Source organism: Bubalus bubalis, chromosome 6 (assembly GCF_019923935.1).
Source record: "Bubalus bubalis isolate 160015118507 breed Murrah chromosome 6, NDDB_SH_1, whole genome shotgun sequence".
Taxonomy (NCBI): Eukaryota; Metazoa; Chordata; class Mammalia; order Artiodactyla; family Bovidae; genus Bubalus; species Bubalus bubalis.
The window spans coordinates 56,487,952-56,632,130 of record NC_059162.1 but is presented as its reverse complement, the minus strand read 5'-3'; the positions used below and the strand labels follow the sequence as shown (position 1 = coordinate 56,632,130).

The following is a 144,179-nucleotide window of genomic DNA, read 5'->3' as shown; positions in this document are numbered from 1 at the left end:
GTCCAGCTTTGTCCCTCTTCTCTCCCACTCACCCTCTTAAAAAAACCAGGGAGAGTCACAACTTTGGCGTGGAGCTTGAGTGTGAAGCTCTGGTACAGAAAAGATCTATGAAAAGATGACATTTATAGATGAGTATATATATTTAATTTCTTGTGTGTGAGTGTGTATGTAGATATATTTCTGCTTCTGTTCATCGAGAATACAACATCATAATTCAGGACATTTTGCTTTATCCAATGAAGAGTTTTTTTCAGCTCTCTTTAATTGGTAATTTAATTACAGAGCTAATTAGGAACAGAGTGGGTGTTGGGATTACAATGAGTGTCTTTAACTGGAAATTCTTACTGCTTACAAAGCAAGGAAGTTTTTAAATTATGGAACACCTAAATAATGGACTAATAAGTCAGTAAATACAACAGGATGAGGACAGATCATTCACATACCTGTCAATTGGCAAAGCTGAATGGTGTGACCTCTCTCACTAAGTAATGATGACTGCCTTTCCGGCCTCTTGGGGGTTCTATGCTGAAGCCCCAGAGAAATTGCTTGGGAAACTCCAGGGCTTGAATTCCCCAGGCCAGACCTTCAGAAGAAGGTGTTGCAGCTGACAGATATTGGGGAGGAAATATGGTCCAATACTTAAGGGGAAGAGGAATTTTATTACTAGCCTCTGCTTCTCACCTGTTCATAGAGGAAAGAAAAGGAAGTTTCTGTTTCTGCCTCAGTTTTCCTACTCCTCTGCCCATTGCAACTGACACCTGTGTTCCAGGGCAGCATGGTAGCATTTGGAGGTAGTTGAAGCATGGCCTGGGGCACAGGGGTTTTTAGCACAGACCAGGTGGCCCTTTGGGTCTGGTCTTGGGTTCATGAGACAGAGAGGGCTGTAGCTGAGTGATTTAAATCTATGCCCTGCCTGTCCCACCCATGAAATGAGTCGCTATGAGGGCTGAGCTTGGTGTGAGTCCAGGGTGGGGAATAACTAATAATTGAACCAGAACAGAGACTCTGTATTTGGAAAAGCCTTGTTGCTGATCTGTTTAGGGGAAACAATCATTTGTTCATTCATCAAACATTTAGGAATGATGTGTGGGTGGCTACTACCCTGTAAAGAAGCCTCACACAAAGTAAAAACACCAAATGTAAATACACTGTCTCTTTGAATGCAAAATATAGAGAGTTCCCTACAGGACAAATTTCACAAATGTCTCAAAAAAAAAAAAAAAAAAAAAAAGCCTAGATCAGAATTTCATCTCCTGGGCCTCCTTATTGGGAAGGTTCCATATGGAAAGGTGGGGAGCCAGAAAGGCCACAAGTCTGTGGGGAAAATGCTAAAGGCAATCCAGGTCCAAAGGATAATTTGGATGGATTACAGATTCACAGCTCTCTGCAATATCTGCACGGGAAGGTGTGTGTGTGACAGGGAGAAAGGAAGAACAAGAGATAACTGGGGCTAAATCCACAGATAATCCTAAACCTGGTTTCAGCCAACAGCCTGACTCAGGTTCGTTTTCCCCCAAACTCTGGACCAGAATTACTGTCGTGAACTAAATTGATTTGAGCTTTGCTGGTTTCCTTCTGCTGCAAGTGACATGGCCAAGAAAGGCCTCAGTGGGCCAGGTCAGGAAGAGGCGCACACAAACTAAGGGCTCTGACCGGTCCACAAACCGGCTGTGACACGGCCCTCCTCCACTCCCCAGCAAAGAGCAGCTTGAAAATGAAGGCAGGACTATTTAATTTTAAATATGCCCTTTTTGAACTAATAAAATCATTGAGAAGCTGACCCTTCCCTAGGTCTTAGTTAGTAAGTTAAGTCGCTCAGTCGTGTCCGACTCGTCGCGACCCCATGGACGGTAGCCTACCAGTCTCGTCTATCCATGGGATTTTCCAGGCAAAAGTACTGGAGTGGGTTGCCATTTCCTTCCCTAGGTTTTGGCAACGCTAAATTTTTTTTAATAAAATTTTAAATTGGAGGATAATTTCTCTACAATGTTGTGTTGGTTTCTTTCATATAAAAACATGAATCGCCATAGGTATACATATGTTACATATGTCCCCTCCCTCCTGAATCTCCCTCCCACTCCTCTAGGTTGTCACAGAACACTGGGTTGAGCTTCCTGTTATACAGCAGCTTCCCATATGAAGGAGTACTTCTATAAGCCCAAGGTTTTAGAACTATGGTCAGTTTCTCCTCATTCCCCCAAAGAAAGAACTTCCTGACTTTTTTTTTTTTTTTTTTACACTCTCACCCTAAATAACTCTTTTTGTGCTAAAGCTTCCACATGTTGGGCTAAGAAGGACAGATTCCTTATAATTTTATTTGTTTGTTCTCTGCCTTGCTTCAAAAATGATTTAGGCTGAGATGTCTCATGCTATCCAGCCCAAAGGAAAGGAGATTATGACCACCCAAATGGACAGAGGCTCAAAAGAAATAAATCAAAAAAGGTTCACCCTTAAATATTATCTTTTCATTAAATTATTTAGTTCACAGTTTCATCAGAACATTCTTTCATTTATTTAATAAATCCACCAATATCTATTGAGGACTTATGATGGGTAAGGGTCATATAATTTTAATCCAGACCCAATTCTTTCTGAGTTTCTAGTTAGACTGGAGAGGTGGTGTGTGCACAAATATTATGTTACTTGACAGAGGATAATAAATTCCATGTGTGAATGGCAGAGTCAGGAGAAAGCAAGCTGTCTTGCAGCTGAGCTAATCAAGAAAGTCTTCATGGAAGGAGAGGGTGGGGCTCAGGTTGGGTCATAGGTTAGGGAGGAATCTGATAGACAGGGTTGAGGGCAGGGCATTCCGGACAGGGGCTTATATTTACTAAACACTTACTTTTTGCCAAGAACTTTATATACATCCAACTCATTTAATTTTCACTAAGACCCAAAGAAGAATGATTATTTTCCCCCAGTGCAAATTGTAACAATAATCAAGCTTTGTTAGGCATTTAGTATGTGTCAGGCATTTTGGCTAAGTGGTTTACATGAATGGATTAAGTCTTTTAATCATCAAAGCAGCTCTTTGAAGAGGGTACTGTTATTTTTATTATTCTCATTTTACAGATGAGGACGTCAAGGTACAGAGAGGTATATAACTTGCCCAAGTTTACCCAGCAAGTGAGGGGCAGAGCTGTAGCTCCAGGGCCCTCCTTCACTTTTAATTCTGCCCTCCTATTTCCCATAGGAAAAGCCACAGAAGCAGGACGACCTAATGAAAATGTCTAAGAATTCACTATTGACATTTGTTGAGAATATGTTTGCAAAACTCACACAAATTGAAACATTTTAATAGTGACCGACCTAGGAAAACATTTAAATTTTATGCTTAAAAACCCATGTTGAAACAGAGGTAAATGATAATTTTCAACTCATGACTTCTTGTCTCTGCTGAGTTACAGAGCTGTGGTGAGTAGTGGAAGCTCTGGAGATGGGGGTGGAGGAAGCGGGGAGAAGAGAAAGGGTAGGTGTAGGGGAGATGTTCAAGCAGCATGTCTCTAGTGAGCACTGACCTTGTTCAGATTATTTGAGGAAGTCTTTTTGCTGAATATGTTGATGCAGAAGGGGTGGAACTGGATGGTCAGAGGAGTGTGTCTGGCCATGTTGCCTCCAGAATGGAGCTTGTAATGTCTACAGCTACCTGGGTCACTCCTCAGATTTCAATCCTGTACAAATGATCTTGATAGCTCATTTGTTCTAAGAGTTACGTGAGAGGTAAAGGATTCAAATAGCACCCTTAAAGGGTAAATGTTATTTGTAATTTTGTCTAAGGTCCTTGCCTAGCGTTCTATAGCTTTCAAAGAGCCCTTGGGCTCTGTCACTGGATCCCACAGACTTAGCAGAGAGAACAGGGCAATTGATAGGTAAGGAAATGAGGCTGAGAAACTTAAGTCAGTGGACTAAGGACACAGGTCTCAGGATTGGGCCCGGCACTCTGCCTCTGGTACAGACTCTTTCTGTGATGGTCACTATGTTCAGTGAGCTCCCCCCTCATTTCTGATGGAACAGGGCCTGGGTGATCAAGATGGGGACAAGTAGGGAGTTTAAACTTGACAAAAGCTGAAATTCTGGGGGAGAAAAATGGCCAGCCTCCTCCAGGTGGAGAAGGAGAGGGAGACTAGATCAATAGAAAGAATTCAAAACAGAGAGTAGCTTCATTTTTTTCTTTTCTTAAATGGGGAAATATCATATTCAAAGTCTTGGAGAGAAAACCCTAAACAGAATCCCTGAATCCAAGATCTTAATCACCTTGGAGGGAAGGAATCTCAGTGGAAAAGGAAACTAGCATCTGTGTGTTCATTGGACAAACCTTTCACAGACAATGCTCTGGAACCAGACACCGAGATGAACGAATGTCTTATTCTTTTCAGAAGCTATGGTGAGAGTGAGGGTGGGTAGAGAGACAAGGGACAGCACAGAACAGACTAGAGGAACTCTGTGAAGGAGCCAGGAGAGGACAGAGGAAGGGCACCAGCTACTCCAGTGGACCAACCCTGTGCCAGCATTTTCTAGACGCCTTTATGTAGGATACTTCAGAGCAGCCTCACATCCTGTGATAAAGGCATCACCACCCAATCTTCAGAAGAGAAAATGAGGCTTACTGAGGCTGAGAAACTTGCTTCAGACGACATGATGATAAAGGGGAGAGGAAGATTCAAACACATGTTTGATTGACTCCAAAGCTTACACTGTTAAAACATCCACATTCTGAGTGAGCCAAGCGATGGTCATTTTTAGCTATTCCACCTGTGAATAGTGTGACCTATTTTCTCCGTGTCTAGGGAGAACAGAAATGGCATAGGAGTGGGCTTTGGGTCAAAGGTGAGCAGATGCATGGCAGAATGGAAGTTTCCTTGCATTCCTTCCATTGCATGGAAGTTCTGACAACTAACTAGTATATTTTGCTGATCTTTGAGCCCAAATCTCTGAGTGGCAAACCAAGAGTCCCAGAAAAAAGAACTCACTGCTGTGCGGAGCCATGCTATCTTTCTACCCCTGCTCAGCTTTTTAAATACTCCCTTAAGGGGATCTATTGACCTGAGTATTTTAAAAAGAAAAACGTTCATTGGCTTGGTGACCTTCACAGACAGGACATGAACAGTTGTGTCCCAGTTGTTTTCCAGGAGGCCTGTGTTGGGCAGGCCGTGTGTTTCCTGGGCTTACCCTGCACCCAGCATCTGGAGGCCCATGGTTGGGGCGGCAGTGTGCAGAGAAACGGCTAACAGACACCTGGCTGCCTGAGCCTGGGCACTGCGGGGGTTAACTTCAAAACGGCTTCCCACCCTTGGATAATTATTTTGTCAGAAATGAAACCACTGGTGTTCTCTGGCCTCATTTTGATACCTGCCATCCTTCCTTTCCCTCTTTGGAGTCCTATAGTAATGTCATTAAAGTCCCCGGAAAATGTCAGCCGAAACCAAGGTTTCTGTCGGTTATAACCTATGAAAAATGTATTGGATTTAATATGTTTGGTTTGGGAAATCAGTTTTTGTCCACTATAACCAATTGTCCATAATAGCCATGTCTGTTGTAAGTGGCATGCACTGTAATAACCCTCATATAAAGGGTAAAATGAAAGACAAACCGTTTCAGATGGTAGCTGGAGCCGTATCAATATAGATCACTGCCTACGTATATCAAATGATTGATGGCCATTTTTAAGGCTTTTTCAATTCAATGCCAGTGCTGTCTAACGGCAGTAAAGCACACAGTATTTGCTGATACCCTTCCTGATAAACCGGCTGGTTGCAAGTGAGAACAACTTAAGGAGTGAAAAGGCACTGGGAGCCATCTCTTTCAAATGATCCGTTTTCAATGTCCTGGTGGGAGGACAGTCCTCACTGCAGGAGATGCCGTAGGCTGGAAGCAGGCAGCGGATCGGCAGCAGGACACCTGTGCCCGGGTCCCGGAAAGCGGGCCATCTCCCCAAAGCTGTCCTTGCAGCTGGTAAGGAGGTCAGGAGAAGGTAAGATGTGACTTTGAGGGAGAGGACCATTTTGGCTTCCTTTGCCTAAGGATGGCAAACACATGTGTACTGTGCGGAGCTTTTTTATTTGTTTATTTATTTAATCCTCAGATAAATCCCATGATGTCTGAACTCCCGTTAGTCCCATTTTTACAGTTGGGGAAGTGGAGGCACACAGAGGCTAAGTCCCTTGCCCAGGATAGCAGTTAGTGAGCGACTGAGCTCAGAATCACACCAGGTCCCCTGGATCTGGAGTCTGAGCATTTTAGCCTTAGGCTGTTCCATCTTTCAGATCACAGAAGTGTATATGAGCTCCCTTATACGTGGAACCTAAGATAGCCAAACTCATAGAAGCATGGGAGTTATCAGGGGCTGGGGGTAGGAGACACAAGGAGGTGATAATCTAAGAGTCTAGAGTTTCAGTTATGCAAGATATATACGTTCTGGAGACCTACTATACAGCATAGCACCCGTAGCTCTCAATACTGCATTGTAGACTGAACTCTTGCTAAGAGGGTAGATTACATGGTAAATGTTCTTGCCACCCACAGACAAAATACTAAGAACAATACAATGACGACTACTAATATTATTACTACTACTAATGGGTGCAGGAGAAAATTCAGGACATAATGGATTAATCTATGACCTAGATAGTGGTGATGGTTTTACAGGTCTTCACTTATCTCCAAACCCACTGAGTTGGTATATATTAAATGTGTGCAGACTTTTACATGTCAGGCTTACTTTAACAGAGTGTTTTTTTTTTTAAAGTGTGTGGATATTTAACTGTGATTTCTTGGGGTAAATGTTGAAATCTCAAGAGGCTATTTGTTGCTGACATCCATGCCCACAAGTACCTGCTAATACCCTCATCTTGGTGGAGATGCCTTCACTTTTCTTCCAAGCCCTTCCTCAGTGCCAGCTGACAATCTCACTCTCCCCCGTGATCATGCACCAAATGTGACTGTTCAGACCAGGCACACATGCCCCCCCACACACATGCCCTCACACACACATCCTCTCAACCACATGCCCACAGGAACCTGCCCCTCTCCTGCACGATGTATTCATATTTACTGTAAACAATTATTTGCATAATTGCCTTTGAATGTAAGTCTCTCAGAACAGCCCATACACTCCTGGAGGCAGAGATCATTTGTCTCATTCATGGCTGCCCCTCCGTTATAGCTTGACAATGAGCTTGGCACACAGGAGGGCTCAAGAACTGGTAAAGAATCAGTAACATGAGTGAAATTCTGGAAACTTCTGAATTTCAGTAATTCAGAAATTCAATTCAAAATTCTGAAATTCAGTACTGGAAGGAAAGAAGATATTTTATCTGTCCTTCCTGTCCTTTATCCAGAATGAGAAATGTGATAAATCCTTATCGAAAGGATTAGTTTCCTTAAAATATCCATGCCTTTGTTAAGGAAATGAAACTTCACAAATGCCAGAACTCGCCAACATAAAATGAGTGCAACTTTCAAAAGTATCTGAATTCCAGATACACTTGCACACACACGCATGTTCACACGCACCCAGCGTGTACCCCGTTAAACCCACCATGCCCACACAGCTGCTTTCACGTCCTCTGTGAAGCTTCCTTCCTCCTGGGGAGCAGGCATCAAACGGGTTACCCCCGTGTCTCCGAGGAATCCTACTGACATTCACTTGCTTTGGGAACACATGCGGACACTCACAGTTTAGCACATGGGCCCTGTCTTTTCAGCTGTCTTTTAATCTTTGATAAATTGAACAAGCGTGGAGAACTTGTCGGTGACAACCAGCTCGGCTAAGACTGCAGGGATGAAAACCATGTCAGTGGAGTCCCTGAAAGTCCTCCAGTGTGCTTGAAGCATATAAAGAGAACCCTTGATCCCGGCTATCAAAGGGTGCAGAAAGATCAAGAAGAATCAAAGCTGATGGTGTGCCAGAAAACACCTGCAACAGAAGGTCATTACTTCCCCTCGTTAAAACAGCCTCAGTTCTGGGGCCTGATCTGAAGCTTAATTGAAATGTTTCAAACAGTGGATTATAACGAAGATGAGGCATCCCCTGTCCATTTCATGACCTTTTCTAAGAAAGGCAGATTGGTAATAAGGCAAAAAAACCCTGAGCGATTGCCTGAAGACAGCCAAGCCTCTTAATGATATGAGCTGCAACACCTTTCTTGGGAAGGAGGACCTGCCCAGGGTGTGGAGCCAAGGAAGCCTTCACGAGAGGGCAAGAGGACATGGGCCTTGGCCTCCCAGACACTCCCCTGGATCTGCTTCCCCATCCCCATTTCTGTGACCTTCCCTTTTCTGAACAAGAACAGGGGGATACCAGATGCAATACTACCTCTGGGATAATAATCGTCCGTTGTTCCAAACGTTATTCTTGCGGTGTAGAGGGTCCATCACCCCATCACGCTCCTTTCGTAATCTTTCTATCTAGCTTGTGTCATCACACATGACCCCGTTGATAGTGGAAGATGAGGAAGGCCCTCCAGGTCCGCAGAGGATGGGACTGTAGCAGGAGGGGACGCTGGCAGGAGATAACTCAACTCAGACCTTATCAATTTTTCTGTATCCTGAAAAAAAAAATCACAATGCTGCTGCCACTTATGCTTTTCACATGATAATAAATTGCAAGTCACATTTTGCCCAGAGATTTAAATGCCGTCTGGCTCTCTTCCCCTTTTTTGGGTGTGATTATCTGCCCTGGCAATGAAGTCCACGTCTGAAGTCCTGTGATTATCTCAACCTCCAGCTGGCGCATTGTGAAAGTCACTGTTTTGGGGATATTGTTGCAGCTGTAGATAGGAAAGCTTTACAGAAGTTTCTAATCCTATATTCATCTCTGCTTTGGACTCACCTGTCCTAACCTGCAGGGTTTCAGTTTCTTAGGTGATTGCTCAGATGCTTCTCTTTGGGAACCCTCTAAGACCTTGTTCTGCAAAGTCTGATCCACAGCATCAGTACGTGTTAGAAATGCAGAGTCCCAGGTCCCACCCTAGACCTGCTGATCAGATCAATGGCTTAACCAGATCCCCAGGTGATTCAGATGCAGATTAAGGTTTGATAAAGATCTTAGGAAGAAGGCTTCCCAGGTGGCGCAGTGGTAAAGAATCTGCCTGCCAATGCAGAAGGCACAAGAGACGGTTTTGATCCCTGGGTCCAGAATCATCCCCAAGAGAAGGAAATGGCAACCTGCTTCAGTATTCTTGCCTGGAAAATTCCATGGACAGAGAAGCTTGGTGGGCTACTGTCCATGGGGCTGCAAAGAGTCAGATACAACTAAACATACAGAGACTTCACTTTAGGAAGGAGAAACTTTCTTGGTTGGGTGGGTTTGAAAAATCATGCTGAACATTCCTGGGCACAGAACACCTCTCTAAGATGAGATTTAGTTAACCCAGTGCTGAGTGGGCCCAGAGGGATGCTCTGTTTCTCTCATACAGTTCTAATGAGAAAGGGTTAATAAGTTCTTCAACAGCTGGAGCTATTTTGCAATCAAGGACCAACATAAAAAGACAGCAGGCCAGGCACAAAGGCCAGCCTGCCAGAGCTGTTGGATTAGAGCTCCTGAGAGAGCCTCAGAGAAAGTCCTAGTCGTGACTTCTGACTTTATTAAACTTTGTGTGGTGGCAAAGTTTGTTTGAACTTCACTAAATCCTCCAAATAAAAGACTAGCTTCGACCATCTGGTTCTCTAGGATGAAATAATGTAATTCAGGACAGGCAATTATCAATAATTGTTTTAGGACAGTTAAGAATGGAAACTCTTAGTCCCACCTGCTCTGTTTCCCTCTTGAAAGTATTTTTTCCACTAAACCTTTTGAGTGGAAAGTTGAACCAGGAAAGTTTTTTTATATCTTGCTTTGGGTGTTGATTCTATCTCATTTAATCCTAGTATAACTTTGCCTTGAGAATGCAAAATTTGCTCCCCCTGAACAAATATACAATCTACTTAGTTTTTTTTTTGACTTTGCTTTCATTATTGTCTACATTTATGTTGTCTTTAAATTGGTCCTTCATTCTTTTCTTCCTAACTTTCAGTCCCATGATATTTTGGGGTTCTCTTCATCATATGCAACACTTTTCCCAAAACATTTTCCTATTTTTTTTTTCCTATTAGCTTTCCAAATCAGATATACTGAAAAAGCATTTACTGAAATGTCCAAAAGGACTCTTCTATTGAGATATATCCTAATGTTATTTTATATAATTTTGTAAACAAGAAACCCAATTTTCAATCTGTAGCCCTTACTTCCCCAGACTCCAGAGTTTTGGGGTTACTTTCTCAGGTACATCTTCTCTGGAGGTTTTCTATGACTATGAGTAAGAACAGAGCCTTATTTTGAGCTCTAAGTTCAGAGTTCCTGGATGATCTCAGGGGAAATCCTGTCATCTGCCAAGTGCATTTTTCTTACCTGAAAAGTGAGGCAAGTGCCATCTCCTTATCTTCAGGAAAGTGAGAAGGCTAATGAGGAGGCAATGAAGTCTTCAAGCTTGTTCTCTACAGAGACAAGTGCCCTGAACCTAACCTGCTTCCTGTAGAATCCACACTACCCTTTGTGATCCATCTCCCCTATCTCATCAGCTGGTCTCACTGAACCAGGCGCCTGAATACCGCAGGCTGTTTCAGCCCTGTCTGTGAGTACTCTTCCTTCTGTGGGATAAGCTTTCCCCCTTGCCTGCACTAGACCACTTTCAACGTTTCCTGTCAACATCCCCTTTTTTGAGCAGCCCTCCCTGGTTTTCCCCAGGTCAAGTTCATTACCCTTTCTTTGGTAACCCCCACTGTCCACTGTACATTTCTTCATCACTGAATCTATCACCTATATTGTATAATTACCTACATTGTGCGTTTTTTTCCAAAGGTATTTCTCTGCCTTCTCAACTGAACATGAGCTTTTAGAGTCAAATATTGTGACTAATTCATGGCTGTGTTCTCAGGACCTGGTTTGGCAGTTTGGCAAATGATTATAGAATAAACGAATGCATGGCCTTCTAGACCAGGCTGCATCTGATTACTATAAAGAGAGTTTTGTATAGGACTCTTTGGTTGCAAGCAACAGAAACAAACTTGAACCTCATTATGCAAAAATGAGAGAATTTGTTATGAGTTCCAGGATGTCTCATGGAACCCAAGTGTAGGAATGCAGCCAGACTCTAGGACAAGAATGGAACTAGATACTTTTTTTTTTTTTTTTCAAAGAACCTATTTTCCATCAAGTGAATTTCCATTTTAAGAATTTGTGAAAAAACAATTTAAGACCACTTAGCAATTTTTCCTACCCATTCAGTGGCCTGAGCAGTGGGAGCTGCAGACCAGTCTGCAGTGGCAGGCTGAACACACCAGTCTGCAGCGAGGAACTACTGAATAGGTGCAGAAGACACCTGCAAGCCTTCAGACCAGTCCACCACCTCAGGCTGAGCAGCAGTGAACTCTGGAGCTGGAGTGGGACATTCACCCTGAAGTTCCTCCTTGGTCACAGCCTTCTCAGCTGTCTCCTGCTCTTCCTTTTCAGTCTGCTCAGGATCTCTGTAGAAGCAGAGATCAGGCATGACCTCCCATGGGTGTTCACAGAAGATGGCACCCACACATGTGCAGGACTTCCCAAATGAGCATCTACCACATCAGACCCACTGAGTGAGCTCCCTTCCTAGGATCTTACAACAGGGTACATCAAGTTAGTCTGAAAACAGAAGGACCAAGTAATGCCTGAGAAGAGTAAGAAATACTGGGGAAAAGCAGAAGAAAGCACAGGCTATTTTTTAAATGTCTTCATCTCTCCTTAAAGCTCTCATATGTTAAAATTATACTTTTATAGCAAGTATTACTATCAAACTCCATTCTTTAGGCCAGAGACCCTTGAGGTGCTAGAGAAAAACTTGCTCCTCGTTTAGCACACTACCTATACTTGTGAGTTCATCGGCCAGTGGCTTCAACGCTGAGCTCTAACAATGTGCAGATGGAGCTAGAAACTTAAAAAGGTAGCTTTATTTCTCATTTTTGCTCCTATGTATTCATTTGCCACCTCCTTCTCCTCCTCTTCCTTTCTCTCTCTTTCTTTCCCTCTTTCTCTCTCCCTCTCCCACAGACTCCCTATGGGTTTCTTGTTTTCTCAGATCACATGAAGAAACTATGTGTTATATGTCTAGGCACCTATGCTGCTGCTGCTGCTGCTAAGTCACTTCAGTCATGTCCGACTCTGTGCGACCCCATAGATGGCAGCCCACCAGGCTCCCCCATCCCTGGGATTCTCCAGGCAAGAACACTGGAGTGGGTTGCCATTTCCTTCTCCAATGCAGAAAAGTGAAAAATGAAAGTGAAGTCGCTCAGTCATGTCCGACTCTTAGCGACCCCATGGACTGCAGCCTACCAGGCTCCTCCATCCATGGGATTTTCCAGGCAAGAGTACTGGAGTGGGGTGCCATTGCCTTCTCCGTAGGCACCTATAGAGTCTAATAAATATTCTCCTGGTTTCAGCTCCAAATACCCAGTAAGAGTACCTGGTTGACCCAACTGGGGTCAAATGTGTACCTATGGACTAATCATCTATAGCCAGGAACAGCAGAAATTCCCAGAAAATAGGGCAAAAGTAGACACCTCCAAATGTGTCCATGAAAATGATATAATCAGCTAGCGATTTAAATGCCAAACTGGAGATGAGTTTAAATGATTAAACTACATATGTAAAACACTATATTTAATGACTTTTCAGCCTCATGCCACAATAGATTCTATTAAAACATGTGCCTCTGAAATTAATTTTCATAGACTTTTGGAGTCCTTATAGTTTTTAATGTGGCTCTTTGTGTTGTCCTTTAAGTCTCTGATAATCAGCTCCAATATTTCTCTAGAAAAATATGAAGCAATATGCCACTTAAGGCATATGTTTCTCAGTTATTTAATATGAAGTGTGGCAACTGCAGGTGTCTGGTATTCCTAGAGCTTTTTCAGTTCTGCTCTCATTTAAGATTCATGCAAAACCTTCAATCAAGTCAGGTCACTAGGAGATATTAGCTGTGATGGAAGAAAATGTGGAAGCTTTATTGACACACTGAATTTCAATGCTTGTTTCTAAAGGGGAGAAACATGTCTTTGTCAACAAATTACATTTCATTTTCTTTCCAAGTCTGTTATTCTGTTGGCTTCCACAAAGTTAAATCTGGGTAAAAGGGGCTGTCTTTATCCTTGTTCTCCATAGGTTGGGGAACTGAGGATGGATTAACCATTGTAGACAGGATGTCAAAAAGCCTTCTTAGTCTAGGGACCAGCTCACAGTGTGTTTGGAACTGGGTGGGACAATCTCCCAACAAGTAAAAATTACAGTTTCAAAAACAGAAGGGCTATCTTGAAAGGTGAGCTGGAGCAACTATGGGGAGGTGTTCCTTTGGAACTTTGCCTCCTTGTAGCATGCCAGAGGAGTAAATGAGGATTTACATACCTTTGATGTCTGTTATTTTAGATTACTGTCAGCGAATGCCCATTCTTCTTCAGTGATGGCAACTGGATTTTCTAACAAAGAGATATTATCTTACATGTAGCTTCTCAGTTGTGAAATAATTATTATTGACAACCCACCAGAATTAAGACTGGGAAGAGACTTACCGTTTAGTCAGTAGATATTGTGAGCCTATAGTAATAATAATATTAACATTAATAATAGCAACAACACATTTCTAATAGTACTTTATAACTTGCTGCTGCTGCTGCTGCTAAGTCGCTTCAGTCGTGTCCGACTGTGCGACCCCATAGACGGAAGCCTACCAGGCTCCTCGTCCCTGGGATTCTCCAGGCAAGAACACTGGAGTAGGTTGCCATTTCCTTCTCCAATGTATGAAAGAGAAAAGTGAAAGTGAAGTCGCTCAGTCATGTCCGACTCTGTGCGACCCTATAGACGGCAGCCCACCAGGCTCCCCCGTCCCTGGGATTCTCCAGGCAAGAACACTGGAGTGGGTTGCCATTTCCTTCTCCAATGCAGGAAAGTGAAAAGTGAAAGTGAAGTCGCTCAGTCGTGTCCAACTCTTCGTGATCCCGTGGACCAGGCTTCTCTGTCCATGGGATTTTCCAGGCAAGAGTACTGGAGTGGGTGCCATTTCCTTCTCCGAGAGGGAATTCTAGATAACAGGAAAAAAACACATATAGAAAATGAGCAATGAGTATTCTTTGGCTGAAAAACCATCAAAAGATAGATTGTTTTGCAGTGGCACACGGAATGGCTCATAAACTGAAAAGAGCAGATGCAGGAAGAACAATTGGGAACCTGTCAAAATTATCCTATATCTAGTCCACCACAATACTCTGTTGACTTGGTCTACCAATTTCTCTCCATCTCTGCTATCTCTCTAGCTTCTCTCAGTCTTCTCTCACCTGAACACTGCAACAGCTTCCCAAACATCCATTTACATCCACCCTTGCCCTGCCCTATACATCCTGGAGACACCACAACCGGAATGGTCTTCACAAAATTAAAATCTGATCACATTATTTTTCTGCTTCTCACTGCTCTTAAGATAAAGGTGAATAGCTTGGTTGCTATGACCTTATGTGGCCTTGTCTTGGTCTGCCTGTCCAGCATAATTTTGAATCACTTTGCTCCTCACTCTTGTAGTTTTCCCTGCAATGTTCTTCTCTGACTTTTGTGAATGTGCCATGCTCCCTCCCAAATCAGGGCCTTTGCCTGGATTCTTCTTACCACTCTTCGTCCTTTGGGAATAACTCAAATCATTTTCTTGGGGAATCATTCACAAACTTCTCGAGTATAGGCCAAATCCTGTTATTACATGTCTTCAGACTCTTATATGCATTTCATTACCATGATCTAAGCTAATAATTATTTCCATGACACTCTCACTCCTCTGTTAGACCATAGTCTCCATGAGGGAAGGAATACATCTTTTTTGCTCACCATTATATTCTTAATGTCTGTCTTAGTTCCTGGAATTCAACAAATATTGGTTGAGTGAGTAAGTAAATAAATAAGTGAATAGGAGTCTGAATGGTGATGGTGGCACTAGAAATGGGGAACGTAAGGTCAATGCAGGCAGCTTGGGGGATAGAATTAGCATGGAAAAGAACATGGTTTTAGTGTCAGAAATCCAGGGTTTAAGTCCTGACTTTTCTATCAATTGACATAAATTATTTTGGACCAGTTCCTTAGCTATTTTTAGTCTCTATTTCCTAATCTTTAAATGGGAAACTGTACCACTTGTCCCCAAAGGGTAGCAAAGAATGAATGAGAGAATGTACACAAAAGTGCTTTGTAACCTATAAAGCTCTTCACGAATTTATCTGTTTTTATAGCCAGAAATGACCTTAGAATCTTATCTGAACTCTGGCTTTATAAATAAGGAAAAAGAGACGAGAGGTTAAAGGACTTGTCCAAGATCACTTCTCTGCTTTGTAAAAATACTAATGATGGTAATGATTTTGATATTAACATTGCTTGAGCACTTTCTATATACTAATCACTCTACCAACATAATCCTTCCTGACCTAATCACTGCTATAAAGCTATCCCGCAGAGATGATTTCTATTTTATATTTAAGGGTACCCGTTGAGTCTGGGAAGCACAGATGAGATGGGATGAGAACTTGCTAGTCCTGGCTTCTTATGTGGCCATGGGTTGTTCAATTTTCTTATCCTGGGGAGGAAAGGGGAGAGTCAGACATGTCTCCTAGTTTCTGAGCTTTATTTGACCACTCTCTGAGTTAGATGAGAAACTCAAGGTGGGAAAAAATGAGTTTTTCTTTTTGTGAAGATGAAATTGTGATATTTTAATAGGACCAATTTTAAATGAAATTACTGAAGTTTCCAGAGTAAGAAACAAAACCCTTGGGATTTTTTAACTGGTATTTCAAGCTTGTGAGGATTTTATTTCCACTTATGGAAGAGAAGAGTGAAAGTGTTTATTATTGTGAAGTTCTTTTACAAGACATGTTAAAATGTGAAATTCATAATTTTATTGCCATATTCAGTATGACATGCAAATAGGTCTTGATTATGAGTTAAACAAAGCAAAGTATGTTATTTTTAACCACTTATTTTTATCGTGATACTGCAGTTATTGTTGCCAGCTTCTCCAAGGCAGGAGGGTGTGCTCCGTCCCTCTCTGATTTTCCTTCCCTCCCTCCTACCCTTCTCTCTCATCCTTGGTTCCTCCCTCCTTCTGTCCTTCCTTCCCTTTTCTCCCATTCCTTCTTGTGGTATTTTACCCAGTCAAATTTTATTCACCAGAATATGTACAAGAAACAGCTATAAATGCGTTTCCCTCATAGGTTGTCTCTCAAGGATATGGTATCTTTGCTGCCCTGTGTGTTAGTAGCCTGACAGCTTATTCACTCAACAAGTATCTATTGAGTTCACTTACTTTGAACAGTGATTGAGGAGGAAGGCAAAGGGCAAGAAAAATGAAGGAGATGAAGCAGACAACAGGGTCAGACTGGAGAGATGATGATGATGTGCCCCCCCCTCCAAACTACTACCAAACAGAGCATTGCTAGAACCCCTGGCCTCTGGTTTTCCAATAGTATCCTCAGTGATAATAGTTAGAGCTTATTCTCAGGGCCCAGGCATTGCTCTAAGTACCTTTAAATTCTCAAAATGACTTTATATCATGAGCCTATTACAACTGTGCGTGTGTGTGCCAGTCACTTCAGTCATTCTAACTTTTTGCAACCCCATGGACTGCAGCCCACCAGGCTCCTCTCTGTCCATGGGATTCTCCAGGCAAGAACACTGGAGTGGGGTGCCATGCCCTCCTTCAGGGGACATTCCTGACCCAGGGATTAAACCCCCATCCCTTGCGCTGAGGCAAATTCTTTACCGCTGAGCTACCACTGCTGCTGCTGCTAAGTCGCTTCAGTCGTGTCCGACTCTGTGTGACCCCACAGATGGCAGCCCACCAGGCTCCCCCGTCCCTGGGATTCTCCAGGCAAGAACACTGGAGTGGGTTGCCATTTCCTTCTCCAATGCAGGAAAGTGAAAAGTGAAAGTGAAGTCGCTCAGTCGTGTCCGACTCTTAGCGACCCCATGGACTGCAGCCTACCAGGCTCCTCCATCCATGGGATTTTCCAGGCAAGAGTTCTGGAGTGGGGTGCCATCGCCTTCTCCGCCTATTAAACTACTATGTATCAAATGAACACACATGAAACAGAGGCACAGAGGAATTAAGCAATTTATTTAAGTGGCCCAACTAACAAATGTGGGGGAGAAATTTGAACCCTGGACCCATACTTGTGACATTGCTTAATGTGGGTACAAACTGCATTCCTGAGCATTGAGAATATACTGGTCCTTTTCAGAGAGAGAGTCCGAAGAAAGTAGGAGAGATTGGAAGTCCAAACCCTGGCTGAATAAAACTGCTAACCTAGCCCTGGTGTTTAAAGTGACTGTCATTCTAAGTAGTTTCTCTTTCCCAGGCTTTGAGACAGTCTGTCATTAGCCACCTGTACCTTCGACCTGGAAATGGGCATGTTCATTACTCACACGGCCTTTGATTTGAATGAGTGATGTGCAGAGGTGGCTGTTGGGTGGCTTCCACCTACCACGTTCTGTGGCTACATTTATGGTCATGTTTGTGCATTAGTATTTTCTGCTTAGCTAAATTGTGCACATTGCATTTAAGGCCAGGTTTGGCTTGTTTAAAAACATCCAAATTGGGATTAAGTATTCAAACTGTAATCTCTTTAGTGAGCGTCTGTCCACTGGATTTGTATGACATAAAGTGGGTTATTGAAATACTGTAACTTTAATATTTTTTATCCTCTATGCAGAAATGACTCTTAAATGAATTTAGAAACTAGGAAAGACATTGGACAGATACCAAAGAACAGAGCAGATCTCATTATTTTTCAGGCCAGTTATAGCAGAGCCCACATCTGTGTAGGCTTCTCCATCCAAATTCTTTCCTTTAAGCAGTAATACACTGTGCTCCTCGGTACAGGATAGTAAATTCCCTGGGGGTTTCTAATATCTCCCCTTTCTCTGTTTGTAATGGTGTTGTTCTAAGCTGATACGTCTCCCCTTACTCTTCACCCTCGAGCTGCTAGAGAATTTGAATCATCCAAATCTAAAATATTTCCAGGAATGCAGGGGGCGGGTGGAGTGGGCTGGGGGTTAGGAAGGGGGATTTGAAATCTACCCATTTGTATCTAATTGAAAAGTGTGCAGCTCTAGTTAGTATTCTGCAAATATTGAATATGAATAATCAGATAAGACACTTACTGGTATAAAGAAACCAATAAATTTTATTTTTGTGGTACATTAAAATAAAATTCAGATAAAAATTTTAAATCATAGCATATCCAGAATAACCATTTGATAGCTATATATAAATCTACTTTAGAGATATGCAAGCACAAATTATGGAATGCCAGAGTGCGTTGATTTAGGCTGCTTTTTCTCTAATATAAATAATGCAGAGTGCTGCAAATATTCAAGTACACTTAACTGAACATAATTAAAATATTGGAATATATTTTAAAAATAAATAATTAAGTAGTTAGAAGTATCTGCAATACTAATTCAAAGTGATATTCATATGATGATTATATTATGCAGTTTACCCAGCACTTTTGCTTTAAAGTGCAATAATAAAATTTGCATTTAATAAAAATTTTGATCCTGTAATATTTGAGGAAATGGGAAGATTCTATTTCAAGTACAAAACACAACCCTTGCCTCTCTGATCCATCGACAGATGGACTGAGAACAGACATTTTCAGCTAAGCTGAGCAGCGTGCCTGTGGAGAGACTGCTTACTCCCAACATCATGGTTTTAAATGCTGTGTCAGGAGTTTTGTTTGCCTGTCTCCTAGATTTTCGACTCCTCTGGGGTAAGTGACCTATGTATCTCTGTACACCCAGTGTTGAGTATAATGCTGGTGAGTAGTAGGTGTTTAACGCGTGCGTGTGTGCTTGCTCAGTCGCATCTGATTCTTTGCCACCCCATAGACTATAGCCCTCAGGCTCCTCTGTCCATGGGATTTCCCAAGCAAGAATACTGGAATGGGTTGCCATTTTCTCCTCCCAGGGATCTTCCGGATATAGAAATTGACCCAAGTCTCCTGCATTGGCAGGCAGATTTCTTACCACTGAGCCACCTGGGAAGCCCTGGGGTTTCATAGATACTGTTAAATTAATGAATTGAAGAGTGAATGTTTCTACCCTTGCTCTCTGCACTCAGCACAGTAGCAGCCACGCATGCTTTTGCTCAGGAATTTCCTCTGCCTGGGATGCCCTTCTCCCAGATACAGGCGGAGCTCACTGCCTCTCCTTCTTCACACCTTTGTTCAAATGTCATCTCTTCCAGGAGGCCTCCTTTGACTACTGTTTTAAATAAAATTGCCCCCCACACACACACCTCAATACACACTTTCTAGCTCCCTTTGTATCACTATGAGATGTTGTGTAATTTTCTTGTTTATTTGGGTATTCTTATTCACTCTAAAAAAATACAAACTTCATAGAGGTCAGGATTTTCTCTTTTGTTCACTGCTGTATCCCCAGCCCACAGAACAGTGTTTCATTCCTAGTTGCTGCTGCTGCTGCTAAGTTGCTTCAGTCGTGTCCGACTCTGTGTGACCCCACAGACGGCAACCCACCAGGCTCCGCCATCCCTGGGATTCTCCAGGCAAGAACACTGGAGTGGGTTGCCATTTCCTCCTCCAATGCAGGAAAGTGAAAAGTGAAAGTGAAGTCGCTCAGTTGTGTCTGACTCTTAGCGACCCCATGGACTGCAGCCCACCAGGCTCCTCCGTCCATGGGATTTTCCAGGCAAGAGTACTGGAGTGGGGTGCCATTGCCTTCTCCGTTCATTCCTAGTAGGTGCTCAGTAATTTATTGTATGAATGAATAAGTGAATGAATGAGTTACAGATGGGGAAAAAGGGTTACCCTGAAGGTCTTAGGTCATATAATGAGTATGATTGTATGATACGTTCAATATTTTTAGGCTCAAGAATAGCATCAGACACACTTGAATATCTTTCTGTCTCACTGGCCATTTGATGGCTCCTCAAGTGCAGATGGAAACTGGATGTGTTCATTCACTTAAAATGCTTGCCCACTGTCCAGTGTCAGTGCTTGTCCACTGATTCTGTGATCTCCTCTGGAGATCTGAGTCTGCTCTGAAGCCTTGGCCCAGATGGATAACATTTTAGTCATTTATTAGGGCCAGTATGGATTCTTAGCTTTCCTGGGAACTTTGCTAGGTAGCCCCCTCCCTCAGATGTTCATTGCCCTTGTCCTTGCCTTTTATCGTTCCCCACTCCCAAACTCCTTACGGCCTTGGGTATCATCACAGTATCATTCTCACCCAACACCTCACAGGTCCAGGAGCACCAAGGCCAGTCAAAAATTCTGGACCTGTTGCCTTTGCTTGATGTAGGGCAATATGGTAGATTACAGATGGCTTCAAATTCCTTGCCATCCTCTTTTTTGAGAGGTGATGTTGCATCTAAGCTGGTTTTGTGACTGGCTTTTATCAACAGAATATGGTGGTCATGATGTTCACTGGCAGCTTCTACCTCTCCTTCAAAGCCCTGTCATGTGGACAAACCATGCAGAGAGGGGCCCTAAAGCTACACAGAATGAAGCTTGGCCTACCTGCATCCCAGCTGTCTCTAGCCTTCCAGCCGCTCCCAGCTAGGCACCAGTCATGTGAATGAGGTGTCTCAAAGGTTCCAGCCTGTCAGCCATCTAAGAGACCCAAGTGAGACCAGCAGAAGAACTAACTGAGCCCTAGTCAACCCTCAGAATTATTAGAAATAGTGAATTATTGTTTTAAGCAACTCTATTTTAGGGTAGTTTCTTCTACAGTAATAGATAACTGAAATAGACAAGTTAAAAACCTCTTTGGGCCTTTATTTTCTTATCTAAAAAATGGAAACAATAATCTCTATTCATGAGGTTGTATATAAAGCACCTAAGACAGTGCCTGAGAGACAGAATTATTCAGTAAATATCAGTTTCCTTCCTCTCCCCTCCCCTGGGTGAGGCCTTAAGCTCCAGGCATATCTCCAGTTTCATCAGTCATCAAAGCTTCCCTTTCTCTGTCTAGCCCGTTTCCTTTCACGAGTTATTTTGGATACGACAACTTTATAAACTCATCCTAGAGAATATGGACAATAGCTTCATTTGTTGGTGCTTCAAGGATATTTGCGTTTCAGAGGAGGCGCTGGTAAAGCACAAATCTTTCTCAAGGATTGAAATTCTAGCAGCAAATTTCAGCCCCAGTGATGAAGGACTAGCACTGCAGCGTGAGAGGAGAGTTTGGGGGAAAGTTCTGTTGGAACTCCTCCTGCTTTCTTGTTTTAAAGTCTTTAGCCTTAGGAAAACAGCCCACCTCAAGACTCAGCCATGCTCAAGGCCAGGACAGCTCGTAAGTTTCTTGCATTCTGTAACCATGTCAGTTTTACTGTCAGGCATCTCTGCTTCTCTTATTCTTTCCTTAGTTTTAAACCCTCCATAGTCTGTTCATTTTTACAAAGGGTAGGAAGGCAAACTCCACTGGCATTTACCCCTCAAGTCTTCAGTTGTAAAGCCAACAGTTTTGGAGAAAAGAAGATAGGAATGGCAGAGACTTGGTTCAGAAAATGACTCCCCCAAGCCCTGGCTGGTTAGTTTATTTTTTTCAAGAGATCGTGTCTGCTCAGTAACCACGGATTTTGTTCAGGGATAGATACAAGTTCTGTTTTAGAGAACACATGTAAAGATTTCCATTCCCACCCTCATTTTTATTATAAAAAATAATATAACTATAGTAGAAAAAAACTTTCTCTACTCCCAAATGAAAAAGTTTCCTTGAGAAAGATCAATATTTATTTTCAAGTTAAGTCAATGCTATTCAAATGTAATATGATTGTGTAGAAACAGAATATTTCCAACATTGATTCTTTCGTTTGTTGGTGTAGGACAATGCATAACAGGCAGATGAAATTCTTAGAAAACTTCAGGAACTTTTCTGAAAGTCAAAAATTTTAACAGGGCAAATTGTCATGATGATTGAGGAAAGTGGAATGGTGAAAGGGTAGAGAACAAGATAATAAAATTAAAAATGTTAGATTAAAAAAACAAAGTGTAAAAGGTCTGGATAATGTACCAACTACATGATTGATCAAAGTATAACTATAAACTGGATATGTCTAAAAGCATGTTTTTATATTTGTGCACAATAGAGAAAGGGGTATAATAGATACATTGTCTAAGTTCACTTCAAATTACAGAAGAATGTTTTGGTTTTGAAATCATTGTTGAGATCAAGCTATTAGGCTAAGAAAAAGAAATATTTTATTGTTCCCTTCCAAACTTTGGTTAATTGAATTTGTAATGGTTTGGAGATGTGTGCATGGTGAAGATTGATTGCTTTCTCTTCAATTTTATTGTCATCTTGCAAATAGGTGCTGTAGCCTTTTCATTTCCTTGCCTTGAGCAATGTAAAAATCTTTTCCTCTCATCAGAGAGGTGGTGAGGAAGTGTGATAAAATTAGGGTACCTGGGTTTAAAAGCTGGGATAAGTCAGTTTCTTGAAACCTCCACTCGATCATCTATAATGTGGGAATAAAATCTTGTCCAAACCTATCCCAATGAGATAATGCCTGCACTATGAGGATATAATGCTCTTGAATTGGGGAGAGTCTAACCATGAGAACCATCCTGTGACTGGTCATTGGCCCTGTTATTACATTAATTTGGAAGGATGTCAGATGGCAGCTGGCCATGTAAAGTGGCCCTTCTAAGAGCTTTCATTCTGCCATACAGCCTAATGAGGGTAGGCTATCCAGTCAGTGATGGGTTCTCCTTACAGCAAAAGTGAGTAATTCAATTTGGTGGATGAAACAATCTTTGGCAAAAACAAACATTTCAAAAGAGATTTCTTTTGGTTCTGTGGATTGTGAAAAGCACATATCCAAATCTTTTAAAATTAATTATTTTACAAACAAATATAAAGAATTGTAGAAAGGGAGTAATATAAAATAACAAGTGCCCTGTAGAAACTGTTGACAGTTTCTCTCTATAACTCTTAACATAGTTACCATTACAATTTCTGCCTATCGATGTACCAATTTTGAGTAACATCTATTGGTTTCTTATTATGGGATATAAAGTATTAAGTGCAATTGCAAAAATCACTGATTTTCATCTTAAATTACATTCTCAGTTTTTGTTAGTTGTATTTAGTTATTACAAATGTAATAAGAATAACTTTGTAATTTTAATTAATACCTCTACTTCTTGATTTATTGAAATTAGACTTCTATTTATTTCCTGCTATGAAAAATTAATAGTTTACTGACACCCTCTATAGTTATTCCCTTTTCTCCCAATTTGACTATGTCATTTTCACATTGTTAAAGTTTATATTAGCATTTTGTTTTATGATTATAATGTTTTCTGTATTTAACTTGTAGTTTGATTTAAAAAATTTAAAACCAATACCAAAGTCCAGTGATTATGCAAATATTATTCACTGCAATCCAAGGAGTCTATGGGTAGACCTAAAGAGAGAGAAACAAATCTGTCTCACCAGCCTATTTCCCTCAATAGAGAACTTTCTGAGTGTGTTGAAGTCAAATGGATTATTTTTAAATGTCTTTTTAGCTTTATTTATTTCCTTTGGTTCAACTGAACTTCTTTTAACTCTCACACAGTCATTTCTTTGATTTTTTCTTCTTCTTCTTTTAGTTTGTTTTCTTGGAAATTCTTGTGAATAATTATTTTTATTGTAGGATTCATGTTTGTAGGTGCAAATGTTTTCGCTTTTTGTTTTTAAAGCAAAAATCTTATTCCCTTTCTCTAAATAGTGTGGTTGGATAAATAACTCTAGGTTTAAACTAATTTTTATTACATAATAATTTCTTATTTAAATTCATTACCATATTTATCTCTAGCACAAAGTGTTGCTGATAAAAATCTAACATCAATTTAACCTTAATTTTGTTGTGAGTAGCCTATTTTTTTCTCTCTGGAAGTCTGAGCTTTTTTTCTTTATTTTTAGATTTCTGACATTTTATTAGGATGCATCTCTAAATAGATTTCTTTCTCTCTTTTTTTCCCACTCATACTTCTCATTGTTACTTAATCTTTTAAATCTAAAGACTCATATCTTCCCTTCTGTTCAGAGAATTTTCTTGTATTATGTCTTTGGTTATCTTCTCCTTTTTGCCATCCCTGTTTTATGCTTTTAGAATTTCCATTAGCCAGTTCTTGATCCCATAAATCTCTACTTTTTTCGTATTTGCTCACCTATCCTTTTGTGCCATATTTTGAGAGATACCCTAGGGTTTTTCAGATTTCCATTTGTCATCTATAACACATTCAATTATGAAGATTGTCCACTAAATTTCTTATTTAGACTTTCTGCTTATCTATTTAAAGAATTCCTTTTTTTGTTGTCTGAAGACTGTAAGAAGAACAGTACCTTGTTTTTATTATCAGATACATTGTCCACTTGAATCTCTTTTGAAACTAATTGAATTTTTTAAAAAAAATATTGTCTTTAATTTTCTGAATAATCTCTGTTCCCAGTGAGGCAAATTGCTTTTCCTTTTTTAAAATAATCCCCTTTAACATTTAATAATCCTTAGAAAGTGCCTTCACATATATTCCTAGGAGTTCATTAGTCCCCTAAGAGAATTTTAAAATCTGGTTTTCACTTTAATAATAATCTTTTGAAATATTAATTGCAGATTCTAAAACATTGAGTATGACAAGCCGTGTCAGAACCTGGATTTGCATTTGCGTTTATACTATGGTATCCATGTTGTGTGATAACATGAGCCTTGTGCATGCATGATAATTTGCTCAGGCATAACAGTCTGGGAAGGACTGAATCCTCACACATGCCTGGGCACTGGTTTGAGAAATATGGCTTCAATGTATTTCACTTATGGATAAGATGGCTATATCATTTATTATCCAAATTGAGACATTTTCGAGCATGAAAAGAAAAATTAGTAATTGTGTGAGGATTGTAACATAAATTGGAATTGTCTGGGCAACCCAGAGTGCTTGGCCATCTTACTCCAAGATGAGCAGTTTTACTTTTTATAATTTTCTCTCTGGCAGCTCTTACGGGGATCCAAGGTTGTCTCTGCCTCTGCTCTGCCTCTGCTGCACTCCCCAGCCCCCATCAAGGGCCCCTCTCTAGGCAGATCCCTCTCCATCCCCCGGGAACTATTCTCCAGGCTTTACCCAGAAGGCAAAGGCATTAATTATTAGCTGATATGCAGGCATGGGGAGGGGGAGAGGTTGTTGCCTCGTTGGTTCAGCTGTTCCAAGTGTATTTCTTCTAATTAATTGCTCTTATGATTTCTCACTCCCCACCCTTCCATCTCCCCTTCGCTCCAGCTTTGCATTTGTTGACTCTGAGTTTGGAATTTGTCCAGGACTTCTTTGTAGCGCCTCACTTCCGGTTTCACCGTCATTCTAGTCCCGTGTGCTTTCTATCTTCCAGGAGTGCTTCCATTTCTAGTCCCTGGATGTTGCTTTCTACTCTTCCAGGACAGTTTTGATTTAGTATTTTAAAGCATCTTATTTTTAAGGTTTCTATAGGATTTTTGGAGGAAGGGGAGGCAGGTAACTGTGCTCAGGACATCATCATAAACCTTAGCTCCTTGTTCTATGATTTTTGAATTTGAATCTAAATATGGACGTATCTGCTCTCCTGAGTATATACACACCTCACAGTAAACAATGAGGTAACACTAGAAGGAAGGACCCATTTAGGAGACTACCACCTTTTCTATTCTGTCCTTTCCTTCCCTAAATAAACTCCTGGCCCAACACTTTATAAAGGGATCAATTCTCAGGAGGAAACTTTCTCTTTTTTTTGACTGTTTCATGGGACATGTGGGATCCTAGTTCCCCAACCAGGGTCAAACCTGTATCCCCTGCCTTGGAAACGCAGTGTCTTAACCACTGAACCATCAGTGAAGTCCCCCAAGGCAGAACTTTCTTAACTAAAACTCTACTCCAGTTCACTGTATTCATAGCTTAAACCTATCCTGAATTAAAGAGTGAATAAAGTGAAAGAAAGTGAAGTCACTCAGTTGTGTCCGACTCTTTGTGACCCCATGGGTTGTAGCCTACCAGGCTCCTCTGTCCATGGAATTTTCCAGGCAATAGTCCTGGAGTGGATTGCCATTTCCTTCTGCAGGGGATCTTCCCAACCCAGGGATTGAACCCGGGTCTCCCACATTGTAGACAGACCCTTTACCGTCTGAGCCACCAGGGAAGTCAAAGAGTGAATAGTTAAACTGTATAAAATAGAGGATCGTTTTTTCTAATGTTCTTTGGATATGGGAGAGAAGAGTCAGAAATTGAAAAAAAAAATTTAAATATGTGTTGGACTCAGTGGTGTAGGGGACAGAAACAAGTACAACAGAAGACTTCTTTCCTCCACAAGCCCACTATCCTGCAGAGCTGAAAATATATGCAGGGAAAGTTAGGAGATTATGGAGACCACGTCACATGTCAGTATCTAAGGGACATGTCAGGGCCTGGAGGTTCACAGAAGGCCACTTCTGGTTGAGAGACACAGTCTGACCTTTGAAGGAAGAGTAGGAGTTGGATTAGTGAAGAAAAGAAAGTGAGCAACCTAGGTGAAAAGGACATCACAGCCAGGAGGCAGGAGGCTGCTGTGAGCAGTGCTTGGTGGATGATTCCATAACGTGAGCACAGACTGTCCACATTATATCACAGAGAAAAAGACTTAGTAAGGGAGCTGACCTTGTGGAAGTTCTCAGATGCTTGGTTGGGTATTTGAACTTTAGCTCACCCAGAAGACTTTGAGAAAAACTATATGATCATGGTTGTGTATGAGAAGATACATGTGTTTAAGAAATGTTAATGAGGCAAAGCTGTGAAGGGTAGGGAGAAAATGATAGTGTAAAGATGAGACAGAAAGATTGCTAGTAGTTACTCATATCAATGATAGTAATAAAAAGTTAACATTTTAGCTATAATGTTAACTGAGGCTTTGGGAAGTAAAACAGATGACAGTATCAGCAATTATTTAGCAGCAAGATATACTTTGGGATAGATTAAAATTTTTAATGAATTTAAAAGTGAAAATAAATCTTAAAGTTTATCTCAAAATTCCTTGTGAATGCCCTGAACATTTTAAGACTGAGGAATATGGCTTTTTTCTATTATTTTTAATAGGATTCAAAAGGAACTTATTATTGAAAGATAGCACAGTGTGTTTGTGTGTGTCTGTGTGTATGTGCGGAGAAGGCAATGGCATCCCACTCCAGTACTCTTGCCTGGAAAATCCCATGGACGGAGGAGCCTGGCAGGCTGCAGTCCATGGGGTCGCTAGAGTCGGACACAACTGAGCGACTTCCCTTTCACTTTTCACTTTCATGCATTGGAGAAGGAAATGGCAACCCACTCCAGTGTTCTTGCCTGGAGAATCCCGGGGATGGCAGAGCCTGGTGGGCTGCCATCTATGGGGTCGCACAGAGTCAGACACGACTGAAGTGACGCAGCAGCAGCAGTGTGTATGTGTGTGTGTTTGGCCAAAATCACATTAATATAATGAAACACCACAGAGTATGATCACTACATTCATTATGTCATGGTGCCTAATTTATTAGAAAAAGATTGCAGACTTTTGGCAGATGACAGGAAAATGAGGAAGTCTCACATTTAAGAATGGATTTATATTGTAGTCTCCTCTTTGTCTTTGTTGAGCCAATTGCTGTGGGGGTTACATGGAGATAAAGAAAGGGTTTTCCTTCTTGAAGAGTTTACTATCTAGCAGGGGTATAAAAGCCAATTTTATTATAAGTGAGTATAGTGAGTATAAACATTAGTCTTGCTAAATAGAATCACTGAAACACTGACAGCTCTAGTGGAAAAGAGGAAAAGAGAAAGGCGGTCTCTGCCTTCAGGGAGGCTGTCATTTCACCAGAGATGTTGGACACCAATATCCACAAAATTAGATTGCATTGTACAGCCACAGTAAGATGATGAGGGCCTGGAAGGCGGATAGGAAGTGCATGAGATGCTGAGAGAGGTTACTGAGGATTCCAAACGTCAGGAAGCACTGGGGCAGGCCTTGAAGAAAGGGCAGGGTGTGGGTGGATAGACATAAGGTCCAGTGCAAGGATCGGTGAGGAGACCCACTGGCTGGTTTGGAGGTTGAAGTAGAGAGAAGTGGAGCACAGGTGGGAATGGTAGATTCATGCCAGCTGGTGGAAGGCTTGCACGTCCATTGATTTTAGATTTTACCTTGAAAGCAATGAAGAGCCATGAATGGCTTTTGAGTATCAGGAGGGGTGAGATAATGAACCAGTCATGTTAGGGCATAATTTGCTGGGGCTTGCAAGAAGATCCAAGCCAACCACAGAACCACAGAAGGCCAGAGACACTTGATCAAGACCTGGGCTAGATTACTTCACTCTGTATGACAGTCTCTAGGTTCATCCACATCACTACAACCGACTCAATTTCATTCCTTTTGGCGGCTGAGTAATATTCCATTATATATATATATATATATGTACCATATCTTCTTTATCCATTCATCTGTTGCTGGACATCTAGATTGCTTCCATGTTCTGCCTATTGTAAATAGTGCTGCATGTACATGTGTTTTTTTCAGTTATGGTTTTCTCAGGGTATATGCCCAGTGGTAGGATTTTTGAGTCATAATACATATATATAGAATCTAGAAAAATGATGCTGATGAACCTATTTGCAGGGCAGGAACAGAGATGCAGAGAATGGACTTGTGGACACAGCAAGGGAAGGAGTGGGTGGGACAAATTTAGAGTGTAGCATTGATTTATATACACTGCTGCTGCTGCTGCTGCTGCTGCTGCCAAGTCGCTTCAGTTTCATCCGACTCTGTGTGACCCCATAGATGGAAGCCCACCAGGCTCCTCCATCCCTGGGATTCTAGCATGTATAAAATATTTAATAGATAGCTAGTGGGAAGCTGCTGTATAGCACAGGGAGCTCAGCTTGGTGCTCTGTGATGACCTTGAAAGGTGGAATGGCGAGGTGGAAGGGAGGTTTAAGAGGGAGGGAATCAGTCAGTCAGTCAGTTCAGTCACTCTGTCGTGTTTGACTCTTTGTAATCCCATGGACTGCAGCATGCCAGGCCTCCCTGTCCATCGCCAACTCCTAGAGTTTATTCAAACTCATGTCCATCGAGTCAGTAATGCCATCCAACCATTTCATCCCCTGTCATCCCCTTCTCCTCCCACCTTCAATCTTTCCCACCATGAGGGTCTTTTCCAATGAGTCAGTTCTTCGCATCAGGTGGCCCAAGTATTGGAGTTTCAGCTTCAGTTTCAGTCCTTTCAATGAATGAATATACAGGACTGATTTCCTTTAGGACTGGTTGGATCTCCTTGCTGTCCAAGGGACTCTCAAGAGTCTTCTCCAATACCACAGTTCAAAAGCATCAATTCTTCGGTGCTCAGCTTTCTTTATAGTCCAAATCTCACATCCATACATGACTACTGGAAAAACCATAGCCTTGATGAGACGGACCTTTGTTGGCAAAGTAATGTCTCTGCTTTTTAATATGCTGTCTAGGTTGGTCATAACTTTTCTTCCAAGGAGCAAGCATCTTTTAATTTCATGGCTGCAGTCACCATCTGCAGTGATTTTGGAGCCCAAAAAATAAAGTCTGTCACTGATACATGTATACATATGGTTGATTCACGGTGTTGTACAGCAGAAGCTAACACGTTGTAAAGCAATATAGTCCAGTAAATACGTTGTTAAATGAAAAAACAAAAGACATGGGCTAGGGCAGTAGCAGGGATGATCAGAAAGGATGGAAGGGAGACCATTTGTGAAGACAAGATAGAGGAACTTGAATTCCTGGTTGGGAATTCAACCAGGGGAGGCTAAGCAGGACTGAAGGTCAGTTAGTCAGAACAGACACTTGTTACCCCAAGAATGGGCTCTCCCACCACAATCCTTGTGCTGGAGGGTTCATCCATACTCATCCTCCGGGGAAACGTGCCTTTGCTGCCACAGTGACGACAGCAGCGTTGATGGAGGACAGTGATGGATGACAAAAGTGATTATGCAGTGATGCATGACAATTGATTCACTCTAAGTTACACCTTCCGTGTCAATATGCAGAACTGGCTTGACGGAATTCAGTGAAAAGAACACCTGAATTCAGGAAGACAACACATTTTCTGGTGTGTCAGCATGACACCAAGGACCCTGCTTAAATGCTTCCACTTAAAAAAAACAAGTTACCCAGGCAAATCAGAATAGTCAGCTGGTAGAATGCCAAGCTAATGAGGCCAGTTTACTCTCGCTACCATGATATGGGTCAGTTAGCTCCCCAGACTCTTTCCCCAAGGCGGTTTAGATCAACAAGTGTGTGTCCTGGACCTATAAATGCTTGATAGTGTACCAATGCTGTGTGTGTTAGTTACTCAGTCGTGTCCGACTCTTTGCGACCCCGTGAACTGTAGCCCGCCAGGCTTCTCTGTCCATGGACTTCTCCAGGCAAGAATACTGGAGTAGATTGTCATTCCCTTCCCCAGAAGCTCTTCCTGACCCAGGGACTGAACCCTGGTCTCCTGCATCGTAGGCAGATTCTTTACCTGGGGATACTGAAACGGATACAACGATTCCAGTCGTAGAGTGCAGAACCTGTGGGGATGAGCACAGGCTTGGGAGGTAGACGTTCTCCTTTCAAATTGCAGCTTTTCCATTTACTAGTTTTAAGATTTTAAAACTAGTTTTGAGATTTTAAACTTGCTGACCCTCAACTTTCTTACCTGTAAAATGGAGATAATAGTACTTGGGACGATTGTACGGATGAAAAGAGATATTTATGTGTAAAGTACTTATTATTATAAAAAAAAAATCTTTTGGCCACGCTGCATGGCAAGTGGGATCTTAGTTCCATGATCAGGGGTTGAACCAGCACCCCCTGCATTGGCAGTGTGGAGTCTTAACCACTGGACCCCCAGGGAAGTCCCTAGGTGTAAGGTATTTAACACAGAGATTGACACATAATAAGTGTTCTATAAACGATGCCTATTTATCACGTAACAGGCAAAGTGTCGTCCCTGAGGGATGTACACAGTACTGTAGAAACATAAAGACAGCACATTTAGCCCAGCTTCAGTGAATTCACGGAAGGTTGACTGGAGACGATGACTTGAGCTGGTGATGGAAAGGCAGGAATGAGCAGGGAAAGAAGGGAGAGAAATTCCAGACAGAGGGGCCGGCAGTGCCTCCTACCAAGTCCTCCGCCAGCTCAGGGCCACTTCATTGCACGTGGGAAAGACAACTCCAAAAAAGAATTTTGCTGGGAGTGAGTCTGACTTTCATCCTGAATTTTTAAAACCCATGGAGCACAGCCTGTGATCCCTGTTAGGTTTCACACAATTGTTTGTACACAGTAAATCCAGCAGCTCTGTGCTAGATCCCATTTTCTGAAAACCACAAACCAGCCCATGTCTGTCTTTTCTTACTCATTCTCATCAAGCATGACTCCTGAGGGTCAGAGGAAGCCCGTGACTGTTGTCCTAGGGAATGCCCTCCACTTCCCTGAAGTAGTTTTTGAAACCGGAAATAGGGCAATTAGTAAAACGTCCTGGTGCTTACAGGGCAAGGCTTTCTCTCTGCCCTGAAAGCATCCTTTCTTTCATGCACTGTTATTGATGCCCAAGATGGTTTCTTTGAGACTGCCTTGTTATGCCCGAGTTCCAGATGGGGCAATTAAAGACGGACAGGTCGTTATTATAGCTACCTTTGGAAATAGAATTTACAGCACTCGCCTGTCCTTTTTGATTCTCCCCCAGTAGAGCTCCCCCCCTTCACCTTGGAGGACAGTGAGCCTTGGCAGTGGAGGAAGCAGAGTGCCCGGCTGGCTTCTGCAGGGGCCACGGCGTCCCTCTGGATGAAAGGCTCAGCGGAACTCTAAGTCATTATCGTGATCAAGGACGAAGGAACAGTTTCAGCGTGTAAATGCAGATGCTCTCTTGGTTTCTGTGATAGATGTGTTCCCAGTGCCAATGCAGCAGTGTGTTGAATTCTTTTTAAAATCTGAAAGACCTGCAGGCTCTTCTCTCCTTTTCTTAAATCCATTTCCCCGTTGAGATGAAAAATGTAATACTTTTCAGCTTACTTTAGACTTTCTTCAAAAGTATTTCTGGAAAAGGATCCTTCATGTGGAGCATATGAAAACTGTCAGAGGATGGGAGAGAGCGAGGTTTTAAAAACACACTAATGGACAGCCATTATGCCGTGGGGAGTTCCCCCAGAGAGCAGAAAAATGCAGGCTGGGGAGGTCGGGGGGAGACAGAGCACAGAAGCCCAGGATTCAAGGAAGAACATAGTCTAGAGACACTAAAAAACCTGAATGCATAATGAGATGGGAAAATAATACTGGCCAAGATAAAGATTGCCAAGGTTCGCCTTGGGAGAGAGCAAAATAGGAGTTCGAAGCCTGACCAATTGAGTTCAAATGCTGCCGTTTCCTCTTGCTAGCTGTGGTATCGAACACATTGCTTTTCATGTGACTCAGTTTCCTTGCCTATAACGTGGCCATAGAAATAACTTCTGTAGAGGGTTGTTGTGATAATTAAATGGGATGATGTATGTCTAGTATTCACTTTATTCTCTGGTAAGAGTAAGTGCTCAATAAATGCTGTTTATTATTACTATTACCATCAGTGTTATTATCACTGACACAAGGGCATAGACAGCCTCATGGCCTGCTTTTGAGACAGTGGCCGGTCCTGCTCTCCCTCTGGGAGCTTATGTGTGTGTGTTTTCTCTCTCGATAGCAGTGGATTCACACACTGAACCCCATGACTGGGGTTTCCTTGTTTACATCCCTCGTCCTCCTCCTTGAATGTTTGCCATGGCACTGGACTCCTCATGCAGCTCACTTGCAGGCAGAGGGCTGTGTTCTGGTAGCAACTTGGGTCCCAGGAGGAGGTCTGGTGACTCATTTCCATCTCATCATGAGTTGCCTGTCTCCTACGCCAGGGCTGGAAAGCAGTGGACTGGAGGTTTGTGCTATGAGCAAATCTGAATCATGGAGGGAATGTGAAGGAAAATGAGGAGCAGTTGAAAAATACTCCCTAGGAAAGAAATGGTAAGCTTCATGGTTTCTTTTGCACTTTTCCAATTCAACCTCTAGAAAAGGTGTCATAAACCTCTGCAGGAGTGACTAAGGGCTGGGACAAAGGCAAGCCTGTTACAGACATCCCTGTAACTCCAGAAGCAAATCTCTTTCTTCCCCTCCTAAATAACTCCAGAACATTACATGGCATTAACAAGTTTCCCAGGACAGGAACTTCTAGTTTATTACTTGCTCACATTGTCATCAGAAATTAATTTTGTCCCTGAAAGACAAATTGGCTGGTAGCTTATGAAGTTAAATGGAAAGAACAAGTGCGCATCTGTTTCTTCTGCATTTTGTCTCCTTGGTGTCTTACATATAAATGAATCAGAGTGTTCAAACTTAAATTAAGATCTTTGGCTAGATAAACAGTTAAAACTGGTTCCCATAGCTACCTCTCACACATAGCTGTGATTGCATTATAATCCCCTAGTAATCAGCTCTAAATGAAAGAAAGATGATAAGGGTGCTCTTTTCAGTTTTCAGGACTGATTTTTATTAGCTCTCAATCAGTCCGGGACTGCTCTGTCTTTCATCACATTGTGGTAGTGTTTGTAGAATCATTAGAGTAATAAAGTGTAAATCTTACTGAGGTGCATTATTCTTGAGGTGTTTTATATAAGGAAAACTCTGAAGATTACACTGGCTGGTACAAGAAAGATTTGTTTCTGAGACGAAAGTAAGACTGTAATGTATGCTAGATTCATTTATTCTTTACCCGAGTCAAAACCTGATGAATTATCCAGCCTAGGTAAAACAACCACCAGAAAAACCTCTTGGACTTAGGCAGCTGAGTATTACCATAATATAGATTTGCATGCATTTAGCCATTTCCTCATTTGCCTTGTTATCCTGCTCCCACACTCTTTCAGTGTAAAGCCCTCCCATTACAGACGCATTACCCACAAAACCGCAAGCTTTGCTATTCCCAATGTGATTTCTTTCGCAAACCAGTGTAATCCAATAAAACATCATGTCGCACCAACATTGAAGTATTTATTGCAGAATACATTGCAGCTTAAAAAAGTGCGCTTGCCCCCCTCCTTTCTTGTCGATCACAGAGTGACCCGCCCCTTCAACCTCATTTGGGTTGGAGATCACCAAGTGGAAAAAAGTGGCCATCGACGAGCCTTCCCTGCACCCACTTTGGATTTTTCTAGGCCTATCCAAGAGATGGTAGCAAGGAAAGGCAATGGCTCTGACTTTCCCCAAGTGTTGGAGGATTTTTCACAGATTTCGCAGGTGTGCTCCACATTTGCAATTAACAGAATACTTAATCCTGACGTGCTTTTCCTTTCCCAAAGGCTTTATTATGGCTGGAATACGTTACAATGCATCATACACGAAGGTACCCATAAAAATGCCTGCTTGTTTTAAACGTGGGATTTTATTCATTTTATGTTTATATTAGGCCGAAAGTGTCCCTATATTTTAGTGACAGACATTTACACTCATCCATGGGGTGAGAAACAATACCATGCAGCAGTATGTAGCCTCTGCAAGAGTTCATAGAAATGTGGTGGCTTCATACTTGATTTTAAGTTACTGTTTTTTAAAGAAAGGTTTTGCCTGAGATAATTATTACAGTTTTCATGTTCACAGGGCAGTTATGTGCATCTCCACAACCAGCAGAGTTGTCTGTAAGATTCAGGTAACTGGAGAGTCAGGTAGTGGCATGGTGAAGATTTTCCCCAGGTATCTTTTCGGTTGCCATCATTATATGTAAAAATATGGGTAGGATTAGACCTGCATATAGAGTTTTTAGAGACCAACAAGAAGAAAGCATTTGATTAGGGTGGTTCTGGATGATAAAGGAAATCTCATTTTCAGACTGTTTTTTTTTAACCCTTAGTCCTGAATCCATTTTAAATGTAAAATGTACATTTTACATTTTAAAATATTTAAAAAGCCTGAGTTTAAGCGCTGGTTCCCTCTTCTTTTTTAAAAGAAAGCAAATAAAATATTTTGCTGATGATGGCGCTTCTCGTATGTGTTTGCATGTTGGTACTTAAATGCAATATGTCTGGAAGATGTTGCTATTTCACACTACGCGCACAAGAAAGAGTAAATTGTAGGTCCTGATTATCAACAGATAACAAGACATACTGTATATAAATAAATGCTCAGCATCAAAACCCATTATTGGATTAGCTATATAATCATGTCTCAGGCTGTAAGTCTGTGCTGACAAATGAACACTTTTCATTTGGCTCAAGGTCCTCATCAGCAACGGAACTAATTTTACATTCTCACCCATTAAGTGAATAAGATGTGGAAAAAGCTGTCTGCTTTTTGAAGTGTAAATTTGCTGCTACAGGCTGTGCAGACCAAAGCGCTTTTGAAGCAGGCAAATGAGATCATCTCTAGGGACATGTGAACCTCACAAAGTTTAGGTCATTTCTGTCGAAGGGACGAAGTATGTGTGTGTGTGTTCTTGTGGTTTAGGTGGCCATGCACTTTGGGCTGTGTGGGTGTTCTGGAGGGTGTGGATGGTGAACACCTGGAATAAACCCAGGAGAGCACAGGGAGTGCTGTTTTTATCTTCTCCAGAAACCAAGGACTCCTAGAATCTGTGAAGAGCCTAAGACGGAAAAATCTGGGGTTGGCACTAGCCCGTCAGGATCCCCATTCCTCTGTCACCCTTGAGAAAGGACATCAAAGCCTCTGAGCTTCCAGTTCTGAATGTCTTGTAGGACTGGACTGCTCCATGGAGGTGCCACGATAAGATGCTGGTACTGCTGGGGCTGGCTGGGGAGCAAGATGAGCCAGGAGGAGGAAACTCCCTACTTCAACCATTCTGAGTGATTTTAAATATGCTATATGCTGATGACTTCACATTTATATCTGTAGCACAGACTTCTTTGTACTCCACATTCTTGTATGCAACTGCCTACTTGGTCTATCTACTTGGATGGTTCGTACATATCTCAAACTTAACATATCCAAAATAAAACTATGGGGCTCTATCCCAAAATGTGTCTCTATTCCCCAATTCCTCCTCATCTCATAAATTTCATCACCATCTTTCTTCTTGCTAAAGCCAGAAACTTAAGAGTTATCCTCGATTCACCCCTTTCCCTCACCAGTGAAATGCAATCTACCAGCAGTCATGCTGGTTTGATCAACAGAATATACCCTAAATCTCCTTGGACTCCTAGGCCAGGTAAAAGTCACCTCTCACCTTGACAACAATGACACTGCCCCTCCAACTTGTCTCTCTAACCACCGCTCCAACCTTTAACCACCGCTTCTCCTCATTAATGCTGAGCAGAGAGTAACTGTAAAATATGTGTGTTATGGGTTGAATTGTTCTTCTGTCCCCAGTAATTGTATGTTGAAGTCTTAAACCTCAGTACCTCAGAATGTGATCTGATTTGGAAATAGAGTAATTGCATGTGTAATTAAATAAGATGAGGTCATACTGGAGTATGGGGTAGGTGCTTATCCAATATGACTAACATCCTCATAGAAAGAATGCCATGAGAGAAAGAGAAATAGACTGAGGGAAGATGATGTGAAGACACAAGGAGAAACCATCCATAAGGAATGCCAGAGATTGCCAGCGAACCACCAGAAGCTTCGAGAGGCATGAAACAGGCTTTCCCTCCCAGCCTTAGAAGAAACCGAGCCTATGGACACCTTGATCTCAGACATCTAGCCTCCAGAACCATGAGACAATGAATTTCTGTTATTTAATAAGCTACTCAGTCTGTGGTGCTTTGCTACGGCAGTCTAGCACATGAACGCAGTGTGCAGTCGAGTCCCTCTACTACTTAAAGCCCCTGCAAATGGTTTCCCATTTTATTTAGATTCAAATTCCAGTTCCTCATCCTGACCTACAGAATTCTTTACAATCCTCTACTCCTCCAGTCTCATTTCCCCCAATTTTCCTTCTCCAGCTTTAGCCACACCAGCTGTTGTTCTATTCCTCAGTCATGCCTAGCTCCTCCTATTTTCATGGCCATTGCACATGCCGAAGTGCTTGTGCTTGACTTGAAGCGCTTGCTTACTTCTCAATTCTGATTGCATGGCTGACATCTGAAACTTCAGGTCTTAACTTATATGTCACCCCTCCTACCTCTGCTGTCATTCTCTGCTTTGGCTCCAATTTTCTTTTATAATTACTTATCATGATGTATAAGGCTTCCCTTGTGGCTTGGTGGTAAAGAATCCCCCTACCAATGCAGGAGACATGGGCTTGATGCCTGGGTCAGGAAGATCCACTGGAGAAGGAAATGGCAACCTACTCCAGTATTCTTGCCTGGAAAATCCCATGGACAGAGCAGCCTGGTGGGCTATAGTCCATGGGGGTCGCAAACAATCAGATGTGACTTAGCGACTAAACAACAATACAATTATGGTATGTACACTTACTTTATATTTGTATAGATGCTCTATTCTAAATCTAGACTATAAAGTTCAGGAGGTCACATCAGTCTGGTTCATCAGTGTAAGGCCAGTGCCTAACATAGTGCCCGACACACTCTGGGTGTTCAATGCACATTTGTTCAGTGAATGAACGTATACAGTCACTTACAGAAGCATCTTTTCCCCAAGTCTTGTGGCTGATGAAGTGTGTTTCACATAAGCCTTTATCCTTTGGTTACTGCTTGAAAAAGGGTAATTATTACATAAGAAACATCCACCGGTGTCTCTCCATGCTGGTAATATTTAGATTACTTCATGTCCTTGAGATTATCTGTCTAGAAGTAGAGGACCTGATCAAAAATTTAGGTGAAAGGATATGGTAGGAAAAATGGGCTGTGAGTCAGGTCTTTGCCCATTAATTGCATCATGAAGTTTGTGAATCCTCTCCCAGAAAGAGCATTGCCTTGGCAGGCCAAAGAGTACATTGCTTTATAGAAATACTCTGTGATCTCAGCTTTTGCCAAGTTGAAAAATAGGAAGTTGTGTGGGTGAGTGTGGGGGAGACTGTTAGCTATCCACCAAAATCTGTTCTCTTTTCTTGCTGGGCACAAAATTAAATGACATTTCCCAGCCTCCCTTGTAGTTAGGTGTGGTCATGTGACTGAGTTCTCTCCAATGATACATGAGTAGAAATGACAGATGTGATTTCCAGGCCCAAAGCTCTGGAAACCTCCTTTGTGCACTGTCCATGATCATTTTTCTCTGGTTTGTGGAACTGTCAGTACCCAGGGCAACTCTAGAAAACATGGTTGAAAATGCAAAATGACCATTAGGCTGGGTCTCATTTGACCACGTGGAGAAGTCCTTCCCTGCAGACCTGAACTGAGCAGGTAATCCTAGCAAGTAGTTTGTATGATGTCGCTGAAGTTGTGGGTCTTTCTGTACCTGCAGGCTAGTCAACGCTCACAGTATCATGTCACTTTCTTTAAGAAGCTGACACTTGTGAAAGGGGTGAAACTAGCTCTAATGATGTTGGTTAAAGGAGGAGGGACGTGAATGAACTGTTAGACACAAGCAAGAGTCTCTGCTCTCTCATGAGGCAACCAAGCCATGGGAACGAAAGGTTTGATCCCTGATGGGGGAACTAAGATCCCGCATGCTGCATGGCCTGGCCAAAACACCAAAACCAAAACCCAAAACTCGTTCTTCAAACATTCTGTGAACTGAAGGAGATTAAGGAAAAAGATGGAGTCTGTGAATTACCTACAGAGTTGTCCCAGCAGCTGTTGCTGTAACACTGTGTTACTCTAGGTTATTTCTGTTTCTGGCCATGACCCTTCCTGAGGGCATGGAAAACACTCTGAAACTAATAACAGAAAGACAAAGTTGAAACCAAGAGCAGGAAGATGAAATTTGTGAGGTAAGCACTCAGGACCCGAAAGGGGAAGAAAAACGCAAATTCTGAAGGGCATTCAGCCACTTGAATAACTTCTTAGCTGTCATATCTGCAAGGAAGATGGTGACTGTCCCAGTCCAGGGCTTGGTACATTTTATAATGAATGTTGGAGAAATAAATAAATAAGCTATTCCATTTGAACCCCAAAAGCCTTATGAGGAGATAAAACTTTACTGTAGACAATGTTGTTTGCTTATTGGGGTCAAAACCATTCCTGTTCCATTTATTTTTTTCTCCTTCTTGGTCTGTGGAAGGCTATACTTTCCAGTCCCCATGCAGTTAAGTGGGGTCATTGGCTGGTTCTGGACAAAGAAGTGTGCATGAAAGTAACACAGCAGGAAAGATCCCTGCAAATTTTCTTGCCGTTGCAGCCAGTCCTACGGCCCTATGCTGTGGATACTCTGGCCCTCACTGACTTGAACTGAGTATGTAACATGAGCAAGAAATAAGATTTTCTTGGATTAAGCATCACGTGTCTTACATTCCAGCAGAACCTGCACAACCTACCTGGACCAACCATCAGCAGCCTCCTCCTTTTTATTTATGTGGCGAGAAGCTCAAAATTTGCCAACTCTTCTCCAGAGGTCATCTGCTTCATGAAAGCTGGGTCCTCTCCTAGCCTCAGGGGTGAAATGGGTGTGGTCTAAGTTGATCAGGGTCATCTTAACTCCTCATCAGTGATTACTTAAGTTATAGGTTTGTAAGCCACATCTGGCCAATGTGGTGTCTGGGGAACTCTGATAGGAGTTTTGGTGGGAAATTTTCCCTCAATTTTAAATCAGGAGACAAGAATGCTTTCTTTTCATGCCTGAAAGCATTATTTTGGGAGGATATGGAGCTGCTATAACCATTTTGTGGCCAAAGAGGAGATGTTAACACACTGAAGACAAATGCCTGGCAATGAAGAGGGATCCTCTTTAGACTATTTTTGGTTGAATATTCTGTTCCTTGTATCTCAAAGCATCCAACAGATAATCTCCATTTTATTGAAGCTGAAAATGAAGTTTAAAGAGTATAAATGATTCACCTAAAGTCTCTTGGCTTGCGAGCAGAAATCAGGTCTCCTAACTTTGAGTCTTCTCTTTACGCTGTTCAGGGAACAATGGCAACTAAGTTTTATCTCATCAGCCAACCCAATGAAATGGGGAGAGCTACTTAGAGAGTTGTGCTGAGAAGTTTTTAAGATCATATCCAGTAAGAAAAAGGGTTTGGATTGATTAATAATTTTATGAGTAAAAGATAGGAAAGTAGCACACTTTTCTCCCCATCATTGTAATAAATCATGTAATTCTGGATTAACTTTATGGGGGAGGGGGGAGTTGTGTATGAGTTATCAGTTGCTGGCTAACAAATTACTCCCAAATTTAGTAACTTAGAAAACCCAAACCATGGGTGCGAATTAGCTGAGTGCTGCTGTCAGATTTCTCAGTGGTTGCACTCCTCAGGCTCTCTGGTTGCACTGGGGCTGCCGTCTAATCTGTAGTCTTGACTAGGAGAGGACCTGCTTGCAAGCTGACTCCTGTGGTTATTGGTAGGATTGTGCTCCTCCTGCACCATAGGACTGAGGGCCTCAGTGTTTTAATGGCTATGCTCAGGTCTCTGTTGCCTGGGTCTAATCATAGAGCAGCTTATCCTAGGGTGGCTGGCTTTCCTGAGTCAACAAGCAAGTGAGAGGGCATCCAAGAAAGAAGATACAGACTTCGAGTAACCCAATTTTGGGTTTTACATCTCATTGTTTATGCAGATTTTATTCATTCTAAGTGGACCCATAAGTTCAGCCCACACTCAAGGAGAGGGAATTACACAAGGAGTGAATATTGGGAGGCAGGGATTGGGAGGCAGTTGTTTTCAAGGCTGCCTACCGACCACAAGGGATAAATTTTTAAAAAGCACATGAAATTACTTTTTCTGTTACCATTTCTGTAATTGTTATGGTTAACTACTTGGCCTCAAGCATTGTGGTTTTTTTCTTCTCAAAGTTCTAGTGTTTCTCTGTGGGTTCAAGCAATACCATGAGGGGCTATCATATGTCCCATTTCCATGTCAAGGGATAAGCACATAGTAATAATTTAAAATAATATTAATTATAATAATGAATAATATTAGAAAAGTCCCACAGCACAGTGAATGCCATTGATGTTAGCCTTTCTGCTCTTACTTCTTCTCCCCAGTCCTGGTCACCTGACACACGTGCCTGTCTGGAAATTGAACAGCACTCTCTCTCTGACACTCTTGTCTCCTCCCCATGCATGACCCAGGGCTGCCTTTAAATCCAGTCTACTCCTGAAAATGTGCCTGCTGGTGGAGGGCACGTGGAAAAAGTACAGAAGGGAAGTCATTCTCTGGGCAACGTCTGACACAGACACACATGTTAGTGAGAGAAAGAATATTTCAAGGATTCTGGACAAAGACAAGATCGGAGGTAGAATGGGTTAATATTTCGAAGGAGCTAAACTGTCATGGGGCTGTGACTAGTCTAGCAGGCTGGGTGAGACCAGAGGATAACTGGACTGTTAATAAAGGGAAGCAGATTCAATTAATCATGACAAGAAAATGAGCGAGGAGTGCTTTTGCATTGTTATTTAATAAGAAAACTGTGTAATTAAGTGATAAAAATAGTTTTTGCAAGAAGCCGGCAGTTAAATAGTTTATAAAGCCAGTCAGGCCAAGTCCTCAGCATCCCTGTTAGCAATCAGAATGCTTTTTATATGGTGTCTTTCTTTGGAAACGCACGGCCATCTCTCCACAGACATTACCTCATTTGCTTCCCAGCCTAATGAATGCTTTATGGCTGAGAAATGATGGAGGAGGCAAGAAAGATGGAAGAGAGGGAGAAACTGAGGCATGGGAGGGGAAGGTGGGAAGGCGGGGGGCGGGACCTGCGGTGTACCCAGGAAGGTTCTGTAAGCAGTACTTAGCTTTAATCATTTCTAACTTCCTGCCTCTTAATTGTATTTTGGACATTAGCTAATGAATTCAAATGAAACAATTGCTTCTCTCTTCTAAGAGCTGCAGAGAGGAACCTGGGCTGCGTATTATGGCCGATATGATACTATTCTTCTGAGTCGGAGGTGGGGGTGGAAAGAGATCCTGGCATTTGCCATCTGGTAAGCCTGTCTTTAATCCTCAGTAAAGTAATGGAATGGAGATGAAGAAAAAAATTGCGAAAGAATCAAGAGCATAATGCCACCATGAGCAAGCAGCTGTCTGGATTTTTAAAGAGCAAATTCCATGAGACAAATTTAATTGCATTTTTTAATAGAATTAAGAAAAAAAAAAAAAAAACTCCACAACATTAGTGGGTTGAAGGAAATGAAATGGATGTATCCAGAAATCTCACTTCAAAGATGAATTCTACCAGGCTGGTACTGAGGTCTGTCTCATGGATTGAAACCCGGTTGGAAGGCCATGTGAGCAGCCGGTGGGCGGCCGTGGTCCGGCTGGGAGATGGCGTCCAGTGGCATGCTTCTGGCAGGCTCTGAGATGGGCTGATATCTACAGAGCATCATTATTAATGACTTGCAGGAGGTGACAAGCAGAACTTTAATTAAACATGCACATGTGGCCAAGTGGGAACTTGGCGGCGAAAACACCAGAGAGGCAGGCGCATAATACCCAGGTACTTGTTTTTCAGCTTCTGTGATCTGGCCTGCAAGAAGTGTCTTGACTTTGGTTCCCCTCCTCTCTCCCTGCTGTCTTGGGCTTGAACCAGATTTGTGCATGGTGTCACAGGGGAAGTGGCAGGGAGGTGCCTTTGGAGCAGGCTCATGAATCCCCTTGCCAAACACCAGGGTGTGTACTAGCTGCACCTCTAGCTGGATGCTCTGAAAACAGAACCTTACAAAAATTAATACTGATATTAGCAGAGTAATGAAGCAGCTGCAAATCTGGTTCACAAATGTCTCACCCCATTTCACGGCTTGTTTACAGCTGTAAAGGGGAGAACACGCAGGAGATGCAGGGATAGGTAGCATCTCCTCTGAATCATCTTCAGTGCAGCCCGTTGGTCTGTGATTTTTTCCTAGGAGAGGCCTGGGTGGTTTGATGTCTGAAGACATTCAGGCTTATGAAATGATGTGGCTTGCCCCTCATGCTAAAGAAGACCATGCTGATAAGTGAAGTTCAAGCATTGCAGAGTTTCACATTCCATCAACATTTATTGTCTTCTTGAAATATCATCCCTAATAATTCCACTGGCTTGGCTGGTAGCTTCGTCACAACTGAATGTTGGCACTGCCTCTATTGAAACTTACATTCATCTGAAAGTGCCTCTGTCGCCAAAGTAGAAAGATGGTTCCAGGAGAATGCAAGCTCTCTGCTCAGAGATATCAAGTACTGTGTGTTCTGAGATGGTAGATTATCTTTGTGCTTTATTTAATTTGGGAACCATTATCCAAACTCTCTGTAGACAGGGAGAGTTTTGTAATGGCAAAGGTGATCTACCCTGTGTCCTTCTGAGACTGTTCTGTGGCCAGTGAATGCAGGTGTGCAAGTGCTTAGGAAGAGGGATAAAAATACCACTACGGCCCAACAGCAATGGCATGACTTCCAGTATTCACTGCCTGCTGATGGGCACTATCTAATTGAGTTCATATAACAATGCTATGGAGATAAGGATTTTTATTGTCCTTATTTTAAAATAAGAAAAATGGATTGAGATTGACATGAAAGCTTTGAGAGTACAGAGTAAACTCCAGAGAGCAAAGCCTGTAGAAGGCAGACCTGACCCAAGTCTTAAGCCCATGGCTCCAGCTTTGGAGCCATCACCTAACATTGACCTAGGGTTCCTTTGGCAGGGGATTTGATGGCTGGATAATAATGGATCTGTAGTCCAAGATCAAGACAGTGGCATATCATCCTTTAATTATCTATTTAATATTTTCTTAGAGGAGTGGCTGAGATTTCCCTGAAGAATGGGCAGAGATGAAGGACCCCTAGTGGCAGCATCTTGCCTCTTTCTCACTCTCAGGAGCCATTCAGTTCTGGCCCCAGACTTGTATAATCCACCCAGGAAAGCAAAAGTTCTCAGCTGGCCAGCCCCATCTTCCTGAGAAGGCAATTCAGTGACCCTCTGGTTACTTAAGCACACCCCTTTTTGAGTATTATTTCCCACTGCTGGGAGCTTATTGAATCATTTGTTCCAGTGATATATAGCATGCTACCTTAGAGGATTTCTGAGAAGTTCAGTAATCATTACATGTACAGAGATTTTTTTTTTTTAGATCCAAGTGTTAATTTAGAAATTTTATAGATCAATGCCCCAAATTGCTATCCTTCTGGGACAGCCAGAGTCAACTATATGACCTCTGACTAGGATGGCAGGAAGCAGGGTTGAAGAGAGTGGACAAAAACCTTAAGATCTGGGCAAAGGATATCTCAATGGTGACAAAAGCACTTTTGACCTTAAAGCTGAAACTGGATATTTTAGGTTAACATACTATGGGGAGTTCATCAGATTTCCACCCCACGTTCTCAGTTATAGATTTCATTTTGCAGTGATAGACCCATCCCAGATGGCTTTTAAAAGTGACTTTGCCCTCCAACTTCAAGGATGAATCTAATTTTTCACCTTGGTATCTGGGTGGCCTCATGACTTGCTTGTAACCAATTGGATGCAATGGAAGTGATACCAGCTGATCTTCAAGATTCAGTTGGAGAAAGCTGAAGCTTCTCTAAGCTTCTTCTGAAGCTGCTGACATTGCATGAGGAGGGCTCTTAGAGCCCTACTTGCTGTTTGTTGGCAGGCTCTCCCTTTCTTATTCTTTGGCTCCTGGCATCCAAGCCACTCTTTTACCATTCCCCAGCTCCTATGTTTTTGCCTTCATCCCCTCCTCCTTTTCATCCCCCTGGATTTTCTTACTCTTGTGCAGTCCCCTGCCATGTGGGGAATAGGGAAGATGAAAGGAAAGGGCCTAATGTGAAGAGTGATTGCCCCAAGGAGGGGGGTAGGGTATGCTGAGAGCTTTACTACATGGTTACATTTCCTCTCCTGATAAGACTTGGAGCTAAGTGGGATTATTTTAATTTTTCAGATGAGGAGACTGAGGCTCAGAAGAGTGAATTAACTTGCTGAAGTTCACCTAGCAGGTAAGTGCTGGACCTGAGTATGTTCTTCAGTTCAGTTCAGTTCAGTTGCTCAGTTGTGTCCGACTCTTTGTGACCCCATGAATCGCAGCACACCAGGCCTCCCTGTCCATCACATTTACCCAAACTCACGTCCATCGAGTCAGTGATGCCATCCAGCCATCTCATCCTCTGTCGTCCCCTTCTCCTCCTGCCCCCAATCCCTCCCAGCATTAGGGTTTTTTCCAATGAGTCAACTCTTCGCATGAGGTGGCCAAAGTACTGGAGTTTCAGCTTCACCATCAGTCCTTCCAATGAACACCCAGGACTAATCTCCTTTAGGATGGACTGGTTGGATGTCCTTGCAGTCCAAGGGACTCCCAAGAGTCTTCTCCAACACCACAGTTCAAAAGCATCAATTCTTCGGTGCTCAGCTTTCTTCACAGTCCAACTCTCATATCCATACATGACTACTGGAAAAACCATAGACTTGACTAGACAGACCTTTGTTGGCAAAGTAATGTCTCTGCTTTTGAATATGCTATCTAGGTTGGTCATAACCTTCCTTCCAAGGAGTAAGCGTCTTTTAATCTCATGGCTACAATCACCATCTGCAATGATTTTGGAGCCCCCAAAAAGAAAGTCTGACACTGGTTTCCACTATTTCCCCATCTATTTGCCATGAAGTGATGGGACCAGATGCCGTGATCTTTGTTTTCTGAATGTTGAGCTTTAAGCCAACTTTTTCACTCTCCTCTTTCACTTTCATCAAGAAGCTTTTTAGTTCCTCTTCACTTTCTGCCATAAGGGTGGTGTCATCTGCATATCTGAGGTTATTGATATTTCTCCCGGCAATCTTGATTCCAGCTTGTGCTTCCTCCAGCCCAGCGTTTCTCATGATGTACTCTGTATAGAAGTTAAATAAGCAGGGTGACTATCTATAGCCTTGACGTACTCCTTTTCCTATTTGGAACCAGTCTGTTGTTCCGTGTCCAGTTCTAACTGTTGCTTTCTGACTTGCATATAGGTTTCTCAAGAGGCCAGTCAGGTGGTCTGGTATTTCCATCTCTTTCAGAATTTTCCACAGTTTATTGTGATCCACACAGTCAAAGGCTTTGGCATAGTCAATAAAGCAGAAATAGATGTATGTTCTTAGAGCTGTCTAATTCAAGAAACTGTTCTATCTCCATTGGTGGTGTGAGTTACGGGGGGAAACCTTAACAATTTATGGTCCACAATCATGTTTTAGTTAACTGCCTAGCAAACCATAGTGTGTTCTCTTCCACAGTCAGGCTTTGATGACTTCAACAAATCCTCTGGTGTCTTTGTAAAATCCAGAGTTAAATGAACAAACAACAGAGAACAGAATTCCCAGGTTTTGTTACCAACATAAATCTGAACCTCATGGTATCTTATCTTGGCAGTCAAGTTTCTGGTGATCACAACAAGCAAGTCTACAAGTGCTTTCTTTCTTTCCATCAGCAGAAGAAAATAATATCTATCATAAGCTTAAAATATAAGGTATCAAAATGGCAATGCCCAGTAGATAGATTTAGATGTCCAGTAAATAATTGTTGAAGAAATAAATGATTAGTATTAAAACTTTTACTTTTGTATTTTTTTAGGATATCCAATGTTTTAGTTTTAACAGTACATCCCATCCTATGTGTGTGTGTGCGTGTGTGTGTGTACATGCCAGGGGATGAGGATGTGAAGGTCAGGGGTAGCTGTGATGGTCCAGAATGGTGTAAAAGGTTGTACAACCCCATGTATGAAAATCATGGTATCATTCTAGACCTCAGTGTGCTCCTTTGCAAAGTGAAAATGAGGTCCCTTCAGTTCTGTAAATGACCATATTGGTTCTTAGCATTGAGACCCAGATGTGTTTTTATTAAATGCTCAGCCTGGGAAACTGACAGCAAGAATGCTGAGTTTAATCATACAGTAGGGATTTTTAAGCCAAACATTATTTATCCAGTACTAATCAAAAATACAATGAAAGGATTTAAAAAATAAAAAGAAAACTGAGAAACTGCCCGACTATAAAACAAGCACTTTTCCTCTTTAGCTCTCACAGACTCATTCTAACATCTGTGGGATTTACAGGTGTTAAAAATGCCCCTGAAAGGAGTCTTTTTATTTCCTGGGGTGACGGAGATATATTGATAATTACAGGGGGAAATTAGTTTTTTAAAAATAAAACAATTAAAAAAGCTTAGTGTTTAAGTGAAGAAGAATGTAATTTTCCTTTATTTTATCCACCATTAAATGGATGGCACAAGCTATTAGATGAGTTTAGTTTAATCAAGGTCGATTTTCAAATAGAATTCATATTTATGTGAATCGTCAGAGAAGAGGGTGGTAAACTTCTGGGCCAGTGCACACACACATATGTATACTCATACACACCCACACATACACACCTTAGGGGTTTGTTTCTTTAAAAATAAGGAAAACACAAATGGTGACAAGAAGTGACAGCGTGTGGGATCACAGGAATACAGGGAGTAAAGAGCAAGCCCTGCTTCCTGTTAAGAGGCTATCCTAGACTTCGCAGGAATATTATATAATATTTCCTCTTTTTTAAGTTGTAAGTGCATTTGTGAGCATCCATATGTGAGGTCTAGGGGCTTCCCTGGTGGCTCAGTGGTAAAGAATCCACTTGCCAGTGCAGGAGACACAGGTTCAATCCCTGATCTAGGAAGATCTCACATGCTGTGAAGCAACTAAGCCCTTTGGCCACAACTACCGAGCTTGGGCTCTGGAGGCCGGGAGCCGCAATTACTGAAGCCCGTGTGACTGAAAGCCCGTTCTCTACAAAAGGAGCCACGGCAGCGAGAAACCTGTGCACTGCAACTAGAGAGTATCCCTTGCTTCCCACAGCTAGAGAATAGTCCTTGCCTCAACAAAGACTTATCACAGACAAAAAAAAAAAAAAAATGACATCTGGACACATCTGATGATTTGAGTGCCATAGTCAAGAGATGTGCTGGAGGCCCTCACATGGCTCCTGATGGACCCCATCTCTCTCCAACCCTGTGCTCAATGATGTCACTGTGGTGGTTCAAAAGAGGCCACGGTGGGAGTATTGGCACCATGGATGTCAGCTGGTGCTACAAATCAGAATCCCGCTACCCACCCCCTCCATCTGGTTATAATTTAACTATAATGAGTGGTGTATATTTATCAACACACCATTCAGTTCAGTTCAGTTCAGTGGTTTAGTCGTGTCCGACTCTTTGCGACCCCATGAATTGCAGCACGCCAGGCCTCCCTGTCCATCACCAACTCCCAGAATTCACTCCGACTCACGTCCATCGAGTCAGTGATGCCATCCAGCCATCTCATCCTCTGTCGTCCTCTTCTCCTCCTGCCCCCAATCCCTCCCAGCATCAGAGTCTTTTCCAATGAGTCAACTCTTTGCATGAGGTGGCCAAAGCACTGGAGCTTCAGCTTTAGCATCATTCCTTCCAAAGAAATCTCAGGGCTGATCTTCAGAATGGACTGATTGGATCTCCTTGCAGTCCAAGGGACTCTCAAGAGTCTTCTCCAACACCACAGTTCAAAAGCATCAATTCTTCGGCGCTCAGCCTTCTTCACAGTCCAACTCTCACATCCATAAATGACCACTGGAAAAACCATAGCCTTGACTAGATGGACTTTTGTTGGCAAAGTAATATGTCTGCTTTTGAATATGCTATCTAGGTTGGTCATAACTTTCCTTCCAAGGAGTAAGCGTCTTTTAATTTCATGGCTGCAGTCACCATCTGCAGTGATTTTGGAGCCCCCAAAAATAAAGTCTGACACTGTTTCCACTGTTTCCCCATCTATTTCCCATGAAGTGATGGGACCAGATGCCATGATCTTTGTTTTCTGAATGTTGAGCTTTAAGCCAACTTTTTCACTCTCCTCTTTCACTTTCATCAAGAGGCTTTTTAGTTCCTCTTCACTTTCTGCCATAAGGGTGGTGTCATCTGCATATCTGAGGTTATTGATATTTCTCCCGGCAGTCTTGATTCCAGCTTGTGTTTCTTCCAGTCCAGCATTTCTCATGATGTACTCAACACACCATTGGTCATAGTTAAATAAAACCTACAACAAAATTAATGAGACATGAGACTTTTACTATTGTTTGCAATGATAATTAAACATAAATGATTCACATACATTCATATACGTAACTCAGCCATATACTGAGCTCCACTTTGTGTCAGGCCTGTGCCTTCCAGATTGTTTTTAGCCCCCGGATGATCCCTGTAAGGCAGGTGTTACTATCTTCGTTTGATAGGTGAAGAAACTGAGACTCCCACAGTCGCCTTTGGTCACACAGCTAGTTAGCTGCTCAATCAGGATCAATCTCACACTCCCTGCCCACAGTGAGTGAGCTCATGTGTTGCTGAGATCAGCTCGTGAAGCTTCAGGGAACATATGATGCTGAGGGAAACGAGCACTTTGAAGCCTCTCGTAAGACTCCAGGGTCCCAAAGTTCAGAGGCTGAGCGGTCAAATACTTTATTTCTGCAGCAGGGCCTGCCTGTGGCTCAGGAGCAATGGATGAGAAGACTCTGGTGGTCCAAGAGGCCCAGATTCCCATGTACACTGGGGATGAGTCTTCATGGGTCTCCATAGAGCTGAGAAGTAGTCCTGGGGAAGCCTAGTTTCAGTGAGGGCTTTTCTTGCTGCCCTGGCCTTAATGTCCTTATCACCAAAGTTTTCCCATAGACCTCCAACCACTGATTTTTCTTCCCCTTGAACATTCCTCCCTTCTCTTCTTCTTTATTTTGCATCAGTGCAGCTCAAGTCTTCATCTGCCTTTTCAGTCCCTGCCTGTCTTCCCTCCCTATGATTTAAGTTCGCCTTTGCTCCCAACAGCATCTCAGCAAAACACAACTTCTTTCCATTTTTGGAATAATCCCAGGGTTTCCAAGGGTAACAGGGCAGGTAAAATTTTATTATTTTAATAAACTGGCAATGCAATTTCTTTGAGAGGAGAAGTATCTTCGGCTCAAGAAGTGCCTTAATGGCTGCTCAGGAGGCGGTCTCTTTCCCCTGCAGGTGCCAAGGGAGGGGAAGCTGCTTGTGTGATAAATGGAAAAGAGTTTGGAGCTGGGTGAATGGAATGTAGGAGCTGGGTGAGGATGAGCAGAAGTGGGAGGAGGGAGAGTGAGTGTTATAAGCTTGTGAAAGGGTTGGGTGAAGAGTTTTTACATTTTGATTATGGAAAATGAAGAAGGCACTGGATTCCATGCCAGGGTTGATGTGTGTGGCATAGAGGCAGCTAGTTAAGAAGGTGGAGCCACAGAATTGTTGAGTTGGTTTGTGGACAGTTTTCTTCATACCTAAAAAGCTCTGAGTGGCATGTGGGTTACCCTCATTTCTAATGAGCTCACGGCTTCTCCAGGCCAACCCAGCCTGCACTGGTCTTGATGGACATCCATCATTCTATTCTCCCATCTCATCATTTTTCTCCTTGGGTCATGTGCAGACTAGGGGATCTAGCTGGTTGTATGGGAGTGCTGAGTTACTAGGGGCAAGGAGATTAGGAAGAGAACCAAGAGGCAGAAGGGAGGCAGGGTCCAGAAAAGAGGGCAAGCATTAAAGAAAAAAGAAACTCTGTTTCATAAACATCCCTCTACCAAATGGAGTAAAGCAAAACAAATGCATACCCCAAGCTAAAGCTTATACAAAAATAGAAATCTTATACCCCCCTTCCCACCAAAAGCCATATCACCACAGCAAGAAAATCCCACCTTCTAGATGGCGGTAAAGTGAGGTGGGAACAGGCAACAACAGTACATTCTTGGGGACCTGGTTGCCTGGGGTACAAACGGTGATGTAAGATGGCACACTGGGCCAACAGAAGGTGGCCGTGGCAAGAGCTCGTGCCTTTCTTGGTTATTCTCAGGTGCGTGCTAGTGAGAATCGCTTAAATTCTGTCCCTGAGTGTGAACCTGAAACCGGAAGGCCCTTTAAAATGGGCCTTTATGAGTGCTGTGGAGGGATGCTGAAGGCATGGGAATCCTGTCCATGGCTGCCGTCACAAAGAAAGAATGGGAGATCACCTTTCAAATCCTGGCAGATGGATTTTGAACTGGGTAGCTGATTTTAAAAATTGATGTTATGAGGGCTTGGGATATAAGCAGAACACCTCAAATTCTTGGTGAATAGAAGTACAATAATCCTTTTTTTTTTTTTTTTTGACTTGCCTTAGTCACTGAAGGTGATCTCCTAAATTCCAGAAAATTGTTACCAACTGTCAGAATGTGGGTACCATAGCCGTTAGTCAGAAAAATAACCTGAAACAGTAGGAAAACATTTCAACCTCCACCAAAGAGAAAAACAAAGACATTCAGCTAAATTACTTAGACTTTAAAAACATATCACCATTCCTCACTTGGTTTTAGGGTGATAATAGAAATTCTAGCAAAGGTCATTCTCAAGTACACAATTGTATAAACTTGTCTTGTGAATGGAAGGTTTGGAATTTAGGCAGCCAACCCTGGGGATTGTGTTTATGATCAAATTCAAGAGCGTGCTGTATGTCTGCTATGTTCCAAGGGCTTTGACCCTGCCTGGCATCTCTGTCTACTGGGTGTATATGTTTGTGTGTGCTGAGTTGTGTCTGGTTCTTTGTGACCCATGGACTGGTAGCCCACCAGGCTCCTCTGTCCATGGAATTTTCCAGGCAAGAATCCTGAAGAGGGTTGCCATTTCCAGGGGATCTTACTGATCCAGAGATCGAACCCACATCTCCTGCATTGGCAGACAGCTTCTTTCCACTGCGCCACCTGGGAAAATCTAAATCAATGAAAACAGAGCCGTGTCTTTACCATGTCTGTGAGCCAGAAAGAAGAATATGTCCACTGACTAATAATAAATTTTAGAGAAATTCAAAGATTTATTGGACTGCCATTAGATAGACATAAAATTGGGATTGTGATAGCCTTTACCTCATAGGGTCACTGGGAGAATCAAAATATGATTGTTTATAAAACTTTAGCCCAGAGCCTGGCACACCATATACACTCAGGAAATGGTACTAGAACTTTTGTTAATAAGTGATGGGAAATTTCCAAGGTGTTGGAAATTTACAAATGAATAGAACTTGGTCCTTCCTTTAGGAATTGCACAGAGGAGGCAGTAGAAGAAGACAGGTCAGCAGATAATTATGACATATAGCACATAGTAAATACTATGTATAAGAAATAATAAGAGGATGTATTGGACACAACTTCAGGGGAAGCTTCAGTGCTTTGAAATGGAGAATCATTAAGGGCCAAAGACCATCTACTTGCCTTAAGCCTGTGAATGTGAAAGACCAGGTCCTAGGAAGGTCAGCTCTGTCACTCTGCTGTCCTAATGATGGATGGGGATTTGTGAGCAATTGAATTGAACCTCTGCCATTACTATCGATTGTTGGCATAGATGTCTCAATCGGAGCTAGTGGGCCACAGTCTGGGTCGGTGGTCACACTGACACAGGTTTATGACCTGTCCTAAACTTCTCGTGTGCCTTGCCCCATGTCCATCTGCCCAGAACCTAGGATCAAGCTGGCATTAAGAATTTGGGGAAATGAAGATTGAATTAAGTGACCTCAGATCTAAGCCAGCTGTCACTGGAAACTCTTCTTTTTGAGGAGGGAATTTTTTTCTTTTCATTTCCAAAGCTTTGGGGGGCAGTTGAGTTAAGACATAGAGGTGGAAATGAGATGCATGGTGATTTAAATGGAAAACCCTACTGCCCCGCTCTTTGACCCTAAGCAAGTTGCTTACCCACTCTGAACCTCAGTTCCCTTGTCCACAAAATGGGGAAAATGAGACTGACTTCATTAGGATTGGGGTGTTTTGTTCTTATTAACAGCTTTTATTGGGATATAATTTATGTACTATAAAATTTACCCTTTTAAAGTGATTTCAGTGTTTTTTAGTATATGTAACAGTATGCAATTATCAGCACTGTCTAGTTCTAGAATATTTTCATCACCCCCAAAAGACACCCATACATATTAGCAGTCACTTCCCACTTCTCCTTTTGTCTAGCTCCTGAAAACACCAATCTACTTTCTATCTCTCTGGGTTGGTCTATAAGCAGATTCCTTACCGTCTGACCTACGGGGAAGATCCATTCTAGACATTTCATATAAATGAAATCATACAACGTATGGTCTTTTGTCCCTGGCTTCTTTTACTTAATATAGCATGTTCAAGATTGATCTATTTTGTAGCATATATTGGTACTTTATTCTTTTTTTTCATTTCTGCATACTCTCCCATTGTATGAATATAGTATATTTCGTGTGCCTATTCATCTGATATGTTGGTAGACATTTGGATTGCTTCCATTTTTTGGCTATTATAAACAATACTATGGACTTTTGTGTATAGTCTTGTGTGGACATATGTCTTAATTTCTCTTGGCTATATGTCTAGGAGTAGAATTGCTGGATCATACAAAAAATCTACGCTTAACTTTTTGAAGAATTGCCTAATTGTTTTTCAAAGCAGTTGTACCATTTTATAATTGCACCAGCAATAAATGAGGGCTCTAATTTCTTCACATCCTTAACAGCACTTGTTATTATGTGCCCTTTTGATTTTAGCCTCTTGGGTGTGAAATGGTATCACATTATAATTTTGATTTGCGTTTCTCTAATGACTCATGATGTTGAGCATCTTTTCATGTGTTTATTGGTCATCTATATATATATTCCTTGGAGAAAATGCTTTGCTGAGATTTTTCTTTGGGTTCTTCTTTTATTGTTGCATTTTAAGAGTTCTTTATATGTTCTAAGTAAGAGTCCTTTCGGAGATATGATTTGCAAATATATTTTTCCTAGTCTGTGGGTTGTCTTTTCACTTCCTTGATGGTGTGATTTCAAGCACAAAGGCTTTTAGTTTTGGTGAAGTTTATTTTATCTATATTTTCTTTTGTAACTTGCATTTTTGATGTCATATTTAAGAAACCACTGCTTAACCCCAGGTCATGAAGATTTACTTCTATTTTTCTTCTAAGAGTGTTGTAGTTTAGCTTTATATTTAGGCATTTAATCTATTTTGATTTTTTTTCTATAGGTGTGAGATAGGGGTCTACATTTATTCTTTTGCATATATAAATGGATATCCAGTTGTCCTAACATCATTTGTTGGAAACACCATTCTTTCCCTGTTTAACTATTGACACCCTCTTCAATAGGTTTTGAAGAATAATGACATAATCTAAGTAAAGTTTCTGGTATATGGTAAGTTTCAATACATGGTAGCTATTATTATTTTTATTGCTTTTATCAGGCTATTGAGTAAGTTCCTAAGCCAAAATAAGATAGTTGAAAGTTCCTCTTTACTAGAAATTCCAGCAAATAGGATAAAATAGAGCAAGTAACTGCAAGTAGCTTGAAATCTTCTATGTAAGATTTGCAAATAATATTTCTACTAATAGTAATAATCGTTGCAGTGACTCACATTTACTAGTACTTCCCATGCACCTGACACTTCATTTCAACTAAGTCAGTAAGTTCTCACAATACTATGAGATAGGTACCATTTTAATCTTTTATTCAGATAAGGAAACATGGCCTTAGAATGGTTATGGTGCTTATTCAAGGTCACACAAGTAGTGAGCCCCCAAGTGGATATTTGAATTCAGTCTGTGATGGGAATTGGCCTTAGGAGGTATGAATGAGAGGCTTGTCAGAATAAGAAAAACATATTGGGTTGGGTAAAAAGTTTTTTTGGGTTTTTCTGTAGGATGTTATGGAAAAACTCAAATGAACTTTTTGGTCAACCCAATGGAATGGCATGTACATTGACTAACATGGTAACATGGTAAGAAGGTGGTTAAAAGAGTTAAGAGTCTCTGAGTTCAAATCTCAGCTCAGCCACTTAAAAAGCTGCATGATCTCAGGAAGCTCAAATTCTTCAACATAAAATAGGGCTAATTATGCTTATCTCATAGTCTTATTGTGCAGAATAAATGAGTTAATACACATAAGGTATTTAGAAGAGTGCCCAACATATAGGAAGTGCTCAAAAATTGTCAGCTGTGATGCTGATAGAAAGCTGTAAACCGGATCCCAAGCTGTCTTTCCAGAATGACTCCTACTGTCAGGCCAGCTTCGTGAGTGCGCACCCTGTGTAGCCATATAAGACGCTGCTCAGAAGGACCCTGAAATTTGTTCAACGCTCTGTTGTCACCATCTTGAAATTTTTGATTATTTTTGAATTTGGGAAGGGCATGGGGGGAGGGTTGTCTCCCCTCTCCCCCTGAGTCCAGTGATGCCTGACAGTTCATGCAGGAGCATCTCTTTTACACACACACACACACACTTCAGAACCTCCTTGGCTGCTATGAACTCCAGTGGATCTCAAAATGGAAGATAGTGCTATTCGGGTTAATTACTGTGTCAGTGAGGCCAACACACACCCACTTGACATTCCTGATTTATTGCCTAAAAGTGACTGCAATGCATAGTGGGCCCCAAATCCTGCCTCTATTATTGAACTGAAAACCTCCATTGACTTAAGCTGGCAGCCTGCACCACTAATTGAGGACAGAGTTTGGCCCCACGGGTTTTATATAGAACATTTTTCTTTATTTCTTGTTTTCATGGGTGTGTATTGTGGGCTGGGGATTATTTTTATGTTTTTCCACTTCCTGATTAGTTTTAGGACTTGTTTATTTGGAGACTGTTTTAATAAATGTTCACAGCAGGGTGAGTTAGTAACAAGGTTGGTGTGTTTAACCAGGAACCACCTTTTTTTCAGTTTGGTGTTTGGTGTTTAACTTCAGGGCACAGTTGCTCCATTTCAGCACCAAATCTCTGCCAAAGCCCACCTATCCTTGCTCTGGATGCTGTGATGCTTTAACTTCAGGGCAGGGCTCAGCTCCCATGTGGAACTCCATGGTCATGCATCACCAGAGCACTTTTAAAGTGTTATTGAATTTTAATAACATTTGCCTCTCTGTTTCCTCTGCTGAACTGTGGGGCCCAGAGGGCAGGGACTTGCTCATCAGTGTCATTTCAGTGCCTAGCGTGACTCCTGTCACCAACACCTTCAATCAAGAAACATTTTCTGAACATCTATTATGTGCCTGATATAATAATAGGTGTGACAAGATTGTTGAGGTCCCTGCTTCAAGAGGGGCTTACATTCTATGAGTGAGACACAGGGATAGCTAAGCAAATAATTGCAGAGTAAGATTTTTTTAGATTTAAAGTTTTGGTTATTTTATTTTTTTAAATTATTTTCCATTATGGCTAATCACAGGATATTGAATATAGTTCCCTGTGCTATACAGTAGGACCTTGTAGTTTATCCATTCTATATATAATAGCTTGCATCTGCTAGTCCCAAACTCCCAATCCGTTGCTTCCCCAAAGATATTAAAAATAAACTTGGAGGGTGCAGTAGAATGATTGAGTGTGTGTATGTGTGTGTGTGGTTGGTGATCAGGGAAGGGCTCTCAGTGGAGGTGGCTTCTCAGCTGGGACCTGAAGGCAAGAAGGAACCAGCTAGGGGTTCCCTGGTGACTCAATAGTGAAGAGTCTGCTTGCCAATGGAGGAGACAGGGGTTCAATCACTATCAAAGATCCCTATGTGGGAAGATCCCTATGGCGCAAAGCAACTAAGCCCGTGTGCCACAACTACTAAGCTTGTGCTCTAGAGCCTGTGAGCCACAACCACTGAGCCTACCTGTGTAACTACTGAAACCCGTGTGCCCAGAGCCAATGCTCCACAGCAAGGGAAGCCACCGCAATGAGAAGCTGGCGGACTGCAACTAGAGAGTAGCCCCTACCTGTTGCAACCAGAGAAAAACCCATGCAGCAGTAAAGACCCAACACAGAAAAAAAAAAAAATATATATATATATATATATAGAGAGAGAGAGAGAGAATGGGCTTCCCTTGTGGCTCAGTTGGTAGAGAATCCTCCTGCAATGCAAGAGACTGCCAGCAATGCAGGAGATGCAGGTTCAATCCCTGGGTCAGGAAGATCCCTTGGAGAAGGAAATGGCAACCCACTCCAGTATTCTTTCCTGGGAAATCCTATGGATGGAGGAGGCTGGTGGGCTACAGTCCATAGGGTCACAAGGAGTCGGACACAACTTAGTGGCTAAACCACATGTATAAAGAAGGAACCAGCCACAATGTTGTGTGGCTGCCTGGGTGGGAGTGGAGTTTGGGGGAGAATGGATACTTGTATATATATGTTTGAGTCCCTTCCCTGTTGATCTGAAACTATCACAGCATTGTTAATTAGCTCTACTGCAATACAGGATAAAAAGTTAAAAAAAAGAAAAAAGGAAGGAACCAGCCATATGCAGATGATCATTGCAGGACGAGGCAGCTTCTGAGACAAAGGCCCCAAAGTAGAAGGCAGCTGAGTTTGAGGGGCAGAGCGGGGTACAGGAGCACAGTGACCGTGAGGACCTTGGTAAGAAATGGCCTGACTAGGTAGGCTTGTCCCAGACAGTGTTACTCTGATAAGGATCTTATTCTAAGGCCAGTGGACATCTTAGGAAAGACACACCCAAATTACATTTTCAGGGAGCGCTCCCTGGGTGTTTTGTGTAGAAGAAGGTGGCGGAAGGTGAGTGGAGGGGGCACGTTTGGAAGCAGGAAGACCAGTTATGGGGCTTTTGTGTTCATTGTTGAACTGACTGGGCTTTTTCCCCAGAAAGACGTTGGTACTGTCCTTGCTGAGGTTGGTAGCGAAAAGTAGAAGTGAGGACAGATTAGGGTTCACCCACCCCTCAATCGGAGAGCCCACATTGAGGTGGCACTCCTGTTGCTTGGGTCCTCATGTCTCTCTTTCCAGTGGACTTCAGAATCCCCACATTGCGTCCATGGGAGGATGCTGATGGGATGGGATTTTGTGGAACTAAGGAGTCTGGCTGGGAACGGAGAGGGGGAGTCACACCCCCAGGGGGTGACTTTGGAAGAAAATTGAAGAAAGGAAGGCATTTCCAAGCAGAACGACAGTGTGGCGAATGAAAGCTGGAGGCTGGTGGCGTGAAGGGACAGTGTGTTTAATAAAGGGTGCATTGCGGTGGGATCAGCAGTGTGGTGCTGGGACTGCGAGGGCCGCACAGTGGAACTTATTTAAAGAGGCTATTGTAAAAGTCTCCCAGCCAGTTAATTAGCAGTTTTTGTTATGTCAGGAACTCCTCAAGTGAAAGCAGAAAGAAACCATTCATGAGTAGGTTCCAGTTCTGTAGTTTAATGGGACAAGTTAAAAAAAAAATTAAAAACTGATCAAATGATTTAGTCCGTGGCTGGATTGAACCTCTTCACAAGAAAAGCTGAAGTCACATACCACACTCCACCTTCTCCTAAAGAAGCCATTGAAATGGCCGCAGACTTCACTGGACCAACGATCCATTCTATCTGCATATAACTCAGGCACCCACAGAGAATTGACCAGGTGGAGGAAATGACCTATGAACATGACCTGGGTGAGCACGGCAACCCAGACAGGCTTTCTGAAGCCCATGGCCAAAGGTGAAAAACAAAGAACATAAACAACATGTGCACGGAACTGGAAGACTCCTGTGAGCAGGCTCCCTCTGCCTTGTGATCCAAGAGCAAGCTTGAGGAAAAAGAAATGAAAAAAAAAACAAAAAACAAAACACTTCTGTGTTCAACTAAAGACAACTGTGGAAGGGTTAGAAAGTGCAGACACAAGAGCATAAATGGAGGGGGGAGAATTTCTTTTGTTTTTATGTGATCGAAACCTCAGTTAACAAGTGTCATTGTGTACACTGGATACACCTGAGAGAAGACAAGCCTGACTCTGAGCATTTAAGACATTCTGGATGAGAAGACATTCATTTGTGTCTGCTGCTGCTGCTAAGTCGCTTCAGTCGTGTCCGACTCTGTGCGACCCCATAGACAGCAGCCCACCAGGCTCCCCCGTCCCTGGGATTCTCCAGGCAAGAACACTGGAGTGGGTTGCCATTTCCTTCTCCAATGCATTTGTGTCTAGAGTTTTGCAAAGCTCTTCTCCACCTGGGTTAGTTAATTCACGTCTGTCTGGGGGAGTCTGGAAGCCCCTGCGTGGATGGCTGGAGTGGTGGTTGGAGAGAGCATCACATGTGGAGGTGGCCTGCAGATTTTAGCAATACTTACGGCCAGCGTTTGAATCAAATAGATTTACGTTCTGATCCTGGTTCTGGCACCTATAGGAGTGTGCTGTTGGCCATTTACATTATCTTCTAATCTATCAAATACAGATAATACAAAGGCAATCTGGGTTGCCTGTGGCAGTCTTCATCTATTGAAAATCTTAGGGTTTTTTGCCTACCCCAGACATTGGCCTAATATTAACAATTGTGTTTCATGTAATAGAATACTTAGATGATTCCATTGACCATCCTAAAGTCCCCCTATTATCACATGCCTTGGTCAGTAACTTAGGTGAAGTAGGTTTTCCTTATTTATGGTTTAAACCCAGTTGATGCACAGGAAGGTTTCAAAACAGCTATAGTAACTAAAATATCATTTATAAGGCCTTGTTTTCCCTTAGTATATTTTATAGTTACTAACAATATATTTTCCAACAATCCTCTGAAGTTGGTTGTTTATACTTTCATTCTGATTTTCTCAAATAAGCAAGTAGTAGGCCCTTAGGAAAATACATTTGAGTATTTTGATGAATGGCTGAATCCTTTAGCCCATCTGTGGCCCAACCAGGACTGTGATGGGCTATCCAGCTTATAGGGTCATGGTCACACCTGCATCTGGTACATACCCTCAGGCCCTCTTCACTACATCCTCCTCAAAGGGGCAATATTCCAGTCCAAAAATGATCACGGTTTCACTGTGTCCAAAGCAAGAAGGCCCCCATCTAAATTAAGGTTATATAACAGTGACAGAGAGAACAAGGTGATGGATGAATGTAGTGAGGGGCGGGCTTCCCAGGCTTTGTCAGTTGTCTTGACAATTGTACACACTGATGTGTACATACTGGTTTGCATGATCTAAAACTAGGAAGTCAGTTTTGTATGGATATTTTCTCTTTTCACTTTACATTTCCAGGGTAGGATGTATCAGTGGGCTCAGCTTATATCATAGGAGACCAACTGTCAGATATAGTCTAGCAACTAGATGGATTTGCTCCTGAGCATCTTCAAAGAGAATAGAGTCCACACTTGATGCCTCAGTTTCTTTCCCTCCTCCTCACTCTTCATTCCCCAGCTGCTACTAAGTTCACCAGCAACTCCTTACCGCCCAGTCTTATGGACCATGTTTGGTTCTTACCTTATCTGACCTTTCTGAGGAGTGTTAGTCTGCCAGCGAACTTTCTCTTCAGTCTCTCTGTTGGTTTCTCTTGATTGCCCTCCTTCTTGGCCTCCCCTCAGCCCCTCACTGTTGAACTCCTCAAGTCTCTGAGCTCAGCCCTGTTCTCTTCTCCTTTTGCAATCTCTAGGATACTCAGTATTAACGTGACTTCAAGCTCCCAAGAATCATGAATCTGTACTTCTAGCATGGCTCGCCCAGATGTGGTTTATCCAACTATCAGATCCCACCTTAGCCACTCACCCCTGTGTCTTCTCATTGCCAAAAATGACAGTTCTTCTGTAATCTCAAATTAATGTACTTACCCTGGGCCCCCTTGGCTTCCCAGATGGTGCATGGTAAAGAATCTGTCTGTCAGTGCAGGAGACACAAGAGAGGCCAGTTCACTCCCTGGGTCAGGAAGATCCCCTGGAGTAGTAAATGGCAACCCACTCCAGTATTCTTGCCTGAAGAATCCCATGGACAGAGGAGCTTGACAGGCTACAGTCCATGGAGGTCACAAAGACTCAGATGTGAGTGAACACAGCACAATTTACAGTAACCTGGGCCCCCACCTCCAATCTTTCCAGCTCATTATTTATGGCACCCCAGCCTGAGCAATCTCTTGACCACCAGGACCATAATCTATCAATTCTTCCATGTTTGCACTCGTCTCCTTGCTGGCGTAGACTCCATACTCAATCATGATAATTATATTACCTTGTATACTATTGATGCCCTTGCCCTTCTCTCATTTGCTCAGACTTCTTTTGTGAAACCACAATCTTGGTTAAATCCAGCTCTCTTCCTCCTCCGCTTGTGCAGCTGAATCTGACTAGAGAAAAACACACAGCCACGCAAACTGGTCGCACTTTAAATTCATGACCGTGAACCTTTAGTGGGTTCTTAATGCTGCCAGGCCATCACTCTGTTAGTTCCTGGTCCTTTTATTCCCTCAGTTAACTGATTTCCTCCCCCCGTACTCACTGTCAGCTAATGACCTTGCCTCCCACTCTACTGAGAAAATTGATGTCATCAGAGGAGAAAGTCCACAGACTCCCACCCCACATCCACACACCTATGACCGTCTGTACCCACAGACTTGGCCTTGAAGGTTTCTGTCTTTTGTGAAGCCTTCCTAGGAAGGCTTCCCTGGGCTCCCAGAACACCTTGTGTATAACTCTTTGCAGGGAAGAGACTGTCTTCATCTTTGTTGTGGACCTAGTGCCTCCGCAGTGCTTGGCACTGTGTGGTGAGTAATGCTTAGTTCTCTAGTAGAGCTGACTAGTGACAGACATGGTGGCTGCTCTCCAGCAAATATCCCTTGCACAGCTCATGTTCATGCTTCTCAGACCTTGTCGGGCTCCTGACTTCTGCAACTTTTCTCTCCTCCAACAGAGGCCCTTTCAAGTTCTGTAGACTTATTCTTGCACTCCCACCACCAAGCTCCTAAAATCATGTTGACCATGGTAGAAGGAATGAAAAGAGCTCCTTTCTATCATCTTTGAGTCAAAATAACACCACCTGTATCCCTTGGGTCCAAGTTCCGAAGACTGCTCTTTTACCTTTTTTCAAAGATCTAGTCCCCACCCTTAGTCCTCTTTTAGCTCCTCAGAAATAACTATTGAATGAATAAAGGAAATGCATTTCTGCTAACATTCTCATGGCTGGACACATATCACCACATCTGACTATAAGACAGATTGCAACATGTAGTTTAACTATGTGTCCAGGAATAAGAGGAGAGCAGGGGTAGTGAGATATACCAGAGTCCTTTCTATATCCTCTCTGGGTAACTATTAATGTTTTTCCAATGAGCAGTAATTTGTTAATAGCTAAGGTATGGCTTTAATTCCCTGTCTGACTTACTCTCCTGGTAAACTGAGATGGAGCTCATGTGGAATCACAAGGACTAGTTTGGACCTATGAAATTAGATCAAGCCATTTCCCCCTATACCCATGGATCCATAGAGTCCTTTAGATACCATGATGTTAATGACTAAAGAAGACATAAAGCATAAGACCTCTTTACTGTACCTGCTATTTCTTCCAAGGACAGGGCCTCCTTTCGAAAAGAAAAAGACCAAAGCCCATCTGACTGCATCAGTCAAAAAACTAAAAAGAACAAGAAGAAAAGAAACTGTATTAATCAGAAATATTTCAGTTGCAGATAACAGAAGCCTAACTTACACCTTTTTTAAGAAAAGGGATATTAATCTGCTTAAGTACCTAGGAAGTCCATGAACAACAGCTAGCTTCATGAATAGTTGGATCCAGCACTTCAAACAATGTTTATCATATCTCTGTCTTCTTTACATGTTTCTGGTTGGCTTAATTCTCAGGTAGTCTCCCTCCATGAATAGGCAAGATAGTCACAAATAATTATATTTTTCAAGAACTGTGATAAAGTACCAGGAAAGACTTATTGGTCTGACTGAGTTCATATGCTCACCTCTGAAGCTATCACTGTGACAAGTGAACCAGTTGGAAGATTCTATCAGCTAGGATAAGGTTTCCATGAAGGCCCTGCTGTATGTTGTGGGAAGGCAATTTGCAATTAGTGGGCATACTGGCCCTACCTGAGATTCAAGGATTGGGCCAATATTATTATAAAATAGGTGAGGAATAAAAGGAAGAAAAAAAAATTGAACACCCATAACAGAAGTGATCTAAAAAAGCTATGAGACTATTGTGGAATAGAGAGCTTTGGCCATTTTCACTCCTTAAATATGCTCAATAGATGGCCATTCGGTCCCTTACTTGAAGCTTCTCAACTGCCTAGCCTCCCCATTTCCTAGACTTCCAATCATTGAACCTAGGCACCATGTGTTCAATAGCCTGATAACACTAACTGTTTGTTTTGTGGGTGACTTTTAAATCACACATCCTTGTTTTCCCCTATCCACATCCCACTGCTGATTCCTGGGTCAGGCTGAAATTGTCTTGAATGGGACAAGGTTCAGTTCAGTTCAGTTGCTCAGTCATGTCTGACTCTTTGCAACCCCATGAATCGCATCACGCCAGGCCTCCCTGTCCATCACCAACTCCCAGAGTTCACTCAGACTTACGACCATCGAGTCAGTGATGCCATCCAGCCGTCTCATCCTCTGTCGTCCCCTTCTCCTCCTGCCCCCGATCCCTCCCAGCATCAGAGTCTCTTCCAATGAGTCAACTCTTCGCATGAGGTGGCCAAAGTACTGGAGTTTCAGCTTTAGCATCATTCCTTCCAAAGAAATCCCAGGGCTGATCTCCTTCAGAATGGACTGGTTGGATCTCCTTGCAGTCCAAGGGACTTTTAAGAGTCTTCTCCAACACCACAATTCAAAAGCATCAATTCTTCGGTGCTCAGCTTTCTTCCCAGTCCAACTCTCACATCCATACATGACCACTGGAAAAACCATAGCCTTGACTAGATGGACCTTTGTTGGCAAAGTAATGTCTCTGCTTTTGAATATGCTATCTAGGTTGGTCATAACTTTCCTTCCAAGGAGTAAGTGTCTTTTAATTTCATGGCTGCAGTCACCATCTGCAGTGATTTTGGAGCCCCCAAAAATAAAGTCTGACACTGTTTCCACTGTTTTCCCATCTATTTCCCATGAAGTGATGGGACTGGATGCCATGATCTTCGTTTTCTGAATGTTGAGCTTTAAGCCAACTTTTTCACTCTCCTCTTTCACTTTCATTAAGAAGCTTTTTAGTTCCTCTTCACTTTCTGCCATAAGGTTGGTGTCATCTGCATATCTGAGGTTATTGATATTTCTCCCGGCAGTCTTGATTCCAGCTTGTGTTTCTTCCAGCCCAGCGTTTCTCATGATGTACTCTGCATATTTAGCACCTCTGTTTTTGGTGTAATGCTTGGACTAATTTTTGGATATGTTAGTACATTAAAATAGTATTTCAATTGGTAAGATGATGCATGAGGAATACTGTTTCTTTTTTGTTCTCTTAAACATTCTTTTTTCTTAAAGTAAACTTTCAGTTTAAAAATATTGATATTTTCAGATTCTTTTCTAATAATTAATATGTATTCATTAAGAAAAATCTAGAAAATATAAAAGAGTATGAAAAAGAAAAAATCTACATTTCCTATTTCCTTATCCTAGTGATAATAAATGTTGAGTTGGATGTGACCGAGCATATAGTGAGAATAAATGTTAAAATGATTACATATTTCTTTCTGGATTTTTAAATAGGCGCAAGTATGTATATGCTGCTGCTGCTGCTGCTAAGTCACTTCAGTCGTGTCCGACTCTGTGCGACCCCATAGATGGCAGCCCACCAGGCTCCCCCGTCCCTGGGATTCTCCAGGCAAGAACACTGGAGTGGGTTGCCATTTCCTTCTCCAATGCATGAAAGTGAAAAGTGAAAGTGAAGTCGCTCAGTCGTGTCCAACTCTTAGCGACCCCATGGACTGCAGCCTACCAGGCTCCTCCATCCATGGGATTTTCCAGGCAAGAGTACTGGAGTGGGTTGCCATTGCCTTCTCCAATATTCTCTCTCTATATATTGTTTAAATCTATTCATCTGCTTAATATAACAGGTAATATTTCTATATCATTAAATATTCTTCTAAAAGATGATTTTAGTGACTTTAGAGTTCATACAATATATGGGGCTTCCCTGATGGCTCAGCAGGTAAAGAATCTGCCTTCAATGCAGAAGACAGAGGAAATGTGAGTTTGATCCCTGGGTTGGGAAGATTCCCTGGAGGAATAAACAGCAACCCAGTCCAGTATTCTTGCCTAAAAAATATATGGATGCTACTAAATGTATTTAATTAATTCTCTATTTTGGATGTTTAGGTTGCTTACAATGTTGTCTAGTAAATAACACTATGCATCTTTGATTTTTCAAATCTTTGGGTGTGTTTTTAGATAAGCCCTGGACATTGACTCCCTAATTGTTTTAGGATTTTTATACATATTTAAGCTAGTAGCAGAAAAGTTATATTGCTTTGCACTCCTACCGAGGATGTATCAGTTCAGTTCACTTGCTCAGTCGTGTCCGACTCTCTGCGATCCCATGAATCTCAGGACTCCAGGCTTCCCTGTCCATCACCAACTCCCAGAGTTCACTCAGACTCACATGCATCGAGTCAGTGATGCCATCCAGCCGTCTCATCCTCTGTCGTCCCCTTCTCCTCCTGCCCCCGATCCCTCCCAGCATCAGAGTCTTTTCCAATGAGTCAACTCTTCGCGTGAGGTGGCCAAAGTACTGGAGTTTCAGCCTTGTCATCATTCTTCCCAAAGAAATCCCAGGGCTGGTCTCCTTCAGAATGGACTGGTTGGATCTCCTTACAGTCCAAGGGACTCTCAAGAGTCTTCTCCAACACCACAATTCAAAAGCATCAATTCTTCAGCGCTTAGCTTTCTTCACAGTCCAACTCTCACATCCATACATGACCACTGGGAAAACCATAGCCTTGACTAGACAGACCTTTGTTGGCAAAGTAATGTCTCTGCTTTTGAATATGCTATCGAGGTTGGTCATAACTTTCCTTCCAAGGAGTAAGCGTCTTTTAATTTCATGGCTGCAGTCACCATCTGCAGTGATTTTGGAGCCTAGAAAAATAAAGTCTGACACTGGTTTCCACTGTTTCCGCATCTATTTCCCAGGAAGTGATGGGACCAGATGCCATGATCTTCATTTTCTGAATGTTGAGCTTTAAGCCAACTTTTCCACTCTGCACTTTCACTTTCATCAAGAAGCTTTTTAGTTCCTCTTCACTTTCTGCCACAAGGGTGGTGTCATCTGCAAATCTGAGGTTATTAATATTTCTCTTGGCAATCTTGATTCCAGCTTGTGCTTCTTCCAGCTGGGAAATCTTGATTCCAGCTTGTGCTTCTTCCAGCCCAGCGTTTCTCATGATGTACTCTGCATAGAAGTTAAATAAGCAGGTGACAATATACAGCCTTGACATACACCTTTTCCTATTTGGAACCAGTCTGTTGTTCCATGTCCACTTCTAACTGTTGCTTCCTGACCTGCATACAGGTTTCTCAAGAGGCAGGTCAGGTTGTCTGGTATTCCCATCTCTTTCAGAATTTTCCACAGTTTATTGTGGTCCACACAGTCAAAGGCTTTGGCATAGTAAATAAAGCAGAAATAGATGTTTCTCTGGAACTCTCTTGCTTTTTCGATGATCCAGCGGATGTTGGCAATTTGATCTCTGGTTCCTCTGCCTTTTCTAAAACCAGCTTGAACATCTGGAATTTCACAGTTCACGTATTGCTGAAGTCTGGCCGAGTATGTATAAGCATGTATATTTCCCTATAGCTTCTCCAAAGCTGAATGGCAACATTTAAAGCTTGTTAATTTGATAGGTGGTAGGGAGAAAAAGTATCTCACTTTTAGTTTGTTTTTCCATTTTGTAAAATTGAGGTATAGTTGATTTATAATATATAAGTTTTAGGTATAAAACATAGTGGTTCACAATTTTTAAAGGTAATTCTACAGTTGTAGAATCTGCCTGCAATGAGGGAGACCCAGGTTCAATCCCTGGGTTGGGAAGATGCCCTGGAGAAGAGAATAGCTACCTACTCCTGTGTTCTTGCCTGGAGAATTCCATGGACAGAGGAGCCTGGCAGGCTATAGTCCATGGCATTGCTAAGAGTTGGAAATGACTAAACGACTAACATACAGTACACCTGGTTATATTTATTATAAAATATTGGCTATATTGCCTGTGTTGTACAATATATACTTGTGGCTTATTTATTTTATACATAGTAGTTTAGTTTGTAGCTCTTAATCCCCCACCTCTATCTTGTCCCTCCCCTTTTCCCTCCCTTCACTGTAACTGCTAGTTTGTTCTCTGTGAGTCTATTTTTCCTTATATTCACTAGTTTGTTTTATTTTTTAGATTCTACAGATGAGTGATATCATACAGTATTGGAGAAGGAAATGGCAACCCACCCCAGTGTTCTTGCCTGGAGAATCCCAGGGACAGAGGAGCCTGGTGGGCTGCCGTCTATGGGGTCGCACAGAGTCGGACACAACTGAAGCGACTTAGCAGTAGCAGCAGCATACAGTATTTGTCTTTGTCTGATTTATTTTACTAATCATAATACCCTCCAAGTCCATCCATTTTGTTGCAAATTTAAAATTTCACTCTAATGGCTGAACAATATTCCATTATGTGAGTATATGTATAAACATATATATCAGTTTCTTTATCCATTCATCTAGCAATGAAGGATATAGATTGTTTCCATATCTTGGCTACTGTGAAAAATACTGCTATGAACATTGGGGTGCATATATCTTTTTTAATTAGTGTTTTCATTTTCTTCAGATATAAACTCAAGAGTGGAATTGTTGGATCAATGATAGTTGTTTTTAGCTTTTTGAGGCAATTCCATACTATTTCCACAGTGGCTGCACCAGTTTACATTCCCATCAACAGTGCACAGAATTCCCTTTTCTACACATCCTCACCAACATTTGTTATTTATGGTCTTTTTGATGATAAGCATTCTGGCAGATGTGAGGAGATATCTCATTGTGGTTTTGATTTGCATTTCTCTGATGAGTAATGGTGTTGAGTATCTTTGCATGTTCCTATTGGCCATCTCTATATCTTCTTTGGAAAAATGTCTATTCAGGTATTTTGCCAATTTTTAAATCAGGATTTTTGATGTTCAGTAGTGTGAGCTGTTTATATGTTTTGGATATTGACCCTTATTGGTCATATCATTTGCAAATATTTTCTCCCATTAAGTAGGTTGTCTTCTCCTTTTGTGAATGGTTTCCTTTTCTGTTCAAAAGATTTTAAGTTTAATTAGGTCCCATTAGTTTGTTTTTGCTTTTGTTCTCTCTCTTTTGTTTTCATTTGTATACCTTGATTCCTGGTGAATTTGCCCACTCTTTTGGCATGTGTTTATTGGTCATTTGTGTTCTTTCTGTGGAATGTCTGCTTATAGTCTTTATCTATATTTGGCGTGTTTGTCTTTTCCATTTTGAACAACAACCCTTTGGTGACAGACCACTTGGTGGAACTAGACACTTGTCTGGGAGACAGAACTACTAGGTTTTGCAATTTCCCTATCTATGGAGTTAGGCTTCCCTGGTGCTTTAGCTGGTCAAGAATCCACCTGCAATGCAGGAGACCCTGGTTCAATTCCTGGGTCCGGAAGATCCACTGGAGAAGGGATAGGCTACCCACTCCAGTATTCTTGGACTTCCCTTGTGGCTCAGCTGGTAAAGAATCTGCCTGCAATGTGGGAGACCTGAGTTCAATCCCTGGGTTGGGAAGATCCCCTGGAGAAGGGGAAGGCTACCTACTCCAGTATTATGGCCTGGAGAATTCCAGGGACTGTATAGTCCATGGGGTCATAAACAGTGGGACACTTTTTGCGACTTTCACTTTCAAGATGGGATTAATGTTGCTGCTAAGTCACTTCATTCGTGTCCAACTCTGTGCAACCCCGTAGACGGCAGCCCACCAGGTTCCCCCATCCCTGGGATTCTGCAGGCAAGAACACTGGAGTGGGTTGCCATTTCCTTCTCCAATGCATGAAAGTGAAAAGCAAAAGTGAAGCTGCTCAGTCATGTCCAACTCTTAGCGACCCCATGGACTGTAGCCTACCAGGCTCCTCCATCCATGGGATTTTCCAGGCAAGAGTTCTGGAGTGGGGGGCCATTGTCTTCTCCGAGGAATTAATGTTAGGTGGATCCATAATCCATTTTAGTGGGCAAAAATAGTCAATTATTAACCATGTCAGACAATTCAACCTGTAGACCTTATCTTGCCTCTCTCACAAAGAGTTTAGGAGACTCAAATGAGTTGAGTGTGCAAATACTTTATGAGCAACAAGTGTCAATCAAAGTAAGGAATTCACTCAGAATCCATAGCTATCTTCTAGGTATAGACATTTGCCTACAGTATCTGGTTTATTTCTCACCACACACCTGATAAGTAAATATTCTTTCCTCGTGTAGCAGATGAGAAAACTATCTCTGCCAGTTTGTTACATAGCTCACAAGGAGCAGGGCCAGATGTTAGCCTGGGCTGTCTGGCCCCCTGGCCCATGATCTTTCTATTGTGTGACCCTGCTTCCCCCCAAGTCCTTTATAAAGGCAGGTCAACTAACATCTGCCCCGGCATAATTTACTTGCATAGCACACAAAGGAAGGACATTAGCCAAAGCTGTGCAGACACAGCTTGGATCAGCATGGTAACTGACCAACTCTCATTAACAACATGAAGAACAGTATTGAGTTGTGATTATTATCTTTCAAAATGATTGTATTTTATAGACATGCAATTCTGGGCACCTATAGGTGTGTTTGGTTTGTAGGGCTAAAGGTTATAGTGATTTGAAATGGCTATCTTGAATAATTTCTTAGGTCATTCTCATTTACAGTTGCTTGGGTTATGACAAGACAGATTCACAGCCCTTATAATGATGCTTCTAGAATTGTCAACTTTCCAAAGATGTATCACATACTTCCTAGTCCCTTACCTCTCCATCTGGGCATGTGAGAATAAACAAAACCCCTGGAAGAATAATATTTCTAGAATTATGAGGAAAAAGTTAATTTCTTCATTTTATATCCAGATGTTTTCCAGCAGGAAGGAAAATCTCCATAGAATGCAAGTTTCCCAAACAAATAAAACTTCCAAAAGAATTTTCCTTTTAGCAGATCTCATTGTATTACTTGCAAACTAGCTGGTGAATAAAAGATGCTTTGAAGTTTGCATAGTCAATTAAATGTGTGTCTGAGGGATAAGAAAACACATTCGTAACCTGTTAATAGGTATTTTTTTCCTTGATCATCTCCTATGCTTAGTTAATCTTTATATGTAAGACTTAGGTAACCAAAGCAGAAATTAAAATTTATAAGAAAAAAAAAAATCCTGGGCCAGACACTGTGGAGATGCCAAAATGAAGGAGTCTCAGTCATTAACCTAAGTGGTCTTGAAAATTAGGAAAGGGATTAAGTCGATGGTAGAAATTTGTAAATTGATACAGGAGCAACAAACAAAATGCTGTGGGAGCTGCAGTGGGAAGAGGTCATATCTGCTTGGGGAGACCAGAGCAGACTCTGAAGAAGAGGTGGCATATGGGATGGGAAGGCTGGGAAGAATGAGGTTGGAGGTAGAGGGTTCCAGGCAAATGACACAGAAGAAGCAAAGTTAAGGGGTCCCAGTTGGCAGAGGAGGTGTCTGGCTAGGGTGGTAGGTAGAGGGGAAAGTGGGAGCTCAAGCTGGAGGAGGGACTGCTTGGAAAATGAGCCCCGTGGGGATGCCTCATTCCCTTTGCTTTTTGCCACATTCCCAGCGCCTGCTATGGGGTCTTCACAGAGGTGCGTCAGGATATTGGTAAACTCAACAATGGGGCAAAGGGAGAAATGAAAGAAAGAAGACCCCTTTATTAAGGAGGTGAAAGTCTTTCAGGTTTGTGTTGGCACATTCTTTTGTCTGATTCATCCTCTAGACCATTTGTAAGTTGGTATATTTATCACCTAGTACAATAGAAGCTCTCTTTTCAGACCAGTAGTTGGTTACCTGAAAAAATCAGTTACAGAGAATTATAGACAAACATACATTTATACCTTGAATGTTTTAATTTTACCTTAACATGATAAATGTACTTTTAAGTACCATTTTTTTTTTTTAAACAATATCTAGGGCCAAGGCTCTTCCTTTGAATAGAAGTCCGCTGACTGGAGTTCTCCCACCATTTTCTATGGGTCACGCCCACAATCCAGTAGCTGTGAATTCAGCTGAGGTTCCTTCAAAGTGTGACACTGATTGAAAGACCCCTGTGAAGCTGTCTGAATCAGAGCTGTTGTGGATTTTTACTCTTTTGCCCCAGTCCTTTACATTTGTCTTGCCTATACCTCATTAGGCAGTAATTCTTTTTAGTAACTGCCCTTACCACTTCTTTCCAGATAATTCTACTTCGTTTTCATAGAAACAACCTTTTTTGTTTTCTGGGTTCATATTTCATCAGGTTACATAATAATGACCACAATTACATAATTATATCAACAAGGAAATTTGAAGTGAGGAGTCTAAGAAATAGCACAACTGATTCTTGAGATGCACCTGATTCACACTGCAGGAGTAGAAATGCACAGGTGGACTGGCGTGGCCTCTGCCTTAATAGAGTTCGAGGGCCCAGGGCCTCCATCAGTGTCCTCCACTGGGACCAGAGAGTGCCTTTGAGTTGGGGAGTTGGTTTCTCTTGAACTGGGTGAACTTTGAGGGTTGTGTTCTCACTTCTTACTACAGAGCACTGAAACCTCAGCCACGCCTGATGCGTGTCTTGCAAACTCGACAACGAGCTGCTCTGCCTTGGAGGTCACCCAGGGTGCCTAATCTGACAAATGCCAAGGAGAGGCAGATCTCCCACTTTGACTTATCACAGGGTCCCATGGGGTGAACCTCACAGCTGGTGTTGGAGTGAAGCTCTGGGGTATGTAATTGTTTTAGCATAAATCAGTCCAAAGTGGGGAGGAAGGCTCTTGGGGATCATGGAACAGTGCTTGGCATGTTGCTAATACGTATTAAATAGCTCCAAATAAAAATGGACATGGCTTTCTGCTACACTAGGCAGATTGCTTGACTCTCTGGGAGTTGAGTTGTTGGAGGAGAAAAATGAAGGTTTCCAAGACTCTGGCTGGTGTCCTAGCAAAATTCTCTTTCACTTGTTGAGGGGATGGGTTCCCTGCAGCAAGGAAGGTAAGCAGGCTCACCTGCTCATGCCAGGCCAACGCCCCAAACCCTCATGATTCTTGACCCACTCGGAACAGACCCACAGTGACCTCCTAAGGAGAGGTGTGTGGTGGGGTTCAGGAGCTAGCCATCCTATCCTTTCTTAGGCTGAACTGACCATATAACCTAAAAAAAAATCCTTTGATCCCTGAATGCCTGCTCATTTTCTCCCCCTGTAAAATGAAGGTAAACTGAAAGGATCTGTGAAAGTCATACAGTTTATGACACTACAGTCCATGGGTTTCTTAAGGCATTAATCACTCAGTTCATTCTGGGGCAAGCTTGGTGCACGCATCTGCCATCCTCTCTTCACTCGAAGGAATTGAGTGTGAGATGCCTGATCCCTGTCTCCCCATTGATCCACCCACCTGGGGTTAATTAGTGCTTCTGCCCTTGAAAATGATTCTGCCCCTTGAGATTACCCTTGGGGCCTGAAGATCACTGCCTAGAAGAATATGGTGAGTCAGGGAGCTGGAAGGCTGAGGGTTTTTTGTTTGTTTGTTTTTTCATCTTCTGACTACTCCTACTGTTTCCTCACCCTTCTTTAAACACCCAGCACCTCAGTCTGCTCGAGCCTCCCATTGTTAAGCAGAGGTGTAGAGCCTCTCACTACAGAGCAGCCACAGCGTTTCTCTGATCATGTTCACGTCTGAAGTCAGGCGGCAGGGCAGGCAAAACAGGAACCCAGTTCAGCCGGTGTCTCCAGGAGCCCAGGCTTTGTGATCCATCCCCTGGAGCTGGGAGAGACCTCAAACAAGCTGCCGAGTGAGTCAGCTGATGCAACACACTGTTACAGTGTGCGAAATGCCACTGCCTTTGAGATGAGCAAAGCAAAACTAGGGCAAATAAAAAATGATTTCTTTCCAACAAATAGATGGTGTTTAAATCTGATAAGGAACAAGCGAACCTGTAGTTCTTCCTGGTTAGTACTGGCTCAGGTCCAGAAAAAGGTTTAGAGTGTGTTTCTGGAAGTTGTATAAAAGAAGGCTTTCTTTAGAGCCACCTTTGAGAGCTAGGGTTGGAGTAAGGAAGGGGTGGGAAGCAGATACACGAGCTTGGGGATGGGGTTCTGAGGACTGGCAGGGCTGGAAGGGCCCGGGGCAGCAAGGACCAGGCGGCATTGCCATCTGGCTGGGGTTTCATGTGCTTTGGAAAGTAAGCTGGTGTTCTGAAGGCAAGGCAAGAAGGTACCCAGTGCCAGGGAACAGAGTAAATGAGAACTTGTCTCTAGGCCACGAATTCTGGAATTTCCCATAATTAACATTCCAGCTGAACATTCAAAAGGCCCAGGCCTCTGGTAGGCCAATAAATTAAAATAGGATAAAGTATTTAGAGTCTAGTTATGAGGGTAATGGTCTGGGAAACCATTGCGTTTGTCATCCGTGAATTGTGACTCAGTGTTTGCATCTGTCAAGTGGCAATAGATTTAGAAATTTAAAAAACATTAATGCTGATGGGGATCTTAGGGTTAATCTACTCTAAGTCCTTTATTTTAGAGAAAAGGATCCTGAAGCCAGAGAGGTGAAGCTTATTACTGTAATAACATTAATATTAATAACATTAATAGTATTGACTGTGCTGAATGTCCTAGAGTAGAAATTCATTTATCAATACAAATTCTTCCTGAAAAGTTATTGGAACTATCCCTACATTACCGATAAGTAAACTGAGACTCTTTGCTACCCCATGGACTATAGCCCACCAGGCTCCCCCATCCGTGGAATTTTCTAGGCAAGAGTACTGGAGTGGGTTGCCATTTCCTTCTCCCGGGGATCTTGCCAACCCAGGGATCGAACCCAGGTCTCCTGCATTTCGGGCAGATGCTTTACCGTCTGAGCCATCAGGGAATCCCTAAACTGAGACTTACAGAGGTTGAGCATCTTGTCAGGGTCATATGGCTAGCAGTGGGCTTAAGATCAAGTCTAGTGGATTCTAGATTCCGAGATTAGAAAAGTAGTTCATAGCTGCTTATGTAGAAAATGTTTCTTTTTCATATCTCAAGAGTCTGGAGAGGGTCAGAAAGATGAGATGGAAGAGAGATAATGGTGCTTTTTTAAACAACTTATGCTGCTTTGTCTGACAATAATGATAACTGAGGAAAAGTGCTGGTTATGTGTTGGGTATTATATTAAGTTGTTTACCAGAATTACACCAATCATCGAATCTCACCCCCTCTAAGATAGGTGATGATATTATTGCTATTTTGTGGATTAGTAACCTGAGGTGCAGAGTTGAGTCAAGGTCACAGAGGTAGTAAATGATAGAGTCAAAATTTGAAGCACAGTCCTAACCTTTATGAGTGCATATGTCTGCTGCTGCTGCTAAGTTGCGTCAGTTATGTCCGACTCTCTGCAACCCCATAGACGGCAGCCCACCAGGCTCTGCTGTCCCTGGGATTCTCCAGGCAAGAATACTGGAGTGGCTTGCCATTTCCTTCTCCAATGCATGAAAGTGAAAAGTGAAAGTGAAGTCCCTCAGTCATATCCGACTCTTCGCGACCCCCACGGACTGCAGCCTACCAGGCTCCTCCGTCCATGGGATTCTCCAGGTAAGAGTACTGGAGTGGGTTGCCAGTGCCTTCTCCGGCATATGTCTGATATGTCTGCTAAGAGTCGGACACGACTGAGCGACTTCACTTTCACTTTCCACAAAAATACCATATCATGGCAATTTATGTTTATTATGATGACCTTGATCATTAAAGACAGATTAAAATGTAATCACATTTTTGTTGGGAAATGCAGTCTTTGTACTCAAGTGTTTTGGAGATGGGTGGTTCATCTAGCCTCCAGATAACATTTCTATATTAATATGTCAAATCCTGAGCATTCACCCACAAGGATCTATTTGCTTAGGTTAACAGGATTCACCCAGCTACAGTTCACCCTTGTCCTGCCCCTTTCTTTCCAGAACTGGAAGGAAACCCTGTCCTGCTATTAGTCCCAGACTTCTCCTCAGTTTGAATGGTTGTATTAGAAGACGTCTTGCAGATGGGACAAGCATGAGGTTTTGTGAAATAGTGGCATCCATTGGGGTTGAAAGGTATAGAATTACTTAAAATAGAAGTTCTTTTCCAAATGATTTCATGTCTAAGATCTAAATTATTCATTTGAGAAATTAACCAGTTTAGATTGCAGAAGTTACTGTAGGTTTTTTTTTTCTTTCTCTTTTGCCTCTAATGGATAATTTGAAGAAATTGGCTTTTATATTAAGAAGATAAAACATGAGTTGACAAAATTGCCATATGATCTTACTGCCCAATGGAAGGGCTGTTAGAAAAAGGGTTGTTTGATAAGTCTTAGATCCCAAGGTGCTTGAGGGCAGGAGCTATATGCTAACATATATGCTATTCTCTTTTTCTGTTTAATGCAGAACCTTGCACAACTGGACACCATACACTTTCCAGTTAAATGATATGTGGGAGTTGGTTTGAAAAGCAAAAGCCCCAGCTAGAGCATTGCCCTCCTCCTGGGCCTTTGTGTTGGCTGTCTGCCTACATCTGGTCCTGGGCTGGATGGTCATCCCCAAAGGACACGGATATGGGTGGACTGGGTTAGTAAAGCTGGTAACGTGATGATGCGTTTTCTGGCTTCCGAGTGTCATGTGCGTTTTATTGCTCCTATCTGAAGGCAGTGCCCTGCTTCTACAATGGGCCCCGCTGAGTCATACAAGAGCTCTCAGCTTTTCCTCTTATATGGTAATACCTATATCTGAGCATGAAATTGGTCCCAGGTGTCTCTATCCATGGTCTCTAAGCCCATGAATAACCCCATTCTTTTGTTTATTTACTCATTCAATTTTTCTATCTATCCTCAACTTTGTCAAAAAAAATCACTCCTTCACTCTTTATTAGCAACCTATGTCCCCTTATTTTTTTTTTTACTTTGTTTTTATATTTTCTAAGGGGAACTATTGTGTTAAAATTGTCGTAGCTAGATTTATTTTCTTCTGTGTATCTGGATCTATGCTTGGGACTTTAAATGAAAAATTATTTGTAAGAATTGTCATCACTGAACTTATTATATGTCAGGTCCTGTGCTAAGTGCTTTACAGGCTTCATTTAATCTTTATAACAAGCTTATAAGTATTAAATCTATTTTATATTTATTATTTTATATTTAAATCTATTTTATATATTATATATATAATATAATATATTTATATATTATACTATATATATTTATATATTATACTATATATATTTATATATATAATATATATTTTTATATATAATATATATTTATTATTAAATCTATTTTATAAATGAGAAGATGGAGGATCTGAAGTTAACTAACTCGCTCAAAGTTATCCGGAGAAGGCAATAGCAACCCACTCTAGTACTCTTGCCTGGAAAATCCCATGGATGGAGGAGCCTGGTAGGCTGCAGTCCATGGGGTCGCGAAGAGTCGGACACGACTGAGCGACTTTGCTTTCACTTTTCACTTTCATGCATTGGAGAAGGAAATGGCAACCCACTCCAGTGTTCTTGCCTGGAAAATCCCAGGGATGGCAGAGCCTGGTGGGCTGCCGTCTATGGGGTCGCACGGAGTTGGACACGACTGAAGCGACTTAGCAGCAGCAGCGGCAAAATTACCCAGATAGAGGTAGCACCTAGAATTAGGTAGTCCAATGCTGTACACCATACTCTTAACCACTACAATTATGTAGCCTCCCCTTAAATCTGTGATTGTCCATATTCCTCATAACCATCCCATCAGGTCAGTATATTACTGTATGTATCTAATAAGGTCCATATTGTGATCTCAGGTCTGTTTGTTTCCAAAGTCTACACTCTTTCCACTCTCCAAAATGCCTTTGAGAAAGATAGACTCCGAATCATCCACCATCACCTACTCATTTGCTTCCTTCTCAGGAACAGAGAGACAGGCAGAATTACTCATGCCACATGTAATCCCCAAGCAAGTCCCATGGTTTAGTACACTGGTTTACCAACTTCTTTAACCTTAGTATTCTTTCTTCAGATTTTATATGGTAACTCAGTTTGTACAAGAGCCCCAGACAGAACTACATGTCTGAACTAAGTGTCTGAACTAGTGTCTGAACTAAGGGTGGTGAACCAGTGCCCTTCCTGTACCCCCTGCTCTGCCTCCATGAGCCCTGGTTTCTTCAGCTCCTTGATCAAAATTTGAAGGACACCGGAAAGCACAGCTGCAATGTCACTGATCTCAGCCTAAGTTAGGAACACATGGCAACCATCCCCAAGTGGATAGTTATTTGTCCTATCTCTGCATTTATTAGGCATTACATTATTCCAGATTATCAATGATTTTGAAAAGTATTGTTGTTATCCCAGCCAAAGACCCATTTTCTAAGCTCATCTTTCTATAGATATCATTAAAAGAAATTTCTTGGCAAGATCAAATTAATAAGCACTCATCTCGTGCCTATCAGTCCCCAGAATCCAAAATTCAATATGACAAGGTAACTTCAGTTATGATTTAAATATATTTTTCTCAGTTTTCTGAGTGACTTAAATCCAGTTAGCTAGGGCCATTCCAAGACTTTAGTAAAACAACCTCCCTCAGGAACTCGAGCACCCAAGCCATAGACATATCATAAACACAGGTTACTCTAGGGTTTACTAAGCAACTGGAATAAACCACTGCTCGCTTTCTTCCTACAGACAACTCAGAGGACATGTCACTCATGGACCTCAGCTTCTGGATTCCTTTATATAAAACCAAAAGAGATCATAGATAAGTCACTGCAAAATTCTCATGCAAAATTTAGAGTATCATGAAGACACGTTAAGTTTTCTGGCTGCATCTACTATCTTTAACATTTTATTATCAAATTAATTTTCTGAATTTGACCTTCAGAGATAATGATGGGAAAATCTGGCTCTTCTGAAGTGAAGGAGGTGGGAAAGATTTCATATACATCTTTTAGGTTATGAATTTATGGGATTGTGGCAAAGTATCCTATGTGTTCACAAATTCCACATCTTCGTCTTTTAGCCACACACCTATGCATTTCCAAGCCTGCTGTGCAGTTGTGTGTGTGCATGCGTTCTCAGTCACTCAGTCATGTCCAGTTCTTTGCAAGCCCATGAACTGCAGCTTGTCAGGCTCCTCTCTCATGGGATTTCCCAGCCAAGAATACTGGAGTGGGTTGCCATTTCCTTCTCCAGGGGATTTTCCTGACCCAGGAATCAAACCCGAGTCTCCTGCACTGGCAGGTGGACTCTACAGAGTCACCTGGGAAGACTGCTGTGTAGTTAGGTGGCGTCATATCACTGAGTTCTGGCCTATAGATGTTGGCAGAAGTGATGTGTGCCATTTCTAGGCTGACCCATAAAATCACCCTACACACCCTCAGTGGTTTCTCATTTTCTGGCTGAGTGGAAAGGATGCTGAGAGTTTAGAACAGGGTGGAACCAGAGGATGGAAAAAGTCTGAGTCTCCCAAAGACTATGCAGAGCAAACCCTCCCTCACCAACCTGCACTGGACTGTGAAATGAGTGAGAACTAAAATTTTATTGTGCAAAGCCTCTGAGATTTGGGGAATGCCTGTTACAGGACTTGGTTTACTCCAACTAACGCAGAGGTACAGTGAATAGAGCATAAGAATTAGAGTCAGAGAATTCTGGGTTCTACACAAACTTTCCCACTTACCAGCTGTGTGACCTTGCGTAAATTACTTAACCTCTCAGAGTTTCAACTTCATTTGTAAAATGGGAATATAATAACACTTACCTCATAGGATTGTGGGAGAATGCTATGAAAACATATGTGTATAGTGTCTGTTACATAGCAGGTGTAGCAAGATTACAAATTTACTCACACAATCCAATTGTACAAAGAAAATGTAATTTCTTTATTTCTCTATAACTGACTGAATTTTTTTCAAGAACCTTCAGCCCTGGGGTAAGCAGAGAAACAAATGTGAACTTTAAATGAGCCAGTTAACAATATGTCAGTCTCCTTTGGTTTAAAATGATCTCTTTCAGGTAAATGCTCAGATTTTCAAATCTTCCTCCTCAAGCTGGGAGATGGGGGAGTTTCCTCTGTTGCCATAGCAATGGGGTGTGGTCCCAGCGGTCTTCACGTAGGCCCTTGGCTGCTCTCTGAGTCTTCACCAGCCTGGTTGGATCTTGTCTTTAGCCTGTATTGTTAGCGCTTGCTCAGCTGGCATCAGCTGTTAGAAACCTGAGATTCTTCTATTTTAGCTTGGTATTGGCCCAAGGGCCTCTCTTTTGACCCAGCTGGTGCTGTGTAGCCCTCCAAGGTCTGGCTGTGATTCCCCCCTTGCTTACTGGCCTGGCTACCCTTGTCCACAGGGCCATTTTGCTCTACCCTGAGGACTCCTCTGGTGAACTAACTGCCCCATAGGTCAGTCACTTTCAGTTCCTTCTCTAGAGCATCCAGGAACTTTTGAACACTTTCTATATAAGGAGGGAAACTCCAGGAAACATAACTCAGTCCCTCTCAAAGCTTAACCATGATTTTGCTCTGCTCTGGCCATCATATGCTGGCATGGGGTGGGGGCCATACTCTGCAAGACAATCCCTCCTGGGAGATTCAGACAAGGGCCTCTTTGCTTTTGGTATTTGTGACTGACAGACTCTAGGGTGACCTCCTATGATCCCCTCTTCCTGGTTTTCATGCCCTTGTATAACCTCCTCTTCTTGCATGTGGGTGGGCAGCCCTGTGACTGTATTTCATTATATAAAACTTCATCTTGCTGGTAGATCATTCTACAGGCTTTTCTTGCTGACTTGATGAAATGGCCATGGCCATGTTGATAATGGCAGGGAATTATAGATGAACTCTAGGAATTGTGGGTGAATTCTAGAATCTGATGGGCTGGAGGGACTATAAGGGTCAATTAGAAGCAAGAATCCTGAGTGAATTCCTCCTTAGAAGGTCTTCAGATGAGAACACAGCTTTGTGACATCTTGATTACAGCCCTGTGAGATGCTTAAGGAAAGACCCTGTGGGATAATAAATGCACGTGATTTAAGCTGCTAAGTTTGTAGTAACTTGTGCAGCAGTGACTAACTGTGAAGAACTTTGGCTCAGAGAAACTGTTCACAGCATGTGTGACTCATCATTTATCCTCTCCCTTTGTCCCCTTCTGCTTCCCACAACCCACAGGGGGATAGAAGGACAGATTTTAATTTTCCTTTTCACTCTGGTGGGAGGACCCCTCCTTCTCCCCCTCTTCCCAACACACAGCATTACTTCCTCCTGCCTGAAGTGACATTCATTTTTCTCTACATCCTTTGTGATCAAGATATAGAGTGGCTGCTATGAAACATAGTTTAGAAGAAGAGGTAAAAGGTATACAGAGGATTGATATCTTAAAAATATTATCCTCGTGACATAGATCATTATATATAGTTTCCTCATCTTTAGACGCAGTTGATATGAACCTCATTGTTTTCCAGGTCAGAAAGTTACTCAAACCATCTTTCACCCTAATTTTCTCTTGAGTTTTTCCCTATCTCAAACTTCTCTTGGCATGAAGGAGGCTGTCAAAGCTGGGTGACCACCCACTGATATAAATATGGCTTGCTATAAATGCTCAGAGAGTCTGGTTTCCCATGGGAATGCATCTGTTGGAAAGATCATCAGGACAAGCAACTATCTAGTTTGGGTTCACGGGCCACAGTCACGGGGTATTAGAGCTGAAGAAGTATAAAGTCCAAACATCCTCATTTTATAGAAAAAGGAAATTGAGGCCCAGGGAAGTGAAATGACTTGCAAAACCCCATCATGTTGGTTATTCCAAAGCTGGATTCAGAATATGAGCATTCCTATAAGCAGTCTGCTGCTGCTGCTGCTAAGTTGCTTCAGTCGTGTCCAACTCTGTGCGACCCCATAGACGGCAGCCCACCAGGCTCCCCCGTCCCTGAGATTCTCCAGGCAAGAACACTGGAGTGGGTTGCCATTTTCTTCTCCAGTGCATGAAAGTGAAAAGTGAAAGTGAAGTTGCTCAGTCGTGCCCGACTCTTAGCGACCCCATGGACTGGAGCCTACCAGGCTCCTCCATCCATGGGATTTTCCAGACAAGAGTACTGGAGTGGGGTGCCATTGCCTTCTCCAATAAGCAGTCTATGCACCAGTTAAGATATCATGTACAACTACAAATACATGTTCGGTGGGAAATTCTTTATGAAGCAACTTTTGTCAGAATGGATTATTTTTTTAGGTCCACTTTCTCAAGACCTCTTCTTTTTGCAAGAATTAAGTTTTTATCCTTTTCTATTAGTAAAAGAAATCTTCCCAGGAAAAGTCAAAGAATAGCTGCTTTCCTCTGAGCTGCTAAATGGTGATAACAGCTGTAGGAATTCGTCCCCTCACACTCCAGGGAGTGAGCCATGGGGCATTTACAAATTTTGGGTTCCAGTGGGGTTGTCTAGACCTGGGCAGTCTGCTAACCTTGGCCGGAGATAGAATTTTTAAACTGTGCTTTTATGTAGAGTCTCTTCTTTCTCTCTCTTTTTTCCTCTTAAGAAGGGGAGCTAGACTTTATTTTTTCTTTTTAGCCTTGAGTTTCTGACAAAGCCCTGGAAATATGAATACAGCCTTTGTGAAAATGAGTGAGAATCTTCTTTTAAAACAATTCTTTTATCATTTTTATTCGTTTTGCAGAGATTCTTTTCACTCATAGAACTAGAAAACAGTTTGGGTCATAGAGAATAACCTTTTGAAAGCATGTTGTTATTTTATTCTTAATTCTCCTAAGAGACCACCCTGCAGACGAGTAGCTTGAGACATTGCAAAGGCTGCTTTGTTTTATCCTTTCCGGGTCCTAACAACAGTGGGTTTATGACATCAGCGTGGTGCCACTTTCTGGTTTTATGTGAGATGGTGTGGTGTGGGCATAAGACCTCTGGTTGTGGAGTCAGACAGAACAGGGTTCAAAGCTCTGGGAACTGAGGTGACTTATTTTGCTACTTTGTATTAGTTTCCTCCAGTGTAAAGTGAAGGAGGAATAATAGTACTCAGCTCATGTGTGTGTGCGCTCAGCTGCTTCAGTCGTGTCCGACTGTTTTGCGACCCCATGGACCGTAACCCACCAGGCTCCTCTGCCCATGGAATTTTCCAAACAAGAATACTGGAGTGCCATTTCCTCCTCCAGGAGATCTTTCCGACCCGGGGATGGAACCCGAGTCTCCTGTGTCTCCTGCATTGCAGACGGATTCAGTATTCTTGCCTGGAGAATTCCATGGGCAGAGGAGCCTGGCGGGCTACATTCCATGGGGTCTCAGAGTCAGACACTACGACTGGGCGACTAACACTTTCACTTTTCTTCACCACTGAGCTATAGCGGAATAGAAATGTTAGGAACATTAAGTGAAGATAAGAAGTACAGCACACCTAACACAGGGCCCGGCACATGGTCAGCACTGTCGTAGATTCAGGACACCTTATTGGAATTCCAGTGCGTATTTGATTGTTCATATTCCCAGCTGGTCTAAAGAGTCCATCAAAGAAGGAACTGTGTCTGTCCTGTTCATCATTATAATCCCAACATCCATCTTAGTGCTTAATACAAAGTAGGTACTCCAAATGTATTTACGTGAATAAATGAATGATTGAAAACTGATAACTCTTGTTAGTGGTCTCTTAAGCTTGTGCCACACCCCCGCTGACCACATAGATCAGCTGAGTCCTCTCAGCCACACCCTGTCCCATACACACACACAGATGTGGGCACCAGCTACTTCCAGGCTTCCTATCTGGGACAGATTTAGTTCACATTCAGGAATCTGAAGAGCCTTTCCTTCAGAATCTGGCGTTGACTGAAACTTACAGAAAATGATAACAGCTTGAGGTTTAAGAACAATATCTGAAGAAGAGCTAGAGAGAACAAATGTTAAAATAATTTTGTTAGAAAAACAAAATTTCCTATAACTTAGTTCTCAAAATTCAAAACCTAATGTGAACCCCTCATGAGTTCAATAATTTCCAAGGAAACTGAGGCTTTTAATGTTCCTGTTCCATTATAGATAATTTCCTTCTCATAGGAGGCCTCTAACAGCACTTGAGATAGAAATAAAAATAGTCCAAGGAGAGAGAGTGGGAGAAATAAAAAAGGAACATAAGATGGAGGCGAGATAGATCCCCAGGAGAAGGAGAGTTTTGTAAACAAGCTCTCTGAATGGTGATTGGATTCATCCTTGTATCACTAAGGCCCAGCACAGACAGTAGACATGTGAGCCGGTCAGCACAGATTCTTGAGCCAAAGGGGGTCTGAGGGGTGAAGTGATGGAGGATTAGACTTAAAGCTAGAGCAGGAAGGACCACAATGGGCCAGTGTCTACTGCCTGGGCCAAGGAACAGAAGGAGGAAGACAGATGCTTGGAAGAAAAAAAGACAAGACGTTGGAGTGAGAGGCTCTTCTCCTTTTACTTCTTACTCTTTTGGTTTCTTTATTTAAGAAAAGCAACAAGGGAGAACTATCAAGAGCAGAAGATCCTAGAAGGAGTTGAAGGCGGAAGTGGGAGATAAAAATAAATTCCTTGTTCTACTTTCACTCTGATGATATTAACACTTGAGTCTAATTCTCCACTGCCTCCTCCTCTTCCTATTTATCTATGTTCACCTTTGTCTCTCTCACTAGACTACAAGCAACTTGAAGGCAGAAAATTTTTTTCTTTCTCTTTGCACTCACCTGGGGAGTGCCTGGCTCATTTGTTGCTTGATGAATTGAGTTGGCAAGAATAGTTGATGATGTCTGTGAGTGGGTGCATCCATATAAGGAAACTCCATTATTCAATATAATGGGTCAGTCAACCCTTTCCCCTCCCCTGGTTGCATTTGGGATATACACAATAAGGAAAGGAAAACTGTAAACTAAAGGGGGAAATTTTTGCACTACCACAGTGATGAAAGAAACCACTGGAGTAATTTAATCAAAGCAAGATACTATAGCATGTCACCTCTGCTCTTATGGTTGTTAAAGGGAAAACATACCTCTGAGTGAGACAAGGGGCACTCAGGAGTGTGCACTGGTTTTTCTCCATAATCTACTAGTTCTTATCTCAGACTGAGTTACCCTATGGATAGAAGGTAATCCAATGTCTTCCAGTTGTCATGTCCTATCTATTATAGCCCATTTCATGTTAGAAACAGGTGATGTCACGCCCAGGGATACAGTTAAAATATTTTAAAAACAGAATCACTAGGAGATGAGTGGAAGGATATGGAGAGGGAAAGAAAAGCAGGGCAAGAGGACAGAAACAGAGGCATGAAAAAGACCTGGCAGTGGAGAATAATCGAGCTGCATTGCTCTTAACTGTGATGTGTATAACAGATCAAACCTACACTTCTGCATCTAAGGTGGGAAGATGTGGTTTCGGGTAAGTTGCAAGTTAGCCTTTTGAGTGATGGGGAAAGTGTAATCACATAATTCTACGCGAGATCAAGTTCTTAGCCTTTTCCAAAATATACTGTCCCCTTTAATAATCTGGATCTTGAAAGTTCTCATTAAAAGAAAAAAAGTTGTAACTGTGTATGGTGATGGATGTTAACAGGACTTATTGTGGTGACCATTTTCAATATATACAAATATCAAATCATTATGTTATACACTTGGAACTAATATAATGCTATGTCCATTATAGCTCAATTAAAAAACATCTGATGAAATATAGATCTTTTTTTCCAGAAAAAACACAGACATCCACAATCTTCCTGCAATTTTGGAGGTTCACAGACTCCTGCAGTCCATTCACTAACTCTGTGGCAAGGTCCCTTCTGGCCAATATAGTCTCAGTGGCCCGTACATCTTATCCAAGATTCCAGCTTTCAGTTGCCATTTACCCCAGAGCAAAGGAGACCCAAGTGGTCCCTGTCTCTGAGTAGGGGGTTATCTGGTGTCTCTGCTCTGTATTTTTGGTGCAGAACACCTGGCCTTCCAGAAATAGGAACTGCTATTGATAACAAAGGTTTGGCTGAGGCAATCTGAAATGGTTTTCTCTCAAAGCTCTATGGGCGACGAGTGGAAGAAGCACTCCAAACACTATTGGGTTACAGGAGTCTGTCAAGGGATATGTGGAGATTAGTGGCGAAGGGAGGGGAAGGAGGACATGCACACAGCTCTGCTACTGTGTCCTGTCACACATCTGTTTTCAAGCCGTGACGTGCTTCAGACTAGAACAGGTAAGTATAGCAAAGGCTCAGGAATGGCAAACAGAATTCATCTTCCTTTCCAGTTCCTATAGACTATGTGTGAGCTGGTTACATGGAGTCCCTCAATGAATCACTCCTCCGAGTAGTCATATCATTGTGAAATCTTCTCGTGAATTGAGGCTGCTCCTCTGATATGCTTTAACCAGATACAGAGGAACCAGGAAGAGAACTGAGGTTTTCCAGCTGATGGCCCAGCTGAACTGCCCCCAGAAAGCCAGCACCAGGTGTCAGCATGAGTCATCATAAACATTCTAGCTAGTTAAGCTTTCAGATAACGCAACCCAAGCATCGTTATATAGGGTAAAAGAAACATCTAGCTGGGCCTAGTCAGCCCCCAGAACAGTGAGAAACAAAAGAAATAGTTGTTATTTTAAGTCACTTAGCTTTTAGGTGATTTGTTATTCAGCTGGGCTTCCCAGGTGGCTGCCTGCCAATGCAGGAGATGTAAGAAACGCAGATTCGATGCCTGGGTTGGGAAGATCCCTTGGAGGAGGGCATGGCAACCCACTCCTGTATTCTTGCCTGGAGAATCCCATGGACAGAGGAGCCTGGTGGGCTATGGTTCATGGGTCACAAAGAGCTGGACACAATTGAAGCAACTTAGCACACATGCACACATGCATTATACAGCTAAGGTAAGTCAGACAGGTTGCTATTCTCAGAATACTGTGTTAAGATGTATTTTTAGGTCATATCCAGACTTGGTTGGAAAGATTCCATGACTGATTGCCAATTTCTCATTGCAGCAGGAAGAGAGAGTGGAATCCTGTGTAAAAAAAGAGACTGGAATTATAAAATTGCAACTTATATTATCTCCATAGAGCTCAGAAGGAACACTTGGCAACTTTTTGTGAGAAAGTTGTGACTTAGAATAAAAATAAATAAAAACTTGGCTTTTCGTTAGCTCTGAGATTTTCTGTGTTCTGAAATTTGGCTTTGCTAATTTCTGAAGAACTTTAAAGCAGGACAACAGATAGAAACTCAGTGAAAGGGTCATGGCTTGTAAGGCCTGAAGGATTATCACCAGGATTCACTCTTCTCTCTTTGCTACCTATTATCTCTCCCTCTAAGGTCAGGGATGTAAATACCATGGAGGGTCCTTGGAACAGTTAGCATTCTTGCAGATTGTACTGGCCAAAGTCCAGTGTAATATGGAGGTGCTGAAAATGTTTGTACAAACCTCACTTGCTCACTCACGAATTCATTTTAATTTGTCTACAGTTTTATGGTATGTATCTTTTTCTCTATGCCAAATATCTTTGCAGGGACTGCAAAGACGTAAACAAGATATAAGTTTTAAGTCGTGGCCCCTATCTTCAAGGAGCTCATATTAAAGCAATCTGGACGTTACAACAGAATAAGAACAATATAGCCACAATAGAGGCTCCTGTTAGAAGAGTAAGCACTGTGTACCACTGTATCTCATGTAATCTTCTAAAATTTTTTAAATTAATTTTAATTTTTTATAACAGCTATTAAGATTAATTCACATATCACATATCAATTCCTTTAAAGTGCATAACTCAGTGCTTTTAATATACTTACAGAATTATGTGATCATCATCACTATCTAATTCCAGAACATTTTGATCACCCCAAATAGAAGCACCTACCTATCAGCAGCATGACTCCCTATTCCTCTTACCCCTCTCACCCTGGCAACCACTACTTTACTGAACTTTGTGGATTTGCCCATCTGGAACATTTCAAACAAATAATTCAGTATATGGCCTTTTGTGTCTGTATCAGTTCATTTAACATCTTTTCAAGATTCATCCATGTTGTAGCATCTTTCTTTCTATTGCCAAATGATACTCTATTGTATGGATATGCCATATTTGGCTTCTTCATCAGCTGATGGACATGTATGCTGCTCTCACTTGTTGACTATTATGAATAATGCTGCTATGACCATTGGCACAGGTTATTGTATGGAAATATATTTTTTATTCTAATGGATATTTATATAAAAGTTAAATTGTTGAGTCATGTGGTAACTATGCTTAATTTTTTAAAGAACTGCCCAACTATAACTGCCTGTCTTTTATTTTAGCCATCCTGGTGGATGTGAAGGTGCATCTCATTGTGGTTTTCACTTGTATTTCCTTCATAAGTAACGATGTTAAGCATCGTATGCTTAATGGCCATCTGTGTGTTTCTTCCTCTATCTTTAAATTGGGTTATTTTTCATTGTCCTTTTACTGTTCAGTTTTATGAGTTCTTTATATATTCTTTACAAATTCCTTATGAGGTATATGATCTGCAAATATTTTCTCCTATTCTGTGGTTGTGTTCTCCCTTTGACAGTGTCCTTTGAAGCTAGCTGAAAATTCTTTAATTTTGGTGTCATCCAATTTATCTACTTCTTCTTTTATCTCATGCTTTTGATGTCATTGAGAAATCATTTCCTAATGCAAGTCCATGAAGATTTTGTCCTATGTTTTCTTCTAAGAGTTTTATAGTTTACCTCTTATATTGAGGTCTAAGTTCTGTTTTGAGTTAATTTTTATATATGATGTGAGGTAAGGGTTCAACTTCATTTTTTTGCATGTGGATATTCAGTTGTTTCAGGACCATTTGTTGAAAGGCTATTTTTTGCTGTTGAATAGTCTTGGCATCCTTGTAGAAAATCAATTGACCATAAAAAATGTAAGGATTTATTTCTGGACTTGCAATTCAATTCCATTGACCTATATGTCTTATGTCAGTCATTTAATCTTTATAACAGCTATATGAGGAAGGTACTACTAAAGGCTCAGACTCTGAGCACTTTACTTTCTTCAATATCTTGTAATTAATATGCCGCAAATCAAAGACTGGCTTTCCCTGGTGGCTCAGTGGTAAAGAAACCACCTGCCAATGCAGGGTTCGATCCCTGGGTTGGGAAGATCAATCCCTTAGAGGAGAAAATGGCAACCCACTAGAGTGTTCTTGCCTCGGAACTCCCACGGACAGAGAAGCCTGGCAGGCTATAGTACGTGCGTGCATGCTAGTTGCTCAGTTGTGTCTGACTCTTTGCGACCCTGTGGACTGCATCCTGCCAGGCTCCTCTGTCCATGGGATTCTCCAGTCAAGATACTGGAGTGGTTTGCTGTGCCCTCCTCCAGGGGACCTTCCTAAACTAGGGATAGAACTCATGTCTCCTGCATTGCAGGCAGTTTCTTTACTGTCTGAGAAGATCCCTTGGAAAAGGGATAGGCTATAGCACATGGTGTCACAAAAGAGTTGGACACGACTTAGCAACTAAATAACAACAACAAAATAGACTGGAAAAGTAAGTTGAGGGTAGACCATGAAAGGTCTTGGCTGCATTGCCAAGGAGTTTGGGTTTTCTCTTGGAAGCAACTAGGGAATAATGGTAGGTTTTATATAAGGGAGTTAGGTATTTATGTAACTGGCAGCTCAGAGCAGGATGGATTAGAGTAGGAGGAAATAGAGGCAGAAAAACCAGATTTAGAGTTCTTGTGAGTGAGACAATGATAAGAGCAGGGATGGAGAGAAGAGGGAAGTTATCTAGGATGCTTGATTGACAGGACCAGTGATTGATTTGGAGTCGGGGAGAGGAGTGAGGGAAGAAGGGAAAGGAAAAGAAGAGATAGAAATGAGAGGAGAGGGAAGAGAAGAAAAAAAGAAAGAAAAGAAGCAAAGATTTTTGAAGGTCTAAGCCTTGTTAATCTATTTCCATTTTCAGGTGAGAAAATATATTCAGAGAAATTTAAAAAATTGTTCAGTCCCAGATCTGCTGGTCAATGGCTGAGATGGGTTTCAAATTCAGTCCTCTTTGACTCCCGAATCCCGTCTTTCCTCCTCACCACATTGTCAAGGATAAAAGTTCAGATTTTTAGTAGAGGTGGGAGGATGAGTACTGAGACCATCTATAAAGAAAAAGAGAGAAAAGAGATGGCTGTAATAGCAAAGAGCAGAGATTCATTTGGGGACGCATGATGTTTGAGGTCGTTGTATGACACCAGGGTGGCACAGGCGAAGATGACCTACATGTGATTAGACATATGAAACCAAAGCTCAGGAGAGGCACAGGGCTTAAGATCCCATCCTAGGACTCACTTCCTACTTCTGAAATTTTGGCTGATGCTATAGGAAGCAGCTGAGATTGTCCAAGGAACCAGTAGGAGTGTGAAGAGAAGAAAGACAAGGGAGGAAATGGTCTAGTGTATCAAAGATGAGAGATGACAGAGCCTGGGCATCTTCCTTGGTGGCATGAGTCCTTGGGCATACCTGGCTTGTACCCACATAAATGTGGCTTCCAAGCCTCAGAGAGGCTTGAAAGACAGCAGTGAGGGGCCCTTTCTTTCCTGCAATAAGCACTCAATAAATGAACATTATTATTATTGTTGTTGTTGTTACTTTGGTTATGATTATTCACAGAGCAAAACTCAGCAACTATTTTTCAAGAGTGTATTTCATACAGTCCTCTTCAGAGGCAGGACTATGGGATAAAATAATTTCCTGTCCCTCCTGAATCCAGAGCTCCATAATTCTCTCTACTATTGACTAGTGAATAAGAACTATCTTGAAATTTGATGCCTGGCACAGAAGCTATCATTATACTTCCAAATTTTATTGAGGAAATATTTGAATCCAAACAGAGACTTTCATTTTGTTGACTTTTAAGAAAGCTTCATTCATATTCACCCAACAAATATTCGTTTAGCACTTGCTCATATAAACAGTCCTATGATAAGTGCTATGGTAAAGCCCTGTAAATACAAAATCTCTGTCCTCGAGCAGTTTGTAATCTGGGTAAGGGAAAGGATGAACATACCTGCAAATGGAGTGGGTAACTAACCAAAGTCAGCAAAGCTATTTATGGTTAAATTGTAGACAGTACAAATTACAGAAGGAGGGAGGGGAAAGATAGAGAAAGAGAGACAGAGACAGAGGCAGATAGATAGACACTGCAGAAACAAGCATGAAGCTAGCCTTGAGATTGGTTAGGATTTGGCTAGTCAGAGTCGAGGCAAGTCCAGGAGGGAGAAAAGGGAGATCTCGGTAGAAAAGAGGAAGGAAAGACAGTTGAAGTGTGTGCCTATGAAAGCAAGAGCGAGGTGGCCCGAGGGAAGCAGGGCACTGTAGGGGTGCAGCCTTGGGGGCAAATGTGTCCTCAGCTGCCCACTTGGACTAGGTTCATCCTTTTATACGGGTGCCATCTTCTCCTCTGTAGAAAGTATTATTTACGGCATCTTGTTCTCATTCCAACCTTCTGAGATGCCTATTTTGGAAGAAATATGGTTACCAGTTTCTCCCAACTATTGAAGAAACCCATTCACTGCCACATACATGGGTCTTTGCAGTTTTGTATATTATCCAGAAATGTACTTTTTACCATTATTGGAATGTCTCCCTTTCACTCCCTTTCCTAAAGGCATGAAGCCTGCTCAGGGTGCTGCCATGTTAGGAAGCAGAGGCAAGTGGTTCTGAGGACAACTGATGTTGAGAGGCTGACTTTTTCTCCCAACAGCTTCTAATTCCTCTCGCTAGTGCTTTGTGTATGTTCTGTTTATTGGGGATGTAAAGTCCCATAGAGGGCCCTGGGGCCTATTCTGTGCATTGTGTAGCTCCTGGATGGCCAAAGATGGGGCTGAGGGAAAGGTTTCTTAAATACCAAGCAACACTTGGAGGATTTATACACAAATGAGTCAGAAATATGGAGATTAAATTTTCGCTGAGATGCACATGAATTAAGGAGAAAACTGTTTGAGGCAATTGAAAAAGAAATGCCACAAAACTTAAAGCATATGGAAAATAATACAAGATGTTGGAGAAATCTCAGAACGGATGGGGTTTGGCCTAACTAGTCCTTGGAGCCCCTCCTCTTTTCATAAAAATCTCATCATTTCAAGAAATTAACATGACCTTAGAGACTAGCTGAAAAGGGTCCATCTCTCCAGGTTTGACTGGCTCATCCCCAGTCTAACTGTTCAGATTTTAATTTTTCTTTTTTTTTTTTTTACCTTGTTCTGCGGTTCATGTCTAAATACTCGAAGATGTTTATATTGCATACATTCAGCTTTAATTGGCCCTTAAAAGAAGGTGTTGATTAGAATCTGCTCAACATCAACAGCTAGCTCACACAACATTCTGTAATTACTGTTTATTAATTTAGTTCAAGTGGCATAGTTGAAAGCCCTGTTCAGATGGGAGAAGTAAATTGTCACTGGTATTGAATATGTAAATGATGTGCATTGTAAATTTCCATAAAGAAATGTTTAAAGTTAAATGCTGTGCATATAAACCCTTCTGGTTTTATCTAACCTGGCCCTTGGATTTGAATCAGGTTTTTACACAGGAAGCAGAAGGCTCTAGAACCTGGTGGAGGTCCCCTGGGTGGGCCATTGCCTCAGGGTGGTACATCTCACCTTGAGTTTGTAAAATGAGATTTTGTAATCAAGTTTTGTTGTGTGTGTTCCCTTTTTCATGAAACAAGGCAACGCTAATGCACTCTCTTTATCCTTCTTCATAAAGCCCTTCCATGGAGTCCCCAGCAGATTTTCTAAGGCTGTTTAGCAATCCAGCAAATTCCCCTGCTTCCCCAAGGAAGCTTCTAGATGCTGTCAGGTGGCATGCTGAAAACAACAGCAACTGAAGACAGCTTTTCTTTAGCAAATAGCTGAAATAAATTCATATGGATGTGTGTGTGTGTGTGTGTGTGTGTTTTCTTCCCCCAAAATACCAAAAAAGATGGTAGAAACTGGGGCAAATTCTAAAGTCAGGACTGTTTCCTCGGGCCCAAACTTATCTCTGGGAGCTGTATTAAAGGCTCTGTGCAATTCTTCCCAGAATAGAGAGCATTTAATCTGGTTGGAATAAGTTTACGATATCAAAGATAGTCTTAGAGTCTTGCTGTAATAAGGTTGAATTAAGTGAAAATTTCCTTCAAGCATAAAGATGCAACCAAAACACTTTGCTTTCTTTCTGTACTAATGGTGCTTTGGGCAAATTACTTAATCTATCTGTTCCTTTCATTCCTTAGCTGTAAAATGGAGAAGATAATAGTACCTACTTCACAGAGTACATGCAAAGATTAAATGAGATAATGCCCCTTAAGTGCTTAAAACAGGGCCTGTCCATAATGTAGGGACAATAAATGCTAACTATTATTTGTCCCTGTAAAAGTATTTACATGGTTACAACTGGACCCCCAAATGCCTTTATACATTTGTTAAGAGATTCCTTTTCTAGAAATTTCTGATTGTTTTGGGAGAGTCTGAAATTTACAGCTAATCAGAAAAGATGGTTCTAAAAAATTAGAGAAGAAAATCAAGGGGTTTTGTAATCATGAAAATTCAATTATAATTTTTTTTTCTCCTAAAGGTTGAAAATAGTAGTTGAGGCAAAAAGTACATCTGGCTCTTCTGTCACCAAAGCCCACACATGCCCATTTGGGGGGCTTTCTGGCTTTGTACAAGGTTTTCAGCCCAGATGTTGGATGTTTTCAATTTTGTAGAATCTGACTATAAATGAACTAAAAAAAAAAAAAAAATGGCCCAACTGTTACTGGGACTAATTATGATTAGTTCCAAAGAGATTGTGCATGCTTTCACTTTTCCTTTATGAAATGTTCCTGAACAAAGCTTTCTGATGGAATAATCCTTTCAGAGGATAGCTGACATTTTCAGTAATAATAATCCTACCTCAGGTCCATAGAGAGGAAGTAATGGGAAGGCAAAGTGCTTTGGAGATGCCAGCTCGTGTATTTCCATGACCTTTCTCTGTTGTGGGTGGTAGGAATGACTCTCCCTATTTTACAGATGCTGAAACTGAGGCACTGAGACCTAAAAGCAGGAGCATAAACATTCTAGAGCAAGTCACTGATAGAACCAGGAAGCCTACAGTCTTAAAATCTGACTGGACTGAATCCAATCGAGTTAGGAGCCATCTGCTTCCCTGATGACTCAGTGGTAAAGAATCTGCCTGCAATACATAAGACTCAGGAGACATGGGTTTGATCCCTGGGTCAGCAAGATCCCCTGGATGAGGGCACGGCCACCCACTCCAGTATTCTTGCCTGGAGAATCCCATGGATAGAGGAACCCAGTGGACTACAGTTCATGGGGTTACAAAGAGTCAACTTATCACGCACACACGTACTGAGGACACAGATGTTAATGAGAGCTCTTGTCAACCAGGTGAGCCTACCTTGATGGCTTGGATGTGTTTCAGCTAAGGTGTCTGTTTATGGCTATAAAGTAAATTTCATTTTCCTATCAATGTTTGTTGAAAAATTGGACCAATGGGCCCCCAAATTGCTCCCTTAAGTAGAGCTGAACATTTTTGACATGGGAGAGCTGAAAGTGGTTGCCCAGGCTCAGGCTGTTTTTAATCATTACTATTTCCACCCTGTTCCCATCTTATTAGTGTTTTGAGAAGTTGAGAAGAAAAATAGTACAGAGCTGAGAGGACATCTGTAGTCCTTCCCACCTCTGGTGCTCACTCTGAGCAATCTTTCTTCAGGTCACTGGGAGCTCTGCCCAGCCAGGGGCCCCTAGTGTGGATTCTTAATACCCTTGGAATCTGGCTTTGCATCTCCTGGGGTGACCCCAAGCTGTATTCTCACAGACTGTAAATAAGTGACATATCTTCCATTTGGTTTAGTTTCTGAAAATATTTTATTAATCGAATTGCCCATTAATGCCTTCATTGCCTGTCAGGCACAGACAAAAGGAGGTGACAAAGGGTGAGCAGAGAGAAGACTGGTGGACTCTCCCCTCAGGAAGATGGGGGCTCATGGTGGGTGGGGGATGGTAGACAGAAGCAAACCAACTGTCACACAGGGGGTATACTGTCATGAGGCGATGACAGATAGAATGGATATCTAATCTTGTCCTGTGGGGGATCTTAGGAGGAGTTTTGAAGAATGGATATAAATTAGCCAGGAGAAAAGGCAGTGAGATGCTATTTCACACAGAAGGCAGCTAGGGTGTGCAAAGGTGTGGGGATTGAGAGAGCTTGGCCTCCAGGGCACAGTGTGGAGCAAGCAGTACTGTGTGGCTCTCATATAGGCTGCTCACCCTCACCCAAGTTGTCTACTGGCTATGCAGGTGATGAAGGGTGGAAGCCAGACTCAGAAAGCTGCTTTATGCCAATTGGTTATACAATTGGTTTCCTACTTTACTGATGGAGTAAATCTGTGTACATTTATGTGTTTATGGGTCAGAAGAACAGAACCAATAGTGTGTGCGTGTGTGTGGTGTGTGTGTGTGTGTGTGTGCGCGCGTGTGTATTTTAAGGAACTGGCTTATATGATTTGTTATTATGGAGGCTGGAAAGTTCAAAATCTGCAGGGTCAGCCAGCAGGCTGGAAACCAGGGAAGAGTCAATTCAGCAACTTAAGGGCCATCTGTTCATAGAATTCCCTCTTGGTCAGGAGAAATCAGTCTTTTGTTTTCTTCAGGCCTTCAACTGATTGGATAAGGCCTGTGCACATTATAGAGGGCAAGCTACTTTGCTCAAAATCCACTGATTTTAATATTAATGTCATTCCAAAACATTCTTATGAAAACATGCAGAATAATGTTTGACTGTATTTCTGACCACCATGGATCAACCAATTTGACACACATCACAAAGGGAATGTGTGTATTCACATGGGTATAATATTCCTATACCCCTATCTATTTTTCATAGAACTCCATTCATGTATGCTTTCTCTGTGTGTGCTTAGTCAGTTGTGTCCAACTCTTTGCAATCCCATGGACTGTAGCCCAACAGGCTCCTCTGTCCATGGGATTTCCCAGGCAAGAATACTGGAGTGGGTTGCCATTTCCTTCTCCAGGGGATCTTCCTAACCCAGGGATCAAACTCAAGTCTCCTGCCTTTCAGGCAGACTCTTTACCATCTGAGCCACCAGAGAAGCCCTATGCATTCTTTGAAAATTACTGAGTCCTTACAATGTGCCAGGCCCTGGAAATCCCAATGTGAGCAAGATAGACCAGTTGCTGACCTCATGGAGATTTTTAGTGAAGCAGGGATTAGCAAATTATGATCCACGGCCAAATCTGGCCCACAGCCTGTTTGTAAGTGAAGATTTATTGGAACACAACCATGTTCACTTATTTATGCTTGTTTATGGCTACATTATGCTACAGTGGCAGAGTTAAGAAGTTAAGACAGTTAAGACAGAGACCATATGGGCTACAGGTTCTAAAATATTTACTGCCTAGCTTTCTATAGAAAGTTGAACAATCCCTGTATTGTAGGGTATAGATTACAAGGAAATAGACATCAAATGTGACGTCAGGTAGTCAATGAATGATTTGAAGCAGAATCAAGCAGGACAAAGGGGTAGAGTGATGTATGTGCTATTTTTGACCTGATGATGAGGGATGGTCTCTCTGTAGGGATGACATCTGAGCAGGGATCTTAGGGAAGGAAGGGACAGCCAAGGGGATACTCTGGGGAAGAGTGTCCCAGGCAGAAGGCACAGTGAGTGCCTGGCATTCTTGAGGATCTAGAGACTGAGGAATACCAGGGCTGATCACCTGCAAATTTTTCTCTCCTCTGGCACATCCAGGATGGTTTGTGTCTTACTGAAACTGGTTAAGAAATTAGCTTCTTGAAAAGCATGTTTGAGGTTATGGTTCTGAAACACTGGACTCCAAGTCATCATAGCTTCCTTATGAGTCTCTCAAAGCCAGATGGGATCAGATGATTCCATGTTACTCTCTTTTCCTTGAATTTCTACCATTGCAGAGTCCACATGCAAATGCCTCAGCCAGGCAATCCAAACCCTCAGAAAGTGAAGTCACTGTGAAGTTGCTCAGTCGTGTCTGACTCTTTGCGACCACATGGACTGTAGCCTATCAGGCTCCTCCGTCCATGGGATTTTCCGGGCAAGAGTGCTGGAGTGGATTGCCATTTCCTTCTCCAGGGGATCTTCCAGACCCAGGAATCGAACCCGGGTCTCCTGCGTTGCAGGCAGACGCTTTACCATCTGAGCCACCAGGGAAGCCCCAAAACCCTCAGAGGTCAATCCTTACTCCAGTCTACCTTTCTGACATGCTTTCATAGTGTCTCCCCACTGCAGGTCCCCTCTCACACTATCCTCACGTGGCCGTCACACCAGGGTCCTACATTGCCCCTTCCCTCAACTCACTTACCATCCTCTGGCTCACACTGTCCTCTGGCAATGCCTCACCTCCACTTTTCTTGCTCTCTCTCCGCTTCTCTCCCCCTCTTCCTCCTTCTTTCCCCATACATCTAAGTATCTCCCTCCCACTCACTGCTTGCTGTTTGAATCTCACGACCGAGCTGAAGGTGCTCGTCTCATCTTGGTTTATGCATCTGTCTCTATTCCAACAGCCTTGGAGGCCCAGAAAGCAGAAATGCAGTGGGAATAACATAGTTTTTCTTTGCATAAGTGACTTACCAGTAACTTGTTTGTACTTGGTACTCTGCAAGCACCTGGATAATATGGTTGTGCATCAGATATAAACTTGGCTTATAGGGTAATGGGGGAGAAAAACACAGATACAAATGTGTATAGTACAAGATAGATGTTTGAAGAAAGTGCTCCAGAAGCAGGGAGAGTGTGACTGGCTCTGCCTGGAGGAATCAGGGAAGCTTCCTTGAGGAGGTGACATTTTAGGAAGGTCTAGGCAGAAGAAGGGGCTTCCCAGGTGGTACTAGTGGTAAAGAAACTGCCTGCCAATGGAAGAGATGTAAGAGACGTTGGTTCAGTCCCTGGGTTGGGAAGATCCCCTGGAGGAGGGCATGACAACCCACTCCAGTATTCTTGCCTGGAGAATCCCATGGACAGAGGAGGCTGGGGGGCTATGATCCATAGGGTTGCAAAGAGTTGGACATGACTGAAGTGACTCAGGAGCAGCAGCAACAAGCAGAAGAAAGGAAGGGGAATGCTGTTCAGGAGGAACAACTTGTGCTGAAACTGAAAAGGAGCTGTGCTTATTGAAGGCTTGAGGAGAAGTTCTAAGTGGTGAAGCCAGGAGAGAGTGAGAGTCAATGGGGGTAGTAGGAAGGATGCAGGGCTCATAAAGTCCTGATGGAGGTGGGCAAGCATGAAAATAAACATTATTTTTATCTTTGTATCTCCCTCACTAAGTCTGGTGCCTTTGATAGAGCTGTGAACACTTGGTGCTAAGTCGCTTCAGTCGTGTCCGACTCTGTGTGACCCCATAGACGGCAGCCCACCAGGCTCCCCCGTCCCTGGGATTCTCCAGGCAAGAACACTGGAGTGGGTTGCCATTTCCTTCTCCAGTGCAGGAAAGTGAAAAGTGAAAGGGAAGTCGCTCAGTCGTGTTCGACTCTTTGCGACCCTATAGACTGCAGCCTACCAGGCTCCTCCGTCCATGGGAGTTTCCAGGCAAGAGTACTGGAGTGGGGTGCCATCGCTTTCTCTGTTTCCTTAATTTGAACTAAGCAAGTTAAATTTCAGTATATATCCTGAGACTCATTTGAACGTGGTATGCCAATAATTTTTGTAGTGCAATACACATTACATGTCCTGATTGTGTCAAATACACATTACACCGCATCATACATCACCCCATTTTCTTTTTTATTTAAATTGAGTAATTTATTTTAATTGGAGTATAATTGCTTTACAATATTGTGGTGGTTTTTGCAATACATTGACATCAATCAGCCACATCACCCCATTTTCTTAAGCTTATGGCCTCAGCAGGTATCTCTCAACCTCTTGATCCTGGCTGTGGCTTCCTTGATGGGACCAATGTATTCAATACACAACAAAAACTTATTCTCTGTTAAAGTTATGTTCTGTGCTTGAGTAATGAGAAATGTTAAAGACAGTGGACCCACCCAACATTTTACTTTTATAGAACTCTTGCTGGATAGTAATAAAGACAGGACAAGTGCGTGCGACAAGATTTCCTTCAGTAGGGACTAAAGAAACAATAACCGATGATCAGTTAGTGTCAATATTTAATTCCTAAATGAGATGAACATGATCTAATAGCAACTTGATGTCCTGCCCAAATAACCCCAGCCAGACTTTTTTTTTTTTTTTAATGAAGCTGTCCATGAGTTCTTGGCAGGAAGCTCCTGCCATCTTAAAGATAAGTTTGTTCTCTATTAGGTCAATGAGGAGTGAACTAAGTGTTTTATTCTACTTGGGTCTTCACATGATAAAAGCTTAACAACTTTGAAGGAGCTATTACAAGCGAATGTCTAAAAGAAATACCCATTTGGAAAGTCTATAATTATGCACTTCTATAATAGTGTGTAAAGGGATCATGGTTCCCATCAAGGGTTATTGTGTAAATAGTGAGTTCTTAAGTCAGTAACTACTTATTTACATGATGATCGGTAATGGCAATAAAAGAACCATCACAAGCTGCTGAGCAGAACTTATTCAGATCTGAGTTGGAACTCATAAGGTGCTGAGGTCTGTTTTCCACTCAGACACGAAAAGCATCGCAGCAACTTGGAGGGAAGGGAAGGTGATATCTTTCTATCAAGCCAGGGGACACTAATGAGTTCCAAAGGCCCCTGCAAGTGATTTAGGTTCAAAGTGCTTGGACTGGCACTGCCTGGAGGACATCTGCCTTCCACTACCGAGTCTCCACCCTCCTTTCTTCTGATAAAAGGCTCATCCCTTCGGAATCTTCCCCTCCCACATTCCTTGTGACTCTGGTAGGGCTGTCAATCAAGTGGCCAGGATTTCCCCACCACCAAGTGATTGAAGCAGCACTCTAAAGAGTCCTTTGGGGATTTGACATGATTTCTGAGAAACAGACATGTTTTTTCAGGATGTCTTGGTAAAGATAAGTATAAACTTAGAGCAACTGGTGTCTTTCTTACAGGTATTAAAATCGGGTCGAAAGGAAAGTAAAGCCAACACAGAATAAGGTTGAAGTAAGAGATGGTGAAAAAGACATAGATTTCTGACCATCTTGTTTCAACACCTGGTCTCAGGTGAGCTGGGTCTGAAGCTAGACCATACCTTGAACTTACCAGTTACATGAGGGGTGGATTTCTTGCTTTATGCTTATGTGGTTTGAGTTGGGTTTCATATTGCCATCACTGTTGCGCTACCTGCTATGAAGTACCCTATTTGTGATTTAAAATTCCTTGTGTGTGTATCAGAAGATGTATATTTGCATACTGGGACACATGAGCCTAACTGGTAGACTTCTGCTATCAACAGTCCCAGTACCAATTATGGAAGAAGTTGAAACTGAAGATTTGACTTTATTTGGGCAATGACTCCTCCATTAGCAGAAATGAGCAAGAGTCGCGAGTCTGCCCTTGGTTGACAATCCCAGGACATGATACCCCTTCCCATATTTTTCCTTTCACTCTTTCTGTCAATCTTTGTCAAGTGGTTGAAGTTTCTCCCTTTTTAACTTTAAACCAGATGCTCTTTTACAAAACGTTTTGCTTAAATGTTTAGTATTTTCACACTTGGGGAGCCGTACTCCCACAGCCCTGGTTATGGCTGAGAGAGACCACTCGCCACATAAGTCTGTCCTTTCCATGAAGCCTCCAAGAGGATGGCAAACTGTAGTTTTAGTTGTCTAAATATTTATAGTTGAAAAGGAGGCTTTATAACAGAGTGAATGAAAATGCGAGATTTTGGCAAAGCCCCTGAAAGGTGTTCAGCAGGGTAAGTTAGGGATCACAAAGTCACTAGGAGTTGAGAGTGCCCCAGTGAGGCTGCAACCTGATGATTCAGTAGCCAGATGCAGAGAGTTAAGAATTCAAGAACCAGGGTGGAGCTTTTTGGAAATGTGGTTGCACTGGGTGCCCAGGGGAACCTCAGGGTCAGGGTTCAAGAATCAGGAATTGAATGACACTTGTCCCAAGTATTGGTTCCAGGCTTCTCTTGGATTGTCATACTTTCATTTTGCGTGATCTCTGTTTTGGAGTTTCTCAGCAACCACCAGCCACGGCTAGCAATGGGCACATATCTCTTAATCTTGCTCCAGATTTGGAAAACCTTAATTGGTGGAGTGAGAAAGGCAGCTGAGAGTAGGGGAGAGTGCCTGTTTCTATAATGAGAATTGATATCTTTAGTTGTAGGACTTCTTGAGTGTGTCTGTGGTCTAAAGGAATGAGATAGTTATCATCGGATAATAAAGGAGTTGTAACAGAAATATACAATAGAAAAAATAAAGTTGAATAATGGATGATAAATCTAGAGGAAAGAATAGATGACACAGGTTAAAAAAAGAAAAAGAAAAGATGCCCAGAGGAGGGGAAGAGCGGGAGGGGAACCAGCAAAGGGTACACAAGGGCAAGTTGAAGAAGCTTGAAGACGTTGTTCATGTCTATATGACTCATCTGATTCCCCTGGTATGTACATGTCAATCACTTCAAGCATTTTTGAGGACTATTCCATAATCCTTTCATGGGTATGCATCCAATGTCTTTTTTTTCAAAAGAGGACTATACAATTTTTTGCTTCACGTCTACTTTAAAATGTTCTCTGAATAGGGGACTTGAGCTGAGATTTAGGTGATTTTACAAGCAAATCTCAAACAAATTTTTTTCACTTGCATTTGGGAATCTTAAATCATTTGGGCAGGAAATCAGATACGTAGTACATTGGAGAATAGAGCATAAAGGAACAGAGCTGTTCAACAGAGTTGATTCTGTTCTTATTGATTTACAAGTTTAATTTCCATCAAAATAGCAGAATGAGAAAACCTGAGACATTTCCAGTGGTTTCTGAGAGGCCCAGGATTTGACTTGGCTGGCAGAACAATTCAAATTACTCAGGACTCCTCATTTGTGTCTAAAATTTGGGAAATGGTGCTGTCTCCATGGCTTTCCACTCCCTTAGCCTGCTTGATAATGGTTTCATCAGCCCCCTTTATCAACCAATGCCATCTCTCCCCATCCTCCACCTCCAGTGTTTCCCAGATGACTACTTCCTTCATTTTTTCTTTCCTGCCCTTAGTTCATCTCTGTTTGGGTCACAGGAGCACTAGAAACTGGGGGAATTTCTCCCAAGGGGTATTGTGTACCAGTTTCAGCCTCTGTAAGTGTATGGCCATGCTGCTTAAAAAAATTTCTGTTTTCTTAGCATGGATTTATAAGGCTAAGATCCAAACCATTCAGAACTTTAAAGATACCATCATAAATATGAGGATTTGATACACACATCTTTTAGAAAAGCAAGGGGGGCAGTGATAAACATAAACTGATTCCTTAATCATTTACTCTTAGACATCCTAAATCCCTTTTACATTTTAGTGGAAAGTTTATTTTTCATTTGATAGCTTAATAAATGGTATTGTTGTATCCTGCATAATGATCACCACAATTCAAAAGCTGGAGGAATGAAAGCAATTGTCAGTCTACTTGTTTTGAATATCAGTTTTACTCTGGGTAAAACATAGACATGCTATCTGTTCAAGTCCTGGTGGAGCTGCTCCCCTTCCTCAAGGGGTTATCACATAGTATCAGAGATCTCAATCTTGAAGACTATGGGCTGTAGAGTAATTAGGCTTCAGTGCCTTCAGGAGTGTTTTTTGTTTTTTTTTTTTTCTTTTAAAAAAATGTCTCGGCTGAAGTATCTGTTGCTTCTGATGTTGCTATCTTAGGCCAATTGGGAAGTGAAGTTTCAAACACAATGGCTCCTTTGAATTTCTCTGCAAGAGGCAGAACATTCCCAGCCTCAAGATTCCAGAAAAAAGCAAATCACCTCCAACTTGAAGAAAGAGTCTTCCTCCTCCCTACCCTATGCCTCGACCTCTGAACCCAGCCAAGTCCTGCAATTTCTTAGGAAATCATTTGGTTTTGAAGCGTGGCATTTGAGGGTGAAAGGGGAGAGAGCTTATAGGAATTTGAACCTGTTTTCACAATTCCAGTTGGGATATTGGAGAAAATTTCTACGACAATGAAACTGCCAATAACTTTATTAGATTTTCATTTCTAAAGCAGAACTAAGTATGTGCAGTCAGTCAATGACTCTGGCCAAAAAAATATGCATGATTAGGTCATTAAAGAGTGTCGCTTCCCTTAACTGAGGAGTTCCAAACGCTGGCCTTCAATGAAAGTTCTAGTTTCAGTCTCAAAAGTTTTCAAACATTTTTGGTATAATGATCTGACAAGTCTGAGACTGGGGAAAAAAAAAAAAAAATGAAGTGCTGAGTCATTGTCCTTTCCTTGGATGTTGGTTTTTCTAAGAAAAACAAATTAAAGTTGATCAATTTCTGAAGTTTTAGGCTAGTACAGTTTTGAAAGCAAGGCTGTTTTTATCAATACCTGACAGCAAAGCCAGATGGAACATAAATAAGAAATGTCTTCTGTGCTTTCTTCTCCTCTCTGCCCAGATCCTCTTTAGAATATAATTTAACTTAGAACATGTGTAGATTAGATCAGGGAAAATGTGGATGGGGACAGTAGATTGGAGTTTTTCTTGTGGTTTTTTGTTTACTTATTGGTTTTCCTACGAGCTGTTTTAGGGTTGGGGGAGGAGGCTGTGCATTTTGTAGATGGATTTGTGTTCTGGGCCTTCTTTTATTATCTTTAAAATTAGATTCTTCTTAGTTATTCAAGACTACATTATCCCATTTGCAGACTATCTGGGAGTTTTGTTTCTTCCCTTTCCTCTCTCCTATTGCCTCTGTTTTGACAATTTCCTCACTCTGCTGACATCCACAAAATTGACCATAAAAGGAGAAGGGAAACATCCAGTCAGTTTTGTTTGTTAATTGCTCTGGTACAATTTGTTCAGAAAGAAACTAAAATACAGACTGAACTGGAATTTGAAGATTATCTGTGAATTGAATCTTTCCAGTCTTTCTTTAGGCCTCATTTGTACAGATAATCGAGGGCTGGCAGAACTTCTGAGAAGTATCTCTTGAGGGAGATCAAACACTTCTCAAAACCCAACTCGCTCTGAAATGGCAAATTTTTTCATTCTCATGGGAAAGTCATTGCCTAGAGAAGCAAATGGACAGAGGTGCTGAGAGAGAGAGAATTCCTCTGGTCTCATCTACCCTCTGATGAGACAGATGCAATAAAGCCTGACTAGGCTGGTGATTGGTTCTGGCCTAAACCTGTGCATAATGTGTGTGCACATGCGTGCACTCTTGTGTAATATTTGAATCGCCTCAAGGCTAGATGCCAGGACAGAGACATGGAGGTCAATGTGAGCTGCAGCTTTCTCCTTCAGAGCGAGAACTGTCCCCAAGTCAGGGTCCCTAACTCTCCCCTCTTGAGTTCAGGGGCTGCTCTTCCAACTGACCACCCAGTGGTGTGGAACTAATGATATTAACTCTTTGGCATCAGCGCTTGCGAGTTTTCTCCACTAATTGGTAATGCAAAACCCGTTAGTGATTAGTGTAGGGACACCTCGGAGTCCAGATGTCAGAAGGTTAATGACAAATTGAGTACAGTAATGGCCTAGTACCCTCCCGGGATTAATCCAGAGGCTATGAAAACCCACGATGCTCAAGTTCCTTATATAAAATGTTATAATATTTGCTTATAACCTATACATACTCGAGTATACATTAAATCATCTCTAGATTATTTGTAACATCTAATGCAATGTAAATGCTATGTGAATTGTTACCTGCAGGAGGCAAATTCAAATTTTGCTTTTCGGAACTTTCTGAAATTCTTTTTTCAGAATTTTTTTGATCTGAGGTTGGTTGAGTTTGCTGATACGAAATATGTAGATGTAAAGGAATGACTGCGCTGTATTTTGCTGGGGGGATTAAAGTTTTTCAGGTGGGTGATATCTTTTTCTCCTTTTTGCCAGCAACTAAGAGGGGATGACAGAGGATGAGATGGCTGGATGGCATCACTGGCTGGATGGCATCACTGACTCGATGGACATGAGCCTGAGTGAACTCCAGGAGTTGGTGAGGGACAGGGAGGCCTGGCGTGCTGCGATTCATGGGGTCGCAAAGAGTCGGACACTACTGAGCGACTGATCTGATCTGATCTGAAGATTGAACATTAAGCTATTGGCCTCCAGGAGCTGACCGTAAGTCTGGTTGGGTTATCTGGAAGATCAGAAAATTTTTGCCACCAAATACAAACAAACACCATCTAGAACTATCCTTCATTGTTTAGAAATGGAGATGGCTCCCATGGGTCACATAAAAAGTAAATTTAATTGCCCAATAACTGCAAGAGTTTTGTCTGCAAATATATTTGTTAATTAAATTTTTTTTTCCATATTTAGGATCCTGGAAATGAATAAGAGGGAAATTTATTGGAGAACTTTATTTGGACTGGAGGACACATTTGTGCAAGTGCATTCCTTATTAATAGGTCTTTGTTCTTGCTGTAACCCTCAGCCAGGTATTTTGAGAGGCATTCTCATTTTCTTCTAAGTCATATCAGCATAGTAATCACTTGGCTGAAAACCAGCTGCCATTTGCATGTTTAATAAAAATATAACACCAATACCATATTCAAAACTATTTTTCCTTTTAGACTAAGACTTCAAGATAACCTAGTTCCCTCTATCTACCATAAATGCTGTTTACCCTGGGTTTGTCTTTAAAATAGGGAGATAATCCTAAAACAGTTTGATTACTCTTTCCTTACCCTATCAGTCACAAACCATCTCTCTTAATTATAGTGTAAGGACATTTACATAACCAGGGGGAGGGTCCTATAACCACATTTCTATTATGCGTGGCACTTGTGTGAAAGGATATTATATTCATGTGCATTAGAGATTGCTTATAAAAGATCAAGACAATAATAGCCGATCAGACGATAAAGGTCTCTTTTCTCCTCCCAGACAGGCTGTCTCTGGCAGAAGAATACACTTCATCAAAAGTGTCTGCAGGTTGTCAAACTCAGGGAGGTTTGGGGACCCTCTGAGGCTGTCATGGTCAACAAGAAGATTTTCTGTCGGGCTTTGCCATCACTCACCCCGAGGAAATAATCACTCACTACATTCTGCATGTTCTCATGATAGAGCTCTCCATTTGAGAGAAAAGAGCCATTTTATCAAAGGACAATATAGCCCTTCTCTGGGTCCACGTAGCTTCCATTATCAGACCATAATAAATCATATTTATGTTCTCAGTTAATAAGACTGATTACAACGCAGGTTTCAGACGTGGGAAAAGCAAAGCAGGTTGAAAAGATGTTTTAATGAAAATATGATAAGAAAACAGCTTCTTGTGAACATTCAGTGCTATTATTTGTAATGATTACAGACAATTTTTGATGCATCTTTAGCAATGGTTTAAGCTGCATAAATTGGCTCACTGGTAGATAAGTAAAAATAATAAGGAAAAAAAATCATGAAATCATCTTATGTTGTCTAGAATCATTATGTACATAACAAGTGCAAAATGAGTCTAATGTATATGCTGGGGATGGAGGGAAAACAGATTGCTCAGGAAAAGCATGGTTTGGGTATTATTCAAAATGATTTAGAAATTTTTTCCTCATCTCACTTATTAAAGGTGTGTGTGCTCTGAAATTTGGGGGTGCCAGATATTAATTTCATCTTGTAAATGAATCAACTCTACCTCTTTTATTCAATCTCAACGTTGTTTTCCCCTTTCTTTCTTTTTTTTCCCCTCCATGGAGCTCAGTACAGAGACATATATTTCCTACCCAGTGTTTGGACGCAATTGCCATTAGTGCTAAGTGCCTACTTGGGAGGAAAACAGACCCCAAAGTTTAATATTGAAAGGTACCTTATTAAAAAGGTCTGGACATTTTTACCTTCCATGAGTTCAATTACACTGAAGTACCAACTTTCTAAATTAGTACAAAAAAGAAAAAAATCAGATAAAATATTGAAATAGATTTAGTCATTAACTGTGTAATACAGAAAAGTATCTGATAGCTGAGGACTTATTTGTTCCTACTAATTTACTGGTTTGGTCGTATAACAAATAACAATTCCAGGTTAGCTCCCAGCACTTAGAGCACTTCTTTCCACTGTTTGTTCACAGCTTTGATGAGAATTTTGTTAGCCTTGGCTTTTGGGTTAATAAAAAGACAATGAGGCTTCTTACATCCACTGTTACTCTGAAAAGTGATATTCTGAAACCTCTGATGAGCCAACTGAGCACCATGGATTTATCAAGTGGTTGGGACATCTTCTTTATTTGTGGGTAGAGGGGATTGGCAGGCCTCATGTGGTACACATTGGTGAGTCTTTCAAAACAGCCATTGTTATGAACCACGAAAGCGAACATCCTCCATAATGAAGCTGTCCCGGCTAGAACTGCTGGAAAGGCCTCATATTGATGGCACTGCAGACTCTTTTTACTAAAAGCAAACTTAACAGAGTCTCTATTTTATTCAGAGATGCTTGGATTGTGTTTTTTCTAAGCCAGTTCACACTAATGTTAGATATTGTGACAGTTGATAATGTCAATGAAGTCTAAGAGATTAATTTCCCAAGGCATGAGAAAAACTCACAGGGAAAAATGTATGATTTTAATTGGTACAGGTGGGCGCATACACTTGTGGATGTAAATGTGTGCCTAGGCAGGGGTCCTGTGTTTTCCTAAAATACTGCTCTGTTTCTTGAAATTAAAAACCTATTGAGATTCTGTCCCCTCCCCCTAGATCATGACTTTCTTTGTTGGCAATTTCTCTTTGCTGTATTCTAACCTGAATGGAGGAGGGGAGAGTCAGAGGCCCCATGTCAGTCACATTGTCTGACTTCCACAGAAATAACTGCCAAGACTTCTGCTGCATCTTCTTTGGTTTTCACCTTCACTTCTTTTTTCTTTTCATAGGTTGACCAAAAAATATTGCCTGCAAGAGAATTCTGTAATGCCACCATATATCTAGTATCTATGAAGCGTTTTGTTTTAGCGTTACTGGACTTAACCACAAAAGACGCTTGACATTGATAAAGAATCTGTCAAGTCTACCCTGATCAGTGCACTGAAATCGCTCATGACAGGGAAGACACCAAACCCCCAAAGCAGTGGTAGATTAGGAGAAAAATGGTTAGAAGCTTCGTGGTTGTGAATCCATTTCATGTTGGACCGTACACTGAGCCAAATGTGTTTTACTTGTCACAGTCCATTAGCATGTGTGAAACAGTTGGGAAAATGGCCATATGATTAGTTAGAAGGAAACCTGGATTCTTCATACTGGGAGTTGTTACCACTGAATAATGTCTATGCAAGAGAAATTGGTTTAGATTCTGTTAATTTCTTGTGTGATAGAAAATAAAGGGCATTTGTGAATAGAATCTCCATAAGTTGACCACAAACAGTCCCTCCCCTAATTTTTAACATTTTTTAAAAGAAGGCTTGCTGAAATCTACATTTTTATTGGCAAAAAGTTTCATTGATATTTCACCCTTAAAATTCCATCCTCAGTTTCCCTATTAGAACCTGTAGATTACATTTTTTTCCCAGGGCACAAACGACCTGTATGTGGCCAAGGAAAAACAAAACAAAACAGCAAAACAGGACTGGCTTGAGAGGATGATTTACATCTGGTGTAGCTCTTATATTTTACAGTAAAAAACAAAACAAAACAAAACAACTTTTTTTTTTTCTTTAAAGAGGGAATGTCAGTGAAAAGATGACTTTAAGGATGAAAAGATACAAACAACTCAGATACAAAGGAAATTCCCAGAAATGCTTAAAACACCACAACCACAGCACTGTAAGGAAAAGACAGAGTGGGGCAGGATTTTCCCCTTGGGAGCAATCTGTTGAAAACCCACATAGAATGAAAGAAAATCTATTATGGGAAAGAAAGATAGCTTTCTTGAATGTTGCCTATAAAATCCCATATCTAAGGGTGTTACAGTTCCTTAGGACAAAATCTTGTCCTGAACGAGACTGGGGAATTATCAAATGTTGACTGTTAAATATTTTCATTTCATACTGTATTTATTTCTCTGGAATGATGAATATGCAGATTTAAAATTGAATTTCTTTGTTCCCAAGAGAACAATGGAGCCAAGTTCTTGACGATGTCTAGCGTTTACAGATGGGCCCTCTGATGGGATGAGTCATCGCACAGTTAATGGCCAGTGTGTCAAGTACGACCTCATCACCTCCCACACTGCGGAGGAGGACCATTTGGATTGGGGACTGCTATGACTCTGCTGATGGTCCCCGGGCATTGTGCAAAACTTTGACCTGATTTCACTCTTGTGGATAACTTTCCCCAGTCCCTGGTCCAGCAAGTAGATGTTATTTCCAGTAAGAGGAAAGGATGAGGATCAAAGGGTAAGCCAAAGAGGTCTATGCCCCTGGACAGATCAGCATGGCAGGCAGTAATGAGTATAAAACACCCACCTGTGTCTTTTTTTCTGGTGCTTGTTTAGCTTGTCTGGCCCCCAAAACTGCATAGTTTCTCCAAGAATTCAAGGCAGTCCTCCCTTGTGACCACACAGAATGTGTTTGCGGTGCTGAAGGCCAGGCCAGGACTAATTTTGAAAAGCAAATCTGGGAAACAGCTTAATTTCAATTCCCTTGAGATTTTTCTGGGACAAAGTTAGAAAGGAAGAGAAGCTGAACAAAATAGCAGTTAGAGGCAGAGGTTACTTTGAGCAAAAGTCTCCTACATTTTCTTTAACCCCCAAATTTTATACCACAAAGGCAGTTTAATGGGTATTCAGTAAATGCTAGTTTTCGATGCCACACTACGGCCCCTGTGATGCTGGCATGAACTGTAGGATCTTTATTTAAAGTACCCTCTTGAACACCCAGAAAGAAAGGCATAGCCAAATGTACATACATGACCTATGGTTCTCAGCTCCACATGTGTTTACTGAGCACCTACTGTGTGTCAGGTATGGGGAGTCACAGACCAGGTCTCCGAGGGCAGTGTTCTTCTTACTCCAGCACATACTGCTTCCATGGTGTGACTGAAAGAGTGGGTGACCTGAAGTCAGGAACTCCTGATTTTGCAGGTCTCAAATCAAAAATAGTCATTTTGGCAGAAACTCTAAGATATAAATATAAACGAAAAACGTGCTTACTTTTTTCTAGAGGCATCGCTATGGAGTCGTGTCTACTGTAGGAACAGGGGCTTTGGAGTTCTGGCATAAGCATGGCCCCATTCCATTCCTTTCCGGTTAGTTTGCCCAAAGGCAAGCTACTTAATTTCTCAAAATCTCGTTTTCCTTTTTTTTAAGTTTTCTTTCTATCTTTTTTTTTTTTTGATGTAGATCATTTTTTGAAGTCTTTATTGAATTTGTTATAATAGTTTGTATATAATTTGTTATAATAGCTTCTTTTTTTTTTGTTTGGTCTTTTGGCCTCAAAGCACGTGGGAACCTTAGCTTCCTGACCAGCGATCAAACGCACACCCCCTGCATTAGAAGGTGAAGTCTTAACCACTGGACCACCATAGACACCTCTAGATCTCAATTTCTTCATCTGTAAAATGGGAGTGATAATATTTCTTAGCACTGTTGTGAGGATTAAATGCACATGAACAGTTGGCACAGACAAAGCCAGATTAAGAGCTGGGGCTTGAAGGCAGCTTCCTAGGGTGGGTGGGGAATCAGTGTTTAAGGGAATGCCAAACACCTGCAGAATAAATGATGAACATGATGCCAGGAACTCTGCTTTCTACCCATGTTCCTGACATACCCACAAGATGGAATTGGTTCTGTCCTTCCAGAATAGACAGTCCCCTTCAAAGGAAAAAAAAAAAATTCCTTTTGGCCAGTTTCCTTTGGCTGGATGTGGGTTTCATGCTGCCACCAATCACCCTGGGACCAGCAGTGGTAGCCGCCTGAAAATCTGAAATCAAATATTTCAGACCCATGGTTGTATACTGGAAAACTAGGCTATTAGCTAAATTAGAATCCTGATACCAGGTTTCTCAAGCAGTTGTTTGATTTAGAGTATTATAAGAGAAAACAAGAACAAAAATATGGGACACATTCTATCAACACGCAAGTCAGAGAAATTAGATTTTAAAGCAAAATTTGAATAAGATTTTACAACTCTATCAATATAAGTTATCTCTATGCTTTGAAAGGAATACTATTCAGTTATGAAAGTAAAATAACTGAAATGGAAGGCAATTCTAATTAAGTTAAAATGTTTCACTGCATGAGATAATTCTCTTGTTTTTAACAGCAAGAGAGACGTGTATGAATTATATTAGTGGAAAATCAGTTTTTCTCATCCTCAGCAAATGACTCCTGGTCAATAGGACACTGGCTTGTAGGGTCACCAAACTGAGTCTACGCAGGCTTCCCATGTTCTGTCTGCCCTGAGCACAGCGCCCAGAACATAGAAACTCTCACATAACATTGGCCATGGCTTTTTTGAAGTATCTGATTATGAATTCCTGAGAAAATGTAGAATCAGTGCCTTCAGGACTTTAAACTGTGATGCAAGACAAGGGAAGAGGTTGAGCTGTTGGAAGTGACTCTTGGGACTCTTTGGCTGTTCTGGCCTCAGCATCTCCCCTCTCTTCTTTCCTCCACTCCTCTTTGCATCTTTCTTTTGCTTCTCCTTTTACATCTCATGCTTGTGCCCATCTGCACACGTCAAACATCTGGCACCATTTTTGGTGTGTGGTCCTCTCCAAGCTAGATCTCTGCTCCCTTCCTTTTCTACCTTACTCCATCCACAAGGGGTGCTACTCCATCCCGTTACTGAACATTCCAGAGGATGAGCTGCACTCTCTGCATTTCCACAGGAGGCCTCTTGACTATGGTTTTGTTTGGCTATTTCATACAAGGGAAATGAGGGCTGGGGGCAACCTGGGGAGCAGGAGGAGGGGGTTCCAGATCCATGTTTGCCTTCACCAGCTGGCTCTCAGCATGGTTGTGAGGATTACACACATATAATAAGCAGATTTTCTGGGCATTGGAACCTCCAGGGGCTGCTCAAGGGAGCTGGAGTATTCAAACATTCCTAAAGGAGTAAGAAACTTTTTACAAATATGATTTTATGTGGAATGCCAGTATGCAGAACAGATAAAGCAGGAGATGCTATAGAAGCTTTGTGGAGACCAGGAGGTCCATGCCTGCCTGCTCAGTCTCTCATGCCTCCTCCTGCCCCATTCTCCATCTCCCTCCCCCAGCCTGGTTATGGGCTTCTAGGAACTTGTTACAAAGTCTGTGGGTAGATGGTCTCCCAGATCCACCTCTGATCCCAAGTCACTCCAATAGTAGTAAGCTCCTGAGGGCAGGCAGTGAGTCTTATTTCTTCAAATTTCTACTCTCACATCTTCCCCTTAATGCTCAGTAAGATGCTAGACATATGTAAGCAGTTTGTGTTTATTTACTCCAGTTTGTATTTATTCATTCCGTACTAGAACATAGTTAGAAAGGTATTGCTGTGTGCTCATAGTATCTCAGAGCTGGTCTAGGGTCCTAACTAGGAAATGATAAAAACAGTGGTGCAATTTCTTAATCACACTCCACCTTTCAATCCTGGGTATTTGGAGCATTTAAATGGGTCAGAGATGTCTGTTGGGATGGTTCTTGGCTCCCAGCTTTCTCTTCTCCAGGACTGGCACCAACAAGGATTCCTGTGGCTTTTCTTGGGAAGTATGAGCTTATCTCCTTCCCCAGCTCTCACTATGGTTTATTGGCCTGGGGATGGGCACTGACCCAACCCAGGCCAATCAGAATCTTCATCTGGGGTTTTCTAAGTTGGATTCAAGGGAAGATAGTGTACCTCCATCTGTTGGAGGCAACACTTGGGTGCTGGACTCAGGAGCTTTCTGAGCTGTGCTCTGCACGGCATGAAGGTGGTCAGTCTGTGAAAGAGAATGAGCCTCCCTTGTCAAGTAATCAGAAAGCCACGTGGCATTCAATCCCAATTTCAAGTTGTTTCTGCATCTCTGCCCTTGTATTTGATTATGGTCCAATATCTTCAACTCTGTTACTTTCAACCAAGAAAATCCTAATACCAGCACCTTTCCTTTCATATTAAGTTTGTTTTTCAAGCTGTTATATGTTAAGGAGATCCCACCCCCTCTCCCTCTGTGCCTCTGCTTGAAACCCAGAGCTCTGCCTGGTCATCCTCCATGCCCAGGCTGCTATCTCTAAAGGAGGTCCTCGTGAACTGGGCTGGTTATGGGTGGCTGTTTCCTGCAGGACTGGTTGACGCCTTTCCTTTGGGTCAGCATGCTGTGCTCTAGTAGCTGCTAGTGGTTCTTAGGAAACTGTATGGTCGGTCATCATCTGTCATTCTCTTAGGATCTAACCTCCCTGAGGGCAGGCACAGGGTCCAGTCATTTTCTCCATTCCCAATGCCAAGCACAACACCTGGGGGCACTCAATTTCACTTTTCGTTTGTTTACAGCAATATATATGCCTTGTCAATAGTATAGTCAGATTTTACTTTTTCCTCTAGCTTTTCTTCTTTGAGGGATTTGTACTTTTGATCACTGAGGCTAGAATATCTCCTTACAGTCGCTGAGAGTGGAATTGCCTTTCCCAAGGGGTGAGGGGATCCCTTGGGAGTCTCCCTTAGACCCCTGAAAAGCCTTTGAAATATCTTTGAGAAGGTTGTTTCTCTCCAAAGGTAAGTGGAAAGTACCCAACTCAGGTTATAAGGAAGAGTGAATAACTCCAACATCTAGGTGAAGGGGTAGAATATTTTGGGTGTTGAGGGTTTAAGAGAAAAGACAAAGCAACTGAACTCCAAAGGTAGAGCCCTAGCAGGGAAGGAGGAAGGTGACTTGGTCTCTGAGGTTATAGACACTGGAAACAAGACAGCTCTGGGCCTCTTAGGCTAATGAGTGCTAAGGGACATGTGGGAAGGGCTGGGTAGGGGTCGCTGCACAGTGGGCACGTGGACGTGGGAGATGCTGTGGTCAGCACTGAGGAATGCACCGTCCTCCCTCAGAGAAGCCTGCAGAAATCTGGATCTGCAAGGCAGTGTTCCCTGGGGACCAGAACCATCTGCCAGACTAAACAGGACTGACTCTGTATTGCTGGGAGAAGCTGAGGAGTGGTGGCCTGAGCAGGCTTCTGCATCCTTCAGGTTAGGCTACGTGGAAATCCAGGATTGCTGGAGAGCGTGTCAGGGAGCGGAGTGGAGAGAGAAAATCTGGAAAGGCCAGCTGATTGAGAACCTCCAACAATTAATCAGAAAACATAACAGTACCCTCACCAGATATTATGTCCCAGTTTTGAAAGGCAGACGATACTGCCTACATGCTGAATAAACACACGTGACGTTTGGGTCAACTCTCTTGGGCTGTATAACAAAATTTCAATGTGTCAGAAGGTCCCCGCTGGGTTATTACATGTTTATGTGAGTTTTACTCCTCATGACAGTCCTGTGAGGATGAGCAGGACTGTGAGCACTATCTCTGCTGTAAAGATGAAGAAACTACTGCTCAGAGAGATGGAGTGACTCACCATTGTTAAAAGGACGGTTCTTGGCTGAGTTCTTCCCTCTCCTCTAAGGCATCTCCTTCACCGTGTGTAGGTGGGGGAGTGGAGCCAGAGCTGGTCCTTGTCAAGAGACCTGGCTTCAGGTTCCAGCTCCTCCACCAGGGAGCTGGGTACCGCTGGGTAAACCTCCTTAAGGGTTTCTCTGGGCTTTTCTCCCCTCATTTGGGAGGATGAGACAGTTGCCTCAAAGGCCCTTCTAGTGTGACCATCTCTTGGATTTGGGGTACAAAGAGAAGAGCCAGCCCCTGTGTGGGGTTGAGGGGAAGACCTCTGGGATTCTCCAATGTCTTACTCTCCTTCATTTTTTTTTTCAATGCACTTTTAATTTTGCAGTAGTTTTACAGAATTTTGCCAAGATAGTACAGATAGTTCCCATATGTCTCACGGCCAGTTTCTTCTATTATTAACACTCCACTTTAGTATAGTGCATTTGTAGCAGTTAATAAACCAATACTGATATATTATTATTAACTGAAGTCCGTAATTCATTCAGATCTTCTCAGTTTTTCCCAAATCCCAATCCCCCCACCCTTTCCTTTTGATTTTATTCAATAGAATCCCATCCAGGATACCACATTTCATTTAGTCATTATGTCTCCTTAAACTCTTCTTGTCTGTAATGGTTTCTCAGACTTTCCTTATTTTGATGACCTTGACAGTTTTTAGGCGTACTGGTCAGGTATTTTGTAGAATGTCTCTCAGTTGGGATTTGCCTGATGTTTTCTCATGATTAGATTGAAGTAATATGTTTTGGGGAAGACCACAGAGGTAAAGTGCTGTTCTTATCACATCACATCAAGGGTACATACTATCAACATGATTTATCACTGTTGATGTTAACCTTGATTACCTGGCTTAAGGTAGGATTTGTCAGGTTTCTCCACTGCCGAGTTACTCTTTCTTTTCTCCTTTTTCATAGCATACTGTGCAAGAGTAACCCACACTCCAGGAGTAGAGAATTATATTCTACCTCTCAACAACAGAGTATCTAAGTGAATTATTTGGAAATATTTGTATGTTTTGTCTACTCTCCTCTATTTATTTATTCAACTATTTACTTATATCATTATGGATTCATGGATATTTGTTTTATATTTTGTGTTACCATTTAACACTACTTCATTATTTTTTTTTCTTCTTTGTTTTATTGTAATAACCCCTACCCCACCCCCAGTTTTTTGCTGGTAAATGGCCATCAGGAAGAAGACTACATTTCTTATTCATGGGAGGGATAAATTGGGAGTTAGGGATTGACAGGTACATGCTGCTAGATAGACACATGTATCTATCTTTAAAATAGATAACCAACAAGGAGCTACTGTAAATAAATAAATAAGACTGTATTTCCCAAAGTCCCTTGCAGTTAGTTGTGATTATATAATTAAATTCTAGGAGAAGGAAATGGCAACCCACACTAGTATTCTTGTTTGAGAAATTCCAAGGACAGAGGAACTTGGTGAACTATAGTCCATTGGGGTCACAAGAAACATACATGACTTAGTGACTAAAACCAAACCAATTAAATTTTAACTAATGAGATGTAAGCAGGAGTGATAAGTACAACTTTTTCTTTTTTTCTGTGTTTGCTGAAATGTGATGTTAAGGCTAGAGCTGGAGTAGCCATTCTGGCCAAGAAGGTGACCTTGGCAATGGAGACCATACATGGTGGTGCAATAAGATAGGGGCCTTGGTCCCTGACACTGTGGAGCTCCATAGAAAAATCCACAGTGAATTTCTCACAGTCTGATGTGACTGCTTGAATGTTACCTGGGATAGAAAAGCATTTCTATCTTCTTTAAGCCTCACAGTTTTAGGTTTTCTGCTGCTCCCAGAAGAACATAACCCTGACTTACACAGAATACATGAGCATGTGTACTTTATAAATGTGTGTATACAGTGTCAGACTTTATTTTTCTGGGCTCCAAAATCACTACAGATGGTGACTGCAGCCATGAAATTAAAAGACGCTTACTCCTTGGAAGGAAAGTTATGACCAACCTAGATAGCATATTCAAAAGCAGAGACATTACTTTGCCAACAAAGTTTCGTCTAGTCAAGGCTATGGTTTTTCCTGTAGTCATGTATGGATGTGAGAGTTGGACTGTGAAGAAGGCTGAGTGCCAAAGAATTGATGCTTTTGAACTGTGGTGTTGGAGAAGACTTTTGAGAGTCCCTTGGACTGCAAGGAGATCCAACCAGTCCATTCTGAAGGAGATCAGCCCTGGGATTTCTTTGGAAGGAATGATGCTGAAGCTGAAACTCCAGTACTTTGGCCACCTCATGCGAAGAGTTGACTCATTGGAAAAGACTCTGATGCTGGGAGGGATTGGGAGCAGGAGGAGAAGGGGACGACAGAGGATGAGATGGCTGGATAGCATCACTGACTCAATGGACGTGAGTCTGAGTGAACTCTGGGAGTTGGTGATGGACAGGGAGGCCTGGCGTGCTGCGATTCATGGGGTTGCAAAGAGTCGGACACAACTGAGCAACTGATCTGATCTGATATATATATATATATATACACACACAGACACGCACACACACACACACATATATATATATACGTAAGGGGTGGCTCAAGGATATAAAATTGAATTTAAAAAATGCCAGAATCCTCTATTTAGTTTACTAAAGAGGAGGACTTTTATTATATTATTATCATTCTTAATTTTAGTAAGGATAGGTACCTACTACCATGGCTAGTAGGGTGTGTCTGCTAGCTGTTTGATTCTCTGACTTTCTTTGTTTTAGGAAATTCACTAAGACTGACTCTTGAGTCACAAATAAAGGCAAGTTCCACCCATTCATTTTGGAGTAAACTATGAGGATGTGTGGAATGTCTGCAGAGGATGCAGAGGGTTCTGTTTAGTAATTTAAATTGGATGAGTCTTTTGCTAGCTTTAAAAAAAAGGAAAGGTTTTCCAAAAAAGATTTATTTAGAGAAATGTCAGGTGTTTCCTGACATGGGGTTGAGATTGAAAAGTTGAGACTGTGAGAAATTCACTGTGGATTTTTCCTTTTGTCCTGCCTGGCCATGAGTTTTCCTCCTTGCTGTATGTTGGCAGGTTGAGGGGACAGACAGTGCCCCTGCTTGGGTGGCACTGCTGGAGGAGGTTGAATGGGCTATGCAGGAGGCTATGTGGAGAACATAGCTTGGAAGCTGGGGAGGAAGTTGTGTGAGAGTAACTTGAGACTGAGGGCCATTGGTTTTAGGGCAGGGAGAGTGAGGCTGCCGTAGCTTAACATCAAGTTTAGAAAATGCAATGTGGTTGTGCAACACAAAGTCAAGAAATGATGATGACGAACATCAGCTGCAAATAAAATGTTCCCCTTATGAACTTGGGCCCATGGGGTTCAGTTAGAGCAGTGTCAAAAGGAAATTCAACCCATCAAGAAAAGGAGGATTATCTGATTAGCCCAACTTCTGTACTCGAAGCTCAAAAATCAAAAGGTTTGATTTTAAATGTCAAATCTTTACTTTCGTGGGCTACAAAATCACCCAGGACAGTGACTGCAGCCGCTGAAATTACGCTTGCTCCTTGGAAGAAAAGCCATGACAAACATAGACAGTATATTAAAAAGCAGAGACATCACTTTGCCGACAAAGGTCCTTATAGTCAAAGCTATGGTTTTTCTGGTAGTCTTGTACGGATGTTAGAGGTGGATCATAAAAAAGGCTGAGTGCCCAAGAATTTATGCATTTGAAGTGTGGTGCTGGAGAAGACTCTTGAGAGTCCCTTGGACAGCAAGGAGATCAAACCAGTCAATCCTAAAGGAAATCAACCCTGAATATACATTGGAAGGACTGGTGCTGGAACTGAAGCTCCAATCCTTTGGCCACCTGATGGGAACAGCCAGCTCATTGGAAAAGACCCCAATACTGGGAAAGATTGAGGACAAGAGGAGAAGGATGAGATGGTTGGATGGCATCACCGACTCAACAGACATGAGTTTGCGCAAACTCCAGGAGATAGAGAAGGACAGGGAAGCCGGTCCATGGGGTCCCAAAGAGCTGGACATGACTGAGCAACTGAACAACAACAGCAACAACAACAACAAAAACCATGAATAAGACTCAAAGAAGAATGTAACATCCCTTCCTCTCTTGTTTATTTCCATTATAGCCCATGGCTGTTCCAGAAACCCTTCTCCACAGGTCCTGGAAAGCTCTCTACATCTCAGACCCTCATTCAATTTTCTCTTCCTTTCTCCCTCCCCTCATCTCTTCCTATACTATGTTAAGTTGACCTAACCTACGTAGAGCGAGACTCTTTTCAAGAAGGTGATGCAGATGAAAAATTAGGGTGAAAGTCACAGGGCTCTGTTGTTGAAGCTGTATGATGTGGCAGATTGCTGTCTATCCACCCGATTTCATTAGGGGAAGAGACAATGGGAACACTAGGGTGTAAACTCTTTTCAAATTAAAAGCTCCATGACGGCAAGGATTTTTGTCTTCTATTCACTGTTCTATCCCAAGTGCCTAGAATAATATCTGACATAAACAAGGCACACAGTCAATATTTTTTGAATAAATGTACCCAGACTGTGCTTTTCCAGATTTCCTCGTAGCTAAGAGTGGCCATGCGCCAGTTCTGGCCAATGACATAAGAGGAAGTCTGATATGAGTTGCTAAGGATATTTTTATTTCCCTGGTTAATCTTCTAATATAGCTGGCATGGCTCCTTCATTTTTCTTCCTGTCTTGAATGAGAGTGTGATGTCAGGATCTACAGCAGCCACCTGTGACCAGGAAATCACAGGCATGAGAGAAAATCCATTAGAAGCACAAAGCCATTGATGTTAATATCTACAAATTACAGAGCCAACACCAGAAGCAGCCTATCTCTAGACCTCTTGTTACATGAGAAAATGAGCCTTTTTTTTTTTAAATTGAAGCTACTGTTAGTCAGGTTTTCTGTAACTTGCAGTCTGACTTGATCATAACTAAGGGAAGAAGCAGAAAAACTATAAATATTCTCATAATGACAATTTCTGTTTCAAATCATATATAGGCTATTATGGGCTTCCCAGGTGGAGATGCTAGTGGTAAAGAACCCACTTGCTAATGCAGGAGACATAAGAGACATGGGTTCGATCCCTGGGTCAGAAAGATCCCCTGGAGGAGGGCATGGCAACCTACTCCAGTATTCTTGCCTGGAGAATCCCATGGACAGAGGGGCCTGGTGGGCTACGGTCCATAGGGTAGCAAAGAGTCAGACACAACTGAAATGACGTCGCTCAGTTGTGTTCAGCTCTTTGTGACCCCATGAATATATAGTCCATGGAATTCTCCAGGCCAGAATATTGGTGTCGGTAGCCTTTCCCTTCTCCAGGGGATCTTCCCAAGCCAGGGATCGAACCTAGGTCTCCCACATTGCAGGTGGATTCTTTACCAGCTGGGCCATAAGGGAAGCCCTAGAATACTGGAGTAGGTAGCCTATCCATTCTCCAGTGGATCTTCCCAACCTAAGAATCGAACCGGGATCTCCTGCATTGCAGGCGGATTCTTTACCAACTGAGCTATCAGAGAAGGCAGAAGCAATTTAACACACATACATATGCTATTATGGGTCATTTTCTTCTGCCTGATGTGGGACGCTCACAACAAATGTTGACAAGATAAAGAATCAGATTTTTCCAACTCAGGAAAAGCTTTTGCATGTAGGATTTCTATGGACTGAATTTCTAGGATTGCTATGGGCTGAATTGTGTCCTTTCCAAAATTTATATGTTGAAGTCCTAACCCCCAATATGCAGAATGTGTTTTTGCAGATTGGGTCTTTAAAGAGGTAGTTAAATTAGTGGGTACCAATGGGAAGAGGAAAGTGGAGAGGGGCAAGATAGGGGTATGGGATTAAGAGATACAAACTACTATGTATAAAATAAATAAGTAGCAAGGATATATTGCATAGCACAGAGAAATAGAGCCATTATTTTATAATAACTTGAATATAATCTATAAAAATATTGAATCACTATGTTGTACACCTGAAACTAATATAATATTGTAAATCAACTATACTTTAATTAAATAAAAAGAGGTAGTTAAATTAAAATGAGATCATCAGGGTAGGCCCTAATTCAATATGTCTGGTATGCTTATATGAAGAGGAAATTAGGTCACAGATATGTACAGAGAGAAGACCATGTGAAGACATAGGAGAAGATGGCCATTTATAAGCCAAGAAGAAATACCTTAGAAGAAACCAACCTTGCTGACAACTTGATCTCTGACTTCAAGCTTTCAGAACTGCCAACAAAGTGGATTTTTGATGTTTAAGTTACCCAGCCTGTGGTATCTTGTTAGGGTAGCCCTAGCAGACTAATACAGGTGGTTATCCAGACTTAACCTGCTGATAACCATTGGTTTCAGAGTTTTCTACAAGGGATGCTGCTGCCAGGCACTCGTGGTGATACCTTCTCAGCACCCTCATGCTTTCTTTGTTCCCTGGCGCAGGTTTGTATTTCCTTACACTCGAGGCTGAGGTTTCTCAGGCTTTCGTCATGACACAATCACCTGTGGAGAGTCCTCAAATACAAATACCTAGATCTCACTCCCAAAGATGGCAGTTTAGTAGGTCTCAGCAGGGCCCAACAATCCTTGTTTTTAGAAAATTGTCCTAGGTGATTCTGAGGCCCCCAGAATTGAGAGCTCTCATCTTCTGTCCTAAAAGGTCTGACTGGCTGTGCCCTGAGATGGGATGGCCAACGTTCCTCTGCTCTTTATTCTCAAAGAGACTGAAACCCCTCATTTAGGGGAGACCTTTGGGGATGTGTATGACCAATTTTTAATAGAGAGGTAGCCTAAAGGTGTTGAGGGCAGATATAGGACAACCCTGGTTCAGGGGCCTCTCCTCTATATGCAGTCCCCTTCTCTGTAGTGACTTTTACAGCCTCTTAGATTTGTCCATGTGCCAGGTGTAGGAGATAAAGTTGATTCTTTTTTTTCTCTGTAGATCAAGAATTGAAGAAAGAAGAGCTGGTGGGAGGAAGAGTGAAGTCAGGCACTGAGGGATTGCAAGGCTGAGATCAGTGGGGGTGATCGAATGACGTGCTTAATGGGCAGAATAGGGTAGGAAGGGTTGTTGGAAGAGATACTGATTGTGAGCTTTATATCAAGAACTGGATTTTTCTTTGCATCTCTAGTGCCAAACAAGGAGTTGTGAAAAAGACTGGATGAATGCATAAAAGAATCCTTGCGTGAGAAGCGGTATCATGATACCAAGTGCCTGGGAGTTCTTCCAACCCCACCTTCCTGGAGGCATTTATGTTTAGCTCAGGGTTTGAGAATGAAAGGGAAGAAAGGCCATTGAGATGAAGGAAGAGAATGAGCAAAGGCACAGAGCTATGAAATAACCTGATGGAACTCTGTGTTTTTGAACTGTGCCATCCAATAGAGTAGCCACTAATACATGGCTATTTAAAACTAAATTAAATGTAAAATACAGTCCATTAGATATGCTAACCGCATTTCAAGTGCCTAGTAGCCACAGATAGTAGCTGATGGCTACCACATGGACAGCACAGGTACAGAACATTTCCTTCACTATAGGAATTTCTGTGGGACAGTGTCCTTCCAGGGTGACATAGAGAGGGCAGCACAAGTTGAAGAAATAGGTTGGGGTTGAAAGGTCCAAAGAATCTTTTATAGCACACTTAAAAACTCAGACTTGATCCAAAAAGCAATGGGCAGCTACTGAAAGAGTATTTGTTTCTTAACTGAGATAAAATTTATATAAAATTCACCATTTTAATCCTTTATAAGCATGCAATTCAGTGGCATTAAGGACAGCACATTGTTGTACAACCATCACTAGCCATCTTCAGAACCTTTTCATGACCCCAAGCTAAAATTCTGTACCAGCAAGGGATGCAGGGATCTTGTTTATTGAAGAGAAAAGACACTAGTTCTTTGGAGTCCCCAGGGCTGTGAAAGATCTGTGACTCCAAAGGGTGAGCTGAGAAAAGAAGAGAGGGCCAGGGCCACAAAACAGAGGCTATTGATACGGACTCCTATCTAAGGTATAGGGCCACTAAGGAAGACAGAACCCTGGCAAGGAACTCATGGAATTAAAATGAACTGTTCACTCACAGTAAGGAACATTTCCAGGGTAGCTGATTCTCCCAAGCAGGAAGTTTTTCCATGCTGCTTCCTATTTTCCCAGGCGTTTAAGCCCCAAAGAAGATGGACTTGGAGAAATTCATTCACACCTACACCCACACAATCAGCCCTACACTGTGAGTAATCTGCTTATAAACTGGCAGCCTGAACCAGGGGTCAGATCAGATCAGATCAGTCGCTCGGTCGTGTCCGACTCTTTGCGACCCCATGAATTGCAGCACGCCAGGCCTCCCTGTCCATCGCCAACTCCCTGAGTTCACTCAGACTCATGTCCATCGAGTCAGTGATGCCATCCAGCCATCTCATCCTCTGTCGTCCCCTTCTCCTCCTGCCCCCAATCCCTCCCAGCATCAGAGTCTTTTCCAATGAGTCAACTCTTCACATGAGGTGGCCAAAGTACTGGAGTTTCAGCTTTGGCATCATTCCTTCCAAAGAAATCCCAGGGCTGATCTCCTTCAGAATGGACTGGCTGGATCTCCTTGCAGTCCAAGGGACTCTCAAGAGTCTGAACCAGGGGTAATCTCTTCTTAAGCAGTCCCATTGGAAGAAACTTTCTGAGTTCTACCTCACAGAAAGGACAGCAGCAATACAAAGTTACTCAAATTTTGTTAATAACACTTTTATTCACAATAACCTTTTAAATGATTTCCTATAAAATGTAAATTATTTTCTCTGCTGTTATTATGAGCAATATTATAACAACAATAAAAGAGCCTTAAAAATGATCTGATTTCACATTTTGCTCCAAAATGTAGCCAGGGAGAAAGGTCCCCGTGACTGTGGTGTCTGGAAATGTAGATTTTCAATTTGCAAATATTGATGGCCTCCGAAGGACTGATTTAGTTCGTCAAGCTTAAAGAGAGGGAGACTTGTTGCAGAAATTGGGATTATGGGTAGGTCTTCTCTTTTTGAGAGTTTGCATTTTAAAAGAAGTTATTCAAAGGTTGTCCCACATATATTTTTGTTCAATGGTTTGTATAAACTAGTTTAGTTAATCGATCCATCTCATTTATATTAAAATGATGTTATTCTATTGGTTGCACACCAGCCCCTGGGAGGTCTGAAGAGGAAATTTCATATTTATGCACAGAGCCAGAAACAACTAAGAGCGAGGTGGAAATGGAAACAAAGAAACAAATATTCCAGAGCAGGACTTGAGGATGGATGGAGATGGAGTCAGAGTCAGCCAGAGAGCTCACTTGTCCCGTTCCACAATTCCGTGCTTCTCCCCCCGTATAGTGATCCAGGAACACAGGGTTCCCAGGCAGTAGGCGTAATTAGTCCCTTAACTGAGAGTGCATTTTGCCGTTTTTCTTCGCGCTCTGTGCCTTTTGAGGATCTCGCTGTGATTCTTTTGTGTTCACCTCAGTTAGAGTGCAACTCACGCTGACTCTTAAGAGACCAGAAAGGTTAGCAGTCTCTCCTGTTGTCTTGCCTGTAGCCTCTGTATGAAACTTTCAGAATTAAGCTCTAACTTGGCCTCTCTCATAGGGTTATACCTTGTCTACCCATATGGGAAGTATGTGTAGGCAGGGAGTTTTAGCCTTCCTTTATTTTTGATAACCTCAGAACTGATGAGGGAGACCCGGGTTCGATCCCTGGGTTGGGAAGATCCGTCGGAGAAGGGAACGGCTACCCACTCCAGTATTCTGGCCTGGAGAATTCCATGGACTGTATAGTCCATGGAGTCGCAAAGAGTCGGGCAGGACTTGGCGACTTTTCACTTTCAGAACTGATGGCTCTGACAACCGGGCTCTGAATATAAACTGTTTAACTGGAAGACCAGCAGATGGCGCCATTTGTCATTTATTGACACCGCATATAAAAGCGTGTGGCATGGCTTCTTGCCTCTTTAATTTGAGTGGTATTATAAGTAAAATGTTTTCAACTGTTTATTATGCATGAGCCAAAATTCTATGAATGTGTAACATTTTCTCCTGTATTTCCCTTTTTTATAACATCATTTAAATTTCTTATTAATAATTTAAAAATGTTCTGGATTTTAATCACTTTTCTCATCACTAAAATATCTGATGAAGAGATTTTTTTCCCCCTGCTGAAGGTGAGCTAGAGGAAACCATCAGCAGGGAAGGAAGAAGAGAATTTCACTCTTGACTCGAGCTCAAGGCCCCTCTTGCACCGCTGCATCTTTTCAGTTTAATTGAATAGTATTTATTTAATTAATAAAAATATCTGTTTTGTACAGGTTTCAGAAATCCAAGGCTCGAATAGGCTGCCATTAATAAACCAAGTTTTTTTATATCCAAGTTTAATTATGGTGGTGTTTGTTTGATAGCTTGTTACTGTAAATAAAAGAGATAAAGGCAGCCCTTCACTGGAGTAGCTCGAGAGCTGTGAAATATGTACCTAATTAAAACTATTGGTGTAAGAGGCTAATAAAGTACATGTGCCTACTAGATGTCTTATTCTAATGAATCTCGGCTAATTTGCTTTGACTGATGAATTTCGGTGTTAGTGGTAGGGGCTGAATAATTATGAAATTTATCACAAGATACAAGGACTCATTAAGGATTACTCAGGTTGAGTTAGAGGAATGTTTTCTTTGTCAAGAACACAGGCCTTGACCAATGTAATTAGGCGATGCCAAAGAGTAGCCAGATTCCAATCCAAGCCCCAGAGAAGGTTCAAGGCCGGGAGGGGAGCATGTTTTCGGGCAGGGGTGGGGGTGGGGGTTGGGGAATTGGAGCCACCAGAGACTGTCAGTTCTGAGAGAAACACCTGTACAGGGCTCGGGCCTGAATTTTAAATAGAAGCTTTCACTGCGCACAGAACTCCTCATGGAAGGATCTAAGGACAATGACTCTCCTCTCACTCTTTTCTTGTAAACGTTTTCCCACCCTTCATGAGGAAAAAGGAGTGCTCGCATTTATTTAGCAAGGACACTGCTTGCTGCAGGAAGCCCATTCAGCTTCAAATTCTTTTTTTTCTTCTTCTAAGTTTTAGCCTTCTGAGTCTCCTGACTTATTAGTGAATCTGATTTTCTTAAGTCCTGAGTGGGAGACCCCAAAACCTGGGCCATGATTAGAGCCCATTTGGCCAGTCTCACATAACTACTTACAGATTGGCCAGGAGGTTAACACACACACACACACACACACACACACACCCCCCATCTGTTTGAATTTGAAGTGGAAGATACTACTAACTGTTACAACATGTGCTGCTGGCAACACAGAGAAGAGCTATCTTCCCAACCAAGACCTGGACATTCTGCTCCTCACCAACCAGGAAGCAGAAGAGAAAGGAGGACACCCCTAGATACCTTCCCACAGGAAACAGAGGCAGCAGAACAGCTACCGTCCTGAGGGCAGGCAGGAGCCCAGCTCAGGAGATGAGAGCCGTGGATGAAAGGTCACTGTGAGGGGCCTGGCTTCCGCCTCTTCTTCTAGGGGCCAGAAGGAAGTGGGGAGCAGGGGTGGGGTTTGGGAAGGAGGGATAGCAATGCTCCAGTAAGCGACACCCAAGCTGGAAGCCTTGTCAAACAAATGGAGACCTATTTACCCTCAGCGTCCCGCCCCCCCGCCACAGTAGAGAAGGCTTTCCCAGGGCTGCACGGGGGCTTCACGTCCTAGCACATGCCAAGTAGCTTCAGTTGTGTCCAGCCCTTCGCAACCCCATGGACAGAGCCTGCCAGGCTCTGTCTGTCCATGGGCTTCTCCAGGCAGGAATACTGGAGTGGCTTGCCATGCCCTCCTCCAGGAGATCTTCCCAACCCAGGGATTGAACCCGTGTTTCTTATGTCTCCATTGGCAGGCTGGTTCTTTACCACTTGCGCCACCTGGGGGGCCCTTTCATGTCCTAGACCCCAAGGCGGTTATATTGTGAGGGGTGTTCTCTTGTTCACATAAGAATAAAGAACTGTAAACTCTATGACATCAAACCAGATATGTACACATATGTAAAATGTAAATACACATACACATATAAATATCTGCTTCTAAATGTGACTTAAAATTAAAACAAACAGAACTTCAACTTGTAGGTGTTTTACAACCAAAGCTTTCAAATAAATTAACTCTTTGTTTGGTTTTTCTTTCCAAAAATAACTTCGGCACCAACTTTTTCCAATTTTCCTTCCCTTTGAAGGGAAATGTCAGGCATGATATTAAGTGAAATTTAAACCTTCCTGCCAAAGAGCAAAATCTATTAGAAAATGTGTTGAATTTTGTAATTATTGCTTTCTAACTCAGGAAGGCATCTCTTTTCAGAAAAGGAAACACCTCTTGATTCAGGATAAGGCAAAATGATACAGGTTTTAATGTTTCCCCTTCTCCATACCTCCTTCTTCCCAACCGTTTGGCCTAAGTAGAGTGATAATAATAATAAATACTAAGTGCCTACTGTGTGCCAGGCAAGGTACTGCTGCTGCTGCTAAGTCGCGTCAGTCGTGTCTGATTTTGTGCGACCCTATAGACGGCAGCCCATCAGGCTCTGCCATCCCTGGGATTCTCCAGGCAAGAACACTGGAGTGGGTTGCCATTTCCTTCTCCAATGCATGAAAGTGGGAAGTGAAAGTGAAGTCGCTCAGTTGTGTCCGACTGTTAGCGACCCCACGGACTGCAGCCCACCAGGCTCCTCTGCCCATGGGATTTTCCAGGCAAGAGTACTGCAGTGGGGTGCCATTGCCTTCTCTGCAGGCACGGTACTATACAGTGTTAAAAAGGGAAAGTGTTAGTCACTCAGTTATATCTGACTCTTTGTGACCCGATAGACATTGCCTCAGAGAAGGCAATGGCAAGCCACTCCAGTACTCTTGCCTGGAGGATCCCAGGGACGGGGGAGCCTGGTGGGCTGCCATCTATGGGGTTGCACAGAGTCGGACATGACTGAAGTGACTTAGTAGCAGCAGCAGACATTGCCTGCCAGGCTCCTCTGTCCCTGGAATTCTCCAGGCGAGAATACTGGAGTAGGTAGCCATTCCTTTCTCCAGGGGATCTTCCCAACCTGGGGATCGAACCCAGGTCCCCCTGCATTGCAGACAGATTCCTTGCCATCTGAGTCACCAGGAAAGCCCCTTACAGTGTTACGCAGTCCTCAAAACAACCCTAAGAGGTCGAGACTATCATTGCTTTCATTTTATAGAAGAGGAAACTTGTGCATGCTAGCTGAGAGCATCTGCTCCAGGTCCCACTGAGTGGTGGGTCAGCCTTCAGTGGAGTCTGTCTGTCCACCTAACCACTAAACAATGCTGTCCTCTGATAGAACTATGCTGTTAACCTTGAGAAACTTCCAGAACTTCACCATGGTTTTTCCTTCCCACTTAACTGGAAAGGATCCATCACATTCATGGCAGGTCTGCAGGTTCAAACGAAAGCTTGGAGGGTTGGCTTCCGTTCTGAAAACTTTGCTTGAGTGACTCTCAGCGGGACAGCGGGAGACGAAAGCTGAGGCCGGGTGTCAACAGCAGCGGGGCCTGTGGTCTGTGTGCTGATTTTGTGTTTGGAGCTGGTTAACAGTTCAAGTGTCAAGGACTTGAGAACCTATACTGAGGGGCCTGAAAAAAGTCCCCAAATAGATCTACCTGTCTCCTGAAACCTCACCCCCTTCCGTGATTTATATACACTGCTTTGTCTTTTATGGTTTCCTGAGTTAGTCGTCTCAGGCTACAATTGGTGTGTTATAAACCTCAGCGTGCATGATTTCTTAGGTTTTTAATTACAAACTGTAGTTTTGACCTATTAAATCATGTGTGAGGTAAATTTACCATAATAAAGCCCTATTAACCCCCTACAATTAAGAATTTACAGTTCCTTTGCTGAACTTTTTTTATTGAATTTCCCAGGAGGACACTTGTACAACTGATTGTAAAGAAACTTTTTAGCCCCATAATCAGCAACAGTAGAGTGAGAATATGACTTAGGAAATAGCTTTGTATATGGAGCCAGACTTCCTGTTTTGGGAAACAGAGTCTCCTTGAGCACTGGTGACAACCCTGTAAGACAGGCCCTGTTTGCCGTTTTATAGATGAGTAAACTGAGGCACAGGAATGTGATGTAAATTGACCAAGGTCACACAGCCACTGAGTGGCAGAGCCATGGCTTGAACTAGGCCACCTGGCTCCAAAATGCATGCTCTAAACTAAAGTCTATGCACTGCCTCTTTCAATAAGAAGGAGGAGCTGGGGAAGAGGAGGAGGAGAAGGGCATAGAGCATTCATAAGCCCCCAGCACTGTTCTGTGATAATACATGTGTTGGCTCATTTATTCTCACAGCAAGTCTATGAGGGGGTGCCCTTATCCCCCTTTAATAAACGATGAAACTGAGGCACAGAAAAGCTAAGCAACTTACTTGCAGTTCCATAGCTTGTAGGTGGCAGAAACAGAGCATAAGCCCAGGCAGGGGACTGTAGAGAACCTGCTGTGGCCCCCAGGTGACACCGTCTTGCCCTCTCCACGTCTCCCACCTCCCGATCCCACCCCAAACCCCTCCCAGGGGACCTCAACCTTAGCCAACCTGCTTCCCTTCCCCTCTCCAAATCCACTACACACTTTCCAGCCCCGGCCCTTGGCCACCCCTTTCTCTTGACCTGTGAGGCTCTCTCTGCTCTGAGACTCACATGCTTGGGTTTGCCTCCCGCTTGTGCTGCTCCTCAGCTGAGCTGCTCTCATCCCGTGAGGCCCGGCTTCCTCCTGGGTGATGGAGGTCAGTCCCCCTCCACAGCCGTGTGGTGAATTTCTGGGTGATGCCTGTCAAAATTGATATGCATTAAGTGTTCAAAGAGAGACAAGGCTTTTGCATTTCTTATTCCCTGAGCTCAGCTCAGGTCCTCTCCTCTGCAAACTCTGCGCACGCAGTGTAATCAGCTGGCCTCCGAACCCCACAGCCCTCTGTCTCTATTTAGCAGTAATCACTGCTTGCTTAGTATTGTGGCAACTTCTGTGTGTGTCTGGCTTTCCCACTAGACTTCGAGGTTCTCAGGGTCAGCGACTGTGTCTTATTCATCTCCATGTCTCCAGATGCAACACTGGGACCTTGTGCATACAAATACTTTCAAAATTTTTGGTGAATTCAGTTGAAAAACAATGTGGCAGAAACGTGGGCTACAATCACTACATGCTACATGTGCCAAGTATCTCTTTCAGGAAGGCTGGGGGTCACTCCCACCATGGGCACTAGAAAGAAATCAGGCCACCTCCTGCTTCGTCTGTTCCTATGCTCTACCCTCCACTTCTCAAACCACCAGCAGCTTTCCTGAAGGAAGCCCTCCTTCCTCCATATTCTTGCATTGATCAGGAGGCCCTGGCGTCTCCAGGCTGGGTCCTGTGAGTCCCATGGGTGATGGAGTAGTCCTCCGTTATTGACTGGAATGGTGGCAGGTGTACCACACCTGCTTCTCTCCCAAGTCTCCCTCAAATGTCCTTCCCAGGCCCGGAAATTCTGACCTATAATTGTAGATTAAAACCATTGTCTTGCAGAATGTTCTAAGCTGATAGTGGCATAAGACACACCGTCCACGGTGCTATGCATTATTCCCCGCACCCCTTGGCATGCCTTGTGTGGCAGCTTTATAGCAGAGAACAGACCAAGAAGGACTGGAACCTGGAAGTAGCATCTTTGACTGGGGTGCAGATGTGAGTGGGGTGTAGGGAGGGGATTGTGTTAGCCAGGAAGGCTGGGATGCGAATGATTTGGGTGAAGCTGAGAGTCCTAGATGAAGCATAAGAAGAAGATGGGTAGTGATGAGAGGGACCCCAAAAACCCTCTTCTTCCTGATTGACCTTGGAGAAAATGTGGGGAAGGCCCTTGCTGGATTTCCAGCTAGTTGTTGATGGCTACCCTGCAAAAGAAGAAATTCAATCCTCGTGTAACTTCCATTAAAGGACAGAGAGGGAGAGAGGCAGTGTACTCCGACTACTAAAAGCTCTGACTCTAGGGCCATGGAGACCCAGATTTCGATCTGGCTTTGCTGGGGACTAGCTTGGTGACCTGAACAGGTCTTTAACTCCTCTGTACTGCCCTTTCCTTGTCTATAAAATGGGGACATAAACGGTAACACTCCCTGAGGTTCCCAGAAGGATTAAAGGAGATGCAGCAGGGTACGCACTCAGTAAAGACAGCCAGTCCTGTGGAGGGAGGCAGCCTTCACTACTCTCAACATCTGTGCCTGAGTTTCACCATCAAAGTGCCAGACCAGTCAGAAGAGCAGAGGTCAAGAGCAGGCAGGCTCTGACTATGGCCCAAAGAACCCTCCAATGTCAGTTCTGGGAGGATCCCATCCAAAGTGGTTATCTTATTCAGCCCTGCCTCTAAAAGGGGAAGAAAAATACCTAAAGAGATCGTATAACTTAGCCCCCATATAGCTGTGTCCACACAGGAGAGGAGGTACCTGAATTGGGCTTCCAACTTTAAGGCATTGTGCCTTAAAGTCAGAGGCTTGGGAGCACAGGCTCCCAAGAGTCACAGGCTCTGTGAGGAAGTGTGGGGCATCTTCCAACCCATACCCATCACCATCCTCAGACCAAAGGCTGACAATTCCACACCCTGCAGAAGGAGAAGATCCTAGGATGGTAGATTGTTTGCAGTTGACTCTCTCGAGTGAGGACAGTCTCTAGGTATTTAGATGCTTCTTTCTGACCTGTGTCTTCCTTGTTTTCTTCCCATGTTGGGTGGAGCTCCTGCCCCGCTGCGCTGGACTTGCAGATTTTTTTGCCCACCCTGCTCCTCTGCCCTCCCTGGTTCCTGTCAGGGACAAGCAGTGACTGAAATTATCGATTGCATTCGTTCATCCTCCTACTGCTCTGCATCCTGGCTGGATCCCAACCTCAGGGCCAAGGTTCATCACAGCATGCTGGTTTTCTCTGCTTAGGAACCACAGGGTCTCCTGGGAATGTCATCAAGGAAGACAGAGCACTTGGTTGGGAGTGAACTCTGCTTCTCAATCCTGCTGCTGTTCCTGAATCCAGGGAAACAATAAAACACAGCCAGTTTCTCTAAAGGCAGGCCCATCCACTTGGTCCACAATAAAAGAGATAGTCTTGGGACTTCCCTGGTGGCCCAGTGGAAGAGAATCTGCCTGCCAATGCAGAGTTCAATCCCTAGTCTGGGAGGATTCCGCATTCCTTAGAGTAGCTAGGCCTGAGCTACTGAACCTGTGCTCTCATTTCAGTTCAGTTCAGTTGCTCAGTCATGTCTGACTGACTGCTATCCCATGGACTGCAGCACCCCAGGCCTCCCTGTCCATCACCAACTCCTGGAGTTCACCCAAACCCATGTCCATCGAGTCGGTGATGCCATCCAACCATCTCATCCTCGGTCATCCCCTTCTCCTCCTGCCCTCAATCTTTCCCAGCATCAGGGTTTTCTCAAATGAGTCAGCTCTTCACACCAGGAGGTGTGAGTTTCCAAAGTATTGGAGTTTCAGCTTCAGCATCAGTCCTTCCAATGAACACCCAGGACTAATCTCCTTTAGGATGGATGGGATGGATCTCCTTGCAGTCCAAGGGACTCTCAAGAGTCTTCTCCAACACCACAGTTCAAAAGCATCAATTCTTCGGCACTCAGATTTCTTTATAGTTCAGCTCTCACATCCATACGTGACTACTGGAAAAACCATAGCTTTGACGAGATGGACTTTTGTTGGCAAAGTAATGTCTCTGCTTTTTAATATGCTGTCTAGGTTGACATCTATTTGCCATGAAGTGATGGGACCAGATGCCATGATCTTCGTTTTCTGAATGTTGAGCTTTAAGCCAACTTTTTCACTCTCCTCTTTCACTGTCATCAAGAGGCTTTTTAGTTCCTCTTCACTTTCTGCCATAAGGGTGGTGTCATCTGCATGTCTGAGGTGATTGATATTTCTCCCAGCAATCTTGATTCCAGCTTGTGCTTCATCCAGCCCAGCATTTCTCATGATGTACTCTGCATAGAAGTTAAATAAACAAGGTGACAATACACAGCCTTGACGTACTCCTTTTCCTATTTGGAACCAGTCTGTTGTTCCATGTCCAGTTCTAACTGTTGCTTCCAGACCTGCATACAGGTTTCTCAAGAGCCAGGTCAGGTGGTCTGGTATTCCCATCTCTTTCAGAATTTTCCACAGTTTATTATGATCCACACAGTCAAAGGCTTTGGCACAGTCAATAAAGCAGAAATAGATGTTTTTCTGGAACTCTCTTGCTTTTTTGATGATCCAGCAGATGTTGGCAATTTGATCTCTGGTTCCTCTGCCTTTTCTAAAACCAGCTTGAACATCTGAAAGTTCATGGTTCATGTACTGCTGAAGCCTGGCTTGGAGAATTTTGAGCATTACTTTACTAGCATGTGAGATGAGTGCAATTGTGTGGTAGTTTGAGCATTCTTTGGCATTGCCTTTCTTTGGGATTGGAATGAAAACTGACCTTTTCCAGTCCTGTGGCCACTGCTGAGTTTTCTGTGTTCTAGAGCCTGTGACTTGCAACTACTGAGCCCGCCTGCTGCAACTCCTGAAGCCTGTGCACATAGAGGCCGTGCTCCACAACGAGAGAAGCCACTACAATGAGACGCCCACACCTCTGGTCGCTGCAGCTAGAGAAAGGCTGTGTGCAGCAATGAAGACCCAGTGCAACTAAAAGCAAGTAAATAAACTAAATAAATAAAGAGACAGTCTTGATCCTCAAGCTCCAGCTCCAAAGTTCCTCCCAATCTTCGTTGTCTACTTTCACAAGAAACCTCTCCAGGAATGTTCCCTCCTAGAGTAGGGAATGATTTGGAAACACGAGGATGAAGATGTTGCTGTTTCTTAAGAGATAATAAAAGCATCACGTTGGGTGTAATTATGACTGGACTTATTGTAAATGCCTTCCCAATTTACTAGATCTTTTAAGCTCTCCTGCCCACCCTCATTTATTTCCTAGGATTCTTCGTACTGAAGTAATGTGCCCGAATATTGCATAACATTCTGTGGACAGACATAATATTGTAGAAATAATTTAATTGACGACTTGTAATGAAAAGAGAGCTGGGTAAGTCGCTTGGGTTGCAGTTTCTCTATATAGTTTTACATGGAGGGGGATAGTGCTGTTGACGTGAATAGGCTGGTATTGATTTCATTTAAAATTTTCAACATCTGAATGATGTGAGCAGTGATCTGTGGGAAGACACTGTAGAGTGGTCGGCATATCTCCTGCTAACAAAATACCATTTTCAAAGGATTTTTCTATTAGCATTCACAAAGAGATTGAAAAGGGTTAGGAGAATGTTAAAACTTTTACTGACCAAAGAAATATGAATTACCATCTTCATTTTACTCTTAATTAATTGAGTTATTGGAGCTTATATAATCCTCTGTTAAACACCTGAAAGAAAGCAGGCAGGAACCTGGAGGTGTTGTATAGAAGACTTTGTTTTCTAAAGGTAGTGACTTCAATGACCCCATGAGAGAGTCCTTAGACTCCCCCTAGAAATGGATTTCGAATGCGGCAGCGACTCCTTAATGCTGCCCCATTAATGAGTTCCGATTCAGTGGTTCTAAGTTACCATCATTTAACAAGAGGAACACAAATTAGATTTTCAGACTTTCAGAGATGAGTTTCTCATGGTACCCAAGTCCAGGTTGGATAAAAAAAAGGTTGTAGGGGTGGGGGTGGGGGTGGGGGACAGACTTTGGGCCAGGACCTGCCTGTTTTTTTTTAATAGAACCTAGATGGCAACCTGGGGTCGCTGACTGGGCTGCACTTCCTGGGAGGGAGGGTTTGGGGTGTCTTATCTTGGAGAGAGGTTTCTGGGATTGTAAACTCAGGCAGTCTGTCAGGTGACAGCTCTTGCCTTCCTGCCGGCCTGGGAGTGAAAGAGGACACCCCAGGGCACAGCACCGGGTGTGAGCGGCCAGCCGATCCCCTGGGTGCAAAGGCTTCTCTCAAGCAGCTCAGCCATCCTGTCTTTCCAGTGCCTGGGGCTCACTGCTGCCCTGAGGGATCAAAGAGACTTGAGGGAACACACAGAGTGGGGCCCTTTCCTGAATCACCACTGACAGGGTGGTAGAAAGGCCCTCAGAAGGTATGTCACCCTGGCTGCACATTCTTCTAGAAAACCAGCCACAGCTGGGCCTCTTCGGGCTGTAGGACTCCCTCGCCTGCCCAGTCAAGCAAAGGGGGAGTGTCCACCTCGGGACAGGAGGCCTAAGTTGGAGAACCTGGCCCTGTGCACACCAGGAAATGGAGAGGGGGCCCCTGGCTGCTGCTCCAAAGGGAATGAACTGATCTCGGATTCAGTCCTGACGCTGATCTAGGGGAGAGGAGCAGAGTGGAGAAGAGGCTGGAGAGGAAGACAGGACACGGGCTCAGGGCTCAGCCCAAGGACAATGGGAAGGTATGAACATGTTTTATATCAACAGAGACACATCGTCCTCAAACACACGCAGATGTGTGCACTAAACGCGCTGCCAATACTTTTATTGACATTCTTAGCACATAATCTGGATTGTAAAGCTGTTGTTTCCATGGAACTCAATAAAGCTATATTCATTTTGAATAGAAAAGAAAATTCTGTAAACTTAAAAAAAAAAAAGGAACTGGGTTTCCCATCGCTGACACAGACATTCAAAGAGGCAACTCTAACGCTGACAGATACCAGCGGGGCCCATGCCTGGGCCCAGGGTTCATCTTCCAGACTGTGCCCTGTCCCAGCTTTCATTAACCTCCCAGTTGTGTCACAGGGTGGGTGACAGACACAGAAAATCTACCAGAAGTGCTTCCTCAGGAAGCCTTCCACCAACCTCATACTCTGTAACACAGCGACCCCCCCAGATCATGGCTGCCACCAGGGTCTCCTCCAGCATCCCGTGGCCGGCCTGGTGTGCCCACGGTCAGAAACAAGTTTTTGGGCTAGCCACGGCCTCCAGAAAGTGCCAGTATGTTATAGTCTAAAGTTGGGATGAAAGTGGGATGGTATAATATGATGTTAAATTCAAGGACCCAGGAATTCTTCCTGTTTGGCCATTCAGTCTCACTCCAAGGAGAGAGGGAGACTGAGGGAAAAGAGCAAATGGAATGGGAACTTATACTTTATTAGGAGCCAGCATTATGGCCTCTAAAGCAGTCTGAGGAATCTGGAATGCTGGCCTGGACTACATGGAAGACTGGGCCCTCCTACCTGCCCCCAGACTATAGAGGGCTAGCGGTCTGCCTCAGACTATAGAGGGCTAGGAGTTTGCCCCCCGACTATAGAGGGCCAGGGGTCTTCCCCTTCCCCCCTCAGCACCCGGGGTCCTGCTTGGGAAACTACTATTTGAATGCTACCAGGTTGATCCATTGCACAGGGGGCAAAACCAGGGGGACCGGAGAGACAAAGTGAGCTTGTTCCCAGCGTGGGGCAGGGAGCCAGCTCACCCTGTCTTGGGCATTAGCCCTGGGCCTGGAAGCCCTGTGCGAAGCAGAGAGAGCATTTAAGGAGAGGGAGAAAGTGAGAGAGAGAGAGGGTTGCCACACTGCTGGGGAGCACATGATTTTAGCCAAACTCCTGAATTTTTTAACCTTTTGAAACCAGAAGGATGAGACCCAGTATTCTATATTTGGCTAGCGGACTTTGTATCCCCATTCTTGGACAGGCCACACATTGTTCTGTTAGTCCAGCTTTCATATTACCCAGGACAGTTTATCAGTGTGTCTTAAGGTTGGGAGGGTATATTTAGAGAGAGTTGGGGCAGTTCCTGGATACAGGAATCAAGGTAGATTGCTTCATTTAGTGAGAAAATTATTCCCTTTAAAATTCTCTTTGAATCCTTCTAATTAACTCAGCGGACTGTCTCCAATGACTCTGTTTTTAACATCTGTTTAATAACGTAGTCTCTCTAACAGAGGGTGAACCTCAACTTCAGAACCTTTGATTGACCACAGTAAAAAGCAATAATTTAATAACGTTTGTATTTTTATGTAAGATGAGTGACACAGGTTGCCTTCTTATAATACTCACATCATGCAATATTTACCAGGGGTCAGGAACTATTTTAAGTGTTTAATGTATATTAACCCACTCATCTAGAGCTAGACATCCTGGAATGTGAAGTCAAGTGGGCCTTAGAAAGCATCACTACAAATAAAGCTAGTGGAGGTGATGGAATTCCAGTTGAGCTCTTTCAAATCCTGAAAGATGCTGTGAAAGTGCTGCACTCAATATGCCAGCAAATTTGGAAAACTCAGCAGTGGCCACAGGACTGGAAAAGGTCAGTTTTCATTCCAATCCCAAAGAAAGGCAATGCCAAAGAATGCTCAAACTACTGCACACTTGTACTCATCTCACATGCTAGTAAAGTAATGCTCAAAATTCTCCAAGCCAGGCTTCAGCAGTACATGAACCATGAACTTTCAGATGTTCAAGCTGGTTTTAGAAAAGGCAGAGGAACCAGAGATCAAATTGCCAACATCCGCTGGATCATGGAAAAAGCAAGAGAGTTCCAGAAAAACATCTATTTCTGCTTTATTGACTATGCCAAAGCCTTTGACTCTGTGGACCACAATAAACTGTGGAAAATTCTGAAAGAGATGGGAATACCAGACCACCTGACCTGCCTCTTGAGAAACCTGTATGCAGGTCAGGAAGCAACAGTTAGAACTGGACATGGAACAACAGACTGGTTCCAAATAGGAAAAGGAGTACGTCAAGGCTGTATATTATCACCCTGCTTGTTTAACTTATATGCAGAGTACATCATGAGAAACGCTGGGCTGGAAGAAACACAAGCTGAAGTCAAGATTGCTGAGAGAAAAATCAATCACCTCAGACATGCAGATGACACCACCCTTATGGCAGAAAGTGAAGAGGAACTAAAAAGCCTCTTGATGAAAGTGAAAGTGGAGAGTGAAAAAGTTGGCTTAAAGCTCAACATTCAGAAAACGAAGATCATGGCATTTGGTCCCATCACTTCATGGGAAATAGGTGGGGAAACAGTGGAAACAGTGTCAGACTTTATTTTTCTGGGCTCCAAAATCACTGCAGATGGTGACTGCAGCCATGAAATTAAAAGACACTTACTCCTTGGAAGGAAAGTTATGACCAACCTAGATAGCATATTTAAAAGCAGAGACATTACTTTGCCAACAAAGGTCCATCTAGTCAAGGCTGTGGTTTTTTCCTGTGGTCATGTATGGATGTGAAAGTTGGACTGTGAAGAAGGCTGAGTGCTGAAGAATTGATGCTTTTGAACTGTGGTATTGGAGAAGACTCTTGAGAGTCCCTTGGACTGCAAGGAGATCCAACCAGTCCATTCTGAAGGAGATCAGTCCTGGGATTTCTTTGGAGGGAATGATGCTGAAGCTGAAACTCCAGTACTTTGGCCACCTCATGCGAAGAGTTGACTCACTGGAAAAGACTCTGATGCTGGGAGGGGTTGGGGGCAGGAGGAGAAGGGGATGACAGAGGATGAGATTGCTGGATGGCATCACTGACTCGATGGATGTGAGTCTGAGCGAACTCTGGGAGATGGTGATGGACAGGGAGGCCTGGTGTGCTGCGATTCATGGAGTCTCGAAGAGTCGGACATGACTGAGCGACTGAACTGAACTGAACTGAACCCATTTAATCCTCAAAAGAACCCTGGATCACAGACCTATTATTATTCCCATTTTACAAATGCAGAAACTGAGGCAGAGAATGTATAAATTGCTTGCCCAAGTTCACCCTGTTCATAACTGGTGAAAGCAGAATTCTCATCTAGGCATTCCCATTCAAGAGTATAGGTGTAGGGTAGAGGCTAGTTCCATATTGTCTTGATCCTCCAGTCAGTGGCCAAATGGGAGACATTCTGGGTAAGTTGCATGTGTCACCTCATTTGGGCATAAGGATGAACTCTGTCCCCCAAATCAGAGCTCTGGACAAGTCCAGTTGGCCAAATTCCAGCCACAAGACCTTGGTCAATCCCTCTCTCTGAGCTTCTGTTTCCTTGTGCTTAACATGAAGGCTAGTAGTAACATCTTCCTTGCTGGGCTGTTGGAAAGACGAATGCAGCTTAAACAAATGATAGAATGTCAGGTCTGTCCTGCTCTAGAGGAGAGGACGTGATGTCTGCAGACAGAGGACCTGGCTCAAACACAGCCTCCTTCATTTACTATCATGAGACCCTGAGGGGGTCCCCACTGAGAGTCTCATTTGTCCTGTCTGTGAAATAGGAATTAAAACGGTATGGATCTCAAAGAGATTTATTCTATATGCTGTTAAAGAACCTTTAGGATCAGTGAACTGTATCCTTGGTTGAATTATTTTCAGAAGTAGAACTGAATAGTATTGTGTCACTGACTTTGAAAATCTTCACAATTTAAAAGTATTTTAAAAATATTCTTCATGTTATAAAGTACTAAATATAGCTAAGGAAAAGAAGAATCCCCCATTAACACTTTGGTGTATGTCCTTTCTGATAACCACACACAGTGATGCCAAATTTTTCAAAATGAAAATGAGATCATATCAAATATACAGTTTTTAAACTTCCCTTTTCACGTAAGCAGGTTTTGTTTTCTCTTGTCTTGGTCCATGTCTCTTCCTGAGAGGCAAACTTTTAGGTGTTTCTGATTGGGAGATACTGAGGTTTAAAATGGCAGAGTCTAGTTCTTTAGTTCTGAAGATTGTAAATGAAGGGTCTTATGATAGCTGTCAAGAGATTAGTGTAACAAGATATCATTCCAAAGTCAGGAAAAAAATCCTTTTGTCTATATGGGGTTTGAGCCCTTTGCATATTTGGGGCCTCATCAAAGGGGAGGTTTGAGATAGTCTTTCTTGTTTTCCACATAAAACTCAGAAAATTGCTTGATTTAAAACAACTCCTCTCCTCTCTTCCATCTGTCATTTCTGAAACATTTCTCAGAAAGTGTTAAAAGTAATGGTGTAACAAACCGTGAGGTAGTAATAATATTTTAGGTAGACAAAAGTGCATCCTGCTAGAAAAATAAAGACACAGCTATAGTCAGTGACCATGGAAAAGAGAAAGAAATGTTGCTTCTGGTCTCAATCAATCTGATCTTATCTAATTTAAAAAGTTAAGCCGTTTGGAATTTTGTAATTGTTCTAAGGAGAATCAGCAGAGACATTATGTTAGTCTAAGCATGTTCTGTTGTGACAACAACATGGGCCTTTAAGGATTTTTTTTAAATGTCTTTTATTTTGAAAGTTTTTCCCATATTTGAAGTCTTGCCTGGTGGCCAAACCCTAGTGTTCTGTGGCTCTGCGGAAACACGAGCTCACCTCCTCCTCCGGGTACCCCACTCTCTCCGGCTTTAATTAATACTGTACAATAAAATTCCTACTCCCCAGCCAAACCACCATCGGCTGTAATCTTGTCAGCTCTCATAAGCCAAACAGAAACACACACTTTTTCTTGTTGTTGTTCAATCGCCTGCATCTGCTATTTAATTTCCAGAGGAACCTCATCTTGCTGCTTTGCGCGCTCCTTTCCTCCCTTCTGTTTATTTATTTGCTTTTCATATTTTTTTTTTCCAAAGAAGACCACAGGTAACGAGCCATGTGAAGTTAAAACTGACGATTCTGATGGCAGATGCCTCGGTTTATGACAAGCTGAATACTCTAAATTGTGGCATATGGAGGATGAAGGATTTAAAAAGCTAGCGTGCCATGACAGAGGGGGCTTTACCTGTAACTAGAGTTAACAGTTGAGTGTAGGGCACAGGTTACAGGCTGCATTGCTTCAAAGTATCAGGGCTGAATTTTAATGCTGTTCTTCCTCTGGAAGTGTGCCAAACACTGTGTCATGAATGGTGGTGTTTGACAATCTCCTCTGTTTAAGGTCTGAAGCAAGTGTGCCTCTGTTCATGGACCACATCTGTAGCTATCTGCCTTTTTTTTTTCTTTTTTTAAGGGCAGTAGAACATCCTTGTGTTTACAAGGAGAGACTAAAGTGTGCATTCAAAGCATCACCATCACCATCACCCAAGTCCTCAACCTCAAGTCCTGCTGAGAGAGGACCCTAAGTTCACTCACCCAGCCAGCCCCCAAATACAAAGCAACAAGGCTTCTGTGTTCTATGTAATGATGTTATAATAGCATATTGGTACTTAGTGATCTGCAACATTTCTGATTCTTCAGTGCTAGGGTTTGGTCTCTTTTCTTTCTTACTCCCTTCCTCCCTTCTTCCTTTCCTTACTTCCTTTTTTGGTATTACTAAATGCAAATTATATGTACTGTGATAAAGTAATGAAAATACTTTTTATCTTCCTCGCCAGCAAGTAGAACTCAGTTTGCTGTTGAAAACCTTTAACTGCAAATTCTCCTGCTTTCATGTGAATGGAATTTCAACTCTAATGCGGCATTAATGGGGTTTTACACTGAATTGCCTTTTGGGGTTTGATTTGCCTTTTAGAGAAGCTGGTGTTTGACTGCATGTTCAAACACGGCATGTATTCTTATGAGCGATGTGAGATTCAAATAAACACAATGAGTGCGTTCATTTTGATGACCTCCCCATCACACATTCAAATAAACACAAATGTTCTCAAATGTATAAAAGCAGCTGTGTTTATGTCAGCGTGCAAAGCACCAGATATATACATTCAGATTCACTCGTCTATCTGGAACCATGTACCTCCGCTCATCGTTAAAAATTTAGTGGAAAATCATGCATGGGGCATGTGTAATGTGCAATTTTCAACCGTATACACATCTCTAAACAAATTTTCTTCAAGCATGTTACTGACATTTGTTTTAATTGAGGATGAAGCCTGGAGAAACTTTGAAGTTTCTGAAAACAAAACAAAGCAAAATAGAAGTTGCTACCAGAGGACACTGGCACATTTAAAGTGTTCTGGCAGCATGAGAAGTCACCTTCCCTGATATTCAGGACAACTTTCTCTGCCTGTCCTTTGCCTTTTCTCTTTTCTTCTCCTCCCCCCACCCCCCCCCCCGTCCCCTCCCCTTCTCTCCTCTCCCTTCTTTCCTTCCTCCCTTCCTTCTTTCTTTAGGTTAAACAAAATCGTGCAAAGTTCTTCCACCTTCCCTTCATTTCTTTCTTTGTTCCTTGCTTCTAGTAAAGCTACATAAAATGCCAGCTCAAGAGTTAGCTTTTCCCCTTGTTTGCTTTAAATATCATAAATGTGAGACATGACGAATCTTTTCTTCAGAACCTCAGCTGGAATGGCTCAGGCATTAATGCCGGGTTAAGCTGTACTTTCTGCGTAAGAACCAACTTAGGCTTTGTATGTCAGACTAAAACAACACTTCCATCTTGTACTTCTTCAAATAGAAGAGCAGTTTGCAGGTTTCCAAGAAAATCCCCAGCCTCCATTTTGCTGACAGACAGTAGGAAATAGAAGAAAAATCAACTCTAAAGTTGATTGGGATCTACCTGCCTGCCAGGGACTGTTCTAAACATTTTAAATGTTTTATTTAATTCTCTACCACCCTCTGAGGTAGCTTTTGTCACTATACTCATTTTACACACAGGTGGGCAAAGAAGTCTCTTTCTCAAGGTCACCTGGAATCAGTAGGTGGGGCGCCTTACTGGTCTGTAGGTTACAGTCCTTGTGGTTTGTAAGAGAAAATGTAAAGCCAGATATTTACAAGTAATAACTTGGTTTTTAAATGTTAGCAAAAAATTCAAATTTGTAAGAAACTGTCAGCTAAACAAAAGACATCTGGTAGTGGGATTCAGTCCCTGGGCTGCCAGTATGCCTCCTCTGATTTAAGTGATCCCATCTCTAGTTTTTCACAGTCAGAAAACCGACTCTTAATAACTACGCAGATAAATAGAACATAGGATTTGGAGAGAGAACTCTCATTCACATTGGAATTCTATCCATTTCCAGCTAAATGACCTTGTGCAAGTCACTGGTATTCTATGAGTTTCAGTTTCCTCACCTGCAAAACAGATAATTGCTGTCTTAGGAGAGGTTTTATGAGAATTATGCAAGCTTTATAGGCTTCTTGCAATATTTTAAATAAAACACTTGTAAACTCTAAGCATTATATAACCAGAAACTATTGTTACTATGGTACTACCTCCTTACATCTGAATATAAGCAGAAGGATGGGCACATTTACTGAAGGTTAAGTATGGTAGTCTCTGAGGAGAAGCAGTGTTTGTTCCCACCACTGCTAAAGTGTATAGTACTGGAGTACTGCTGCTGCTGCTGCTGCTAAGTCACTTCAGTCGTGTCCAACTCTGTGCAACCCCATAGATGGCAGCCCACCAGGCTCCCGTCTCTGGGATTCTCCAGGCAAGAACACTGGAGTGGGTTGCCATTTCCTTCTCCAGTGCATGAAAGTGAAAAGTGAAAGTGAAGTCGCTCAGTCGTTTCCGACTCTTAGTGACCCCATGGACTGCAGCCCACCAGGCTCCTCCGTCCATGGGATTTCCCAGGCAAGAGTACTGGAGTGGGGTGCCACTGCCTTCTCCTACAACACTTTAAATGTGCCAGTACCAAAGTGGACAAACTTGTGTCCACACTGTGACCTGCAGAGTCTTTTGGCATGCCCCCATTTTATAGAGGAGGACCTTGAGGGGCCAAGAGGTTAAGGGAATTACTCAAGGATGCAAAATTAGCAAAAAGCACAACTGAAATTCACACAGGTTTCTTTGGCTCCAAAACCCGTGGTCATTTTTCTCTCCCTCGTTGACAGCATGTAATATATTAAGCTTCTATCAGGCATTTCAGCTTTAGTGGGAACCATCTTGTCAACATGACAGTTAGGGTCCTGCTAGAAAAAGCTTAAGCTCTGGAACTATTGATGAAGAAGGGAAAACAAATACGATCCAGCGAGCTCAGGGAAGGACAGGGCTGGAAGGAGCCCCACGTCTACCTTTCAGTGCTGGACAAGGGGAATGTGAGATGTTAAGAGGAAGAAAGAGGAAGGAGAGCTCTGACATGCCTGCCACGTGCTCTTAGGAGCAAGCCCCCCACGTCAGTCTTTGTCCCGCTCCCTGCCCTGCATTCAGTGGGGTTGCACAGCCTGGCATTTCTGGACACACACTGGAAAGTGAGGTTAGTCGTGCTATTTACCCGCTTACTTGCCCACAGATAAAAGCCACATGTGCACATACTGGCTTCATCAATCTGAGAGTGATATTCGGACCTTTTTCTGCCTTGTCCCTGTGTGTTATTTCTCAGTTGGTTCAGAACTCAGGCAAAGAAAAGGGGGGATGCTACCTCATGGTCCCTAGAAGCCCTAGTGCAAGACAGAGGGGATGGAAGAAAGAACTTAACTCTCTTTGGCTTTGGGTAATCCACTTTCTAGGCCTCCTCTAAATGCGCAATATCTCCCGTTGATGTGAGAAACTTTAGGACTGAAAAGATCCATTTCTCAAAGACAAGGCCAAGCAGCTCCATGCACAAGCCCAGGACTCTCTGGCAACATGGGGAAAACGATTCGGCTCTTTGCAAAAGTCATTCGGCTGGGGGCGTCTCCTTCAGGGTAGGAACATTACAATCTGAGGGCTCTTTTCAAGGGGTTGAGTGATCTATGCGGGAGGGGCAGGTCCTTTACCACTAATTTCTGTTAAGGCTCCAGTTCTAATTCTCTTCCAGTCATTAAAGGGAAAAGAAATTTAACATGGTAGGTGTAACAAATATCCAACCCCATGGAATTACAGGATGATGGTTTCCTCAGCAGATTCAACAGTGGTAGCGATAAAAATAATCAATACAAATTAGGGACATGCTTCTGTTTTAATGCACTTAGTAACCAGATCTCTTGTCCTCAAATAAGTCTAAAGGAGAACTGTGTCCTCCACACCAACTTGAATACTATTGTGAAGGAGGTGTGTGTGTGTGTGTGTGTGTGTGTGTGTTCCCTTTTCTCTTAGGGATTCTATAGCTTCCTTCATTCTTCGCCTCTCTCATATTACAGAAAGAAGGTAATTTTTCCTGGCCATTTACTAAAGCTCATTAAAGACTGGAGAGAACAAACAATGCTACTCCTCAGAGACTACCATTCAAAGTCACTCTACAATTCTCTGTTCTAATACTTGAGACAAATTAATTATTCCTTAGTGAAAAGTGTATAATTCCTATTCTTCATTTTTGGGGGGTGGGGAATAATAATGGGAAGTTTATATCTGAGTGAAAAGCTGTCTATGCTGAAGGGAAATGAGAAAAAATGTGTGTTCTGAGAGGAGTAAAAGCAATTATTCTAATAATAATTTGAAGAATATTAATGTCTTTTTAAAGTAGATTGCCTTCAAATAAACACAGAGGTTGAAGCAATGGGAGGCTGGTTTATTTATTAATCATTCCAAATGTGCATTCTTCTAAATGAACAACTGCACCATCAACTTTGCCGGCACATATTAAATTTAGTTAAACAGCAACTTGCAAATGTCTCAAAACTTTTGTAACCAGAGACTAATTTGTTTAACACATTTAAAATGTTATATTGATGTAAAACTCTACATATTAAACTTCAAAGGGAAAAGCTCTTGAGAGTTTCTCAGTTTAAAGACTACATGCTGGAAATGAGATGGAGACAAATCTCATTCTCCATTCTCCTATTTTATTTTGCTTTGGAACAGAGGCAGTCTCCAGCCCCTGTCCTCATCCTCAGTGCAGTGATTGGTCATCTGTGGAGCAGCAAGTATCTAACTGCAAGGACTGCAAGGCAATGGTTAAGAAAGGCCTAGTGTTTCCCTTTCATCTCTATTAATTAATCCTGGCTCCGTTTGCCCAGAGTACGTTGCTGTTGACATCACCTTTTCCTTACACTTTA

The 144,179-nt window shown here is 42.4% G+C and overlaps 2 long non-coding RNA genes and 1 other non-coding gene across 4 annotated transcripts; 2 read left to right on the top strand and 1 right to left on the bottom strand.

The window, feature by feature from the left end:
- Positions 1–11,783: 11,783 nt before the first annotated feature.
- Positions 11,784–11,933, bottom strand: LOC112585846. The gene has a single exon (XR_003110424.1). It is a non-coding gene; the product is annotated as a small nucleolar RNA SNORA62/SNORA6 family (small nucleolar RNA).
- Positions 11,934–32,898: 20,965 nt separating this feature from the next.
- Positions 32,899–103,904, top strand: LOC123334072. Of its 2 annotated transcripts, XR_006551831.1 has the most exons (4): positions 32,899–33,061; positions 44,945–44,999; positions 98,935–99,046; positions 103,848–103,904. It is a non-coding gene; the product is annotated as an uncharacterized LOC123334072 (long non-coding RNA). The 2 variants fall into 2 exon arrangements; XR_006551830.1 differs by lacking the exons at positions 32,899–33,061; positions 44,945–44,999 and adding an exon at positions 71,852–72,427.
- An 11-nt stretch (positions 103,905–103,915) lies between these two features.
- Positions 103,916–109,944, top strand: LOC123334071. The gene is made up of 3 exons (XR_006551829.2): positions 103,916–104,075; positions 104,277–104,395; positions 104,844–109,944. It is a non-coding gene; the product is annotated as an uncharacterized LOC123334071 (long non-coding RNA).
- Positions 109,945–144,179: the final 34,235 nt, after the last annotated feature.